The 144,179-nt window shown below is 44.8% G+C and overlaps 1 protein-coding gene across 3 annotated transcripts; it reads left to right on the top strand.

The window, feature by feature from the left end:
* Window positions 1-48,497: 48,497 nt before the first annotated feature.
* Window positions 48,498-79,768, top strand: INTS2 (integrator complex subunit 2). Of its 3 annotated transcripts, none has more exons than XM_063455226.1 (24): window positions 48,498-48,734; window positions 50,335-50,638; window positions 52,213-52,351; window positions 52,715-52,817; window positions 53,366-53,479; window positions 53,742-53,872; window positions 54,429-54,602; window positions 54,850-55,064; window positions 56,255-56,380; window positions 59,212-59,283; window positions 59,391-59,505; window positions 61,709-61,777; window positions 61,953-62,087; window positions 62,955-63,234; window positions 66,145-66,249; window positions 67,278-67,442; window positions 68,234-68,435; window positions 69,201-69,326; window positions 69,438-69,639; window positions 70,142-70,342; window positions 73,730-73,837; window positions 76,949-77,054; window positions 78,478-78,654; window positions 78,840-79,768. In XM_063455226.1, exons 2-24 carry the CDS (start codon window positions 50,346-50,348, stop codon window positions 79,010-79,012), a joined length of 3,531 nt encoding a protein of 1,176 aa, XP_063311296.1. In that variant the 5' UTR covers window positions 48,498-48,734; window positions 50,335-50,345; the 3' UTR covers window positions 79,013-79,768. The 3 variants fall into 3 exon arrangements, with proteins under 3 accessions (XP_063311296.1, XP_063311305.1, XP_063311286.1); XM_063455235.1 differs by having other exon boundaries at window positions 48,498-48,743; window positions 66,148-66,249; XM_063455216.1 differs by having other exon boundaries at window positions 48,498-48,743.
* The last annotated feature ends 64,411 nt before the right edge of the window (window positions 79,769-144,179 follow it).

Raw genomic sequence — 144,179 nt, 5'->3', positions numbered from 1 at the left:
AGAGGCAGAGTAAATTAAGAATAAGAGAACCAAGAAAATGTAAGTTGCCATAATACAGACCTTGACTCGAGTATAAGCAGAGTGGGGCTTTTTCAGCACAAAAACTCTGCTTATACTAGAGTATATACAGTATGTTAAATAGAAGTTGCCCCAGAACCTTGAGGGACACCACTAACCGCTTTTTTTCCTGCTTAAAAATTTACCATTAATAACACCTATCTGTATCTTTAAGCCAATGTTCTACCCAAGAACAAGAATTTCCATCTAGACCAATTTCTTTTAGTTTGAACACTAACCTATTGTGAGAATCCTTATCAAATGCCTTGGCAAAATCCAAGTAGATTACATCCACAGCAAAAACCCTGATCTATACTTCTTCTTCTTTGTAGAGTACAATTAGGTTAGTTTGACATGACCTAAGTTTCATAAAACCATGCTGGTTATTGCTAATACTACTCCTCTCGATGAATTCCTAAATATTATTCCTTAATAATCCTTTAACCCCTTCAGGACCGCTGACGGTTCAGGACCGTCAGCGGTAAAACGTGCGTTTGGACCGCTGACGGTCCTGAACCGTCATAACGGTTTTGGGCTACTTACCTGATCGCCGTCGGTCCCACGGCGGCGATCAGCTCTCCTCCCGGTCCAGGGGGACTGCCTGTCTGCCCGGGCAGTCCCCCCTCGGCAGATCAGGACCCCACGGCCATGTGATCACTCGATCACATGACCGCAATAGGGGTCTTTGTATCTGCCTGCAGGGGGACTGTCTGTGCTGACAGGCAGTCTCCCTGCAAGTGTAAAATCATAAAATAAAGTTAAAAAAAAAACAATCAGTGTAAAAAAAAATTATAATATGTGTATATATATGATATATATACATGTATTATATCTATATATATAATATATGTATATGTATCATATATATAATGTCACACTAAGTGTATTTTTATATTTATATATACGTATATTAATATAAAAATACACTTATATTTAAATTACACACGAATATATACAATATATATAATAACTATATATATGGTATATATATATTATTATAAAATACAAATAATATGTTAATAAAAATAAATAACAAAAAATAAAAATAATTTTTAATAATTAAAAAAAAATTATATATATATATTCAATTTTATTCTAACAGTATTTTGATATTGATATATATATATTTATATCAAAATACACTTAGAATGTAATGATATATATATCTATGTATAAATAAATAAATAAAAATAATACGAAATATACATATGTCCACATACAAAATTACATTATTAATTTCATAAATATACACGTAGACGTCAAATATATAAATATGTATATATATTAAAATTCTACGTGCATATTTATGTAATATTTTTACCTAATTAAGTAATTTTAATGATTGCAATTTGAGGGACCTGCCTGCCAACCCAGGCCAAAAGTCCAGATAATTTAATTTGCTAGCACTGTGCTTAACCCTGTAACTTTCTATGACACCCTAAATCCTGTACATGGGGGTACTGTTTTACTCGGGAGACTTCGCTGAACACAAATATTAGTGTTTCAAAACAGTAAAACATATCACAGCGATGATATTGTCAGTGAAAGTGAAGTTTTTTGCATTTTTCACACACAAACAGCTCTTTCACTGAGGATATTATTGCTGTGATATATTTTACTGTTCTGATACACTAATATTTGTGTTCAGCGAAGTCTCCTGAGTATAACAGTACCCCACATGTAGAGGTTTTATAGTGTTTGTGAAAGTTACAGGGTCAAATATAAGGCTTGATTTTTTTAATTGAAATTTGTCAGATTGGTTAGGTTGCCTTTGACAGCGTATGGTAGCCAAGGAATGAGAATTAGCCCCATGATGGCATACCATTTACAAAAGAAGACAACCCAAGGTATTGCAAATGGGGTATGTTCAGCCTTTTTTAGTAGCCACTTAGTCACAAACACCGGCCAAAGTTAGCGGTTTTTGCATTTTTAACACACAAACAAATATAAATGCTAACTTTGGCCAGTGTTTGTGACTAGGTGGCTACTAAAAAAGACTGGACATACCCCATTGTAAATACCCTGGGTTGTCTACTTTAAAAAATATGTACATGTTAGGTGTGTTTCGGGGATTTATGACAGATAACGGTGTAACAATGTCACTATTGATACATTTAAAATATATATATATTGAAACAGCAATTTCCTACTTGTATTTATAGGCCTATAACTTGCAAAAAAAAGCAATAAAGCATGTAAACACTGGGTGTTTTTAAACTCGGGACAAAATTTTGAATCTATTTAGCAGTTTTTTTCATTAGCTTTTGTAGATAAGTAAAAGATTTTTCAAGTAAAAGTCCAAAAACATGTTTTTTTTTTTTTTTTCACCATATTTCATTATTTTTTTTTAAATACAATATATGACATAATATAAATACTGGTATGTAAAGAAAGCCCTTCTTGTCTTGAAAAAAACAATATATAACTTGTATGGGAACCGTAAATGAGAGAGCGGAAAATTACAGCTAAACACAAACACCACAAAAGTGTTAAAACTGCTCTGGTCCTTAACGTACAAACATCGCAAAAACAGGCCGGTCCTGAAGGGGTTAAGTACTTTCTCAGCCCCAGATGTTTAGCTCACAGGTCTTCCACGCAAAGATTTTGAACCATTTTTGAATATAGGAACAAAATCTACCTTCTTCTAATCCTCTGGTACCATTCCTGAAAGAAAAGAATCTTGAAAGATTAAATACAGAGGTTCACTTATTTCCACACTTGGCTCCTTAACCCCTTAAGGACAGATGACAGATATATTCCGTCATGATTCCCTTTTATTCCAGAAGTTGTCATTAAGGGGTTAAGTACTCGTGGCTGAATATCATCAGGCCCCAGAGCTTTGTTTATATTCACTTTCTTTAGCTGCTGTAGCACCTTGTCTTGAGTCCTCCAATCACAATTTTTCTGTTAAGTTTTTGCATCATCATATTCATATCTCTTACCATAGAATCCTCTTTAATATATACAGAGGAGAATCGTTAATTAGAATGTCTGCCTTTTTCATTAACACACCCATCTCTGTTTTTAATGAACCTACACTTTCATATTTTATTTTTTATATATGTACTTAACAAATTTGGGGTTGGTTTTGCTTTTTTGGGGATATGAATTTCGAGGCTAGCTAATTGCCTTTTTGCATGCTTATTGCCTCTTAGCACCATAACTATTGCTTCTTACCGAACTAGTGATAGTGGAAAGTCTCAATAGCCTTATAAAAAAAAGTTCAAGAGTTACATATTCCCTATGAATAGCGGCAGTAGTAAGTGGGTTTAGCAACTGTCCTCTGGAAAGAACAGGCAGGACCCCTAAAGAACTTCAGCTTGCTGAAGTGCGTTATGCGTGAAGTGTTTGTCCTCTTTTTTATTTTATTTTGCAAAAAGAGCAGATTTCAAAAGAAATTGGCACTTTTACAAATTAACCCTGTTACACCCCTTACTTTTAATCTGAAAACCGGTCCTGTTACTTCCTGGTTTGTTTAGCTCAGTGGACCTAAACTTAAGATATCCAAATATAGATAATGGTAAATGCACTCTATCCCTTATCCTGGGTGCAATGAGCTGGATAAGCCCCAGTACCAAATGGACCAAAATATCAAGTGTAAATGTAGAAAAGAAATCCAGGCACTCCAAGGTATTCCACCAATTAGGCAATTTTTTTGGACCCAAGCACCAAACAACGTTTCGACCCCTTGGGGCCTTTGTCAAGCTACTGTGACACTCAACTTGTATACAATAAATAGGTATATACAACAACTGATAAGTGAAAAAACATGTGAAGTGTTTTAATTAATTACATAATCACTCAATAATCATGAAAACAGTGTTAAAATATAATTTTCTCTCCAATCAGGATCTTATATATTAGGGGTGTCTCACTATGCAATGGAACTCAACCAATCAAATAGAAGAATTCATTAATCATTTAATTAAATACTAATTAAACAGATTTTTTCCAATAAATGAAAACGATATTAATCAATTTGAAATGCCAAATTACTTACATTTCCGGATCGGCTATGTGAGTTAAATCATTATGTTTGATGTGACACGCACGTCCCGTTACGCCGATCACATGATCACACTGAAGAACCATCAACGCGTGTGCGTAACTCCGCGCATGCGTCACGCAGCCAAACCTTCGTCAAAACAAAACCAATGCGGAGACTGGGGTACAAAGTCAATGCGCATGACAGCACACGCGCACAACAGAAATTAATAAAAAGCTGCAAAAAAATATAATAACGAAAAAATAATTTCTAATTTATTGTATTGTATCAACATAAAAAATGTAAAGCTGAATGCCATTGCAGTGTGATCACCTAACTTGTGGATAATTCTAGATCATAATACATCTATGATGTATTACATAGAAAAAAACTGTATAATAGATTACATATCTTGTATTATCACAAATGACTATATATACACATTATATATATATATATATACACACACACATACCCATCTTTTCATGAATCTTATTAAATCAGTTTAATCACTTAAGACTTAGTGTAAAAAAAATCACCAATTTAATAAATAAAATACAATTGGTAAAAGAAAATTAATAATATATAAACTACTCTATAAATAAAGGATAAAATTAAAATGAATAAATAAAAAAGATACAAAATCAATATATATTATAAAAAAGAAGAAAATTCATTCTGTGAAGTAGAATATGTTTCAGAAAAAAATATCACCATCATATGTGATTCTATAATTTATATGATATGTAGAACCTCTATGGTGCACATGTAGTAAGTAAGAAAAGTTACCAGAAATAGATGCACTATAAAAAATGAGTGCAATAATTACCATGTGACGTGTTAAATATAAGAAACAAAGTGATCTGATAAAGACATCTTATTAACCCATAACTAATCCTGGGATTTAATTGATCTTCAATTTAATTTTAACTTTAATAGTTTTCACCATTTCAATAAATGTAAGTGTAAGTATATTATCATCTTGTTAGGGTACTAATTAACCCATAACTATAATAGGATTTGATTAAATTCAATAAAATCTAATTTTAATGGTGTCACCATATCAATAAATATTGATGTAAATATATTGTCAAATTAGGGTACAATCTCCTCGTTAATTAAGGATCTATTCAAATCCAATTTATTATTAGCAAAATATTTCATTTTTACATGTTATAGATATTTTAAGTTTTAAACAGACCCCAAATAAAATTGATGATAGCTGATTACAAAATATCTTAAAGTCTCCCATCAAAATCAAAACAAATAGTTATGTAAATGATATCCAAAGACCATCATCTAGATGAAGATACATAAGAGCTATGAGAGACAATCTTTTAATGTGTACTCAATAGTGTGATAACCAGCACAGCCTCACAGATTACAGTAATCGTTAAAGATGATCTGTAAGACATAATAGTGATAGAGAAAATTAAACAAAATTTAAAAACAAATGAAATATAATTTAAATAAACGGATTGAGGTCATATTCTTGATTGAGTCCCCTAGGTGTCAGGGAATCTAGTTCCTTGGTGGTGAAATTTGAATTGCTTCAGGACGTTTAAAGTTGGAAGGAAGGTTGCGCCAAAAAAGTATGGATGATATATTAATAAAATAACACAGAAGCAGAAAAAACAGTATTACTATTTCACTGGCTAATCGTGGCAGCATCACTTATGGATAGCTCAGCCCGCAGGACCAGAACAGGACAGGCAACAGAATTCAAATGAGACCAAGTGTATAAAGTGTCCCTCCTACCTTCACACACCAGTCATTTCTCTGTCCTCAGACTGACAGGTATTTCCAAATTGTAAAAGGTTTTATTTTTTGGCCACCTTCCCATGTGCACCATGGATCTCCCAGACAAAGTTCAGCCTCCCTTTGTCTGAAAATCTAAGTAAGCCTGTTTAGAATGGGACTAGCTGGGATAGGTTCAAATTTAGTTACTTCGAGGTAATCTCTATTTAATTCCTCTTTTACCGTGGATATTTATGCAGTCCTCAAGGCATTAAGGTGAAAAGTTCAAGGGTATATTGTAAATCCCTATCTATCCCACTGCACAGAGTGTCTGGTTATTTTCAAGGACTATTGCTGTTTGGCATATTAGCATTAGCATTACCTGTTTTATGTTCTCCTTTCAATATGATCCTCTAGTTGTTCGCCAGCTACTTCCGTGGATTTTTATATAGCCGTTCATGTAAATTCACGCGAACGAGTTGGCGTCCTGTTCACACGATTGCGCATGTGTTCGTTTTGTTTATTTCGTGGATTTTCTTTCTTCGGTCTAGTCATTTAGCTAATAGGAAGTTAGTTTCTATTCGTGCCTTTTCGTATTAATTCGGTTCTTTCTTCATTAGAACTGAAGCAATAATTCAGTGGCTGCCTGAGAATAGATTTCAGTATTTCCTGGTTAGCATCTTATTGGTGTAAATTCCGTCTGGAGATTAAAGTTCTTTCCTGTAATAAATCTAAAAGATTTTTTTCTCTCTCTCATCTCTTTAGTATGGCATCTCCTTCTGCCTCCAGACACTCATTATCTAGAAACTCAAGGTGAACCAATATACTGGGCTCAAACACATTTGGGTGGCCTTTTATTATCGTTGTAGCCCAAGCAGAAGCCGGGACAGATCTCGCATGTGGGCTGTAACCAGATTGCACCAGAATACAAGAATCTTATGTATCAAAGGCCTAACTGAGGTTGCTGAACAAAATACTAAAATAACTTTTACTGAAGAGGATCTAAAAGCCTGAATTTCTCTCATCAACCGCTTCACTTGTATCTGACAACTGAGCAAAGGAAGCAGCAGCGGGTACAACATCATCATCACACCGTACGTCCATGTGTGTAATGCTGCCTGACTGAGACATATCCCTGTTATCTACATCCTCTGGCAATAATGGTTGCGCATCACTCATTTATTCCAACTGATGTGTAAATAACTCCTCTGACAGATCAAGTGAAGCGGCTGTGGTGCTAGTGTTGGTGGTGGAGGCAGGCGGGCGAGTGGTAACTTTAGAGGTGCCCTAAGCTGGAGGAGGATGGTGCGTCAAGGTTCCGAGTGGAAGCTGTAGAAGATTGGGTGTCCTGTGTTAGCCAGTCAACTATGTCCTCAGAACTTTTCGAGTTCAGGGTACGTGGCCTCTGAACACTGGGCATTATTCTAGGGCCAAAGTGAATCACAGCACCACGACCACTACGGCCCCTGCAGGGTGGCCTGCCTCTGCCTGTCATTTTTTTTTTTTGATTAGTGGTACTATGCGTGCTAGCTACTGTGACAACAGATATGAGTGGCACTGTGCACTAGTAGAAGTTGGCAGAGTAGACGCTGTAGGCCTGACACACACGTTTGCAGACAACTAACTGCTATTCAATCTATAACAGTCAAAATGTTATTTTATTTTTTTTAAATGTACACTACTGTTACACCAGATACGAGTTGCACTGGTGTGACACTGTGCCCTGGCAGGCCCTGAAACGCACACGTGTGAAGGAAACTGACTGCTATTATATTACAGTCAAAAAAGTTTGTTTTTTTTAAATGCAAGCTATTGTGACACCAGATATGAGTGGTGGCACTGGGCAAGTGGGCACAGTATACGCTGTGAGCCTGACACAAACGGGCTTTTTGGGGTGATGTCCTTACAGCAGAGATCAGATGAGTCCTTCAGGACTGTAGTGGACACTGAATACACTAGCCTAGCTATCGATTTCCCTATTAAATCAGCAGCAGCTACACTGTCCCTCCTCTCACTAAGAATGCAGCTTCCGAATGAATCTAAAATGGATGCTGTCCAGGAGGTGCGAGGGTCTGGTAGGGAGGGTCTGCTGCTGATTGGCTGGAATGTGTCTGCTGACTGTGTGGTACAGGGTCAAAGTTTACTCAATGATGATGAATAGGGGGCTATGTTCGCCAGGAACTATTCGGGACATCTCTAGCCTGCGGCCTTAAACTTGTGGTCGGTTAATATAGTGACTGTGAAAATACTTGTTATTGGATCAAGTCGGTGTGGTGTGACGAAAATGACCTAGAGGTAGGCCTGTAAAAAAGAGGGCAAAAGGAAAAGCAGAAAAAAAAAAAAAACACTTTATTGCTTCCATGATTATATAACAAGATTTATAAATGCTTGTCTTAACTATTTCTATGGTTGCGGATTTCCAACATCCCAATTTTTTAATGATATGTACTGGAGTATTGATACTGGACGCGGCTGATGCGGCCCCTATGCTGAATAAGAGGCAGGGTCCCAACCTAATTTAATACACAGAGTTCTAACGTAGAACATGAATTTGGTAGTAGTTAGGGGATTGCCTAGCAGTATAAACAGTGGAGAGTGGCTGGGATTGTCCCTAACCTGTGCAAGATAAGTGTCTAAGACTTTACCAGGGCACCAGTGATTCCCAGTGGGGTAGAAGGGTACTTCTAGTGGATGGCCTAATGGATTGCTTTTATAATGCCTGAATGCCAAAAGATAGTAATCGTTCACCTTTTAGAAGTCTTTTATGATAAGGCATGAATGACTGTCTGATTGGGCTATGATCGTGAATTCTCTAGGTCTTAAAAATCCATAGAAAGCTATGTACATAGAGGTTTTAATTACCAGGTTTGTATGGGGTTCAAAAGGTAGAGTGTCCAGTATGCCTGATAAAGCCCGGAATTTCTCCCCATCTATAGGTAAACATCACATGTGATTATCTAATTTGTTTATATCTTTTAATATATTCTTTATCGGGTAAGCCGAGAGGAAAGGAGTATGATTTGGCAGGGTTGTCAAAATGTGATGGTGTATGCCTGATAGAGTTTGATAGTGTTGTAAGAGAGTTTGAGATGGAGGTGGCAAAATGCAGCAAATGCACCTGTGAAAAATGACCAAAGTTCTATCGTATGTTTCTTAGTGTTTGTGAATAAGGCTAATTGTGCTAATTCCTTGCTGTGTGCCAATAGCTGGTTTAGTCCAGGATTAAATTGTTGAAATCCGGAGTTTGGGTCGGGTGTTTGTTGGCTGCTGGGTGAAGAATGAAGAATTCTTGCAATTTACAACGAGACAAAGCGTCAGCAGCAGAGTTGGAGTAGCCTGGTATGTATTCGCAGTAGAGAAAGAACTGATATGTGGCAGCCAACCAGGTCAGCCTGCGAACTAACCTCATAATGGTCAAAGAAGATGATCGACCCTTATTAATTATGTCGCAGGCTGCCATGTTGTCGGTATAACATTTGACTGCCATGCCCGACCAGGATTTGCCCCATGTGAATGCAGCCGCCACTATCGGGTAAATTTCGGATAATGCAGATGTCTTGTGAAAGGAAGGTTGATTGAGTGTCTCTTTCGGCCAACAATCTCTCAACCAGTGGTTCTTGTAGATTGCTGTAAACCCAGTATTAGCGGCTGCAACTGTCCAAAAGACTGGGGATTGGTCGGATACTGGCGGAATGAACATTGAAATCCCATTCCAGTGCTCTAGGAACTCATGCCACATGATCAGGTCTGCCTTTGCTGGAGGATCTAAGTGACCAATATACCCGCCAGGCAGGCCTGGTAAGAAGCAAAGCAGCCTTGTGGGATAATGCGCATGGCAAAGTTCAAGGAATCTAAGAGAGATTGTAGGTCTTTCCGAGTGCAGGCTCCTAATTGAAGGAACCTGTTCACGTCTTCACGAATGCGCATGAGCTTATCCTCGGGAGACTTGACTGCATAGTATCGGAATTCAGTGTGATGCCTAGAAAATAAAGTCTGGTGGTGGATACAGTATTTTTGTCTTGTGACAGAGGAACACCTACAGTTGAAAATAGTGCTGTATACGAGGGCCTCGGTGGCGTTCCTGCAGGAGACACATTTTAAGGGGCCGAACCCCCCAACGCTGAGAGACGCAAGATTCCCGACCGGGTTCTTCGCCAACCACCCGGACTCCAAGAGAGCAGGGGTGGCGATTCTCTTCGCTCGCCATACACCGTTCCACTGCGCTATGGAAATGGCGGACCCGAATGGGCGTTACCTGTTTCTCAAGGGCACCATTGCAGACAAGAAGTACACGTTTGCCTCCCTGTACTACGCCCCAAATACGAATTAACACCGCTTTATTGCGAGGACTCTGAAGCTGCTGGATGGATTCCGGGAGGGGCTCCTGGTGGTGGCGGGAGACCTTAATGTGCCACTGGAACCCAGATGGGACACGTCCAAGGGTCACTCTGCACACTCAAATACCTGACGGAGGGTCACTAGGGAAGCACTTCGGGAGGCGGGCCTGGCAGACACCTGGAGGGTCCTGCACCCGGAAGAAAAGGACTTCTCCTATTACTCCACGGCTCACCGAGGCTACAGGAATATCTCCATCTCCTTCAAACATGCGACATCCAAACAGCGGTCTGGACGGATCACTCCCCGATCCTGACCACGATCCGCTCCCCATTATTCAAACCCAGCAGCACGCAATGGCGGCTTAACGAGCAGATCATAGGAGACGCTCTGGTGGTCACGGACACAGCGGCCGTCTTACGCCAATATTTCAAAACCAACACCACACCGGATGTAGCGCCGCTGATGAGATGGGAAGCACACAAATGCGTAGTCCGCGGCCATTTCATCAAACTCTGCACCACGCGAAAGAAGGAACACCAGAGACGACTGGCGGACCTGTACGCGCAGGCCGCGCGCCTGGACCGGAAGCATAAAGCAGCTCCTACGGAAGATGCCTACCGGGCACTACTGGAAGCGCGCAGGGAACTGAAGTCACTCCTCACACAACTACTGACCCATACGTTACGCAGATCATGCAGGTACATCTACAAACATTCCAACAAATGCGGCCGCATGCTAGCCAAAATGCTACAAAAAAAACGGAGACTGGCACAGATCACTGCGATACGGACGAAAGGAGGCACCCACACGAGATTGCCGGATCGCATAGTCGCGGAATTCCAGGAGTTCTATACGAAGCTTTACAACATTTCGGCCGCGGGAGGGATAGCGGCGAACCAGATGAGGCTGACTGAGATGAGGAAATACCTGGAACAACATGTGCACAGAAAGCTTACGCAGGCCCAAACAGAAGACCTGGAATCCCCGATCACTCTGGGAGAACTCCTGGGAGCCCTTAAGGCTGCTAAAAACAACAAAGCACCGGGCCCGGATGGCCTACCAGCTAGCTACCTAAAGCACTTTAAGGAGACCCTCATGCCGGAACTCTTAACAGGCCTGAACTCCATCTTGGAGGGAGGGAGGTTCCCGGGAGACACCATCATGGCAACGGTGGCAGTCATCCCGAAAGAGGGGAAAGACCCTTCGGCGTGCACCAGCTATAGACCCATCTCCCTCCTCAATGCGGACCTCAAGCTCTTTACCAAAGTCCTGGCCCTAAGGGTGGGCCGAGTGGCCCCAGTCCTGGTGCACCCGGACCAGACAGGTTTTGTCCCGGGCCGAGAGGCCAAGGATAACACAGTCAGAGCCCTCAACCTCATTCACGCCGCCGCGGCAGCGGGACGGGGAGCCTCCTCCTCTCGACCGACGCCGAAAAGGCGTTCGATCGAGTGGACTGGCAATTCATGAACGAAACCCTGAGAGCAATGGGTTTTGGTCCACACGCGCTGCTGTGGATCACGGCCCTGTACGCAGCTCCAAAGGCCCGCCTGCGGATCAATGGAGCCTTGTCCCCGCCATTTGAAATACGGAACGGAACGAGGCAGGGATGCCCCCTGTCTCCTCTTTTATTTGCTCTTACGCTGGAAACGTTTTTGGAGGCCATCAGGCAGGACAGGAATGTAGCGGGAGTTGAGATAGGGGGAAGAATACACAAGGTGGCAGCGTATGCTGACGACCTGCTTTTCTTTATCACGGAACCTATGACCACCCTGCCTAACCTCCTTAACGCCTTCGGGACCTACGGGAGACTCTCTAACTTAAGATTAAACGCGGAAAAGTCTGAAGCGCTTCCCCTACATCTGGCCTCTGGCATGCTGCCCCAATTGCGAGAGAACTTCCCCTTCAAGTGGTGTACGCACCGTCTCAAATACCTAGGCATCTGGCTGACGAGGGACCTGAGTATGCTCTACAGGGAAAACTTTCTCCCTCTACAAACAATACTACGCTCTGACCTGCTTAGATGGTGGGCGTCTTGCGTTTCGTGGTTCGGCAGAATTAATGCCATCAAGATGAATCTCTTGCCGAGGCTCCTGTACCTCTTCCAGACGATCCCGATTCGGCTCCCCCGGGTTCTCTATACCACTATGAACACGGACATTCGAAGATTCGTCTGGAAGGCCGGAACGGCCAGACTCAAGCGCAAACAGCTCATCCAACCAAAACATATGGGCGGCGTGGGACTCCCGGACCTACAGTCCTACTATCATGCAGCACATCTCCACCGCATCATCGACTGGCATGTCCCCCAAACAGACAAGCACTGGGTCCACATGGAGCATATGCAGACCCACGGACGACTCCCACTGGTGACGTGGCTCCCCCATCACTTACAGACTGGAGACACCCGGGAGCACCATCTGGTTGCAGCTACCCTACGAGTGTGGACGAGCATACGATACAAACTGAGCCTCTCCACCAACCCGTCCCCCCTGACGCCGGTGGTATATAACCCGGTCAAGTCCGGCCCCTGGAAGCCCTGCTGATACTGCCCCAGGCTACAGGGTTGCTGCGATTCTGATACCATCAGATTCAACATTCCTGCCGCACGCTGCCTGGATGGCAACTCATACACAGGAACCTGACTCCTTTCGAGTCCATCTGCGCGGGGGGGGGGCACACCTGCCACGGGGCATCTCCGTCCTCTATGCCGAGCTCATAAGGGCTGCTCGGCCGCCACCGGGCTCCTATCAATCACAATGGGAGCAAGCCACGGGGACAGTCCTGACTGAGGGCGACTGGGAGAAGATCCACACCCTAACCCACCAGGGAACAGTTGACACCAAAATTCGGGAGCTTAACTATAAGATCCTGACCTGTTGGTACAGGACGCCGGCTAGACTGTGCCGCATGGGCCTCACTCCAACAGCCCAGTGCTGGAGATGCGGGACAGCAGATGGTACAGATCTGCACATCTGGTGGGAGTGCCCACCTATACGCACCTTCTGGCAACAAATACACCGAAAACTGGAGGAGATCCTGGACTCAGACGCCCCACTGCAACCCCTCCCGATGTTGCTCCACCACACCGGGATGCCCCTTGGCAGATACAAAAGGTCTCTAACGAGACATTTCTTGAACGCAGCTAAGAGCCTGATCCCCGCCAGGTGGAAATCACAGCTGGTGCCGACACTGTCGGAGTGGACGGAGAAAGTAGAAGAAATTTTCCACATGGAAAGCCTCACGGCAGACCTCCACGGCACAGGAGAGAAATGTGTGCACCTGTGGGGCCCCTGGGTTGACTACATGGCCCGCAGGGCCTCGGGTGCCGCGCCGGGAGTTGCTCGCACAGGGGCGCATCAAATGCGCCACGGGCCGGGGGGGCGGGACTGGGCACCCTGCCCCTGACAGAGTTCCATCATCCCCCCCCTTCTTTCTCCCCCCGTCCCCCCTCTATCCCCCCCTGGTGTGTTCTGAGGGTAAGCGTTTGTAAGGGTAAGTGTTTGTAAGATGGGGGCATGTATTGGTCAGCGGACCAATACATGCCCCCATCTTACAAACACTTACCCTCAGAACACACCACTGGACAGGCGGATACACAGGAAGCGACTGACCCCCCTTTTTCCCCTTCCCCCCCATCCCGCACTTGGACGTAAAGACGGTAGTTTGGCTCGGGGGGCAGACCAGCTGCCGGCGGACCCCATGAGCTGACGAACGGCTCACACCAACCCCTACCAGGACACCGCAATTAGGTAGACACATCTACACAGCTGTTATCAGCACCCAGACGACAGAGACGGAGGGACAGCATATCTATCCAAAAAGATCCCTACACCATAGACCACGACATAGACAAAAGAGAGGCTACAACAGCATCCGCATGACTACGCCTCCTAGTTGGGATCGGGGCTCACGCCAAATCAGGTGACAAAGAGCCACTTTGGGGGCCGATATGACATATCACAGGGAGTACCCTGCCGAGGGAGAACAAAAAACCACCCAAGGTAAGGCCGGGGCATGATGGCGGGTAACTACTCATGGAGACTCGGGACGGCCCAGAGGTTTCTCTGGGGGGCCCCCACACAAACACCAATCTCGCATCTGCACCGCCCAGTACAGCGATGTGGGACCCCCCTTCCCACTCACTACACAATAGTGGGTAACCTAACCGAACAAACACCTATAGAGACGGCCTGCCTCTGCCCAAGGCCAAAGTGTGAGCACTTGCATACAGCCACTAGTGTTGGGGTGTCGTATTGTACCTGTCTGAAATCTTTGAAATCGTTGCTTATTCACTGTTTTGTACAATATAAAATGGAAAATAAAGAATGTCAAAAAAAAAAAAAAAGAAAATAGTGCTGTAGTGCCCTTTAGGCTTGTAGGAGTGCAATTTCTATTTTCCACCATTAAGAAGTCTAGATAGTGTAACACCATGGGGCACCTAATAATGTTGAGGAGAAGCCAGCAGAGTGTTTCAGCAAACGTGTAGAATATTTTGGGGCTACTTTTTGCCCCGAAAGTGAGTCTCTCTCCACTTAATCCCATGAACATGCCAGAAAGAGGGATGGATAGGTAGCAACTTGAAGGCATTGGAGATATCGGTCTTGCTGAGCCATGCAGCTTTACCAGCCTTCAAGATTGTATAGCATTATCCACGGTGGTATAGTGTAGAGAGAATTCGGTGGATGGTATGAGGGAGTTTAAGCTTGGGTTTGTGGATGAATGAGGAGAAAACAGATCAATGATAAGACGTTTTTTTTATTAGTGTATTTGCTGGTGGCTATCCCGATTGGATTTGTGTGCCAGGAGGTGAAGGGGGAGAGAAAAAGGGGCCTATCTTGAAACCTTTTTGAACTTCCTTCCCAATAAGATTGTCTACTGTATGTGGTTTGTGAATAGCGGATAGGAGGTTGGGACATTCCAAGGAACCTACAGGGAGTGTCACAAGCCCAGTGTGGAACCCTTGTGAAAACCCATGTATTAAGTATTCCATCAAGTGAGGAGATGGATGTGACTTCAAGTAGAATGCCAAATTACTTATATTCACCTCAGTTAGTCATTGTTTTGGGTTCAACTTGGACGGGCACATGGTTTTAGCGTGAGCCCTAAAGCATATGGAGCACACGTGCAGTTATCTGCAGGCACTGAAACTGCAAACTCCTGCATTAAAGTTATTACAGACTTGTGCTTTGCCTAGGCAGACTAGGGGACGTCCAAGCTTGTCTTTTAAGCCGCGCTGGTCAGGTTTGCTAGCTCCACCTGGTTGGTTTGAGTATGAGGGGGGGATCAGGTTCTGAGGGGCACAAATTGGTGGTATGGGAAGTGAATGAGCAGACCGCACAAGACGGGTGTACCAGGCCTGCAAAATGTCTGCAAAGAGTTCTGTGTCCAACAGGCTCCAGTCAGTGCGGATGTTAAACTGGGCCAGGGTTGCCGCTGCTTTTGCCGACACAGACTTGTGGAAGTCGTAAAAAAATAAAACCCCTGTACTTGTGGCCCAAGTCCACCACTTTGTGCAAGTATAAATCTAGTTCTTCCCTGCGTTGTGGATAAACAGAGCACACAACATCTCTGTAAATGCCTAAGGCTAGGACAAACTCGGGTATGGTTCGTTTTTTTGTTGAGACGTGGGTCTCTAGCCTTCATAACGACAGCCAAATTGCCGTAATTGTATGTTCTATTTTCCACAATGTCTTGGGAAGCAATTAGCAATGAGACCAGATTAACATCTTAACCATCTCAAATATCCTTACGGGGGGGCGGAGCCTTGCACTGAACCGGACCGGACGCCATTTCTCCCAGCTCCGTTAATGTAAAACTAAATCTAAGTCTAATCTTGGCAACCATCTACCATCCGACCCTGCAAACAGCAGATATTGCCGGGGGACACCCTGCAGAATCCCCTGATGCCCTTCCAATACTCCCCGAAACACCTTAAGGCGAAACGCAAGACCGCGGCCTACTGCAGGCCCACAGACCCGCGGCCTTGAGTACCTCTGGAGCGGGGATCTTGCTGGAGACGCAGTGGAGTGGTGGTCGCCACATACAGCACCTGCCTACTCACCTATGGGGCGCAGGAACCAGAAGCCTACACCAGGTAATGCCCCAGAACAGAGGGATATTGGAGCTATGCTCCAGCGGCACACTCCAGCCAAGATGGCGGCCGCCGAAAATCATACTCCACCAGAGGCTCCCCACACAGCTGCACCTACCACACCCCAGACCCAGAGCCCATCAGAGGACATGCAGCAACAGCCCACAACTTCAGCAGGTGCTACTGAGCCTGCAACCAAACAGGACCTCCAAATCCTATACACAATGCTGCAGGATATTCAAAGCCTCCTCACTACTGACCTGCCCATTCTAAAAACGTCTATACAACAACTGACAGGCAGAATAGAGACAACTGAAACAGGTATTAAAGAGCTCCGACAAGACACCTCTACCATGCAAGCAACTATACTCCACCTACAAGCAACCCAACAGGCGCTCTCACTACAAGTGGCGGCGCAGGAAGACAGATACCGCCGCAACCACATAAAGAAAAGGGGCATACCGACCACCGTCTCCCAGGAGGAAGGCTGCTGGCCTCGGTGCTGCCACCCGCTACCGTGAAAAAAATCACCATTGCTGGGCTATACCGCATACCGACGCCCACCACATCCACTTCTACAATGCCCGGCGACGTCATACTCCGCAGCGCACTGCCACAAGATAAGGGGCAAATAATGGCAGCGGTGAGAAATAAGACCCCACTTGCATTCGAAGAAGCGCAATTGTCCTTCTACCAGGACTTATCCAAAGCCACACTTCAATGGCGAAAATCCATGAACCCGGTCACCACCCGGGTTCGCCACGAACCCTCCTCGTCTCCCACAAAGGGACCGTACAAAAACTGAGCGCTGGGACTGATATTCCTGCATTCCTCGCAACACTGGACATACCGAATGCGACGACAGCCCCAGGGGGATTAAACCGCGCCCACGGATGGGACCCATCCAGCGTGGTACCATTTGTACCAAGGACTGCAGCCGACCATCCGCCTGACACCTGACTGACAGGGAAGCCACCAGCTCCAACCCAAACCTATTGGAGAGACTCACCGATCCAGCAGCCTTAGGCTGCAAAGTTGTTAAGTTGTCAAATTTTGATTTTGATTCACAGTTATTGCCTTATTTTTTCGTTTATTAATGTAGACTCACTTATACGGGGACACAAACACTGACCTGGGTCTCCTAGGAATAGAGAGACCAGGCTCACTATATCATGACCAGGCACCCTCGAAGCAGTACCACATAAGGCCCTAGTCCGGTTCCATAAAGCCACGTACAACTCGCTACTGCACCGCAAACACCCGCAAACAGCACCGCAAACAGTAGAACTATGGCTAACCAGTGCCGAAGCGAAAAAATCTACCCCGTGACAGGTGAGGCCCTGCTAGTTGCCAAGTGGCAGGTGAGAGGCTCTATATATGATTTGGGCGTGGGGCACGAGCGACTAGCATGGTGGTGAAGTGTTGGCCTCTCGGTAACAGTAAAAGATCCAAAACGTGTGGCCATGACAGATGAGGCCTTGACTATAAACCCAATAGGTGGGTGAATGCGAGGCTCTAACTGTGATTTGGGCCGAGGGGCGAAAATCTGCGTGTTGAGATTGGGGAGCACCCTGGACGGGGGCTTGATGAAGGGGTAATGCAACGTACCAAGACAACCATCCTTAAGCCCTGAGTGAGCTGGATAGTCCAGAGATAGTTTCTATATTCCCCTAAAAGGTAATCTGTGAAGATGTCATGCTATAAAGCATGATAGTATCTGATGCACAGAGGAGGGTGACATGAACGAAAGGTATTTTTGAATCTGAACGTTTGACAGATAGTGAGTTTGGATAACGTATGAAAGAGTTGTCGTGTAGAGCCGTGGCGTAACGAGGCAAGGCGGTATATCAAGCCCCAGTATCCTGATGACCCAATTATGGATGAAGCGTGGCCATGTAGAGGCAATTTGTAGAGCGATGTGAACGAAAAGGTTTTTTTTTTTTTTTTGAGGGGGGGAGGTTTGTACCTGATAGTAACAATGAACCAATAACCTGGCTTATGGTAGAATGACCTTCTGGAAATCTGAAATTGAGGTGTAGCATATCAAACAAGGAAAGGATAACTTTAAATTAACATTTAAGACCTGATATTAATCCCTCTCTCTTACTTATAGTAGTATTGTACAATTGCTAAGTTCAATATAATGGATAAATAAGAACTGTGACTTAGCATACTGACATAAGCAACTTGTAATTATAATTAGTTGAGATCCCCCCCTTAACAGTAGACAGGTGTATATTTATTGGGTGGTACAATTGAAACATATCTACAGTATATGGGTGGTCAAAGGTATGGCAATAACTTTTAAATTCTGCAATTGTATACTACCATTCCCTAAGCGAAAGCATAGCACTGTGCACGAATTGTTAAATGAATGGACCTGGTATAGCAGGTCTGAAAGTCATTCATTTGTTTTTTCGGATGGATATTGAAACATGTATCAAATTGTATATGTGAACGGCGGGAATAGCTATGGCTATTCTCGCCGATTACCTAGTCCTTTGTGTGTTTTCGTGGAGTAGCTGAAAGTGGTTCTACTGAATTTTTTCCCGGACAGAGGACGCTGATCTGGCGGGAAGTACGAACAGCGGCCGTAAACCGGAAGTGCGGGCTGACGAGGTGTCGCGAGCAGACCAGGAGTGAACAGCAACGTTACGGTGAAGGTAAGAAGTAGGAGTAGTGTTTTATAGGAACGCTAACTCCTCCTACAAATACAGGCCTGCGGTCTTAAACATGTCTTTTGGGTCTACTATCAGGTTTACCTTAGTTTTAGCCTAAAATCCCTAGTATTGCCCACATTCAAAATGGCCACAGCTCACTACCTGTTCAGCAAGATATATTAAGTCCTGCTCACATATGAGCATTTTTATTATAAAAACATCCCCTTCCCACTCAGTTACCTTTTCTACCTCTTAATACTAGGTTATTAAAATGAGCAGTTTTCCAGCTATAGTACCTAGGGTCTCCAGTGCCCTTGGCGAGGAACCATATCGGCGACCTCCCTATATCATGAAAAAACTAAAACTTAATTTTTTTAGATCAAAGTTTTCCACCATGTAAAGGAAAGCTAAAGAAATAAATCTAACATATTTTGTTTCCTCATCCTCCATGTCCCATAAAAAGTGAATAAAGAGGTATTGAAAGTTTCTGAAGTTTCTTACGAACAGAGTCCTGCCAGTCATCCAAAGCCTCCCCTCTCTATATGAAAGCACTGCAAGGAGAACTCCATCAGAGAGTGCACATGAAATCGCAAATCTTATACAATGTGTGACGAAAACAACTTCGCCAATGGTTTTTGGAGGGGCCTGTTTGCCAGCCTCCTACCCTGGGACTATAGGCCCTATGATAACCCATGTTCAAAAGTACTGTTTCTGCCCCTTGGACTTTTAACTGCAACAGCTTCAAACATGTGGTGGCGGCCATCTTAAATTGTCCAGCGGTGTTTTGTCGTTGAGTGTATGGAACTGTTTTGGGCATGGGACCACGGTGAGGCAAAAATAAGACTTCCAGGAAATTCCTGAACCCCTGAACCGATCTGGGTGATTTTTGGATATGTTGGTCACCCAGATCAAGGCTATCAGTGATGTGACTTGTGGGGATATGTTGTATTTTGGGGGTTTGTAAAAATGTATGGTTTTTTTCTGTTGTCTTTGTTAGCCCATTGTCTTTGTTAATTGTATCACAGGCAGAGGGGAGGGATTGTGTACACTGTAAGGGAGTGTCAACATGTAAGACTCTGTTTTTATTGGTTTATTAATTCTGTGTCCTGTGCCCCACAAGGTTCACCTGGGCGTCAACTTTGTGGGGAAAAACTGTATAAAAACTCAAGCTGTTCAATAAACCTTCAGACCTTCTTAACCTCAACTCGCAGCCTCGTCTCGTGTTGTAGGGAACTGCTATATCACACTGGGAATTGCTATACTCTGTATACTCCCCTGGATGCTAATCACTATCTTCTTCCTGTTACGCTCTCCTGGAGGTCTTTCCCACACGGTCCTGGATGTCAGAGGTTGATCTAGGTTGGAAGGAAGACGGCGAGACCCCAACCAAGCTGTGGCAGTTCGTGGGGTCTGCAGTGCTTATGGTGTCTGGTGCGGTGCTGATGGTCCTTGGTAAGCACTAGGAGCATCGATTGACAGAGGGTCCGTTACACAATGCTTTCCCAATAATGCCAATGACAGGGTTTGCTCTAATCCGCAGCGTTTCCCAAACCAGTCCTCAAGACCCACCAACAGTCCAGATTTTGTTAGTATCTCCATTGGAATAAAACAGGGAAATACATAAATCCTGGATTGTTGGTGGGCCTTGAGGACTGGTTTGGTAATCACTGCTCTAGTGAATATTGTGACAGATCCTCTGTCCCTGGGGTATAAATCTATCATCTGGTTTGTCTGTTTGTTTACCTAAAATCCATTTCATTCACTTGCTAGTTTGTCTGGTTGTTTACCTAAAATCCCTTCCCTTCACTTTCTAGTTAAGTCTGTTTGTTCACCTAAAACCTGTGCCATTCATACAGTCGAACACGTGGCGGCGGCCATTTTATTTAGTCGAACGGTACTTTGACTATTTTAAATAGACCGGCCGCACAGCCTAATTCTCTGGAACTATTTTGGGCATGAAACCATGCGTGCTGTTGGTCAAAAGAGACTTCCAGGAATTTCCTGAACCCCTGCTCTGATCTGGGTGATTTTTGGATATGTTGTTCAACATCAGAGCTATCAGGGGATGTGACTTTTATTGGGATATGTTATGTTTTGGGGTGTTTTCTATAGTTTGGGTAGAATTTTTTTTTTCTGCCTGGGCATAATTAAGTTAGTACATTATCTACCTTAATTATATCACTGGTAGAGGGGAGAAATTGTGTGCTGTATGTGGGAGTGTTGGACATTATTATATTGTTCTTATTGGTCTGTACAGTTTGTAATGTGGTGCTCCTTCAGGTCCAGGGGGTGTTCCTCTGGCCTGAGGAATTGTATATAAATCCAACCGGTGTCATTAAGCCTTCAGACTTCTTCACCCTCAATACTGAGTCCTGTCTCTTATTGTAGGGAATCGCTATAACACAATCACTAGCTCTTGTAAGAGCTGTTCCTGCTTCTCTCACGGATGACTCTGGGATCGCTACAGCACCTCTCACTCTTGGGAAAAAGGACGTCTCTGGCGGTGAAACCCAGCTATTACTAGGGGTACCGCTACAAATATGTTATCAGCTTTAAATCATAAATATATATTTACAATTTGGTGATGTGCCAGTGGAATGCTTGTCACCATATTGCAAGCCTAACACAGGGAACATCACACCATATTAGTGCTGAAACAAGGGGGCTGGCTGCACTCACCTGAACATGCATAAATAGGGTGATGCTTGGAGCCAATAAGTACAATAAAAAAGAGAAAACCAGCGCACTCCCTTATCCACTAAACAGCAACTTTGGTGCTGACCGATTTTTTTTAGTTTTTTTAAAAAACACAATCTAGGCAAAAAATAATGCCTAGATTAGGTGTTTTAAAAAAAAAAAAACTAAACGCATATTTTTTTTGCCTAGATTAAGTGTTTTTAAAAAACTATTTAAAAAATCTGTCAGCACCAAAGTTGCTGTTTAGTGGATAAGAGAGTATGCTGGATTTTTCTCTTTTTTTCAGCACCCTATTTATGCATGTTCAGGTGAGTGCAGCCAGCCCCCTGGTTATATATATATATATATATATTTGGGAGTCGAGCCAATTCCTTAGTTTTGCACCCCTCCCTGTCACAGGTGCCTCAACTCAGGGCCCTATTTAGCCTTGTACTGCAGAGAACTCCAGGGCTGCACCTCTTCTGTGGAACTCCCTTCCCTTCTCCGTAAGACTTTCACCCAGTCGCCACTCATTCAAAAAAATCATTGAAAACTCACTTCTTCAAGAAAGCATATCAATTAAACTGTTAGCAGGTTTTTACTCCCACCCCCCATGACTCCTCTCCTGTCAAAAATTACCTACTAAGCCCTCAGTGAATACTTTTCTAACAACCTACTTCTTACCCCTACTTTTACCCTTTTTAGCCCACTCCCTCTAGAATGTAAGCTCATTGAGCAGGGCCCTCCACCTCTCTTTTCCTGTACGTCCAGTTGTCTGGTTACAATTACATGTCTGTTAGTCCACCCATTGTACAGCGCTACGGAATCTGACGGCGCTACATAAATAATAAAAAAATAATACTAACTCCAAATGTAATTTTTCCCCTAAGTAAATAGTTTTTTGAAGCAGACATTAGGCTGTTAGAGTAGGACCTGCCAAAGATGGGGTACATTGACGTTGTGGCAGGCTTATGATCATATAATGTAACTAAATCCCCATTATTATTATTATTTAAAAAAAAAAAAATCTGTCCTCACTGAAGTTGCTGTTTAGTGGATAAGGGAGGGTGCTGGATTTTCTGTTTTTTACCATATTAGTGCCGGACTGAGGATAAAGACCAGCACTGGAAATAAAAGCAGGCCCATAGCATTGCGTCATTATACCAGCCCCATCTTATAACACTATATTCCTGTTCACAAAAGGGTAACCATGCATTTTAAAGTACATTTAAAGAGTGTATTATTATTTATAGATACGACTGATATATACCCCTTCCCAGTATTTACACAAGGTGATACCGCACACATTGCCCTGATATATACCGCACGCACAGGGCAATATATAGGCCCCAGTATGTACACATGGCTATTTGAATTGCCCTGTGCATGGTATATATCAGGGCAGTGTGTGAGACATAAACCTTTGTATATAGTGGGGGCATATATTAACTTGCCTGAGCACACAGATTGCACTCCCAGGACTTGCTACAGCAACCAGGAATTACCCTAGCACTGAGATTGCACTCACAGGACTTGCCCTAGCACTGAGATTGCACTCATGGTACTTGCTCCAGCACCCAGGACTTACCCCGGCATTTACATTGCACTTACAGTACTTGCCCCAGGACTTCAAATAGCCTCTTGCATGTACCATGAAAAAGGGAAAATATGCCGGACGAGATTTCCAGTGGCAACAAAGACATCACATTGGCAGCAAGATTGCTTTCTCACACTCTTGGTGACGCATCTACATCCCGCCTCGGCTAAATTCATAAAGGCCGCATCACACAGCTGCCCCAGGGCACTCGGGCCTTGCACAATATTACAAGCTGGAGTCATTTTTTATTTTTTTTTATAAGCAATACCTTGGTTGTGACAGTTGAACTCAGACTGCCCGAGTACAGTGGGAACTGCATGTGATGTATTGGGGTGTCTGGATGCAATGGGGACTGCATATTGGGCTGTCTGAGTGAAATGGTTACAGTTTGTTTGTGATATATTTGGCTGTCTGAGTGTAATGGGGACTGCATGTGATTTATTCGGCTGCCTGTGTGTGATAGGAATAGTTTGTGTGTGATGATATTGGGCTGTGTACATGTGATGGAAACTGTGTGTTAGCACTGAGCTGGCTCTGTGTGATGAGAATGTGTGTGATCATTTTGTGCTGTCAATGTGAGATGGTTTTGTGCTGGCTGTGTATGCTGCTACTGTGTTTCTTAGTAATAACCTGATGAGTATGTAAAATAATGTAACTGGATATCTGTGCTGCCTATGACCTGTATGAAAGTTGGTGAATCCTAAAACAAAACAAACTAAACTTACGTATGTCATTCTCATACAATATGTAATTTGGGGACATACATTTAATCTATCTAAAAGCTTCACTTCAAGTTACTTACTGTCTCAGTAGTAATGCCACTGTCTAGAGTGTCCGCTCGCTCCCTCTGCAAACTGCAGTCTCAGCCAAGTAGGTAAGGTGTCACACCTTAGCAGTAGCCGCACTATCTGCTCCACTCGCTCCCTAGTCCATCTGCAATCTCCATGGTGTTGCAGCACTCTCCGCTTCGCTCTCTTCTATGTCTCTTCCTTTCCATGTCTCTCCCCCATGTCCATCTCTTTGTTCCCCTTCCATCCATATCTCATTTCCTCCTTCATCCATGTCTCTCCCCAAATTCAATCTCTCTGTTCCTCTTCTATGTGCTTCCCCATTAGGGATGTGCATGTGGAAAATATTCAGTTCGGCATTCGAATTCTGGGACTTCGGTACTAAGGCACTTAGGAATTTCGGGACTTTGGATGTTCTCTTGCAGCCGCTTAGTAGATAACTCCCTAATTCCCACTGTAAAAAGAAAAGTGTCCCCCCTCCCGAGCCGTGTGAGTGGGGGCTTTTCGACTATTGTCCTCCCACCCTGCCCCCACCCCTGAGCGGCGGATGGGGGCCCTAATGTAAAATAAGGGGGAAGCACCTATTGTCCTACACCCTGGCCCCCAAGCCTCAGCGGCGTGTGGTGGCCCTAAAGTAAAATAAGGGGGGGGAGGGGACCTATTGTCCTCCCCCCAGCCACCACCCCTGAGCGTTGGGTGGGGGCCCTAAATTATTTCAGGGGGGGGGGCCCTAAAGAAGAATACGAGGGGGGGACCTATTGTGAGCGGCGGGTGGGGGCCCTAAAGTAAAATAAGGGGGAAGCACCTATTGTCCTACACCCCGGCCCCCACGCCTGAGCGGCGTGTGGTGGCCCTAAGGTAAAATAATAGGGGGGGGACCTATTGTCCTCCCCCCCAGCGTGGGAAAGTTCTTTGGAATTTTCCCACGCTGTGTAATTTGACTCATAATGCTGATTGGTTACTTTCAATCAACCAATCTGTCATGCCCGTTACCAGTAATTCCTGTCTCTTCCGGGTTGACGCAGCTTAGCCACACCCCCTCTCTGACGCGGTCTCATCACGCTACATAATGCGACCGCGCCAGACACAAGACGCTGGATTAATGAACGGCGTACCGCGGAACTTAACCGGCTGAAAATCTCTCTCTGCAACTTACCTGTGTACCGAATCGGACTGAAACTCGTCTAACCGCCTTCTCCTCTCCTCGACCACGGCTTGTATCTGACTCCTCTCGTCCTGTCTCCCAAAGAACCTTCCTGGAGGGGAACTCTGGAACCAAACTTCAGCCTCAGGAAGCTAAGTTAATCGTTTCATCTGTTATACAAACTTTTTCTCTCAAATACTCCTGAGCACTCATCCTTAGGTCTGCTCTCAAGTCCTCAAATCAAATCTGCTGTAACCTGCTCGCTAAACTTCCAGGCTCCAGCTGATAACGTATCCTGCTAGCTTAAATCCTCATTCAATTCACTGTTGGTTTAAACTTCATTATAGCTTCATTCAATTAACTTGTTTCTTGCAAAAGCAACTATACTTGATTGCAATAAGGAAGCCGCTTGCCAATATTGAAGTATTTAAAGATACAGTACCTATTTTCTCCTTCAACCGAATAATTAAAGATACAGTACCCGTATTTCCTATATTGTATTGCCAGTTCCTACATTATTCTTTATAAATCTAAATCTTCAACTAAATCCAAGGAAATCTGCAGTTGAGCTCCATCTCAATCTATGTAAACGTGACACAATCAGAGTGTTGTTATGAGTCAAATTACACAGCGTGGGAAAATTCCAAAGAACTTTCCCACGCTGTGTAAGATGACAGAGAGCACTCTGATTGGCTGGATTTCAAGCTAACCAATCAGAGTGCTGTGACAGGTAAATGTAGAGACTTACCTGTCAGTCTCTTCATTTACCTGTCAGAGCACTCTGGGTGGCTTAAACCAGCCAACCAACCAGAGTGAAAAGCCAAAGGAAAAAAGTAACCTGCGCTCTTTCCACATCCCTTTGTATTTTTAAACAAATTGAGGTTTTAGTTACCTCCTATGGCCATGAGAGGGTATGCACACCTGCCACGTCAAGGCAGACCTCTTAGGTGGGTCCTAACTCTAACCATTCACCGTGCTTCCTTGAGCTTCTAACAAAGATATCTCCAATGAGACAGAAAGGGGTATTTTTTATATACATCCCTACATACTTATTAACCCTTAATAGGAAACACATGGGATGGGCAGCAGCATTGTAACTTAGCTGTGTGATACAAAAGTGAATACAAGTACTAAGAAACAAGTCCTGCGCTTAAACTCCCATTACTCCTGGGTGGCAGCAACACCCATCCGTGTCTCTCTCCCGCCTCACGTCCTCACCCATCCGTGTCTCTCTCCCGCCTCACGTCCCCCACCCATCCGTGTCTCTCTCCCGCCTCACGTCCCCCACCCATCCGTGTCTCTCTCCCGCCTCACGTCCCCCACCCATCCGTGTCTCTCTCCCGCCTCACGTCCCCCACCCATCCGTGTCTCTCTCCCGCCTCACGTCCCCCACCCATCCGTGTCTCTCTCCCGCCTCACGTCCCCCACCCATCCGTGTCTCTCTCCCGCCTCACGTCCCCCACCCATCCCTGTCTCTCTCCCGCCTCACGTCCCCCACCCATCCGTGTCTCTCTCCCGCCTCACGTCCCCCACCCATCCGTGTCTCTCTCCCGCCTCACGTCCCCCACCCATCCGTGTCTCTCTCCCGCCTCACGTCCCCCACCCATCCGTGTCTCTCTCCCGCCTCACGTCCCCCACCCATCCGTGTCTCTCTCCCGCCTCACTTCACCCACCCATCCGTGTCTCTCTCCCGCCTCACGTCCCCCACCCATCCGTGTCTCTCTCCCGCCTCACGTCCCCCACCCATCCGTGTCTCTCTCCCGCCTCACGTCCCCCACCCATCCGTGTCTCTCTCCCGCCTCACGTCCCCCACCCATCCGTGTCTCTCTCTCCCCCCATGTCTCCCTCCCCTGTCTTTCTGTCCCCCATGTACCACTCCCCTGTCTTTCTCCCCCCATGCCCCCTCCCATGTCTCTCTCTCCCCATGCCCCCTCCCATGTCACTCTCTCACATGTCCCCTCTTATGTCACTCTCTCTCACCATGTCCCTATCCCATGTCACTCTCTCCCCCATGTCCCCATCCCATGTCACTCCCCATGCCCCCTCCCATGTCTCTCACTCCCCATGCCCCCTCCCATGTCACTCTCTCCCCCATGCCCCCCCTCCCATGTCACTCTCTCCCCCATGCCCCCTCCCATGTCACTCTCTCCCCCATGCCCCCTCCCATGTCACTCTCTCCCCCATGCCCCCTCCCATGTCACTCTCCCCCATGCCCCCTCCCATGTCACTCTCTCCCCCATGCCCCCTCCCATGTCACTCTCTCCCCCATGCCCCCTCCCATGTCACTCTCTCCCCCATGCCCCCTCCCATGTCACTCTCTCCCCCATGCCCCCTCCCATTTCACTGTCTCCCCCATGTCCCCTCCCATTTTTGTGCCCCTCCTCGGCCTGCGCCCCTCGCGGCCACTGGTTTCGCCAACCCCACGGTACGCCCCTGGTAGTAACTCCTAAATCCAAAATGGCCACTCTGCCAATTCTGGTTTCGCCCGGGATTCACATTCACGATTACATTTTCAACTGTTAAACCCTTAATTTCTTTACTTATATTATGCCCATGATGTGCCACTATGAATTACTATTTAACCATTAATAATTAGAGAGAGTTTTTAAACATTTCTAAGGGTCATTCGACCTATGATACCTCAGCAGGGTTATGTGACCTCCAAAACATAACCTGTATATACTATTTTAATCCACACAAAACTAGGTCCTCTACTTCTGTCCCATTATCCTAAAAACTAATTAATATATCCATTACTAATTATATTAAGAATGTTTATCATAATCAAATATTGTACATAACATGTGACCACAAGAGGTCAAAGATCAAATTATCTAATTTTGCTGCCAAAAGAGCAATTTTTAATTGCCATTACCCCTATATGCCAGATTAATCTGTTTACACTTGAAACAACCTCTTTTGGTGAAACGTGTTGTGTAATAGTGTAACATTTGTTTTATTTATTTTAAGAATTAAAGTATATTTGATTTTACTTCACTTTGTTGTGATAGACCATTTTTTACACTTTGTGTGCAATTTTAACAATTTTATTTGTTCCTGGCACACCTAACTTCAGATCTGAACAACTATTTACCATCATATCCCTGGTGGGGATTATACCACCCATTCGCAGATATTTGAGTGATATTACACTTAGAACTTTACACTTAGAACTAGTTTAAGGTCCACAACATATGAGTGCTACCTCATATACAGGCGATACTCGAAAAATTAGAATATCGTGCAAAAGTTCATTTATTTCAGTAATGCAACGTAAAAGGGTAAACTAATATATGAGATAGACGCATTACATGCAAAGCAAGATAGTTCAAGCCGTGATTTGTCATAGGTGCGATGATTATGACTTACAGCTCATGAAAACCCCAAATCCACAATCTCAGTAAATTAGAATATTGTGAAAAGGTGCAATATTCTAGGCTCACAGTGTCCCACTCTAATCAGCTAAGTAAGCCATAACACCTGCAAAGGGTTTCTGAGCCTTTAAATGGTCTCTCAGTTTGGTTCAGTAGGAATCACAACCATGGTGAAGACTGCTGACCTGACAGTTGTGCAGAAAACCATCATTGATACCCTCTATAAGGAGGGAAAGCCTCAAAAAGTAATTGCAAAGGAAGTTGGATGTTCCCAAAGTGCTGTATCAAAGCACATTAATAGAAAGTTATGTGGAAGGGAAAAGTGTGGAAGAAAAAGGTGCACAAGCAGCAGGGATGACCGCAGCCTGGAGAGGATTGTCAGGAAAAGGCCATTCAAAAGTGTTGGGGACTTTCACAAGGAGTGGACTGAGGCTGGAGTCCGTGCATCAAGAGCCACCACACACAGACGGATCCTGGACATGGGCTTCAGATGTCGTATTCCTCTTGTCAAGCCGCTCCTGAACAACAAACTATGCGTCTTACCTGGGCTAAAAAAAACAGACCTGTTCTGTTGCTCAGTGGTCCAAAGTCCTCTTTTCTGATGAGAGCAACTTTTGCATCTCATTTGGAAACCAAGGACCCAGAATCTGGAGGAAGAATGGAGAGGCACACACTGCAAGATGCTTGAAGTCCAGTGTGAAGTTTTCACAGTCTGTGTTGATTTGGGGAGCCATGTCATCTGCTGTTGTTGGTCCACTGTGCTTCATTAAGTCCAGGGTCAACGCAGCCGTCTACCAGGAGATTTTGGAGCACTTCATGCTTCCTTCCGCAGACAAGCTTTATGGGGATGCTGACTTCATTTTCCAGCAGGACACTGCCAAAAGCACCAAAGCCTGGTTCAATGACCGTGGAGTTACTTTGCTTGATTGGCCAGCAAACTCACCTGACCTGAACCCTATACAGAATCTATGGAGCATTGCCAAGAGAAAGATGAGAGACAGAAGACCGAACAATGCAGAAGAGCTGAAGGCCGCTATTGAAGCATCCTGGTCTTCCATAACACCTTAGCAGTGCCACAGGCTGATAGCTTCCATACCACACCGCATTGAGGCAGTAATTGCTGCAAAAGGGTCCCAAACTAAGTACTGAGTCCATATGCATGCTTATACTTTTCAGAGGTCCGATATTGTTCTATGTACACTCCTTGTTTTATTGATTGCATGTAATATTCTAATTTACTGAGATTGTGGATTTGAGGTTTTCATGAGCTGACAAATCACGGCTTGAACTATCTTGCTTTGCATGTAATGCATCTCTCTCATATATTAGTTTCCCCTTTTACGTTGCATTACTAAAATAAATTAACTTTTGCACGATATTCTAATTTTTCGAGTATCACCTGTATGTTTACAAGCACCTTAACAAAGCACCAACAATCCCAAAGAATCCAGAAACATGTGGGTTAGAGATGTTTGGACTGTGAATATTTGGACTTTTTTTATATTATTATTATATTGTTTTATCTTTTTACATCTTTCGGTGCAACCTGTCTTTTTGTATCTTATGATATCTGGGTGACAAAGGTGTAATTTTTTTTTTTTTTGAGAAATGCATACTATTTGTGAAATTCACAAGTAAATTGGACAGCCTGTGATGCAGCCTAAATAAATTAGTATGTCATAAATGTATTTATATAGTCTATGTATAAATACAAATGTGTATTTCTTGTGAGAATCTTTATATACTCCACAACCTTTATCTAAAGCTCTATGGTTTCTGTGTTGGAGTAATTTATATGTATTATTATGCTTTCATTTTCTTAGGCACTTTACCTTAAGTACCGTAATCTGATATTTAGAAAAATAAATCAAAGAAAATGTCGCACATCGTATATTCTTGTCCAAAAGTCAGAAATTTTGATTTTCATGCATAAAAACAGGCAAAACAAGTGATAAAGATGGACAAGGTTTTCTAGAAGGTTAGTTAATATTTAAATGTCAAATGTTCTCTGTTGATTGCTGTTCCTATTTGCATTATATTTCCTGTCTATCTACATATATATTGTGGTAGTGCTAGTTAAATGCCTTTTTATTGCAATGGATCCAAGCATCAGTCATCACAAATGGGTAGTTGCCCTTTCCGCTCTTGCAGGACAGATACCATTGGGTGCAATCCACATTAGCCTATGTGTTCCACCATTTTAACATACACACAGGGGGCAACTAAGGCATGGTTGTGTCATGGTCTGGTTGAGAAGGGGTGCTGACCATAGCATTAACCACTATAGGTTGGAAACCAAAATGCAAAGAAACCAGAATATACACAAACCAAGGCAAAAGCAAATGTATTATTATATACAAGAAACACAAAAGAATCAAATACAAAAACAGATAACAATAAGAAAATGGAGCAGGGGCCCTGAATGAAGAGAGCCCAGAAAAGCAGTTTGCTCTGGGACACAGAGGGTAACCAGAAGGTTATGCAGGACACAGGGATCAAACCAAAAACACAATAATAAACTGGCAAACAAAAAGGAAGGAAACTAGACTAAATAGGGAGAGAATAATTGCATGTTCGTGTCAGTTGGGAACAGAGTGAGATCGCTCAGGAAAAGCTGTGCTGAAGGAAGCTGTTCTTTCTAGCACCAGAGGGAACATCCCCTCTAGTACTGGTGTGACTAAGAATGTAAGATATGCTATACAGGTTGGGGTTGTAAGGAACTCTTTTTTTTAGACAGGGTCATCTGCCACTCTCATCACCTTAGGTAGACAGTTTTCTGTCTCCAAGGTACTTGGAACCAGCATGTTGCTCTGGATGGATTATTGGGAGGGGCTGGGGATGACCCTGCCGTCATGATCCGTATTGGTACCAATGCCAAAGTCAGAGGAAGCTGGAATGAGTCAGGGGAAAAATGAGTTCGGGGAATTAGGACATAAACTGAAAAAAAAGGCCTCCAATGGGTATTTTCAGAGATATTACCTGTGCCATGCACTACAGTGGAAAGGCAGTGGGAGGGTAATGCGTGGCTTTAAGTAAAGGTGTAGGAAGGATGGTCTGGGCTTTTTAGAGCACTGGGCTGATTTTGCACCTGGGTACAATCTTTAGGTGCAGGCCATCATGGCTTTAAACAGAAAAGGGTGCAGGCCAGGATGGCTAGAAGGTTGGAAGAGATTTTAAAGTAGTGGTGGGGAGCCAAACTGGAAAGAAATGTAAAGGCAGAGCAGCCTAGAAGGAGGGGGCAGGGTCAGAGAGGAGGGATATCAAGTCATTAACAATGCTCGTGGGAGGAGCGTTGTGTCTCCCAGGCCCTCGTTCCATACCTCCCTCTGTGTCTCCTCTCACACAACACACACAGAGCACCCTCCACACACACTGACCCCCCCTTCACATACCCTGAACCCCTACACACACACACTGAACCCCTACACACACAGCACACACACTGAACTCAAACACACACACAGCACCCCCACACCTCCTCGATACACACACACAGCAACCCCTATACACACACTGAACGCCACACAGCACCTCCCACACACTGAACTCCAGAACCACAGCACCCACTCCACACACACACAATACACTCCCCCCACTCACACAGCACCCCCACACTGAACCCCTATACACACAGTACATCCCACACACTAAACCATTCCCCCCCACATACACAGCACCCCCACACACACTGATCCCCTACACACTGCACCCACCCACACATGCAGCACCCCTCACACACACTGCACTCCTCCGCACAGGCATATGCACACACACACACACTGAACCCCTACACACAGCACCACACACACTGCTCCTCCCACACACTCACACTGAATCCTCCACACACACTGCACCCCTTACTGCAGTCTGTCTGTGTGAATTCAGCAGTGTGTGTGTGTGTATTCAGCAGTCTGTCGGTGTGTGTATTCAGCAGTCTGTCGGTGTGTGTGTATATTCAGCAGTCTGTCGGTGTGTGTGTATATTCAGCAGTCTGTCGGTGTGTGTGTATATTCAGCAGTCTGTGTGTGTGTATATTCAGCAGTCTGTGTGTGTTTATTCCACAATCTGTGTATATTCAGCAGCTTGTGTGTGTATTCAGCAGTCTCAGTGTATTCAGCAGTATGTGTGTATGTTTTTCGCAGTCTGTGTGTGTGTGTATTTGGCAGAATATATACACACACACACACACACACAGTATTTGGCACTGCATCCACAATAGTCATCACTGCCTTCATAGAGTTACATGGATCTTGTAGTGTTAAAATAACATCGTCTCCATATAAATTTAGCTTATATTGGATATGATCACAGCAAAATCCTTTGACAGCCTCTTCCTCTCTTATGATTGCTGCCAAAGGCTCCAATGACATTATATATAATATTGGGGACAACAGGCAGCCCTGTCTGTTTCCATTTCCTAATGTGAACCATTCAGAGCTAAACCCATTTCCCACCACTCTTGATGATGTATTCAGATACAATGTCATAATTGCTTCCAATATAGCTCCCTCCAAACCATGCCATTAACGAATATCGTAAATATTTTTTTTTTAACTATTTCCAATATATCAATTAATTTTCGTATATTAGTAATTGCGTATCTACCCTGAACAAATCCCACCTGGTCCGGATGGATTATGTCTGCAATAATCCTATTTTAGCAGCACGATTGAATGCAATATAATATAATTTTATATCGACATTTTGAAGCGTGATTGGTCGATAATTAGAAACCTCCAAACTACTCTTATCCTGTCTCAAAACTGGAACTATATTTGATTGTAACATTTCCATTGGGATTATATTTCTCTTAGCAAATTCATTAAAAAGTTTAACAAGTTGGGCGTGGCTTGGTGCCTGAACTGAATGGACGCACGCTTGTGAAGCTCCTGCCATTCCGGTGCCCTAGAGCGCAAATAACCGGTCTACAAAGCAAAATTATACCGAAAACCGCTATTATGTCACATAGACTAAAGAACAAGGCGACTAAGGCTGAAGGGCATCCTTTTTCCTGGCGCACTGGCCATCCAATCGGACCAGCTGATCGTGGACAGGGCGCATCGACTCAGACGGCCACAACACCTACCGCCCACGGCGACAAGAGAAGTCATAGCCCGCATTCACTTCTTCTATGCTAAGGAGCAACTGATGAGAGCTAGCAGAAGCGCTGAGATGCCGAACCCATATGGACACATCAAAATCTTTGCTGACCTATCCGCCTCCACGCTACAGTTCCGGAAAGCCTTAATACCGATCACAACTACACTTCGGGATCAGAAGGTCGCCTACAGATGTGGAGATTCCCTACAAAGCTGCTGGTCCACCATGAGGGAAACCTGCACGCGATCTCTACCTTGGAACTAGGACTCACAAAACTCAAGGACTGGGGCTTCCAGGTACCCGACCAAGTACAATAGAAACCGGCGAAAGTCCCCAGAATTTCAGCGGAGTGGACTAAAACATGAACGCTGTGTGAACCACCTATCTCCGATGGGAGGCTCACACCCAGTATCCTTTGAAGGTGATCCGGGACTTACCATGGTTAAAGGTGTAAGTTTATAACACCTAGGTATTATAATACCCCAATTTTGAGGTTGCACCTTCCGTTGAAGGTACCACAGGTCGTTTATGTTATGTTTGGCTTAGACAAGCGCTGGGGTTGCGTGCATGGAATAACCCCCCACAATCCCCGAGCAGACAAGGCAACTAAGACCCGGGCCCTGTAAGAGCTAAAAAAGAAACAAAACTAGGCTCCTAGAGCTGTTAGTAATAACCTAGGGACTCCCCAGTTCCAAGCTCTCAGCTACCCTCAGCACAGAGGGTGGGTTCCTCATTGTCCTCTTAACTGGGGTACATAGAACCTCTTAATGCCCAAAGGTACCATTCTACCAACATCCCCTTTCTCAGGGAATAGTACCTTCCACTATGGGTAACGATATTGTTACATTTAGCCCAGAATCCTCCATTAGGGCATGATACAACCACACTTAGACACAAGCACTGTGGGCAAGAAACCCGGGTTCCAGAAGTCAAAATAAACCACAGGTGAATCTGAGATATCCGAGGTACTATGGCTCCTGGATGAGGAGCTAGTCAGGGCATGTTGCCCACCTGTTTGTTGTACCCCCCATCCAATTTTCCCCTTTGTATCATCCCCCACCCTACAGACCCCCAAAGCTACAAAAAGTATCATCCAACCCTCTATACTCATGCAGACCAACTGCAGCCAAGCTACCAAACGCATTTCAATGTAACCCACCCAAAATTCTATACCATAAGAGCCCCCTATGGGAGTAGGAACTGTAAGAAACATGCACCTCACATCACACCAATATAAAAATAGTGTCTCATAAGGATTAAACACTCCCGATAAACGCAGGCTGCTACTTAAAGACATACTCAAACAAGGAGTAAATATCGCATGTATTCAAGAAACGCACTTTAAGAATGACCGCACTCCGGCCATATTAAACAAAAAATATCCAGTCCAATATCACTCTCTAGCAAGTACCAAATCCAAGGGAGTATCCAAACCTGATACACAAAGACGTAGCGTTTACACTACTTTGCCACAGTATAGACTCGAGAGGCAGTTATATCTTACTGGTAGGCCAGTTCAACATTGCCCAGCTAACTTTGGTGGCTGCCTACTTACCAAACGAAAACCCAAAACACCTACAGATACACATACTGACACATAGAGATACATCAGGGCTTGACAAATTTGCTTTGAATCTAGAAGCCAGCTAAAAAAAAAGTTAGGAACCAGATTTTAAAATACAATTCTTAAAAGGACACTCTAGTCACCAGGATAATTACAGCTTAAAGGGAAACTCCAGTGCCAGGAAAACAATCCGTTTTCCTGGCACTGCAGGTTCCCTCTCCCTCCCACCCCCCAATCCCCAGTTGCTGAAGGGGTGAAAACCCCTTCAGTAACTTACCTGAGGCAGCAACGATGTCCCTCATTGCTGCTTCCTCCTCCGCTCCTCCTATGCATTGCGTCGGCCGGTGGCTTGGGAGACCTAATGCCGCGCATGCGCATTAGTGCTCCCCATAGGAAAGCATTGAAAATGCATTTCAATGCTTTCCTATGGGGAAATGAGCGACGCTGGAGGTCCTCACACGGGGTTTCCTGTGCTAGAAACCATGAAGTGCTCTCTATTAGACAGCCACTAGAGGAGGAGTTAACCCTGCAAGGTAATTATTGCAGTTTATAAAAAACTGCAATAATTACACTTGCAGGGTTAAGAGTAGTGGGAGTTGGCACCCAGACCACTCCAATGGGCAGAAGTGGTCTGGGTGCCTGGAGTGTCCCTTAAATGTAGTGGTTCTGGTGTCTATACCTGTCCCTTCAGACTTTTCAAAGTAAATACGTCCTTTTCAGAGAAAAGGCAGTGTTTACATTGCTTTCATAGTGACACCTCTAGTGACTGTCACTCAAGGTGCTTCCTACATTCAGCATCTCCCAGCATTCAGCATCTCCCAGCTCTGCATGGAGCCGCTGAACGTTCCCCATAGAGATGCATTATGAGCAAAAGCTGATTGGTGCAGTGTTTTGCAGCCAATCCTATGGTAAAACATTGGATTGCTGAGATAACCAAACTTGATAATCTCAGCCATAGAGACAGTGCCAGTTGAGGGGAAACCAGCACAACGTGGGAAACAAAATAAAGCGAGTAAAAACACAATTCCTTTGCGAACGGAAGTGTTCTGGTCACCTCAACACACACACACACATCATGACAGACAGACACACACACCATGACACACATACATACACAGACACACACACCATGACAGACCCACACACTCACACTATGACAGACATACACTCAAACTTACAGACATACAATCACACAGTATTGTTTGATTTAGTACCTAGGGTCCAGTGGGCGGCATGCTGGGGGATCGTGCAGGCGAGCGACAAATTGGAGGATTATGGAGGAGGGTGGCATGCTGAGTGGTTGTGGAGGCAGGCAGCTCTCTGCGCGTATTGTTGTCGGCAGCAGGGGAGCTTTGATGTCTTTGCTCTGCTCCCCCGTACGCCGCTTAGTGAGACCGGGGCCGGAATATGATGTCACATTCCGGCCCCGGTCTCATTAAGTGGAGAGCAGGGAGCAGAGCTGGGACATCACAGCTCCCTCACTGCCCTCCTTCTATTCTTACAGCTAGTCGCCTGCCTCCATGACCACCCAGAATCCCGCCCACCTCCATAATCCCCCAGCTTGCCGACCGCCCGTCTCGGAGGTAGGGGGCTCGCATATCGCAGGCGTCAAGGCAAAATTCCTAGTCGCCATAGCAACCTGGGATTTGTCAAGCCTAAGATACACACACACTGACACATACAGATACAGACACTGACAGGCATACAGATACACATACTGACACACACACACTTGACACACACACACTGATATACACGTTACAATTCTAGCCACCCTTCAGTTTCTTACCTTGTAGATGCTGGAGGGTGGCTTCCATGGCGGGGGCTGATGGGTGTAAGGTGTCTCATTCCCCCTCCCAGCCCCTCCAGGTGTCTCATTCCCCCTTCCAGTGTCTCATTCCCCCCTCCCAGCCCCCCCAGGTGCCTCATCACCCCTCCAAGTGCCTCATTCTCCTCTCCCGCCCCATCCATGTATCCCATTTCCCCCTTCCCTGCCCCATCCATGTGTCCCATTTCCCCCTTCCATCTGTAACTCCCCCCTCCCTTCCATGTGTCTCTCCCTTCTCACCTCCTGTACCTGCCCATGTGTATCTTCCCCCTCCTTTCCTATACCTGCCAATGTGTCTCTACCCCTCCCTGTCCATGTGCGTCTCCTCCCTCCCCTCCTTTCTGGTGTCTCTCCCACCTCACGTCCTGTACCTGCTCACTATGGTACAGTACCCAGTCTGATAGAAAGTGCTCTCTCAGTGAGCACTTTCTGGCAGACTGCAGTCTGCTCGGCCACGCTAAAATAGTGCCAGGAGGGGAACAGCTCAGCATAGCACTCCACTCCTACCAATCACCATCATTGTTACTTACCTTTCACAAACTCTGCTCCTCAGTCCGCATCCAGGGAGCGCTGGCGCAAAATGGCTGCAAAATAAAATGGCGATGGGTCCGTGGAGTGTTCGTAAAGGCAGAAAAAAGGAAAGTGGGAGTACATAAACCGGGAAATGCCTGTATTTGTATTTCATTTTGTATTACACAGCCATGTTACAATGCTGCCTAAGACCCCATGTTGCCTATGAAGGATTAATAAGTTTGTGGGGGGTTTAGAAAATACCCCTTTCTGTCTCATTGGAGATTTTTTAAACTGAAAGAAGCAAGGTGAATTGTTAGCATAGAACTCACCTAAGAGGTTTGCCTTAAATGGCCATTGGAGTGGTACTAAACCCCCCAGTTATTTTAATGTATTAGGGATTTGGGGTAGTGCCAAAGTAATTTTTAAAAAATATATATATAATGATACCGGAGAAACTGACGGAAGCCAAGCACAGAGAGATGGACACAGGTTTCTTCAGGAAGGAAGAGATTCTTTATTGGATCACCGATCGGGACTCAGAGGGACTAGCGTCACCAAAATACAGCAAATTCTGAGCCCCGGACAATAGTGCAGGCTCCTTATATAGGCATATAACTCCTCCCATATTAAGCTCCACCCGCACATTCTCTTAACCAATCAACACAAATAAGAATTAACTTCCTGTTTGACCGCATGGCTTGTCCAGCACAATGGAGGAGGGGAATACTATATCCTGTATTCTTGCACATGCTCCGTACACTACTGATCGTATCTTGCCTCGTGCAACCAACTGATCGATACGTCAGCATATGCACGTACACATGCCACGTGGTAATCTCGGCCTACTAAATTTATTTTTACCGAGATTCCACCACATTCCCCCCTTTGATGTCTCTTGATATTTTACAATTACTTGAGGCATCACATAACCTTAGTTTTGCTTACACCGCAAGTTACCTTGAACCAGACCAGACTTATCTTATGATGTGAATCTTTTAACACTCATCTTCCTGCATTGGTTCTCCTTGATCTAGAGCCTTATACTTATATATCGCCATTATCTGTGCAGCAGCCTTCCTCTCTGCTATACTTCCTATCAGGCTTTGCACAGACCTAACTACTAAGGGTATAAGACACGGTAGGAGTAGACACAACAGTAAAATCAGTAGGACTCCACCTACCACTGCCTTAAGCCCTCCAAACCACTCATACCAGCTACCAAACCAACTACTTGGATTATACCCTTTCCATACCTGAGTAGGCACATGCGCTAGTTTAACCATATGGCTAGTAAGCTCAGCTATTGCTTGCCCTTCGTCATCTATTTGAAGACAGCAATTGCTCAGGTTAAACTTCCCACATACACCTCCCTCTACTGCCAAAAGGTAATCCAAGGCTAATCTATTTTGGTAGACTGCCGTCCTCATCCTGGTGTTACGCTTCGCTAGAAGATTGAGCGCTTGTGATGTTTCATTAGTGATAATCTCAACCACCGCCTGTAATCTTATAATGCGGTTGAGCATATAAATAGGGGTTCTATAACCAAAAGGTACCATCTTCTGCCCACGTGGCTGGCCCATAATAATCTATGATACGCTGGGGAGGCCATTCATTATCTTCCCAGGCGCCTATCTCTATGGGTCCCCTTTTCTTCCTATGATTCACATCATACACTTTAACACCTAAAGTCTCACCTGTTTCAATCGGTAACAAGAAGAAGGATGGTTTGAGCATACCCAACACACATGCCCCTTCCCAGTCCTGTGGCAACTCCGAATAGGCTTTCTTACCACAGATCCAGTACAAATTTGCTGGGGCTCTCCAGGTAGATGTGATGGATAAATCAAACCACACATCCTTTAAATTGGCGTATCTAGCAAACGGGTTAGATGGTTCTGAGACATTTGAAGCCGACCACCAAGTTGTATTCTTTGTATCATCATCATAAGCTTTTTGCCCTAGACAAGTTAATTCTCCTACAGAAGTGTTATACATTATTCCTTTCCTTGCTATGCAAACATAACCTATGATGGAGGTCTTTAATCTCCACTCAGATTTACCTCTAACACTCAAATGATAATCGGCTTGTGTAGATATTAGTTGGTCAACTGCCTCAGAACCGGACATTACCTCCTTTGCTTCCCAAGGCCATTGGTCTCCCATGTTAGTACCTCCACACACATAGCAGTTGGTAACATTAAGACTACCGGCAATACTTTCAGCTAGGTCAATGAACAGGTTTTTAGCGTTATGGGGGATCTTATTATCTATACTCATCTCTTCATAAAAGGAATGGTATACTTGATGAGTCTGGGAGGATACCGTATCAGTCTCTATTCCTATAAACAATAATGTCCCAGGATCTAAACCCGTCCCGTATATCTGAAACCCAAATAAATTTCCATACTTATCTAGGAACTTGTCGGGGTTATTAATAAGTATATGGACTGGGTTGCATTCTATAGACTTACAATAAGGGCTAGTCGGCAACTTAGTCACTATCATGTCTTTGTCTACTGTCTGTCCCCAAGTCGCCCACCCCACACAAGACCAATATGGGCAAAAGTTATAGTCTTTATTTGGGCATCTAGGACTTACATACTTATTTTTACTACTGGGACAAATATATTTATCATTAGACCCATACGTCCTCTCCCATATAAGATCCCCACATACATTCCACGGCTTTCTACCACTTGATATCGCTTTACACGCATCAAATAGCAGAACACCCGAAGAATATACGGATTCTAACACCGTCTTATTAATTAGGGTCCCCTGAGGATCTCCATTCCTGAGAGTCAACCAAATTGTACGAGGTTGATACTCTGGACTGAAGCACTTAGGTTCTCCTACTCCTAAATGGCACACACTATAGTCTATATTTAGGTATCTACATCTTGATACCTCTCCTTTACATTCGTATTGTGAATGCCAAATTAGGGTTTGGGAAATATGGTTACCTGTTCTCGTAGTCTTAATGCATACCTCACAGCTAGGAGTGTCGGTACCTCTACCTTCCTGAATATAAAAACACATATAAATAAACACAATCAAAAGCACATCTTTCGCCGTCATCCTCAGTCTTCGTCCGTGCGATGGAACCTCAGCTTCCAGGATGTGAGGGCTGCAGGGAATGGAGTTCTGCTCGTCTTCACAGGTGTCCCTTCGAGACTTTCCTGGCTTATACACTATGTGTTGGTAAGCGGACAGGCTTTATTATGGCCTTCTCACTCACACCTGTAACAATAAAATTTGTAATCCACAATAATTCCTCGTTACTCCGACTGAGTAGTGCGTTTCAACCGGATCTTGCAGGGATTCTCTGGATCTGCTGTAACTTGCCAAGAATCGACTGCTGCTGGTTTAACCCTGGAGTGATGTATCCACGGAGTTACTTCGGCTACTTTTATCGCTGTAGGGGTAGACAAAAGAACAACATAAGGACCTCTCCACTTGGGCCCTAACGGTACATTATTCCACTCTTTAATCCACACTTGGTCTCCTGGATGATAACTATGAACAGGGGGATAAATATTCACAGGTAATCTATCTTGTACCCATTTCTGTACCTCCTCCATAGTCTTACCCAACTCTACAACCTGCTGCCGGGTAATTCCTTCTCCCAACTGACTCAAATCCCCCCTTAAGTTACCAAGTACGGGAGGTGGTCGCCCATACATGATTTCAAAAGGAGAGAGGCCCATCCTTCTGGTAGGGGTACTGCGGATTCGCAATAGAGCTATGGGTAAGAGAACGTTCCACTTAAGTTGGGTTTCCTGACACATTTTAGCCAACTGGTTCTTAATAGTTCTATTCATTCTCTCTACCTTACCAGAACTCTGGGGTCTATATGCAGTATGAAGCCTCCACTTTATACCAAGCATATGAGTCAGTTGTTGTAGGCACTGATGAACAAAAGCTGGACCATTGTCCGATCCTATAGAACAGGGTAGTCCATATCGGGGTATTATTTCTCGTAGCAGGAATCTTACAACTTCTCCTGCTTTCTCTGTACGAGTAGGACATGCTTCTACCCAGCCTGAATAGGTGCACACAATTACCAACAGGTAACGATGTCCACCCGATTTAGGCATCACTGTAAAGTCTATTTGTAGATCGGACATGGGGAGTCCCCCCATAAACTGGACTCCTGGTGGCTTTACTGGTCCTTGTCTTGCATTATTCTTAGCACACGTTACACATCTGCGTACAATGGCCTGAGTCAAGTTGGACAATCTTGGTATGTAGAAATGTTTCCTGAGAGATTCTTCAGTACTGTCTCTCCCAGAATGTGTCCCGTTGTGATAATTTTGGACAATTTCTACCGCTAGTGATGCTGGTATAACTATTCTTCCATCTTCTAGCTGATACCACTTGTTCTCCAAATACTTTCCCGGTTCAGTCTTTAACCACTCCTCTTCTTGAGCTGTATAAACTGGAGTCCATTGGGACAGTGGAGTTGGTATAAGAGCAGCTATATGCCCCACATACTCCTGTCTTCCTGATTCAGCAGCACGCTTAGCTGCACTATCTGCCATCCGATTTCCTTTGGTTACATCACCATCTCCTCTCAGATGCGCTCGACAATGTATGATACCGACTTCTTTCGGCTCCCACACTGCTTCCAATAGTTGTAGGATTTCGGCTGCGTATTTGATTTCTTTGCCTTCTGAATTCAGTAGTCCTCTTTCTTTATACAAAGCTCCGTGGGCATGAGTGGTTAAAAACGCATACTTAGAGTCCGTATAGATATTCACTCTTAAACCTTCAGCCAATTGTAACGCTCGTGTTAGTGCTATTAATTCTGCCTTTTGTGCTGATGTTCCTTTCGCCAGTGGCCGAGCTTCTATCACCTTGTCTATTGTTGTTACTGCATATCCTGCATAGCGGATCCCTTCTTTCACATAACTACTGCCGTCGGTATAATATTGAACATCGGGGTTCTGGATGGGAAAATCACGAAGATCTGGTCTACTTGAAAATACTTCATCCATTACTTCCAAACAATCATGTTGACTTTCAGTAGGTTGTGGCAAAAGGGTAGCTGGATTTAAGGTGTTTACAGTCTCTAAATGCACTCTTGGGTTTTCACACAACATTGCTTGATACTTGGTCATACGGCTGTTACTAAACCAATGATTTCCTTTGTAATCCAACAACGTCTGTACTGCATGTGGGACTCGTACATAAAGTTCTTGACCCAGAGTGAGTTTATCGGCTTCAGCTACTAGCAGGGCGGCTGCAGCTACGGCTCTTAGACAAGGTGGAAGTCCGCTGGCCACTGCATCCAATTGCTTAGACATATAGGCAACAGGTCTTTGCCATGATCCCAAGTACTGTGTCAATACTCCCACAGCCATTCTTCTTTGCTCATGTACATATAAGTAGAATGGTCGTGTGTGATCAGGTAGACCTAATGCTGGGGCACTCATCAAAGCCTTCTTCACATCTTCAAATGCCGTTTGCTGTTCTTGGGTCCATAAGAAGGGGTCGTGCTCTGTACCTTTGATAGCTGCGTACAGAGGTTTTGCCAATATCGCATAGCTGGGAATCCATATCCTACAGAAGCCTGCTGCCCCCAAGAATTCTCGCACTTGTCTTCTATTCTTGGGTATTGGTATTTGGCAGACAGCTTCTTTTCTCTCTGGCCCCATAATCCTTTGACCTTCAGAGATATGGAATCCCAGATACTTGACAGTTGGCAAACACAACTGAGCCTTCTTCCTGGACACCTTGTATCCTGCCTTCCAGAGAATATGTAGTAGATCGTGCGTTGCTTGCTGACATTTTTCTTTTGTAACTGCTGCTATCAACAAGTCATCTACATATTGTAACAATACACATTCTCCTGGGATAGACTCGAAATCCAGTAGATCTTGACTTAGAGCTGAACCAAATAGGGTAGGTGAATTTTTAAACCCTTGGGGCAGTCTTGTCCAAGTCATTTGGCGTTTTGAGCCCGTTACAGCGTTCTCCCATTGGAAAGCGAAAATACATTGACTTTCTGCGGCAATTCGGAGGCAAAAGAAGGCATCTTTGAGATCTAAGACTGTGAAGTAAGTAGCCCCGCCCGGAATTAAAGCAAGCAGGTTATATGGATTGGGTACAACTGGATGTATACTAACAACCGCATCATTGACTGCTCTCAAGTCCTGCACAGGTCGATACTCATCTGTACCGGGCTTTTGAACAGGCAGCAATGGGGTGTTCCAGGGGGAAGTACAGAATTTTAGGATACCATACCGTATGAACTTATCCAGATAGGATTGGATGTTCTTCTTAGCCTTCTGTGGGATGTGGTATTGTCTTAGGCTTACTGGATAAACCCCAAGTTTCAGTTCAATTTTTATAGGTGGAATATTGCGGGCCAGTCCTGGTGGGTTGTTCTCTGCCCAAACTCCTGGTATGTTAAACAATGTCTCATCACTCCTAGGGTTTTGGCTAGTCAACACTGTATAAAGTCGCCACTCTTCTTCCTTTGGTACGGATAAAGTCATAATACCTGAAGGTCCATTAAACTTTAAGGATGTTGTTCCATTTGGTAGGAACGTAATCTGCGCTTGTAATTTTGATAGCATATCACGTCCCAGCAATTGGACTGGACATTCAGGCATATAAAGGAATTGGTGTTTTACTACGTGGCCTCCCAATGTACAGAGTCGACTTTTAAGAACCGGTTTTTCAGCACTTCTTCCAGTTGCTCCTATCACAGTAATAGTCCTTCCAGATGGAGGAGCAACTAGATTAGTCACCACTGAATGTTCAGCACCAGTGTCGATCATGAACGCACTCCTTTTTCCCCCTATTGATACATCGACCATAGGCTCCGCTCGACCAAGGGGGATGGAGCCCGGTCGGTATCAATAGTCCTCCATGACCGTGTCAGCCAATCCTACAAAGTCCCTACCTTCTCTATCGCGGGACCTTTGCGCTGCTGGAATATACCTGTCTTCCCTAACACTTCCTCTGTTTCCATTACTCCCTCTATAACCATTACTCCCTCCGGGGCCTCCTCTACCTCTCGCTCTGCCTCTAAAGTTTCCGTAGCCTGCCCTGGGTTGGTCTCTCTCGTACTGCTCTCTTTGCGGACATTCGTTCCTCCAATGCCCTTCTTCCTTGCAATACGCGCATTGATCCCTACTCAAAGGCTCTCTACTCCATCTATTATTGCCTCTATCTGGGCCCCGTTTATCTACGCCTGCGATCGCTACCGCTAGCATATCAGCCTTTTTACGCATCTTGCGCTCTTCCTCTTTCTTACTTTCTGTATCCCTGTTCATATAGACCTTATTTGCTACCTCCATTAGTTGGGTGATGGACATACCTGCAAACCCTTCTAACTTTTGTAGCTTGCGCTTAATATCTCCGTATGCTTGGCTGACAAAGGCGGAGTTAACCATTCGGGAATTGTCTGCGTCTTCCGGATTAAAGGGGGTATACAAGCGGTATGCCTCCAATAATCGGTCATAAAAGACACTGGGCGCTTCATCGCTTTTCTGGATCACCTCAACTGTCTTCGACATGTTAATAGCTTTCTTTCCTCCGGCTTTCATGCCAGCAATTATAGCGTCTCTATAGGCTCTGAGTTGAACCATATCAGCACCATTTACATTCCAATCGGGATCGGTGTTGGGATAATGTGTTGCGGCCCATGCTGCTGGATTAGCTTGGTTCAAAGTACGGGCTTTATCCTCTAGTGCCTTAATGGCTGCTTGATTTATTCTTGTCCTTTCCTCATTGTTAAATAAAGTCATTAGTAACTGCTGGCAATCAGCCCATGTCGGATTATGCGTCTGTACTATTGAGGTGAACAGATCAGTCATAGCTTGTGGTTTCTCAGTATACGAGGAATTATGGGTCTTCCAGTTTAAAAGATCGGTTGTCGTGAATGGGACATATACAAAGACTGGGTCAGCGTGTGCCATTTGACCTGCGGCATCGATATAAGCTGACCCGGGATTCAGACGAAGAGGCATCTGATAGTGCTTTAATTGTTGGGCACCAGTCAACTGTCGGGTTTGGATGGGGCTACGTGGAGGGGCGTCAGTCATAGGTTCCAGTCGGGGAGAAATAGGGTATGGGGATATGGGAGCTTGGTTTTGGGAAAAGGTTGTAAATAAAACACTTCGAGCCGAGCTAGATGAAGCTTGACCGGAAGTCTGAAGTGGCGCCAAATCAGGATATTCGTGTTTAATGGGGGTTGGTTCTGATTCCGGAAGGGGAGATTTAGTACGAGGGGGGGTGGATCCTGTACTGGAGGAGGAAGCGGAAGTGGATGGGGGTAATGAGGGGAGGGTTGCAGGACTTCCTGCGTTTGCGTCACTTCCTCTTAACGGAAAGTAAGGGGGCGGCAAAGGGATCTCGGACTCAGGGGGCGTGTCCAAAATGGGCCTAACACCAGTCCTAGTGGACGAACAAGTCCTAGCTACCATGAGGCGACACTGCTCCTCGTGGCATGTCCGGAGCCATTTTGGCGAGTCATTTATGGCCTGTCTCCAACAGTCAATATAAGGAAACTGGCCGTAAAGTTCAGGCCTACCTGATACAGCCACGTGTAAGCGCTGTACCAGAGTTAGATCCAAACTGCCACGTGGCGGCCATGCCGCAACCAAAGTAGGCCACTCCCTAGTACACAAAGTGACCAAACGTACAGGAGACATTTTAACCCCAAAATCACAAGTTTTGAATCCCTTTTTAAAATTCTTCACCATACAACCTAAGGGATCCGGAATCGTTGACTGCGACGCACCCATACTTAACAATGGAACGTCGTCGACAACGAATACTATACACGCGTACTATTCAACAGTCACACCCGTTTCCTCTGGCAACAGCACCACGTGGTACGGTTACCAAGTGAAACGTACACAATAACAATAAACACTCAGGGAATTCCCGTACACACACAGCTGTTACACCAGTCACTATATAATCAATATTATGCCCTTTGGCGTAACTATACAGTCACCCACGCTATAATTCTCTATATATGAATTACCCGTCTATAACACACCCCAGTAACATCGTCTTTTACAAATAGCGGTTACAGTACGGTTAGCATAGGTCAAAGCACAAGTTAAGGTCACAATACAATTATTAGTGGTTATGGTGTTAAACATGCAATGGACGACAATGATTAGTACTTATATACAGTGTCAGTAAATATACAGGGTTATGGTACCGTGCACTATAATACAGCAACACACTATTAACACTCTCGCTAGACGGCTGAGCTCGCGCTATCTAACAAGATATACACTTTACTAAACAATCGTTAACACATTTACAATTCCCAACTAAACTATTGGCCAGTACCTTGAATGGACTACCTAAAACTATATACACCCGTTTTGGTTAGCCACACTGCCCAATCACCACATATATAGCGAGCTAGAGAACCGAATTTACACAGGCGCCTCTTAGTCGCACTATCAAAAGTCTAGTGGGTTCCAAATTTACACGCCTTCCCACTTAGCCCAGATAGGTTGAGAGCTAGCGAACCGAATTTACACAGGCGCCGCTTAGTCTCCCGGTCCCTCCGACCTAGCGAACGTAATATACACCCTAGAACGCTAGTCTAGACAAGACACCGGTGTCCGGCTAGGGCTATTTACACCAGGACCCCGCCTGACTAACCAAATCAAACGGTCTGACTAAAGAGCGTTCGATCGAGCGGTGCGCCTTCGCTCCTTCCCTCCGACAGAGGGGGCAGATACACAGATTCAAACCCCTTTGGGCCTACCGCACAATCGGTATACCCCTAGTGGGTCCTGCCGTCTAAAACAGCAGTTGTCTTACCTCCTCGTTCCTGAACCTGAGTTCACACTCATCGACGGGGACACCCCAGCACTTCTCACGTAGAGGCCGATGATCTCCTGGACAACAGACCAGTGGCGCCGAGACGAAGGGAGGTCCACGCAGAAGTTCAGGGGTGCAGCCGTAGAGAACGTGGGCAAAGATAGACCGTCTCACGCCTCTGCCTCTCAGCTACCGTTGAACGATGAGTTTCCCGGCCAATGCACCAAATGATACCGGAGAAACTGACGGAAGCCAAGCACAGAGAGATGGACACAGGTTTCTTCAGGAAGGAAGAGATTCTTTATTGGATCACCGATCGGGACTCAGAGGGACTAGCGTCACCAAAATACAGCAAATTCTGAGCCCCGGACAATAGTGCAGGCTCCTTATATAGGCATATAACTCCTCCCATATTAAGCTCCACCCGCACATTCTCTTAACCAATCAACACAAATAAGAATTAACTTCCTGTTTGACCGCATGGCTTGTCCAGCACAATGGAGGAGGGGAATACTATATCCTGTATTCTTGCACATGCTCCGTACACTACTGATCGTATCTTGCCTCGTGCAACCAACTGATCGATACGTCAGCATATGCACGTACACATGCCACGTGGTAATCTCGGCCTACTAAATTTATTTTTACCGAGATTCCACCACAATAATTTTTTATAATTTTGTTTAAAGTATATGGGAGTAAACCTCAAATTGCATTTATTTTACATCTTGCTATTTTTTCATTATACTCGCCTTCTTCCTAATATCTGTGGATTTTCTGAATCTAACCGGAGGCTGTGGTAGATCACTTACTCATTTTGGTATACCTATATGTTCTTTCAGATGTGTTCATTACCTAGTTATTGCTACCATTTTTCCTCCTTTCAGCCCCACTTGTTTGGAAGTAACGCAATCTATGACAGCACAATATAACCTAGGCGACATGCCTCCTTGGATATGAGGTCCCTTCAGCTGTTTTTCAATCCTATTATTATGCCTTGTGTAATAACAGAAAGATTGTGGTAGAATTAACACGTGTCCAAAATTCCAAAACACAGGCTTACTAACTGCAGTCAAATGATAATGCGTTCCAAACTAGATCTCCTATTGCTATTACCACTACAGCACTCCATTATTTTCCTCCGCACACAACGCTCACGGCGTTTTAGCAGAGCTACACGTGGAGGCAATGAAAGAGTTAATCACATTGCACATTGTATTCTACGGAAGCCTGTGAGGGTCAAAATACCTCGACCCACTGAATTTGTTGCTCGGAATATCTTGTTTGTCGTGTATTGGCTGCATACATACTTCTTATTCCTGTATTTCATGACTATAGAAATCGAATCTGAACAGGCCGCATCCGGGGATTCGCCTTCACATTGCCGCCGCGGGACAGGCGTGCTGGAGACGGTGTTGTCCTTACGCTAGTCCGGGGATCTGCTCAGCTCTAGGCCGCAGGACAGTGCGTGCTTCACCGGGGTGCTGTCGGTGAGATGGGGATGTTACACGGGGGGTGTATGAGCTGCATGTATAACTGGGAGTTTATTGAGGAGTGAAATCGGCGCTTGGTCTTTTCAATGTGATGTTTAATAGGGACCTGCCAGAAATATTTATACGGTCCCTTGAATGAATGAAGGTCTCCTACACCACCTAAAGTACAACCAAAGGGGGGATTCACGGTACAAAGAACGTGAAGTTACACTTTCCAGAAGAATATATCTGCTTCTTACAGTAACATTAACACCATTCAATGTATTTCTAGATAATTAAGACTTTATTAAAAAAAAAAAAAACATTTAGTGACTTTCCTTTAGAAAAAAGGAATTTACGTGTTTGATTCGCTTTATAGGACTATAGGGTTATTCACTAAACTAGGAAATGTGTAGAATTGACTAGGGAATTTTGGTTTGCTCCTTTTTATCTTTCCATTTGTGTCTTCCTTTGTGATTCACAATTCCCAGTTTCGTGAATAAACCCCTGAGTATAGCTCACTGGTGTAAAGCCAGATATTCATTAACATGTTTCCTTGAGAATAGTGTCACAAGTGTGGCACAATTATCTTCTGCTCTTATGTATTCAAGCTCTGAGTGTTCCTTTAAAATAAAGAATACATTGCCTTATGGTTATCAAGTGGATTTTTTTTTAGACTATCGATGCATAAGCACACATTTTAATGTTTCAATACCTGATTATTGATATTTTTTAAAAATTGTTTTACTGTTATTAAAGAAGTTGCCAAAGATAGGTTTACAGTTATCCTAGATCCTAGAACAAAACTCTAAGCCCCAAAACCTCTTAAAATTAATGCTAAGTCCCAGTCCTATTTCTTGAACAACATTGCTGCTTTGAGAATAGGGAATTTTTACATCTGGCCAAAAACACGCCTCTGGTGGCCCCCAGACCGCCACTAGAAATGCTTCCTTCTTCAAGATCTTCGATTTTTGATTGTGGTTACATATGGTGTCATTCATACACAGCATGATGATGCTGAATGTGGCGATGATTCTCAAAGAAAACCATTGGATTCATTGCTTCTCTGTGAGAATTATTTGATGGACAGATTGTGGGGATTGTTGTGCATGCTCTGTAGAGAAGCTTTAGATTAGACCACAGTTCATCAGGATTGATGATTTCACTCTGGACATGTTAGGGTGCAGAGAGGAGGTATTGTCTGTCATGATTAGCATGTAAGTTTTGTTAATTACCCTTTGCAACTGGCGATCAACCTTTAATCCGCCATGTGTATAATAGAATACTCCACAGTTGGGAAATAAAATTAATGTATGCTGTTGGAAAAAATATGTTTCATATACAGCTCCTCTCTTTTCTGACAGTCAGTCACTGCTTCCCACAGTTTGACAGTCACCTCCTCCTTTACATGTAATTATGTATATGTCATTATTTTTGATGGCTCTCACTTTCAACTTAGCTTTATGGCACTAACATAGTAAAATAAGCTCCAGTCATTTAAAAATTAACCTTGCTATCCACATATTTATGTATGATGTCTACTTTAATTACACATTTTAATTTGTTTTGTATTTGGTTTATTTACTTATCTATTTATTTATTGTTTTAGGTGAGAATACAATGAGTGAGAGCTCTGGTCTTCAATATGTCAGCCCTTATGCCTTTGAGGCAATGCAGAAGGTGGACGTGGTACGATTGGCAGCCTTGAGTGATCCTGAATTGAGGCTCCTCCTGCCTTGCTTAGTCCGCATGGCCTTATGTGCTCCAGCAGATCAAAGTCAGAGCTGGGCTCAAGACAAGAAGCTGCTTCTCCGGCTGCTATCAGGAGTGGAAGCTGTGAATGCCATTGTAGCCTTGCTGTCTGTGGATTTCCATGCACTTGAGCAGGATGCCAACAAAGAGCAACAGCTCAGGTGTGACCTATTTTATCCATAAGGGATATATATTGTATGGAACAGCCAGTTTACCTATCAAACCCTTTAAGGCACACTTTACATTTTAATATATATATTTTTTTCTTCAAAAGTGGACCATGCACATGACTGAGAATAGCATTTTATTAAGATTTCCTTTAATGTGTTTGTTATTGGTAAAAGGTAAACATTGTTTCCTTGTTTTTATTTCATTCTAAAATACACACTCTCCGCATTGTTGATTGCTTAAAGGGATACTATAGTGTTTGGAATACAAACCTGTATTCCTAACGCTATAGTTCTCTCTGTCTCCCCACTCCCTTGCGGCCCACGGCCAATAAAGGGTTAAAGCCCCTTTAATCACTTTTCTGATTCTGTTTTGCTGCTGGATCCATGCAAGCCTTCAGACTTATTGATTAAAGACATTTACACCAGTCAGGCTGCATTGTGATGCTCATTTTTGATTCTGTCATTTAATATTGATGAAACACTTTAGGGTTTAGAAACATAAACATGTATTCCGGACCCTATAGTGTTAAAACCACCATCTAGCCGCCCCGCCCCCATTTTCTCCCTAAATATAGTAAAATCTTACTTGTATTCGAGTCTGCAGCTGCTGCCACTGCTTTTGCTTGCTTACAGCTGACATCCTCAGAAGTGATTCTGTGAGCCAATTACAACACTTTCCCATAGGATTGGCGGAGACTTTCAAGGGGGCAGATCAGGGGCAGAGCCAGCATAAGTCAAACACAGCCCTAGCGAATCAGCATCTCCTCATAGAGATGAATTGAATCAATGCATCTCTATTAGGAAAGTTCAGTGTCTACTTGCAGAGGGCGGAGACACTGAATGGCAGTTCTGCACAGTGTGCAGCACTGCCTCAGGAAGCATCTTTAGTAGCCATCTGAGAAGTGGCCAGTGGAGGTATTACTAGGCCGTAATGTCAACTGCATTTTCTCTGAAAAGACAGTGTTTATGCCAAAAAAACTGAAGGTAATGATTTTACTCAACAGAACAAATACAATAAGCTGCATTTGTTCTAGTGATTATTCATGCAATAATTCAGTGTCTCCATTGCAAAGAGGGGATAAAATGATGGGCAGTGCCCCAGGAAACACCTCTAGTAGCTATCTGAGGAGTGGGCAGTAGTGGTAACCCTAGGCTATAATGTAAACATTGGCTTTTCTCTAAAAAGACAGTGATTATTGCAAAATGCCTGAATTGACTGACTATACTCAGCAGAACAACTATATTAAGCTGTTCTGCTGACTATAGTGTCCCTTTGAGGTCAGAGTAGTTGAATGAAAAGCATAACTACTTAGATAAATTGTCCAGTTCAGCCATTTTGGCATTGTACTTGAAATTCACCTTGAATTTTCATTTTAGTGAATAACCCCAAAAATTTGTTCTTCCTTTTTATTTTTTTTTATTTTTTAGCAACATTGCTCTCTGTTTTCTAGATACTGCTGCCTGTGTTAAAGCAATTTAAAAATGTGAGGAGGCCTCAGTGTTTCTTTTTATTGTATCCATATAACCTGATTGTAATAAATTACAATTTGTTAATCTTTGTCTAGGCACAAACTTGGAGGTGGCAGTGGAGAAAGCATATTGGTATCACAACTTCAGCATGGTCTGACACTGGAATTTGAACACAGTGACTCTCCTCGACGCTTGCGTCTTGTTCTTAGTGAACTCTTGGCCATAATGAATAAGGTATTCATGCCATGCCATGTTTGTGCACAAAATCAACGTAGCCAACAACATATAAGCTTAGAAATGTATGTATGGTATTGGTTAAAATAACATACCGCAGTGTTACGGAAATAAGAGGCCTTTATCAAGGACTCCTGATATGTTATTGCATAACTATCGTGCGTTATAGTTCTATTACATTTTGGACTATGTGTTATATGATTCACTATGTGATTTGTACTCCATTGCATCTAGAGCGCAACAAAGACTGTCCTGTCTGGGTATCAGATTATAGTCCAGTGTTCTGTTAGTTGTCACTTGTCAGTAGGTTAATCTGAAAACCTTATTGAGTTTAATACAGAGTTCCATGTTTTAATTTATAAGGTTGCAGACTCCAATGGAGATTTTTTTGTCAAGTCATGTGAACTATTTGAAAGCCCAGTGCACATGGAGGAAGCAGCAGATGTTCTTTGCATCTTACAAGCAGGTACTAAAACAAATTGTCACAAAATATACATTGTAAAGGCTGTATATCTTTCAGAGGTTTATGGATTATATTAAATATATGAATAGTTTACTTGAATAAATAAAAATACTTGTTGTATCTGTCCACTAAGAGTTAGGAGTCATTTGTCTAGATAAGTGGCTCTTCAGTTATATGACGTGGATTCGAATTTCGTACATTACATCAATGTAGCTATCCATTCTTCAGTTGTACACATTCTCCAATGCAGTGCGTGCCCTGACTGTGTTCATATTGAGCTGGATTGTGATGTTATTTGCCATATCTTTAATGAACATTTAAAGTTTTATGGGTTATTTTCAATGTTCAGTAATTGTCAGAGAATAGTAATGGGTAATATTTACTACAAGTTACTACAAGGTGTGTTTGTAATCAGATCTGCTTTCTGTGTACTGGTAATGCCAACCCAGATTGTTGTTTATTATTGATATTTTAACTAATGCAAAAAATCCATTTATGTAAACCATTGGTTTATGACTTATAGTGTACCCATTCCACTGTGCTATTTGCAGAATTACACACCCTTTTGCCAATCACCATCATGGCAGAAGCTCTTCTTCATGTTCGAAATGGGGCCTGGTTCCTTTGCCTACTTGTTGCAAATGTCCCTGACAGTTTCAATGAAGGTATGTATGTATGTATTTATTTATTTGTCTTTATTAACAAGATCATCTTGTAACCAGGCAGAACTCTGTTTGCATTTGTACCCTTTGTTCTGCGGTGCTCAGTGCACATCAGTAAATATCAAATTATTTATCGGTCCCATTTAATTAAATAGAGCTTTGCTTTATATAGGCTCCCAAATACAACTAACAGGGACATGTGTAAATGCACTGTTGCAAATGTCCCTGACAGTACTCTATACATTTTAAAACTCCTTATTATAAGTCTGCAGAAGCTTGATAAAGAATGGAGAGCGTCAGGATGAGGAGAGTGTTGGAGGAAGACGTAGAACTGAAGCCTTGCGCCAGCTGTGCAAGATGAACCCATCTCAGGCCCTCAAAGTGCGAGGCATGGTGGTAAGAAGCTATTAACATACTGTCCAATAATCGAAAAAATTTACTTTTACTAGTTTTTGATTTCTGCCAGCACTAGTACATTGACACTAGGGGGCAAATAAATCTTGGTCATCAAAGTGATGCATTAAACACAGAACAAAATGAAATGTTTTCTGAATATACATCTTGTGCTGCCTAGCTACATCATTGAATAATATTAGATTTATTAGGATGATCTGTGAAAATCTACCCATATATTGCACTGAAATCCAACATAAATTCAATAACAATATATACTTAAAGCAAGGTAAGTGACGTATACATAAGACAGTAATAACAAAGTAGTCAGACAATGGCAAAATGGATAAAAGCAGGAATATTGATTATCTTGTGCCTGCCTTGCTGTGTCTTCTAGGACTTCATAGGTCTTTATTACAAATACATACATCATGTATGAAAGGCTTGAAGAACTGTACATCCGTTTTTTTTGTGAGTCCCTTTTGCAGGATTGAATTAGTATCATTTTGGAAAAACCTCCCAGGTTTACCATATATGTTTCTCCCAAAACATTGTTCAGGTAGAAGAATGTCATCTCCCAGGACTCGGAGTGGCATTAACACTGGACCATACCAAAACCGAGGCTGGTGAAGATGGAGTGAGCAACATGGTGTGTTTTGTGAGTGGACTGCTTCTTGGGACAAATGCAAAAGTGCGCACTTGGTTTGGAACTTTTATCCGGAATGGCCAACTGGTAAAAAGCTAAATTATTTTTTATATCTCATTATATCTCATTGAAAGTACAGCATTGAGGTCTGCAATGTTTTTATATATAATGTTCTAGCTGAATAGAGGATTTTTTTAAAGTTGAAAATGTTAGTCAATTGCAGTTTAATTTTCTCTCACCGAGCATGCAGATGAATGTTACTATAATCGTTAAGTGCACAATAGATATTCTAGTATTTACTCTGCCTTTATTACATGCCTGTCGTTGTTTTTAGAGAAGAAAGGAAAACAGCAGTTCGGTGCTATGGCAAATGAGAAGGCAGCTTCTGTTGGAACTAATGGGGATCCTACCATCGGCTAAGAGTACAGAAGCAGACTCTAATGCACAGTCTGGGCCATCTTTTTATTCAGGACTGAAGGAGGAACATGTAGTAAAAGCCAGCGCTCTTTTGCGTCTATACTGTGCCTTAATGGGAATTGCTGGCCTTAAGTAAGTAAAAGTGTTTTTCGTGTTAACCTCCTCTTGCAAGAAAAAAAACAAAGTAAAACTTTAAAGGACCACTATAGGCACCCAGACCACTTCAGCTTAATGAAGTGGTCTGGGTGCCAGGTCCACCTAGGATTGACCCTTTCTGCTGTAAACATAGCAGTTTCAGAGAAACTGCTATGTTTACACTAGGGTTAATCCAGCCTCTAGTGGCTGTCTCATTGATAGCCGCTAGAGACGCTTCCGCGCTTCTCACTGTGATTTTCACAGTGAGAAGACGCCAGCGTCCATAGGAAAGCATCGAAAATGGTTTCCTATGAGACTGGCTGAATGTGCGCGCATGCGCATTCAGCCAATGACTGGGAACGGAGGAGGAGAGTTCTCGGCGCTGGAAAAAAGGTAAGATTTATCCCCTTACACCCCCTAGGGCCCGGCGGGAGGGGGACCCTAAAAGCTGGGGGCACCCTCAGGGCACTATATACGAGTGATTTCCTGGCACTATAGTGGTCCTTTAAATGTCAAAATGAATAACTGGCTTAAAGGGAGCTAACCCATTTTTCTAATGGATTATATAGATAATAAAATACATTTTATGCAAAAACAGTACATTCGAAATAATAAAGAAACTTATACTTATAGAGGCCAAGTGTCAATTAAAATGACTGAATTAGCTATGCTGCTTTAAAACTACATTAAAGAGAGCCTGTTATGAGGTCACAGCAATAAATTATATCTTTCATTTCTGATTCTACCCACTTGTTCCTGCACACATTTGCCTTCCTCAAATGTGGCTAACCCTGTTTGGGAGCACTCCTCCAAGCAAATCATTCTTCTTCCCTAAATCTGGCTTTTTTTCCAGCACATTTCAATGAGAAATCCTATATTCCTGTAGAAAAGTTAATCTGCTCTTCCCTGACTATCAGTTCCTGGCATACAGGGCTATGCCATCCCAAATGAACAATTCTGCATGCATTGTGTATAGATACATTTTTATGAAGTCCAATTTAAAAAAAAAAAAAAACTGTGTGTGTTAGGACAGGAACACTTTTAAGTATCTTATTATCATTATTTGTGAGCCAGCTTATTTCCCTTTGTCTTAACGTATTAACCTCTGCCTTATCTTTTTTCTTTTCAGTGGCCACTAATGATTTATTAATACAAATACATTCACTATATTTATTTAATAATTACAGGCCAACAGATGAAGAAGCAGAGCAAGTGCTTCAGCTGATGACAAGCCGTCCACCAGCTACTCCTGCAGGCGTGCGCTTTGTGTCTCTGTCTTTCTGTATGCTATTGGCTTTCTCCACTCTAGTGAGGTTAGTTTTTTAAGCCAACAGTACTATTTATCATATACAAACTTCCAGGCACACCCAATGGTTTCTTTAAAAGGCAGTCTTTATTTTGAAACAAGTTTCATATAGGAAAATAAAGACTGCCTCTTGAAGAAACCATTGGGTGTGCTTGGACATTTGTATATGTTTCCAGTAAATTTTGGGGGGAATGTGCCCTCCGTATCTGGAGCACCCTGGTTGAAGTAATTCTTTGCAGTGAGTGCAGTGCTCACTTTTGTGTTCACAGTACTATTTATCATTAAAATAGGAACACTACATTTTAACTTAAGGACCTTAAAATAAAGCAATTTTTATTGGCTGAGTTACATTACAAGTCTGGATACTCTCCTTAAAGAAACACTCTAGCGTTAGAAATACAAACATGAATTCCTAATGTTAGTTTTATCCACTAATTAGATAACTTCCCCTTAGGAAACTAAACTAATATGCTTTACTTACCTTACATTCCGCTGTGTGCCAGTGTTACCATGGCTGCGACTCCTCTCGCGGCTGAGCTAATAACTATAGATGATCTCAGCCAAACCTATGCTTCCTAATAGGGAAGCATTGGGGCCGAGTGCACAGAAATTACTGCTATACGCCAATTAATCTCTTTGACATAATAGAACCCTTTGACATAATAGACCAACATCGTCCCCCCCCCCCACCCAAAAAAAAAAATTTGCGCCGTAACACAAACTTTTTAATGAGTAGCTTTATTAGCATTTTTTAAAATATTTTGCTCATGAACAGTTTAGTCTTCTGATACTCCTGAAGCTTTTGCTTAAAAAAGGCAATGTATTGGGGGCGGGCCTGACAACCAAGATGTTTGGACATGTTCTGTGAAGACTCCGGCTCAATACAGCTATTTACATGCCTGTATCGCTCAATTCTGCTCGGGAGGCAACTTCCCACAACTATAATCCAGCATGGCTTTGAACAGGAACACGCAGGTACCTGATTTGACCCATAAAATCAAGTCTTTGTGGCGTCCAGCTATGAGGCCTAGCTTGGTATGCAGCCTGGTGCCTGGGGGAGGCATGCTTCCAACACCACTCGTAAAGCAGCCCTGCAACCCCAATCTCCCCCCCCCCCGGACCGGTGGGGGATATCCCAGTCCCTGCTGGGTAAACTCACCTATTCACTGCAGCAGAATTCCCCACAGTGCTACCGACCGCATGGCGGTCTCAAGATGGCTGCTGCATCACAGCACTCCCACCCCCAAGAGAGCATACCTATTATGACTTGGAGGGAGCGCTTCAACATTAAATTCGACAAAATATGCGAGGAGTTCTGGGAACGCATCTCCAACATATCTCCCACCACTGCACTGCGTGAAATGCCCAAAACACATGATGCCGAGCAGGTCCAGCTGAGGGCCCGCATGCAGGCATGCTTAGTCAGATGCCCTCGACCCAGACAATCGGATGATCCACCTGACCCGGGAACCTGACAGGAGAAGATGTAGTGCCCGCAGAAACGCAGCAATGAAGACCCACCGAGCCTGGGCTTTGAAGGCATCACAAGCTTACATGAGGAGGGGAACCCCAGACCACATGGCAGCTGAGCAATATGCCCTTCGGGAGAAGCGGAGAGAGGACCCCATACACAGAGGACCACACACAGCAACCCGGCACGTACCCTGGCTGGGACGGCGGGACAACGAGTCAGCAACGAACCCAAGCAGCTCCCGGTATCTCCACATCATGCCGAACTGTGTCCTACCCCCTGAAGGCATTGGTTAGGGTGGGAACTGTGAAGGGACTCGCTGGGAATCACTGTCCTTTATCTTGTCTCCTTCTCTCATCCATTAATCATGGACAGCAAAGTCCCCTCATCTTTATAACTCCTAACAGGGAGTTTTTTTAAATATATGTTTTCCTTGATTTTCACTTTATCTTTGTCTACTCGAAGCACAGTTACCATGGGGTGGCCTACTGAGCGGTTACAACTGTTAGTCACTCGACTGTTTTATTTAGCAAGGTCTAGCATGTTTACCCTCCGCAAGTAATTTCATACTCCCTTCTTTAGATCGGCTTGTCTAACTAGCCTTACTGGCAGTCAGCCTGTAATAATTTTCATGCTAGCCAGGATTCAGCAGTTTTGTTTCTCATCTTAGACAGCTATCACAAATGGCTAGCTTGTGTTTCTTGATTATTATTTTATCTTGTAAAATGTACATCAGAGATCTAAGCATCAGTTTGTAATAGCTTATTTTGTTTTACACCAAATGTCACTGTCTAATTGAATATGCTTCTCTGCACACCTAAAATACAGAATATAAAAGGTAGATGATAATATAGTATAGTGTTGTGCTAACTGTTCTCAGCTGTTCTACTCCATGAACAATATAGACCTACAAAGTTAGCCTGAGAATGTTTGACTAATATCTAGTCTGTTAATTGTACATGCACCTCCTGTAACTCCTAAGGGGCAGGTCTCCTAACTACCCAACCCACCGATACATGCTCTTGTTTAGCAATCTACAGAGGATGAATGCCTTTCATGTGCGTCCAGCGTGTTTAATACCGACACAGTCTTGTATTGTATTATGATTTTAGTGTAAGTTACCTAACCTGGCAAGTCTCCTAACCAAACTCACCAATATATGACTGTACCATGATTTTTGGCTGAATAGACCTAAAAAGTAATTGTACTACCCTGTTTATAACAAACAAAAATTAAGCTGTAGTGGCTCTGGTATATTAAGGTTAAGTATCACATGTTGTTTAAATGTTAAATAGCCATTAGTACCCCCCACCCTGCCTACCAAAAATAGATAATTAATTTTTTTTTCAACATATGTTATTTTGCAGCACACCAGAACAAGAACAGCTGATGTTGTTGTGGTTAAACTGGATGATAAAAGAGGAGGCTTATTTTGAAAGGTGAGTTTGTTTTAATGTATTATAAATTGTACAGATCAAGTGTATGTATATTAAGAGGTGTTTTTCCTTCTCTTCTGAATGATTTTTTGTTTTTGTATTTTTTACAGTACTGCTGGTGTGTCTGCATCATTTGGAGAGATGCTGCTATTGGTTGCTATGTATTTTCATAGCAATCAGCTCAGTGCCATCATTGATTTGGTCTGTTCCACTCTTGGAATGAAGGTGACTGAAAGTCCATGAATGCTTTAGAATAGGGGAGGCATGTTGTTAAGGTGTTTTTTTTTTTTCTCTTGTGATAGTGACATATGTCCATTTATATTCTAAAGAATAAAGGGGACAGTAAGTTTCTGATGCTTGAGATGTATTTGTGAAGTAGAGACGGCATCTCAAACCACCACATCCAGACTCTCTTATTTCTAGTCAGAGATAGGATGGATAAACATAAAGATGGGAGTAACACCCTGAAATGTCCTCAAATGTCCAGTAAATAGCGTGGGGGACACGAGACAGCTTGAATAAATGTGTCTTCCTATATTTATTTACTCATCAGGCCTGTTGTACTATACATCGTACACTATATTGGTGTCTATTGTGTTTATTTTACATACAAAAGATACACCGCATATACTTGGGTGGGGATTATACCGCCCAAGTGCACAGAAGTAGAGCAAACTGATAGCGCTTTATTTATACTCCCACTTAAATTTTACATACTACACTATATACTCCTCCTTTGTTACTTTTTCCTAATGCCTATATTTCAAGACATTTCACGGTGTTACTCCCACCTTTATGTATACATAAAGATGTGAGTACACTTACTGCACACTTAAAGTGTAACTGTTCACCTTGGTAGTGTCAAGATTTTACCTGAGGTGGGAGTCTAGCGCAGATATATATTCTCACCCTTGCAGATAGACATAGTCCAAGGTGAGTAGGTAAGAAGCCACCTGGGCTGTGAATCTGTGCACGGGGGTTGTGCAGGAAAGGTGATTCCAATTCAGTACTGACAAGGACACAAACAGCAGAATAGTCGAGGGATAGCCGAAGTCAAAGGATGCCTGAGGCCAGGATAAACAAAGTCAGAAGCCGGGGTTAATATGGAGTACAAGTTCAGGAGACTTGGAAACAGTAACTGAACATATATACCAGGATCAAAGACATGATAAAGTTCCCAGGGAGAGGCAGTGCTTATATACTCAGCTGATTACTGATCTGTCTCAGGTGAAGCACATGCAATGACCGCAGAAGAAGTTCAGCCCCCAGTGCTGCAGACATAGTAAGGTAGAACAGGGCTAGAAATACTCCAAGGAATAGGAACTGCTGTGACTTAAAGGCAGTCTGGCCGTCTGGATGTCACGGTGAGAAGCAAGACAGGTAGAATAAAATCTATTCCTGAAAGTATAAAGCATTAAAGGGACACTATAGTCACCTGAACAACTTTAGCTTAATGCATCAGTTTTGGTGTATAGAACATGCCCCTGAAGCCTCACTGCTCAATAATCTGCCATTTAGGAGTTAAATCCATTTGTTTATGAACCCTAGTCACACCTCCCTGCATGTGACTTGCACAGCCTTCCATAAACACTTCCTGTAAAGAGAGCCCTATTTAGGCTTTATTTATTGCAAGTTCTGTTTAATTAAGATTTTCTTATCCCCTGCTATGTTAATAGCTTGCTAGACCCTGCAAGAGCCTCCTGTATGTGATTAAAGTTCAATTTAGAGATTGAGATACAATTAAAGGTAAATTACATCTGTTTTAAAGTGAAACCCGTTTTTTTTTCATGCAGGCTCTGTCAATCATAGCCAGGGGAGGTGTAGCTAGAGCTGCATAAACAGAAACAAAGTGATTTAACTCCTAAATGGCAGTGAATTGAGCAGTGAAATTGCAGGGGAATGATCTATACACTAAAACTGCTTTATTTAGCTAAAGTAATTTAGGTGACTATAGTGTTCCTTTAATACCATAAATTATCTGAAATAAATTAAAATGGACACTTTCAAACCTTGCACAGCTGGATCTGGAAACATTACTTTTGTAGGTGCTTCTTCAATGTATTATCTTGTAAGACAACAGCTTCACTAAGCTGAGGTTTATGTTCAGAATATAGCAGTGGATGTGGTTATGGTGCCAGGATTTCACTGGCATTTTCTTCTAATGGTTTGTCACTTATCTCAATCCAGCACCTCACAGATATCACCAAAGCTGAATTTCCTTCTTCTGCATTGGCAATATAACTTCTATTCGTCTGATGAACGAATTGATTGGCTGAGAGTGCTCGGCCAATGAATTTTGTCTTTAGTGGCATAAAATTGATATATATAATGCAGAAGGGGAGTACTAATTTAGCGATTTCAGTGAAAAAAGTAAATATCCCATTTATGTATTGTCTATTATTGCTACTGAATATTTTCTTTCCCCCAGATTGTGATTAAATCGAACTCTCTTAGTAGAATGAAGACAATTTTCACTCAGGAGATATTTACAGAACAGGTGAGGACTCACATTTTATATTACGTGGGAACAAGTCGTGTTTTTTTTGTTTGTTTTTTCTCTTTCACCCAGCCCCCACTCCTTTTGATTGTATATTGGTGGTTGACTGTACATTTGAGACTATTATATGTAAATATTGAAGGGCTATTTCCTCTCTCTCCCCCCCACCCTCCAGGTTGTTACAGCACATGCAGTTCGAGTACCTGTAACAAGCAACCTGAGTGCTAACATCACTGGATTTCTACCCATTCACTGTATATACCAGCTTTTGAGAAGCCGAGCATTCACAAAGCATAAAGTGTCTATCAAGGTAAAAAGGCTTGTATGACAATTGTAATACACACTTTTAAAACCTGCAAAACACCTTCATAAGACTTTGCCAATATTGTCCTTGGTGTTAATATTTTTGGATAAGCTTTTCAGCTGATTTAATATTTCTGGAAACCCTTTTAAAATTATGTAATATTTTGACATTTGGAAAGACCGTTTTTTTTAGATATAGAGATATAATGAAGAATAACAAAATAAAAGGAAAAGTACACTCTCTGCATACATATGCACACCTTAACACATCTAACATAATACCACTGGGTAAAATAAGATTTAGGCTGCCAGCCTGGACTCTACTGATTTATTGACTGTGTAAGTAGAAGGGAGGTGTGGTTAGGACTGTATAAACAAAGTGATGACAGATAACTGAGCAATTTAACAGCAGGGTTTATTACGCTAAATTAATCTAAAGTTTATTTTGTGCCTATAGTGTCTCTTTAGTCCCTTAACGTTGTTACTGTGTACTATGCCGTCCTGAAAAAGGATGACTTTAACATCGAATATAGTATGCTGTAACGGTCTGCAGACCCTTTCCCCCCCCAGCCTGGCATACTTAACTTTTCTGGCGATCGCCCTTGCAGCCAATCCGGCCCTTCCAGGCCATGTGATTGTGATGACATCTGAACCAGTTAAATTTGTCTGAGCTCTTATGTTTAATTACTGCACATATTACACAAATATAGCTGAGTCTTTTAAATCCTTTTCAATACCTGCTTGCCTCTTTTAGCCTATGACTCGAAGAAAAATGTTTGTTTTGTATTAATTTTACTAATTTTTTTATGTTTAGAGCAATCTCTTACTATACAATAGTGTTTTATGTTTTTACTTTATTTGTGGTTTATTACAGGACTGGATATACACACAGCTTTGTGAAACATCCACACCACTGCATCAGCAGTTATTACCTCTTATTGATGTTTACATAAACTCTATCATTACCCCTGCCACAAAGTCCAGTCCAGAAGCCACCAACAAGCCTATCACAGAACAGGAAGTATTAAAGGTGTTCCAACCGGTAGGGGAAAGTTCCCGGTTTAATCCGCGACACAAAATCACAGCTCAGCTCTTGGTGCTGTATTACGTCCTATCGTATGAGGATGCCCTTTTAGCAAATTCAAAGACGCTAGGTTGGTAATCTTAGAAAATAATCTCACTATTGCTCTCTTTCATTCTTTTCCATTTGGTATGCAAATTAAACCATCGTATGTGAATGTGTGTGATTTTTATATTAATTTATTTATATATTTTCTTCATGTATTTGTTGTTGTCATTCTTTATTTTATTGAGGCAATGGTGTGTAGGGTACAAAAAAAATAAAGGGACGGTGCAAGGGTAGATAGGCACACATTACATTTGCAGTATTACGTCATGCACTCTTGAAATTCATAGCTTCCTAACTTTTTTGGGGGGAAAACAAGCAATACAGTCGCGTCCTATTACATACTATATTAGTGTTACATATTATTTAAGATGAGTTGGTCACATGGGTATTTGACCTGGTGAATTGAACTCAAACCAACAGAACAATAAAGCAATGAATACAATGTTTAAATGATAAACTTATAATGCAGCCCACAGTATCTCGAAGTAGTATCCGCTTTCTTCCTAGTCAAGTTCCTATTTGCATTGTCGGTTGTGAACGTGGGATGAAGGGGACCATGGTGGTTGGTTCCCAGCTGTGAGTGCTGTTTTTGACCTCCTGTCTGGTGCAGGTAGTCCAAGTGCCCGAAACATGGCTGATGCTTCCTCCACCAGAGATCTCGTTGTTGCCCAGCGATAAGTGACACCAGCTTCTCTGTTGAGTAGTGATAGAGTGGAGTGATCGCCTCCATTGCAGGGTGGACCTTGAGAGACCTTGGTAGAATGTTAGTTCAGTGTTCTCAAACAGGTAGGGTGTCTTGTTGCGCAGAGCTGTGAGGAGAGCTTTTTTGTTCCTCGTATTTTAATTTTTATATTGCCGTGTTGCCTAGCCTAGATATTTGATATCAATATCCGAATGCTGCCATATTGTTCTACCCTGTTTTTGACACCTTTTGTTTTCCCTTCTTTTCAATTCATTTGACTGTGGGTAAAGCTTAGCAACTGAAATGGAGCTTTGCTTAAGCTTTTATGTGATTTGGTATTTTTAAGATTTGAAATGTGTTCTTTGTGTGTTTGCTTAACTCTTCTTCTGTAAAATTATAAACATGCATTTTGCATAATACTCAGATGTTTATATTTACAAATGAAAATGTGTTTCATGTAATTTTTGAATAGGTTTACAGATATTCTGAAAGCAGCTGTGTCAGGATACCATTTTTATTAAATATTTAGTCATTTTTGTACATACCTTTCTGATGAGAGCATTTATGTTTTAAAAATTAGTATTTTGTTCCCTCGTCTTTTTTTTGTTTTGTTTTTTATATTTTAATATTTTTATTGTGCATATTTGATTGTATCACATAAGCTTGTGGTGCCCCGACAGCAGTCCTCAAGTGCATTTTGTACAGCATTAGGAGCATAGATATAACTTGCACATTTTTCTTTTAAGTGAGTGAGTACAGACATGAAGCTTAAATGTTATGATGTCTAAGTGGTCAGGCTATAGTTGCATGAGTGTGTAATCGCTTATCTAAAATTGCCACGGGTTCCAGGGCCTAATGTGTTCTAAGATTTGGTGCTGTTTCCCGAGTCTGGTAGACCCTCAGGTGGCGTGCATGCTCGTGTGCAGTCGGAGCCTTGTGGGTGGCTGTGCCAGGAGTATGTGGAGTGTGTATCTGCCTTATGGTGCGTCGTGCTGGATGTGCCTGCAAGTGGGGTTGCCATGTTGTCAGGTGTGTGTGTAGTCGCTTGCGGGGCTGTGTGTGCTAGCAGGTGCATGAACAGTATATCAGGTTGGTGTGGGAGTCCCCGAACCGCTTGCCTCGGCTTGACAGTAGGTCTGGAGGGCAGAGTGTGTTCGGAAGGCAGAGCTCGGGCTAGCTCTCCCCAAAGCCCTAGGCCGTCTTGAAAGCCTGCATCGTCTGGCCACAGACCGGGTATCTCCTGTGGGAGGCCGGGTCTTGTCCTTGCGGAAGGCTGCAGTGTGTCCCGGTGGGAAGCCGCCGTTCTTGGCGTTGGGTCCACTGTGCCGGTGGCCGATGCTTCGGGGTTATGTCCCTGGTGGGCCCATCGTGTGGGTCCTAGCTCTGCAATGTAGGGGGTGTCCAGGGGAGACCCACTCTCCGCCCGCCACCCACCCACCCGCTCTCGTCTGTGGTAGAACTGAGGGCTGCTCGGGGGGTTTCGCTGTTTTGTCCTGGGGGGAACTCAGGGACTTGTTCAGGGTCTATGGCGTCGGCACCCGGTTGTTCTTGGTCGTCTCGCCCTGTAGTTGCACACGTGGCTGCGCGTTGTCGGCCATCTTGTCTTGTGCTGCTTTGTTTGCCTTTCACTGCTGGGTTGGTAGTTGGGCTTTGTGGCAGTTCAGGCTGTCACCTGTGGGGACCGGGATATCCCCCCGGTCCAGAGGGGGGGGGTAACAGGACCAGATCCGCCCGATCAAGAGTGTCTGTCGGGCCACGTTAGGCAGGATAGTGGGGCAGCGGCCGTCTGCCCCACTCACCGCCGGAGAAGGACCAGCTGGAGTCAGCAGGGATCTCTCCTCCGAGGGACTAAAACTCCGGGAGCAAGCCTCTCCTCTGATCCAGCAGCCCGTGTTCATTGAGGGTCGCAGCTACAGGTAGGTAAGTTTGTCAGAAGGCATGGAATATTGGCTTCATAGATTATGAATTTCAGGAGCTGATCGTTCCTGCGACCGTCCATCTTGGCGGTCCAGCCCCGCCCCCCCTTGTTCCCTCGTTTTGGCAAAGCCCATGTGAGGATAATTTCACTATGAATGCTAGCCCTCTGCTTGCCAGACATGATATGGCAAACAGAAAATGTTTCCTAGCGGTCTATTCACTAAACTGTCAATTTGGTTGAATTAGCAAAACAATTGCAACCTTAGGCCCAAATAATGGAAACCGCAGGAGCTGTCTCTTAAATAAATAAAAGTTTACTTTTTCTATCACATACAGCAGCCATGCAAAGAAAACCAAAATCTTATTCTTCAGCACTCATGGACCAGATTCCAATAAAATATCTTATTCGACAAGCACATGGTCTACAGCAGGAACTGGGAGGTATGTGTTTTGATTCATTCTATAAAATATGTTTTATGCATCTATGTATATTAAAGTTTTATGTAATGAATTGTTTGGCTTTAATTAAACCACAATGCAAGCACATATGTCCAAGAGACAGTGGTATTTTAAAAGGACACTTCAACCCCATAACAACATTCATTTGGTGAAGTCCCATGTGCCCTCTTGCCTTACATTTAAAGTTAAATTATTTTGAAATGGTTTAATTACCACATGTCCCCTCACAATGCCATCTATTTCCTGTATTTAGCCGCTTTGGTAAAAGAGAAGGATTGGCTGGGTGTGTCAGCCTCTCATTGCGAGTAACAATATGTAATGTTTAGCCAGCATTGGATAGATAAACGTTAGAATTGAAAGAATGTAGGCCACTTCAATTGCTGGTGATATTTAACTGGAAATATGCTTTGTCAGTTCTGAAATTTATACATTTTGTTTTGAAGGTTTACATCAACTTGCAAGGCACATGTTCATTGTTTATTTTTTAATGAATTTACGTTATGTCTCTACAATTGGTGCTCTTCTGTAGCCTCATATTACACACAGTATACTGGATAAAGAGAAAGATTGTGAAATTTTAGCCTTAGGTGTAATATAGTCCAACCTGAACAACTGATTGATCAGGCAGCAACACGTACACCTAGTTTTTCACTAACGTGTGAATTGTCTAAAATTTGAAGAGAATTTTCAAGTTTTAAAGCCAAAATAGCAGAACTTAAAGTTGAAAATCCACTTTGAAATTTCACACTTATTGCAATGTATGGCATGGAAAGACAGGAAGCTGTAAGAGCTGGGTGCACATTGTGGGAGTTAAGCTTTTATGTCATATATGAATACAGTAAATCCATCCATTTTTTTTATTTTTTTTTATATCTGTTAAGGGTAAAGCAACGCAAGTGACCTTACTGTTTGTTTTTTGTGACTGCATTATATAACATATTTGCAAAAGTTTAATTTTAATTCTATCTGTTGTGTTAAATAAGCAGAAACTCTGCCATTGTCCTTTCCAGGTTTACATTCTGCTTTGCTGCGTCTGCTTGCTACGAATTACCCTCATCTTTGCATTGTGGATGATTGGATCTGCGAAGAAGAGATTACTGGAACTGATGCTCTGTTAAGACGAATGTTGCTGACCAGTTCTGCAAAAAGTCATTCTCCTAAACAGCTCCAGGAAGGTATGACATTAATACCATCAGTGTTATTTTTGAGGCGCTAGTGTAGAAATCTTTCTAATAATTAAAATACAAAACAGTGAACCCTGGTAATACCAAATCTTTAGAGTTTTCATTCTCAGGGCAACAATTAAAAGATTTAATAATTTTTAATATGATTCATTACCTATATTAAGATTCTGCGTTACCCTTATTATGTAAAAGTGTTAATGGAGGAATGCAGCATATGTTGTATTTAAATAGGCTGATAGTGGTTACTATTTCCCCTTGTGGTGATTTGGTTGAACCGCTAGTTGTAGTAGGAGATAAAGTGATACTTGTAGGACAAGTAAATGTCTCTTAAACTCCAATATGTTTATATGGATCCCAGTAATGAGTATTATGAAATTGGCCATCATTACCACTGCAAATAACATACAGTATATCTGATATGTTAGGAATGCCACAAATAAAGTGAAATGGTGAAATGGGTGCTTCCAGGTCAGAGAGGTGTACCATTTGATGTTTAGTTAGTGAATATTGCATTGTAAAGCTCAGGGTACGTGAAACTAGATTATCATTGATAAAATAAATGTTTGGTATGGTATCCTGAGACTGTGAGGAGAGAATCCGATTATACAGAAGCGGAGCAGACAATGGAATATTGCTGCCTCTTTGGGCTCTAAATATATCATGTAGTCTGAATTATTTCCTGGAAGAGAACACTTTGTGTTTAGTAAACTGATTCATTTGTGACTTATATTTTTAAAGAAGAATAACAGTGTATTCTTACTTTTCTGTTTTTGCTGTTCAAGCTTTCTCACTGCTACAGTGCAACCACACCCAAGTAATGCAAATCCTGGAACACCTAACCTTGCTTAGTGCCAGTGCCCTCATCCCTTATGCTGAGGTGCTCACTGCTAACATGAGCCAGCTTCTGAATGTTGGTGTCCCACGAAGGATCCTTCAAACTATCAACAAGCTCTGGATGACATTGAATACTGTAATGCCTAGAAGGTAATGGAATTGGTTCAAGACCAATTCTCCATGATGAAATATAAGGAATATTCAATTTAGTTCTTACTCCAAAAAAAGTTGTCGTCTTCTTATTTTATTTATTCAGATTTATAGTGTGTGTGTATATTATGTTTGAATACATAATATACACATTGGTGCTCTCAGTAAGTGTTACATTACTAGAATAATATACAATGAAAAAGCAGAGTCCGACATAATGTTGGTTTTCATGGGTGAACATTTTTTGTTTGCGTGTTTCCACATTATTTTAGCAGTTCTCCACCTTACAGATGTATAATTATCTAGTAGTAGTCAACAATATATGACAGAATTTCACCATTAATACTGTGTTGTCTGCCAGTTACTGCTGCTTTGTTCAGCTAGGTAAGTCTGTTGTCTGCCATTTTTTTTAACTGAGTGCAATACTGCTGCTTTGTGCAGCTAGGTTAGTCTGTTGTCTGCTAAAAGCAACATGTTATCTCTAATGGGTGCTGCATGTGATGTGGGTGTGAACATGTATTTTGAATGATCATTTTGTCATTATGCGTGCTGAATATGGTGTAAGTGCTGTGCTTACTCTAACATAGATTTGTTGGTTGTAGGTGTCATATTTTATTATTTCCCTTACATGCACATTAATTTAGAAATATATATATATATATATATATATATATATATATATATAAATATAAATCTAACTATGCTTTATGAATATGATAATATATATATGTTTAAGCAAGTAAACCATAATTAACTTTCCACTAGGTTGTGGGTGATGACGGTGAATGCATTACAACCTCCATTAAAGTTAGTTCGACAACACAAGTACACACAGAATGATTTGATGATTGACCCTCTCATTGTACTACGATGTGATGCTAGAATACAAAGGTTGGTATTCCTGTACTTTCTTTTTGCTTTAAAATTGTCCAGTTGTCTTGTATAAACCACTGTGTAATTTTGTATGAATATTGGTGTTTTTTGTTTTCTGTTTATCTCTAGGTGCCCCCCACTTATTGATATCACTCTGCATATGCTGAATGGGTATCTTTTGGCATCAAAGGCTTACTTGAACTCGTACCTCAAAGAGACAGCAGATCAGGATATTAAACCATCACCGAATAATGCAGTAGGCCTGGCAGGACAGTCAGAGACTATGGAAGTTACTAGAGAAGAACTGAAAAATGCATTGCTTGCTGCTCAGGTATATATTCTGAAAATACATTTTCATAACTGTTTTCCAAATGCTGGGATGTCATTTTACAGAGTATTTTTTTTCTCTTCTAGTTGCCTAAATATGGGTGTATAGGTAACATATTTTCAATAACTTACCCTTTTGGTTTAAGAGGCTAATCTGTGGGATTTCCGCTCAGGAATGGAGCTGCTGAATAAGCTAGCAATAATTTTGCTGTTCTCATGCCAGTCCCATCCTCAGTTAGTTTTGTGAGTAGCTTTACACACTGTATTCTAATAAGGCTATGAACTGCACATGTGCACAGATGGTTTTGCAGCACCATCTGTCATATTAAGTACACACAAATATTGTGATTGTTTTTTTTTTTTTTTATTGTTTTTTTTTTTTCTGGATTTTTGTTTGTACTTCTCATTTGTAGTAGTCTACTCTAAATTAAATGGTGTAGATGTTTTTGGAACAGGAGACCTATACTGATTTGGGAATATGCTTCCATGCCTTTCTTTTATAATAGGATAGTGCTGCTGTACAGATATTGCTGGAGATATGTCTTCCTACAGAAGAGGAGAAAAAACAAGACCCTACACTTTCCCAGCCATTGGAAGAAGAAGAAAATTTGTTGTGTAACCTTAGAGAGGTGCAGTGTCTTATATGTTGTTTGCTACATCAAATGTTCATTGCAGACCCCAACATCGCTAAGCTGGTGCATTTTCAGGTTAGTAGAGTTGTTAATATGCACACTTTATGAAAGATTATACCTAAATACATGCAATATGTATTTCACCACAAACTTAATTCTATGCTCATTCTAGCATAAGACTTTAGGGACACTATAATCACCAGAGCAACTACAGCTTAATGTAGTTGTTCTGGTGAGTATACTAGCTCCCTTTAGGCATTTTCATGTAAACACTGCATTTTCAGAGGAAATGCATTGTTTACATTGCCCCTAGGGACACCTCCAAGTGGCCACTCCACAGGTAGCCACTGGAGGGGCTTCCTGGCCCAGGGCTGGGCTGTAAGCCCTGCCGTTCAGCGTCCCTACGCTCTGCATGGGGACGCTGAATTTTCCTCATAGAGATGCATTGATTCAGTGCTTCTCTATGAGGAGGTGCTGATTGGCCAAAACAGCATGGGAAAACATTGGATTGGCTACAAATCGTCTATTTTGATGATGTCACTAAGTGGGCTGGGCCAGCACCGACAGACCCGTGGAGAGCTGAAAATAAGGTGTGTTTTAACACATTCTGAGGGGGCTAAGGGGAGGGGCAAGCCACCTAAATGGTGGGTTTTAACTATTGGGTCAGGAATACATGTTTGTGTTCCTGGCCCTATAGTGATCCTTTAATATGATTATGTAAAATCTGTACCTATTCATTTAAAGAGGAACTATCACTTATGTGGAAATTACACTATTGAATAAAAATACAAAAATCACCCATAACTTACCTTTTTTATTTTAAAATTATGTTAAAGATTTAGCAAGAGATTTATTTAAAAAGTGATGCAAAAATTGTAAAAAGGGAAGAGTCATAAGTGAAATGTACCTGCTTGATTCACTGGTTTCCATTGAGATTGCCCCTATTTTAGTATCCAAGATCATCATCAGATTTTTTTTAGAACAGAGCACTTTGATGACTCTCCTCTACTGTTTTATTTCTCAACTCAACGCTATATTTTCTTTGTGGTGACTAGCAGGTGCAAGGCATAGAGCTTACAAAAATCATTGACAGAGACCTAAGATGAAGGTGCAATGTTGCACGATAAACAGACATGGATTTCTACATCTATTTATTATGTCTATACATCACAAATACGTTTGTTAAATATAAGGATAATTGTATACAGTATTAAATGGGAGATGTTTCCCATTCCCTTTTTAAAGGTAAAATAGGAATACCTTAATATCAATAAAGGTTATATTATCTACTCATGGCCATTGTTATTTAATGTTTTTTATTTGTATTTGTAATGTTTTGTATTACAGTTTATTTATATAGAATTCCTGACAATATATACCTTAAATAAACACTATAGTGTTAGGAATGTTAACCTGTATTCCTAGCACTAGAGTGTCCCTGTCCCTAGTTGTATAGAGATCTTAATAATGCCCTTCCCCCAATTTAACACATTGCCCCCTCCTCCCACCACTCTAATACACTGCCCACTACCTCACCCAATATAATACATTGCCCCCTCCCTCCCCCAAATGAATACAGTGCCTCCTCCCTCAAATTAATACACTGTCCTCCCCCCTTCCCCCTCCCCCTCCACAATTTAAAGGAATACTGTACTGCCAGGAATACAAAGCTGTATTCCTGGGGCACGACCAATCCCTCTGCTTTGGCTCCCCCCACCCATTAAATAAAGGGTAAAAAAAAGTTATTTACTTACCTTATCCTAGTGCCGATATCCCTCGGCGCTGGGTCGAAGCTCTGTCCCGCGACGAGCGCTGCAAATGCTGCGTGCGCATTACACCTCCTCTTGGGAAAGCATTGCATCAAAATCTGAGCATGAGGATGTCCAGCGTCAGATAACGGACCAAAAGTCCATTACGATTCCGGAAGCGCCCCCCAGTAGCTGTCTGGTAGACAACCACTGAGGGCAGACTTAGTGCTGCAATGTAAACATTGCAGTTATCTGCAGTTATTTACTTACCTTATCCTAGTGCCGATATCCCTCGGCGCTGGGTCGAAGCTCTGTCCCGCGACGAGCGCTGCAAATGCTGCGTGCGCATTACACCTCCTCTTAGGAAAGCATTGCATCAAAATCTGAGCATGAGGATGTCCAGCGTCAGATAACGGACCAAAAGTCCATTACGATTCCGGAAGCGCCCCCCAGTAGCTGTCTGGTAGACAACCACTGAGGGCAGACTTAGTGCTGCAATGTAAACATTGCAGTTATCTGGAACCGCAATGTTTTTACATTGCAGCCCTAGATGCAAAAGGTACACAGCACCCAGACCACTTCAATTCGCTGAAGTGGTCTGGCCTACAGTAATACACTTGCCCCCTCCCACCTCCAAATTAATACACTGCATCCTCCCTCCTACAAATTAACACACTATTCCCTCCCTCAAATTATTACACTGGCCCCCTTCCTCCCTTAAATTAATACACTGCCATCTCTCTAATTTAACACACTACACAGGAAAATCCCCCATCCCCCTTTCTCCTACCTCTAAATGAGCCGCGCGTCCTCCAGTTCCAGCCCTGCTCTTCTCTGCTCAAGCAGGCCAGACGCTCCTCTGGCACTGAGATCAGAGAGGGAAGGTAGAGTGGATGGCCTGCTCTACAGACAGACAGACCCTCTGTCCTCTTGTGGGAGGGAAGACAAGGATCAGACAGGAAAGATCTTTCCTGTCTTGTGGCTGGCACAGCACAAAGCGGACCCATGGGCTGCAAATTTGACATGCCTGATGTAGAGGTTTTCAAATGCTGTGACCCATGGTGAATTAGTGTTGCTTTTTTATTATTATTATTATTATTATTATTTTACATATACCTCATTTAACAAAGAATCCATTTCCTTGATGGAAAAAATAATTTTATATTCAAGAATTGTGTTGAGGTGGCAACTGTCCTTTAATAAAATAAAGGTTTTACTCACCTGTTTTACTCACCTCCATCACAGAGACTATCTTGGAGCTGCTCACCTCTCTACTTCCAGCAACATTCTTGAGGAACATCAGTTTCTCTGGTGATGGCCCAATCCAATATTGGGAATGCGATGCACATGCATGGCTAGTGCCATACATGCATCCAATGCTTCTCATAGAAAGCATTAAATCAAATGCTTTTTTATTAGGTGTTGCATCACATGACCAAGTTTTACTCACTCAATGAAGTGAAAGTGTCTAGTGTCAGTATGGCAGACACTAAAAGCATGCCTAACCCTTCAAGGTAAACACTGCCCTTTCTTTAAAATGGCAAGGTTTTATCTTGAAGGATTAAATTACAGGACCACTCCATCATTCATTGAGATAAAGTAGTCTGGGTGACTTTAGTGGTCCTTTAATGAATAACTCTGAGAAATAATGGTGTTTAGCAATATATGTCTAAATATTTTATTTTATATATTTTTTTTTTTTTTATGGTCACAGGGATATCCATGTCAACTACTGCCACTCACAGTTGCTGGAATACCATCAATGCACATATGTTTGGATTTTATTCCAGAACTCATAGCTCAGCCTGAACTGGAGAAGCAGGTAATTTCCTTCATGTTCGTTAGAAAACATTAGAGGGACACTATAGTCGCCAAAACAACTTTAGCTTAACAAAGCTGTTTTGGTGTATAGATCATGCCCCTGCAGGCTCAATGCTTAATTCTCTGACATTTAGGAGTTAAATCACTTTTGTTTCTGTCCATGAAGCCCTAGCCACAACTCCTCTGGTTGTGAATGACACCGTCTGCATGAAAACAAAATGGTTTCATTTTCAATTAGATGTACCGTATATACTCGAGTATAAGCCGACCCGAATATAAGCCGAGGCCCCTAATTTTACCCCAAAAAACTGAGAAAACTTATTGACTCGAGTATAAGACTAGGGTGGGAAATGCAGCAGCTGCTGGTAAATTTCTAAATAAAATTAGATCCTAAAAAAATTATATTAATTGAATATTTATTTACAGTGTGTGTATATAATGAATGCAGTGTGTATGAGAATGCAGTGTGTATGAGAATGCAGTGTGTATGAGAATGCAGTGTGTGTGTGTATGAGAATGCAGTGTGTGTGTGTATGAGAATGCAGTGTGTGTGTGTATGAGAATGCAGTGTGTGTGTGTATGAGAATGCTGTGTGTGTGTATGAGAATGCAGTGTGTGTGTGTGTATGAGAATGCAGTGTGTGTGTGTGTATGAGAATGCAGTGTGTGTGTGTGTGTATGAGAATGCAGTGTATGAGAATGCAGTGTGTGTGTATTAGTGCAGTGTGTGTGTGTAATGCAGTGTGTGTGTATTAGTGCAGTGTGTGTGTGTAATGCAGAGTGTGATGCAGAGCCTTGGTGGGGGTGGGCATTTTTATTTTTTAATTATTATTTTAATTTTTTTTTGTTTCATTACATTTTTTTTATTATTATTTTATTTTATTATTATTTTTATTTTATTATTTTTATTTTATTTTTTATTTTTATTTTTTTATTATTATTAATATATATAAATTTTTTTGTCCCCCCTCCCTGCTTGCTAGCTGGCCAGGGAGGGGGGCTCTCCTTCCCTGGTGGTCCAGTGGATGGGCACTGTGTAGGAGGGGGCTGTGGGGGCTGCAGAGAGATGTTACTTACCTTTCCTGCAGCTCCTGTCAGCTCTCTCCTCCTCCGCCGGTCCGTTCAGCACCTCGGTCAGCTCCCAGTGTAAATCTCGCGAGAGCCGCGGCTCTCGCGAGATTTACACTGTGAGCTGACAGAAGAGCTGAACGGACCGGCAGAGGAGGAGAGAGCTGACAGGAGCTGCAGGAAAGGTAAGTAACATCTCTCTGCAGCCCCCACAGCCCCCATTGTCTGTATTATGGCAATGCAAATTGCCATAATACAGACACTGACTCGAGTATAAGCCGAGTTGGGGTTTTTCAGCACAAAAAATGTGCTGAAAAACTCGGCTTATACTCGAGTATATACGGTAACTTACTTTAAACGTTTTCATCTCCTGCTCTGCAAATTGAACTTTAATTACCGTATATACTCGAGTATAAGCCGACCCGAATATAAGCCGAGGCCCCTAATTTTACCCCCAAAAATTGGGAAAACGTATTGACTCGAGTATAAGACTAGGGTGGGAAATGAAGCAGCTACTGGTAAATTTCTAAATAAAATTAGATCCTAAAAAAATTATATTAACTGAATATTTATTTACAGCGTGTGTATATAATGAATGCAGTGTGTATGAGTGCAGTGTGTATATAATGAATGGAGTGCAGTGTGTATATAATGAATGGAGTGCAGTGTGTGTATATGAGTGCAGTGTGTGTATATGAGTGCAGTGTGTGTATATGAGTGCAGTGTGTGTATAATGAATGCAGTGCAGTGTGTGTATGAGTGCAGTGTGTGTATGAATGCAGTGTGTGTATGTATGAGTGCAGTGTATATGTATGAGTGCAGTGTGTGTGTGTATGAATGCAGTGTGTGTGTGTATGAATGCAGTGCAGTGTGTGTATGAGTGCAGTGTGTATATGAGTGTGTATAATGAATGCAGTGCAGTGTGTGTATATGAGTGCAGTGTGTATATGAGTGCAGTGTGTATATAATGAATGATGAGTGCAGTGTGTGTGTATGAGTGCAGTGTGTATGCAGTGTGTGTATAATGAATGCAGTGCAGTGTGTGTGTATGAGTGCAGTGTGTATGAATGCAGTGTGTATATAATGAATGCAGTGCAGTGTGTGTGTGCAGAGCATTGGTGGGGGTTGGGCATTTTATTAATTATTATTTAATTATTATCTTAATATTTTATTTTTGTTATTTTTTTTTAGGTAATTATTTTTTTTTTTTATTATTAATTGTATTATTTTTTTTGTTATTATTTTAATATTTTTTTTTCTTATTATTTGTTTTATTAATATTTTTATTTTTTCGTCCCCCCTCCCTGCCTGTTAGCTGGCCAGGGAGGGGGGCTCTCACTCCCCGGTGGTCCAGTGGATGGGCTGTAGGAGGGGGGCTGGCAGGAAGCTGTAACTTACCTTCACCGCAGCTCCTGTCAGCTCCCTTCTCTCTCCTCCGTCCGTGCAGCTCCCAGGTCAGCTTCCTCTGCAACTCTCGCGGCCGCGCGGAGCGTTGCCACGGTAAACCGTGGCAACGCTCTGACCCCGCGGCTCTCGCGAGAGTTGCAGAGGAAGCCGACCTGGGAGCTGCACGGACGGAGGAGAGAGAAGGGAGCTGACAGGAGCTGCGGTGAAGGTAAGTTACAGCTCTGCCAGCCCCCCTCTCCCCCCAGTCTGTATTATGGCAATGAAAATTGCCATAATACAGACACTCACTCGAGTATAAGACGAGTGGGAGTTTTTCAGCACAAAATGTGCTGAAAAACTCGTCTTATACTCGAGTATATACGGTACATACAGGAGGCTCCTGCAGCGTCTAGCAAGCTATTAACAGAGCAGAAGATAAGAAATACTAAATTAAACATAATTTGCGGTAAAGGCAGAGAATTGAACAGTGAGACTGCATGATCTATTATTATTATTATTATTAAGCTCAAGTTGTTTTGGTGACTATAGTGTCCCTTTAAGTTAGTAATGCAATATTTTCCATACGTCTGTTTGCAAGAACCTCTTTTACTGTTGTTTCTGTGTGATTTATCTTCTTTGTGCAATTGTTGTCTTTACAGATATTCGCTATTCAACTTCTCTCGTATTTGTGCATCCAGTATGCATTGCCAAAATCTCTTAGCATGGCTCGCCTTGCAATTAATGTAATGGGAACACTGCTCACAGGTACAATTTCCATTACCAAACACTGTATATTCCAGATAAATTATGTACTTATAGCAAGACGATCCAAGAGACAAAGCCTACTACACTTACATGTAAACAGGACCAAGCTCACTTTAGAAGTGTACACCAAGAGGCTGTCATCCTTAACTGGAACAAACCGAAATCAAAAACTTTCATTTACATTGACAGAGGCCTTGAAAGTGGTTTATTGCCTGTAGGACCCGATGTGAACGTTTGTGACTCCTGTACAGGGCCGGTTTGGGCCGCCCCTCTTTCAAGCTAGAATAATTATTTAGAGCATATCTCCGGCCCTGTTACCAGGCGCTAGAGAGCACTTACATGGCTGCTGTCGAGTGCCTGGTAGAACACCGGCATCCACCTCAGCCTGCAAAGCTAGGTCCCCCCCAACCCTCTCCCAAACATCTACAGCGGTGGCAGTGCAAGGGCACATTATTTGCTCACTCCTGCCCCTTGCCCTATACGTGGGGACAAGTGGGCAGAAGGATAGCAGGAAGCGAGTCTCAGACTGGAGGACTAAAGCGCCACCAGGCACAGTAAATGTGCCTAAAACACAAGAACTGATGCAAAATGAAGTTAAGAGGGTTAATGGGTCCTCGCTGTCTGTGTTTCAAAGAATGTGTGTCAGACTGCTTCAGTCAGTATGTTTGTGTATGTCAGTCTGCTTGGATCAGTGTGTGTCTGCTTGGATCAGTGTGTTTATGTCTGCATGGGTTAGTGTGTGTCTTTATGGGTGGGTGTGTGTTTCTGTATATGTGTTAGCCTGTATGGGTCAGTGTGCGTGTCTTTCGGTTTCTGGATGTGTGTGTGTGTCTGTCTGTCTCATGGGTCCGTGTGTGTGTGTGTGTGTACATGCATTGGTCAGTGTGCAATGTGTGTGTACATGCATTGGTCAGTGTGCAATGTGTGTGTACGTCAGTGCATTTGTGCCAGTTTGCATGATTCAGCGTTTGTCTACTTGAGTCAGCGTGTGTCTCTCTGCTTGAGTGGGTGGAGTAACTGGGCAACAAGCAAATTTTCCACTGGTCCTGCTCCTGTCATAAAACAGAATTAATATATGGTGTGACCAGTTTGACTTTAAATAACAAAAGTTTTCCATGATCAAAGGGCAGGGAAAGGATTATTACTATTATTATTATTATTATTATTATTATTATTATTTTGTATAGAATAGACCTAAATGGGATCTGGATACTTTAAATCTTTTTTTCTTCACACAGGGACACAAAGTAGCCCACCAATTAGTTTCTCTCCACTTCACAACTCACAACAAGGTGGAGGGAGGCGGATTGGATCTGGTCCGCCTTGGCAATAGCTGCATTAACCTCACGATCGCCACAACCTGGCGTTAGTTTTAGTACATGATGGAAATTATTTGATTTTTTTTTTCTTCTTATCTTTTCAGTTCTTACACAAGCCAAACGTTATGTATTTTTTATGCCAACGCTGCCTTGTTTGATATCCTTCTGCCAAGCTTTTCCTCCGTTATACCAGGATATCATGTCACTACTCATTCAGATTGGTCAAGTGTGTGCATCAAATGTAGCTACTCAGACGAGGGATGTAGACCCAATCATTACACGTAAGTAGCGGTATTTTAAAGTCTTCTTACACTCTCTGTGTCTCTCTCCAAATATTTTGTACTTAGAAGTAACCACATTTGGTCAAAGTTATAAAATCAGATGGTAGGTAAAATTAAATCTAAGATATTGTATGTAATTTCCTTTTTAAATTTTACAAATATTTTTTTTTTGCAACTTAAAATAGGTCTCCAGCAGCTGAAAGAGAAGCCCAAGGAATGGACTGATACTTACAAGCTTTCATTGTTGCCAGTTGTTGCTGTAAAGGACACAGACAGTTTGGATCCAGATGTGCAGCTGTGCCAACGTATTGAAAGCACCATAATTGAAATAATTAACATGAGTGTTACAGGAGTTTAAAGAATAGCTATTTATTTCATCCTTTATCCTGGATAAGCATTAGATTAACTGAACAAGAACAGTACAGAGGATTGTGCCTTAGTGAACTTTACAATCTTTTCATTTTAATAAACAGCCGTGCTATAGCTATGCCTTAATCTAGCTGCAGGTGGCGATAAAAGCTTTTTTTTGTTTTTGCGAATTTTGACTACTGAATCTCAATGCAATCTACAGGATTTCATACCAAACAGGAAAAAGAGGACTGAGCGAATCTTGGCGATTGAAATGTGCTGTGTTTAATTGACCTCACCTATTGCACACGTTTTGCTATATTTAGAAGTAACAAGTACTGCATATTTATTTGAATCAAAATATTATTGTGCATAATATTACTTTGAAAAAGCTAGTATACTGGCACTGCCGATTCCCAAACATTAAGAAAAGGATCAAGTATCAGAGTTCCATATAAGAATATGACACCCTTTAGGAATACTAAATGTCAGCATTCCTATGGTGTTCCAAGTAACCAGGTGTATATTACAAGCAATGGCTGTGATGCCTTTTCAAACCATAGAAGTGTAAAATAAACAAAAAAGTTAAGTGAATCTTAATTTTCTATCAACAGTGCTGTATTTACAACAGTGAAGGATTGTTAAATTTCATGTGTTCTTGTAAACTATGTAAATATGGATTGGATTGTAAACATGATTTTTTTGTAGTTTGGTTTGTATGTTTCTTACTGCTGGGCTTTTGCCAACTTCCACAAAATTATTTAATGTGTACAATTGTTCTAAAATATAAATTTTTATACAGTTTTTTTTGGTTTAAGTGCATTGTGTATTTTCTTTACATATTAATATTCTTAAAAAAAATATATACACATTATGTATATAACTGCAGACCCGCTGCTTATGGCAAAAACTCCAAAGGAAACATCAGTCACTTCCTAGTTTTGTGAGCATTGTAAATCCTGCACAGTCTGTTGTGCAGGGAATGCATGAATGTGAGTACATTTTTATTTATTTTGTCTTGGGATATTGATTTTAATACACTCTTCAGGTTGTTTTTTTTTTTTTTATTATTATTATTTTTGTCCCATTTACCTGTTTTTTGTTTTTTTTCTCATTTATTTTGAAATTCACCATTTAAAAAATATATACTTAAAGGGACACTATAGGCATCAAAACAACTTTAATACAACTTGATATGTGCACAATATGGAAGTGAATAAAAGAAAGTGCTCAAACACCTAAAAAGTGGTATCCCCTACAGCACTTAAAATACATAGTTATACATACATATAAAAAGGTGGAGCTTTTAAATGTTCAGTCAATGTTCTGTAAAACAAAATAGTACAACAAATAGTGCAACACAGTAAATATAAAGGTTCAAGGGTAAATAATAAGGTATTATAACTCACAAGCCTAGAGTCATACCCTCATATGACTCAGGATGTCCAAATCCTTTTTCTTTCCTTTAGGGCTTGGTGCTTTCTTTAAGAAGTGCTTTGTGCTTTCCTCTTTAAAGTGCTCAGTGCTCCCTTCCTCCCTTTGGCCGGTTTAAAGTATAAGAAATGCCAGGTCCAGAGGGATGGGTTCCAAAAGGGTGCTTTATTAGTAAAAATCGACACATAACATCAAAATTAAAAGAATTTTACCAGATAGATGTCTGGATAGACTTATAGTCCTTAACAGTAGTCCAATACGCGTTTCGCCCTTTTAAAAGGCTTCCTCAGTTGGCTGTCATCTGTTTTCCATCTTCTTGCTTCAGATTTAAATCACCCGCTCGTCGGATTCAATCTGAGTCTCTTCCGCTTCCGGGTTGCGTTCCGGAACGTGACGTGCGTTCCAGCTTGCGCGTAGACTTCCGCGTTCGTCATTTTGGTGGAACGCACATGCGTTCCAGCATGTATGGGGATTTCCGCATTCGTCACTTCGGTGGAACGCACCGTGCGTTCCACCGTCGTAGTGTTTCATTTGGTGGACATGCTAAACCTCCCTTACATTACTTCTTACTTTAATTTAATTTATCTATTTCTCTCTGTCCTTTCGATTTACTCATCATTTGTGACACTTATAGGGCCATTTAAGTCCGGGTGAGTTTATTAGGTACTAGGACTTTGAACTATCATATAGAAATTAGGTATATAGGACATTTATGGGTTCTTTTATGTACATGACTTTATCTGGATGAATCTGGATATATTACAGCTACTCTTTAGCATATGATGAGTTGATACTTTTGCCATCTATGTTGCTATATATTTTTTAACAGCCAATCTGTTACTTTGAGTAATTTATTTGCAAAGTATCGATTTATAACACAACCTAGTGTGTGTTCAATTGAGCTGGATTCCTCAGTATTCTTCCATATCGATTGGTTAAACAGTCTGGTGTATTTTAGACACGCGGTGTTTAGATTTTTAATATTTTACTACCAACTAACTATTTTTTTTAATTTTTTTTTTCAATTCTTTATTTTGGTGTTGACAGTTACACAATAGTACATATGCTTTGTTTGGCTTACGCAGAAGCCCATTGTTTCCGTCAATTTTTCTTTTTTGTAATTAGTAAAAACATGAATTTAACAAACAATATAAACTTTGTTAACATTTGTCACATAGTTGTATATTACAGGGTTGTTTGACTCGTCATTATTATCCTTTCCATTGTTTTCGCTTAATTGAGTGTAAAGTCCCCTGAATCATGTGTCAAACTGTTCCCATGGTTCCCAAACTTTTCGGTAGGTGGATGAGGTGTTTCGCACTTGGGCTGTCAACTTGTCCATCAGACAGTTGTCTCTAATTTTCGTCCGTACAAGTGTGATAGGTGGGGTGTCTATTTTATTCCAGTGTTGCGCTAAAGCCCTGCGTGCTGCCAGGTTTAGTGAGTTTAGTAATTTTTGGTTGTGTTTGTCTAACCCTTCGGTCGGTCTGGACAGGAGGCAAGCCCATGGGTTTGCGGTCAGTTTTTTCTGTAATATGCGTGAGTTTTGGTCTGTCACCTCTTTCCAGTATTGTCTAACCTTGGGGCACTCCCACCACATGTGGATATAAGTGCCTTTTTCCCCACATAGTCTCCAGCATGTGTCTGATGGGCTCAAGCCCATATGGCATTGTTTTGTCGGGGTGGTGTACCACCGGAATAAGATTTTGTACATTTGTTCCTGTAAGGTGGTGCATATGGAAATCTTGGAGCTTGCTTCCCATATGTCTCGCCACTCCTCCCCCTCTAGCTTCTCTCCCAGATCCATTTCCCACCTGTCTGTGTAGGTTAATGTACCCCATTCTCCTGACTCTTCCCCTATATGGTTATACAGTGTTGTTATCATTTTCGTGGGCATGTGTTCCCTAAGGCACATGCGCTCGAAAAAGGTTTTGCGTTTGTGTATTGCTGTTCTGACCTCTGTGGTTTGTGCGAAGTCTAGGATTTGAATGTATCTGAAGAAATCATGGTTTGTCAGGGGTGCTAGAGTCTTTAGTTGGTCAAAGGTGATTACCTGATTGTCTTGGTACAGATGAGTATATCTGTGTGTCCCTGTGGCCTTAATTCCTTTAAAAGCTTTTGTGCACAGTCCTGGTGGGAACGCTCTATTGCGCAGTATCGGTGTCATGGGGGAGGGGTTGTTCATGAGTTGGTATTTTATGGCTGTTTTGTCCCATATGTCTATAGAGTTTAGAATTGCTGGGCAGGTGGTTTTGAGAAGCACCCTGTAGTTTTTGGGGGTCCATATGAGTAGTTGTGGTGGGTCCTTGCCCATGAGGGTGGTTTCTATATCTACCCATTGATGTCGGCCCTCAGGGCTGTGCCAATGTGCTATTTGCGATATCTGTGCTGCTAGATAATAGTGGTATAAGTGTGGCAGTCCCAGGCCTCCCCTCCACTTTGGGTTGTATAACACCGCTCTGGCTAGACCCCGGGTCTTTTTCCCTGCCATATAAACTCGTCTATTGCCTTTTGGATGTCGGCTATATCCCTTTTTGTGACTTTAACGGGCAATGCTTGGAATAGGAAAAGGAGTCTGGGCAGGACATTCGTCTTTATTGAGTGCAATCTTCCTATCCAAGTAATTGGTTTGTCTGACCAATTCTCCAAGTCTTTTTTCAGTTTGTGCATTAGTGTTGTGTAGTTTTGCCTGTATAGCATGGAATGGGTTTTTGTTAATTGTATCCCTAGGTACGTGAATTGTTCTTTAGCCATTTTAATTTTGTACGTGTTGGTTAGATGAGTGTTGTCCTCTTCTGTGTTGTGGAATGAGAGTGCCACCGATTTGGTGAGGTTCACCTTGTATCCCGACACCTCGCCATACTCCTGTAGGAGCGTATGCAGGTGTGTCATTGATTGCTTCGGATCGGAGAGCGTGAGCAGAACATCATCTGCATACGCCGCCACTTTGTATTGTTTTGTGCCTACCTGTATCCCTTTGATGTTAGGGTCTTTTCTGATGGCTTGCAGCATGGGTTCTAACACCATCGCGAAGAGGAGCGGGGACAAGGGGCAGCCCTGTCTCGTTCCATTACTTACACTGAAGGGTGTTTTTTGGGCACCGGTAATGAGTGTTTGGGCTTGTATGTCCGTGTAGTTGGCGGTCTGAGTGGCGTCTTTGTTGGGTTTTGGCAGCAGCACTGTTTGCTGTGGCCATGTCTCGGTCGGGGGTTCCTCCTGTCATAAAATGATTATAAAGTTTGGTCAGCTGTGGGATCAGTTCTGTTCTAAATGTTTTGTAGTATTGAATATCGTAGCCATCGGGGCCTGGGGCTTTATTGCCTTTGAGTATTGAGATCGCTGCTGCGATTTCCTCTGGCGCGATCGGTTCATTTAAGAGGTCGGCTTCTCCCTCTGATACTGTGGGCAGATCCGAGTGGTTGAGGAAGGTCTCTATGTTTGTCAAGTGTTGGTGGAGTTCGCTGTCACTGCGGGGGGAGTGGTTATACAGGTTACTGAAGTAGCTAGTGAACTCCTTGTTGATATCTTTAGGTGTGCTAGCTGTAGTGTTTGTATGTGTCTTTATGGTCGTGATTGGTCGAAATCCGGGCCTAGGTTTCAGGGTCCTAGCCAATAATGTGTCCATTTTGCCCGCTTTTTCATAGAAAAAGCGTTTGGACCATGTAAGGACCTTGGTGATCTCGCCTATGGACATTTCCTTCAGGACATGTCTAAGATCCTGAAGTGTTTGAAGGTTATCTGCGGAAGGGTCCTGTTTGTGTCTAGTTTCCGCTTTCCGTAAGTTAGTCTGTAATTCTAAGAGCTGCTTCGTTTTAGTTTTCTTTTTATGGGTCTCTATTTTAATGAAGTGTCCTCGCAGTACTGCCTTATGTGCTGCCCATAGTGGTGTTGGGCCAATATCTTCCCCCTCGTTAGTGGTGAAGTAGTCTGTTATAGCTTTTTTGGTGTCATTGAGTATGGTTTCGTCTTGCAGGAGGGACGTGTTTAATTTCCATGTCCAGCTACTGTGGTGCTGTATTTTGGTCAGGGTCGCTGTTACCGCTCCGTGGTCTGACCATGTGATGTTATGTATTTCTGTTTGGCTCAATTTGGACATTCCAGCCCCGTTTAGGTATATGTTGTCTATCCTTGAGTATGTGTTGTGTGGTGCTGAGTAGTATGTGTAGTCTTTTGTGTGTGGATGTTGTATGCGCCAGGCGTCTAGTAGCCCTGTGTGTGTAAGAAAAGCGTTGAGCAGTTTGTCTTGTCTCCCTCCCCCCTGCGAGCGAACCGTTCCTGGTTTGCCACTCCTGTCTATTGCCGGGCAGGGGACCGCATTAAAGTCCCCCCCCCCATCACCAAGATGCCACCTGTGAGGTGCGTTAGGAGTGCTTTCAAAGAATCCCAGTATCCTGTTTCAGGGGTGTTGGGGGCGTATATATTTACTATATGCATCTTCGTGGAGTGTATGGTGCCAGTAAGAGCTAAATATCTGCCCTCTGGGTCTATGTGTGCTTTAGTCAGGTTAAATGGGCATCGTTTGTGTATCAGGATGGCCACTCCTGCTTTTTTCCTCAGAGCCCTCGCTTCGTGGACTGTGTTGTATATATGATTTTTCAATTGTACGCGTGCCGACCTGGGTAAGTGGGTTTCTTGTATTAGAGCGATATCCGCTTGTTTAGCCTTAATGTCTCTGTGTAGGATTCTGCGTTTGTTGGGTGTATTTAAGCCCTTGGCGTTTATTGTCAGTATGTTCAGAGTCATGGAATCGGTCGTCTGATATGCGGACCGTGTGGGTGTAGCCACCAGTGATCTAGTGATGGGTGGGGTAGGTGCTGTGAGAGGTCAGTATCTTTCATTTGTTTCATGACTTCTTGTGACTTTGTGACATCATTCAAAACAGTTAAAACATTAACATCAATATCAATTACATAACAATAAACAGATTTGCATATATACAGTTGTACATTTTCCCTGGTCTTACAAGTTGCCAGAGTATATGGCGAGCGTACACCTAACTCACGGGTTTCTCTGATACCCGGTTAGGTGCGGATGCTCCTTGCATCCTTCGAGCCCTGGTGTCGTGTGCCCCATGTCTGGTTGTTTGTCCCCCCCTCTGGTAGTTTCACCTTGTGACCCTTCCCCCCCCCTTTCACCCCTGTTCATCGTATGGGTGGGTACCCCTTCCCTCCTCCCCTCCCCCCCTATCCTTCTGTTGTGTGGTTTATGCGTTGTGCCTTCTATTGTTCGTTCCCGCTACCAACTGGTTAGGAGTAGTAGTGGTTGTAGGATGATCCCCTCTCTCTACTTGTTCTTCCCTAGGGAGTGTTGTGTAACCTTCGCTCGTAGTGAGTGATTTTTTGTCTCATATACCAAATGGCCTATATTGCCTTTCGCTTTGTAGGTCTGAGTAGGGAATGGCTCTCTGGTGTCTATATGTCCCTTACTCATTACTCATCGTATTTACATTTACATTTTTTTTTTAATTTTTTTTTTTTGTTACATACGTTTTTTTTTTTTTGGGGTGTCAGGGTATCGGGTATCGGGTCTTGGGTATCGGGTCCCCCCCCCCCCCCGAATCTTTAAGTCCTTCCCTTTACGTAGCTGCGGTCTGTACCAAATCGGTCTCTATGTCCCCAGCTGTAAAGTTATTGTGTCCGCCTTGCCTTCTTGTGACCTAGGCGTCGGTCCATTCTCTTTGAAGAGTTGTGAGTTCTGGCATCTGGTCCGTTTGCAGGTTGAGGGTTGGTGGGGGTTCAATGCGGAGGTTGCGAAGAAAGCGATGTGGGTCGTTCCCGGGTAAGAGGGTGTGAGTGGCTCCCTCCTTGAAGGCCACTAGCTTGAAGGGGTGGCCCCACGTGTATTTTATTGTGTGTTGTTGTAGTATCGCCGTCAGTGGTTTCCATGCTTTTCTTCTCTGTAAAGTCGTCGGTGACAAGTCCTGGTATGCCGTGATGGTTGCGCCCTGGTATTGCAGAGTGTTTTGGCGTGTGTATTGCATGACCGCCTCTTTTGAGGAGTAATAGTGGAACTTGATGATAATGTCCCTTGGCGGCATCCCCTCTGCTCTTCGGGCGCGCAGTGCCCTGTGCGCCCTGTCTATCGCCCATTTGTCTTTGGGGATATCGGGTATTAGTTGGTGAAAGAATTGCTCCATTTTCCTTACCAGGGGGCCTTTGTTTTGCTCCTCCGGTACGCCTCTCAGTCTGACGTTGTTCCGGCGGGAACGATTTGCCAGATCTTCTATTTCCAACTCTAGGTCGGGGATTCTTTTTTCTGCGGCTTGTGAGTGGGCCACTACTTGATTATGGGCCTGTGCTGCAGCGTCAGCTCTGGCTTCCAGTGTTGCCGTCCTGGTGCCCAGAGCGTGTATCTCCGCCGTCAGTGCTTGTGTACTCTTGGAGATCTCCCCTGCCAGGTAGTGCCTGACCCCCGACAGCTTGTTCAGGACGCTGGCTATGTCCGACTGAGTGTGGCTGGGTGATTCCGGGTCCGTTGTGATTGCCGGTGAATGATGCGGGCTGCACCGGCGGCCATCTTGTGCGGCCTGTGAGCCTCGTGGAGAGGTAAGCATGTCGGCTACCGAAACAGCGGCTTCCTTCTGCTCACCTTTTTTCTTTCGCTGTGCTTTGACTCCGGACTGTGCCCCTGACATTTTGGGGGTAATGTAGCTGAGTTTGGGGGCTCGATGCTGCTGATAGTGGGTAGATTGCGCTCGGATGCTGCGGAGCTCACAGACTACACGTCCATCTTAGTCTGCAGTCCGGCCACGCCCAAAACTTTATTTTTTTTGCACCTTGTCGGAGATAGTCTTTTTGCAAGGTCTATATAGTGCTCTATTGGGGGTACTGGTTTTGATGGGATTTGCTTTCGGTTCAGGAATGCTTCTCCCTCATTTCCTTATTTTTTGTATCTTAAGTAATGTGTAAACATTAGCAGTTGGATTTAACTTTTTGTTAGAGCTTAAAGGCTATCATTAAACCATAGTATGCAAATGATTGAGTACTTGTTTGGCTGTGCTGTGTATAAATATGTATGTTTATATGTTGGTGAATTAGTCATTTTGATAAGTTTTGTGTGGTGGCATTTGGCACTTAAAGGAACACTATAGCGTTTGGAATACAAATATGTGTTCCTAACGCTATAGAGCCCTCGTCAACTTTTAGGTGACTAGGGCCCCATTCCGAGGCGAATAAATGGTTAATTAACCATTTATTTGCATGCCTTAATCCAGCGCCGGGCTCCCTCGGCCCTGGTGACCTTTCCTCCTCCATTGACGTCCGCTCCCAAGTGGAGCCGAATGCGCATGCGCGGCCAGAGGTGCGTGCACATTCAAACCCACCCATACGAAAGCATTACTTAAGGGTTCTTTTTTGACACTGCACTCCATGAGGACGTCCAGCGTCAAATAAGTGCGATTTACTAGAGGCTGGATTAACCCTGCAGTGTAAACAAAGCAGTTTCTCTGAAACTGCTATGTTTTCAACTGCAGGGTTAAAACTAGGGAAACTTGGCACCCAGACCACTTCATTGAGCTGAAGTGGTATGGGTGCCTATAGTGGTCCTTTAATGGTCATATTTAGCTGTGCCATATTTTTTGTTTATTATTACCGATCAGAAAAAAAGGCTTTTTTTATAAAAAAAATTTGTCCACAAAAGGTTCTCCCCTGAGCACCCCCTTTCAGAGTCCCGCACAAATTTGATCAGTACTTCCCTTGAGGCCACAGGAGGTGTCTTAGCTGTGCTATGTTTGAGGGCTATTGGAGCCTAATTCAGTCATCTGTTGATTGCATTCCCAGGAAGGAAAGAGACGATTATTTTAAATATAATTTTATTTTAAACTCCTATGTCCCCTGAATACATTTCAGTAGAAAACATCATAAAATAAAAACACTATGTCTCGGAACAAACACTCCTCCACAAAATAACCTACAATAACCTACAAAGTGGCTACAAAATGACGCCCCTACAATTGCAATCACAAAACATAAAATAAAGGATACTTTCTTGATGGATAAATTGACGGCTCAGGTAAGGGGGACTACGAGGAAGTTTGAAAAGGTTTGGGACCCGTGGATTAATAGCATAGCCAACGACTGAGACGCGACCTGACTCGACCACACTCAACATAACATTGCAGGGATTAGTCTTTCACCGCCTCACATGGCCCCCATTTCTCTGTGAGATTGCTCAAAGGGGCGCTTGGCTAGTTGGTCTATGAGGCAATGCCCCCCTCCCTCCCTTGTATAGCTAACCATTCAGTAGTACTCACTGGACCGCTTGCCCCTCCGCGCACCTCCCCCACCCCTCTTTTTCCATTCTTCTCACACTTGTCTCTCTCTACTTTTCTCTCCTTCCTTGAACTTTCGAGGAAGCTTCCTTTTTCCTGAATTTCCCTTTTTTTTTTTTTTTTTAACTATCTATCAATGCCATTGTAATGGAACGATCGTAAATACTGGGATCATAGGGGGTCTGCGGCACAGCTGGAGAAGCGAATGCGATTATACATGAGACCCTTACTTGCTCTAAGTACAAGTCAGAACATGATAGTTCTTTGTTTTATTTACTCGCATAAAAACACTATGTGGGATGTATTGTGATACTTAAAACGTTTCAGTACACTTGGAAATTGCAGGCGACATTGTATTGTCTGATTACGGATTCTGTAATGTGTTATATTCGGAACGTGCGCGTATACCGCTGCGTTGATGCCTATTTTTATGCTGTATTTATATTGTTATGTGTGCTATTTATCGGATGTCCTGCTTTGAAAAAATAAAGAATTAAAAAAAAAAAAAACACTGTCTGTTGATTATTACTGCTGCAATGCTATGCAGATAGCATCAGTAAAAATCAACTGGCAATTGTGCTGCTACCATAAATGCCATGCTGATGTTATACGCTGTTGCCATTGGGCTTGTTGTAGCTGTCTTGGCTATCCAAGCGTGTTGTTAATGCTTGCACAACAAAAATAAAGAAATACAATTTTTTTTTAAAAATCAACAGGCATAGCATTGCTGTGTCAGTTTATTATACTGCTGCTATACCGGTTGATTTTTTACTGATGCTTTCATAGCATCAGTAAAAATCAACCAAAATGTCAACATAGCAATTCTATGTCTGTTTATTTCTACTGTTGCTGTACCGGTTGATTTTTACTGATCCTATGTCTGTTTATTTTTTTACTGCTGGATATTGCGCTTCAGATTACCCTCCCAGGACTGTTTTAATAGTTTCATTCATTGGCTTGAGATACAGAGTTGCATAAATATAATCTATTTAAGGGTTACTCCAAAGATTTTTCTGAATTCCTGTTTATTTTATAATGTCCAATCCTATGCTTCTCATAGAAAAACATTTTATTGGGCCATTTCACTGACTCAGAGCACAGGGACGCTCTCTAAGCTGTGTTGATGAGGGATGGAGCGAGGTAGGAATTGAACAGGGGAGAAGGGGAGGGTTTTTTTAAAAACAAAAAATGAAGAACATGCAATGCAGTGAGGTGGGAGGGAGGGGAAAGCTAGGCTTTCCCATTCAGGCAGCACTGTGAGCGCTACCTGCAAGGGAGAATCTCATTACATCTGTCACCAGTGCGCTGTGTGCTAAGATGACAGATGTATTTTATGCCAAAAATTTACATTAGGCAGCCCAGAACAGAGTTCCAGGCTTCCTAAGTCACGTGTGCCGGCTGCCGAGGGGGGAAAACTAGCAGTAATTCTGGAACACGCACTAGTTTAAAGATGCTATGTCAGGAAATGGACCAGATATAATAAACAAATTCAATTAATGAATTTTAGAGAAATTAAAAAGTAAATTTTAGTCTTAGATCTTTTGTTATCATTCCGTATTATCATTCTTCTTCATATTTTGTCTTTGCTAGAACCTTAGCTTTACACTCAAAAGTCAATTTGAGTGAGGAAATTCAGAATAGCCACAAGTTTTTTTACAAATAAATCTAGTAAAGCAAATCCATCCTCATCAAGCTCAGCATGTCAACAAACAGAGATCACTGAATTACCAGTCATGCATTATTTTGTTGAGCCAGAAAAGGAATATGCAGAGGCAGTGTCTTTAGAAGCAGTTGGCCTCATGAGTGATGAGTTGTGATGGTGAGGAAGACCATGCTGGTGGTCCTGCAATCAAAACTGTAGATGTTCCTAGTAAATCTAAAACATACACGAAAGGAAAATGAATTTCTCTTCCAGCTGATGACGAGAAAACACTACGAACGGCAGTGGCAGCGGTGTATTTACCGCAAGGCTGGCAAGGAATTTGCCTTGGGCGGCACTTTCAGCTGGCCACCTCAGCTGTCCCCCCCCCCATGAGGCTGGCATCTACCTTATGCAGGAGGCGGGCGGTGAGGGAGCACTCTCCCCTGAGTTCTTTCCTGCTCAGCTCTGTTGCGCGCACCGCAGTGATGCCGGAGCCGGAATATGACATTACTCAGGCCCCGCCATCACTAAGAGGCGCGAAGGGAGCTGATCAGGGAAGATCACTGCTCCCTCGCCACCCGCCTCCTCTCTGCACCTGCCTGCCATACTGACTGACAGCCCAGCCAGCAGCAGCCCCACTGAACCCCAGGGAAAAATCCACTCCAACACTCCTAAAGGAGTGGGTGGATTGAACTTGAATTTTTTATTTTATTTTAAATTGTGTGTGTGTGTGCGCGCCTGTTAGTGATTGTGTTAGTGTGTCAGTGAGAGTTAGTGTGCATCTGTTAGTGAGTGTTAGTGTGTCCTCTGTTAGTAAGAGTGTGTCTGTCAATGAGAGTGTATATGTGTGTCTCAGTGTGTGTGTGTCTGTCAGTGTATGTATGTGTGTTTCAGCGTGTGTATGCGTGTCTGTCAGTGAATGTGTATGTCTTTCAGTGAGTGTTGTATATGTGTTTGTCAGTGTATATCTGTCAGTGAGTGTGTCAGTGTGTGCGTGTCTGACACTGAGTGAGTGGGTATGCATTTCTGTCAGTGAATGTGGGTGTGTAACTGTGAATGGATGAGTGTGTATGTTTCAGTAAAAAAGTGTGTGTTGGTTAAACAGTGTGTGTGACAATGACTGTGTATCTGTAAGTGAGTGTATGTCAGTGCATGTATCTGTCAGGGCGTGTCTGTCCGGAAGAGATATTTGGAGGGGGGGAGGGAGGGTGCCTGGGTTTTGTCATGCCTAAGGCAGCACAAAACAAGAATACCAAATCAACCAGACTACAAAACAAGACCATTGTAACGCAAAAGGCAAAGAAGCGTGTTCTAAATTTTCAAGAGTGCTGGTTCGAAAACTTTCCACGGCTGTCCGGTCCACCCCCCTGGCCCCCACCCCTGAGCAGCGGGTGGGAGCCCTAAAAAAAATGTCCCCCCCCAGGTGACTAGGGGTCCCCAAACCCCTAGTCACCCCCTCCCCCCATTAAAAATGGTCCCCCTACCTACCCCCCTCACCTTAAAAACTAATGAGGGGGGGACCTTTAACTAAGTAAAAGCTTTAACTCCCCCCCCCTTATTTTACTGTAGGGCCCACACCCACCGCTCAGGGGTGGGGGCCGGGGGGGAGGACATTAGGTCCCGTCCCCCTTATTAGTATTTAGGGCCCCCACCCACCGCTCAGGGGTGGGGGCCAGGGGGAGGACATTAGGTCCCCCCCCTTTTTTACTGTAGGGCCCCCACCCACCGCTCAGGGGTGGGGGTCAGGGGGGAGGACATTAGGTCCCCCCCTTATTCTGATTTAGGGCCCCCACCCACCGCTCAGGGGTGGGGGCCGGGGGGAGGACAATAGGTCCCCCCCCCCGCTCAGGGGTGGGGGCCAGGGGCTCGGGAGGGGGGAACTTTTTTTTTCTTTTCTTTTACAGTGAGCAGCCACAGGCTGCTCACTGTTTAATATACATGCCCCTACTCGCGGTATAGTGAGTAGGGGCATCATTTACTAATACTAAGTAATCTTTACTTAGTATTAGTAAATTTGGCTGAAAGACCAATATAGGTCTTTCAGCCTTTTAGTAGATAGCTCCCTAATACCGTGGGAATTAGGGAGTTATCTACTTATTCATTCCTGTCATTGCATTGACAGGCTAAGTAACTTACATTTTATATGAATGTATGTTACTTTATTGCTGTAAGTGTTGCAAATGCTGACAGCTGAATCCTGTCTATGTTTGTATACTTTTTATTTAAAATTATTTACAATGTAACATTCTTCTTCTTTCACTGGGTAAGTATATTAGTACTTAGGCAATACTGTGCTTCGGAACTTCGGCACTCATTTTCAGAAATCGTGCAACGTGAAGCTGAAGGGCCTCTTAAAGTCTTGCATATTAAACCATTGAGCCCAACACGCTGGACTGTTAAGAGTGACGTCTGTGAAAAAAATTCTGGATAATTACCAGCTGATTTGAAACACTTTAAGAAATTGCGAATTCCAGAAGTAGTGGAGATATACATTCACGTGGACATGGCCTACTACAACAATTTAGGCAAGGGAAACTCTTTTAGGTCTTCAATAGTGATGTCCCAAACAGTTCGCCGGGAACCGTTCGCCGGCGAACATAGCATGTTCGCGGTTGCGAACACGCGCGATGTTTGGTCGGCCCCCTATTTGTCATGGAGGTGGTAGGGTCTGGGAGGGAGGGTATGCTGCTGATTGGCTGGAATGTGTCTGCTGACTGTGAGGTACAGGGTCAAAGTTTACTCAATGATGACGAATAGGGGGCGGACCAAACATCGCGCGTGTTCATGACCGCGAACACGCTATGTTCGCTGGCGAACGGTTCCCAGCGAACTGTTCGGGACATCACTAGTCTTCACCTCTCTCTTAACATCATGGAGATCTTAGAATGCCTGAATGTAACCTTGCAAGGCAGAGAAAAAACCATATCAGGACTTTTAGCAACTGTTCAACGGACCCATGATTCTATACAAAAGTTACGCTGTGACACGTCCTTTGAAAGAGTTCTTGCTACTAGTATACATTTAGTGAAAAAATACCAGCTAAAAGAGGTTACTGTATCAAGGAAACATAAAAATTCCTAAACGTCTTCAACATGGGCCAACTGAACAATTTCATGCTAAGACTGTGAGGGAATACTATTGTCCTCAGTGTTTCCAATTAATGGATATTATATTGACACAGTTAATGCAGCGTGTGACGAAATCCACTTCGCCTCTGGTTTTTGAAGGGGCCTGTTTGCCAGCCTTCTACCCTGGGATCATGGGCCCTGTGATAACTCATGTTCAAAAGTACTGTTTCTGCCCCTTGGACTTTTAACTGGAACAGATTCAAACATGTGGCGGCGGCCATCTTAAATTGTCCAGCGGTGATTTGTCGTCGAGTGTATGGAACTGTTTTGGGCATGGGATCATGTGCACGGTGGGGCAAAAATAAGACTTCCAGAACATTCCTGAACCCCTGAACCGATCTGGGTGATTTTTGGATATATTGTTCACCCAGATCGGGGCTATCTGGGGATGTGTTGGGATATGTTGGATTTTGGCGTACTTTTTGGGGTTTGTAAAAATGTATGATTTTTCTGTTTAGAGTTAATTGAGTTAGCCCATTGTCTTTGTTAATTGTATCACAGGCAGAGGGGATGGATTGTGTGCTGTAAGTGGGAGTGTTGGACATTGTTGTATTGTTCTGATTGGTTTGTGTCCTTTGTGTACCTGTGTTCCATCAGGTCCAGGGGGTGTGCCTCTGGCTTGAGGAATTGTATAAGCAAACCTGTACCAAAAAAGCCTCAGACTTGTTTTACCCTTCATGAAGTCTTGGCTCATGTTTGGGGGATTGGAGAACTACACTCTGGGGATTGCTATAATCACTATACTCCCCAGAGTATAATCACTAGCTCTTGTAAGAGCTGTTCCTGCCCCTGCTCTTTGGATTTAAGAGAGGTCTCCCTACTGGAAGCTGGATCCTGGTCTTGGGTCCAGAGTGGGTGGAAGATGGCGAGACCCCAACCAAGCTGAATCGGTTTGTGGGGTCTGCAGTGATTATGGTGTTGTCAGGGTGGCGGTCCGGTGCCCGGGAACCAGTATGCCTGATGTTCAGAGTAGGAGTCACAGTGTGGAGGTGGATTAGCAGGGTCTGGTGTCGGGTAACCGCACGCTCCCTGATGTTGAGCACCAGCATTTGTGCAGCCACAAACCAGAACCCTGATTCAGCTTCAGCGGATACCAGGAACTAGGAGCAGGAATTAAGCGGACCTCCCAGAGCTGAATAGGGAAGCTCTGCAGCAGGAGTGTATCCAGTACCGAAACAAGGCAAGACTAGAGAGAGGCACCAAACATGGAAACAAGACAGAACTAATAGAACCCAAAACCGGAGAAGGATAGGAAGCTAAACCCAGAACATGTACACAAGACATGAGGGAAACATGAACATAACATGGGCATGAATGGACAGGACTGTACATGGACTGGGTATACAAACTAAAACAAGACAAGATAAGATAGGCAAAACAAGAGGAGACATAACTAAGTACTATAAATGGAAATCATGGGGATTTAGTAACATTATATGATCATACATTGCATAAGCCTGCCAACAACGCCAATATACCCCATATCTGGCAGGTCCTACACTGCCTATTGTATGCTAAAACAACCAAAGACATATATAGCACTTACCTGCAAGAAAGGGCAGAAGCCTTGAGCAGCTGCCTGCAGGAACACTAAAACAAAAAGGAATGATGGAAAACAAACGGGTGTGGCAAATAAAACAAACATTTAAATGAATCCAAGAGACTGGGAAATCCAGGGACGGAATATAAGAATGAACCCAGAAATTCCAGCATAAAGAAAACCAGACATAGAATAGAAAACCAAAAAAACAAGAAAAACTAAACAAGAATTGTAAAAAGAGTACTGGATACCAGAAGCCAAAGCCAGACATCTCCACAGAACAGAGCAGGATGTGACAGGTGTCTAGTGGAGTGCTTGGAGCTCTCGGTAAGCACTAGGAGCATCCGTCGACGGAGGTACCCAACCGGGGTAGAGGAAGCTCCGTTACACAGCGCTTTGACCAAGAAGGCTTACTTATATATGAAAAACCAGAACATTATCTGTTGACAGGACAAGCTAGTGAAGTTCTTCCCCAGTATCCAAAGATTGAATATCATCTTCTCTCTGCCCAGATAACCACCTTATCAAGTGTTTACAAGTACACTTCAGTCTTGGAGGTTGTAGATATTTTGCGAAAGATGCCTGCCAGAGAGAGATGCTTTTTCTCTCAAGTAGAAAAAATTGTCAGAATCCTATTAACAATTCCTGCTTCTTCCTGTGAAGCTGAGAGACATTGTAATGCACTGCCTAGATTAAAAACCTGGTTGAGGGTGTGGCCTAGCAGCGGAATGAAATGGCCGCATAGAGAACGAGCTCCTCCAGCCCCACTCTGCCACGCACAATCACACAGCCACGGACACAGGAATGGGGAAGAACTCCAAGGCGGGGAACACCCCCAGACCATCGGGGACCCGCCAGGTGAGCCAGAACGCTTCCATGCAGCAATACCTGGCCGCAACGCCGGACCCGACATCCCAGGCGTCGTCTGAGGCCTACCCGCCAGCAGAGGCCTCCACGCCACACTCCCTCTCCCCAGGCCGGGATGATGCAAGGGAGACCCCACCAGCAGACTGGCTGGCCCTGTTGAGGGCATTACCCACATGAGCTGACCTCACCCAGGCTACCTCAGCCCTGCAGACCTCCATCAGGGCGGACATACAGATGATGAGGGCTGACATACAGGGTATGGCAGAACGCATGGCCCAAATAGAAGCGGACCATGACTCCCTTACCGCAGCGCAAGCAGCCCACACTGTAAGCCACTCCAAACAAACTGCCCAAATGCAAGCAATGGCCAGACACATAGAGGGTTTGGACAACAGGGGCCGCAGACAAAATCTACGAATAAGGGGCCTACAAGAAGATGATGACACACCCACCCAGGGCCGGACTGGCCCCCGGGATACCGGGAAATTTCCCGGTGGGCCGCGGCACCTGGGGGCTGCACTGAGCAAGTATGTGCCACCGGGTGCCCGGTCCGGTGGCACACACTCTGAGGGGGCCGGCGGCCGCATTCCGCACTGTAGCCGCCGGACCGGGTGGCACTCATGTCAGTGGCTACATACCAGGGTCGTAGCCACTGTGGCCAGCCTCTTCTCCTGGGGGGCCCAGCAGCCGGCCACCTCAGGGCCCCCCGAGGCTGGCCCTGCTGACACCCCACGGCCGGTCCTGCGGGCGCGCGAGGGAGCACTCTCCCCTGAGTGCTTCCTCTTCAGCTCCCTCGCGCACCGCACTGATACTGGAGCCGGAAGATGACGTCATCTTCCGGCGCCGGCATCCCTACGTGGCGCGCGAGGGAGCTGAAGAGGAAGCACTCAGGGGAGAGTGCTCCCTCGCGGGCCGGCCAACCAGATAGACAGCCTGCCCAGTGACCGGCCGCCCAGGAGCCCAGCAGCACCACTGGACCCCAGGGAAAAGGTAAGAAGGCTGGGGGGATTACATTTAAAAAAAAAAACATGTGTTAGTGTGTGAATGTTAGTGTGTGTGTTTTAGTTTTTTAGCGTGGAACTGCAGTATAATATTCCAAAGAGATAAAAATAATTTACACAGATTTTCTCTGTCTGGTATTGGAGTCTTGCCCTTAGTAAAACTAGGTTCGTATTTACTTTAAAGGTACAGTTAGCTTACATCTCCATGAAAGGTAGCGGTTGAAAGCAAAGTGCTAAATTAAATATAACCCATAAAGTCCAACTTACCTCACCTTTTCTCCAGTGCTGATCTTTATCCTGTAGAGAAACACAATCTCTCTGCCACAGCTCTAGCCTACATACTATCCCTCTGCATCTCTTAGAACACCACATGCAAAATCAATGGCTTGTATAGTACAGATGCTTGACAACATAAATATTTACTGGGTGGAGCTGTATGTAAATATATATATATATTATTACACTCTGGCATTATCTGAACGACAGATTAGAGACCGATCATTAGGCAGCAGGACGACTTTTTCAAGCTCAAAATGTTTTGAGAAGGGGGGCGGAGCCTAACCACGGACCCGATCAGACGCCATTTCTAGCAGCTCCTAAGATTCCAAAACTAATCCGGCCGATATCGGCAAAACCACCAACAATCCAGCCACAGCACTGGGGAGCTTTACCGCGAGCAGAGCAGACAGCCCGCAACTCCAAACACTGCCAGCCTCACCAGCACCAATGCCAGGTAAAGGTAGGCGCTCACAAAAGCCCCAAAACCAGGCAGAAGGTCAGGATATAGGGGCCATGTTACAGAGGCCCGCCCAACTCAGACCCACTCCCGCGGAAAACACGCAAGCTAGGGACATGGGCACAGCAGCAGGCCATGACAGACCTGGTAGCTCACAATCCCCACAAACCCCTCAAGCTGAGCTACATGAGCAGCCAGATGACTCAGCACCCACCACAAAAAGGGATTTAAAACTTCTCCTGGCAGAAATACACAAGTTACTGGCGGCGGACTCCGCTCTACTTAAAAGGGAGGTGCAGGCAGTCACTGAGAGAGTGCGAACCTCAGAGGAGGACATAATAACAGTGCAAACCCACTTAACCACCGTGAATACCTCCATACAAGAGCTTCAAGCCCAAAACCAGACCCTGTCACTCAGGCTTGCAACCCTGGAAGACCGCCAGAGGCGTACACATATCAAGATCAGGGGCATACCCTCAGCGGTCACGGCAGCAGAACTGCCACACTACGTTAGAAGACTGGTGACAACAGTCATGTCTCACACTGTGGGCAAACGAATAAACATAGACAGTGTATACCGTCTCCCAAGCCCTCCTCAACGCACAACGCCTCTGGCACGAGACGTCATTCTCAGATGCGTCACGCTACCTGATAAGATCCAAATTATGGCGGCAATCAAAGATAAGGCACCGCTCACATTCGAGAACTCAAGCCTCACGTTCTACCAGGACCTTACAAGGGCCACCCTCCAGATCCGTAAAAGTTATGGGCCTGTCACAACCCAGCTTAGAAACGCAGGTCTGGCTTACCGCTGGGGAGCGAACGGCTCCTTAACAGTGACTCAGAACGGGACTACACATATGCTGCAGAGATTGGGAGCTGGGTCAGCTGCACTGGGTCAGCTGCACCCGACCGCACCGTCCACCTCCGAACACCAGGCGACCTCATGGGACACAGCGTCCGTCACACCATTCACCCCGAGAGAGAGGAACCCACAGCCAGAGACACCGTGACTGCGGGATGCTAACTCCCGAGGACTATATTTGAAACTCAATGTTATCTTATTTTGTTTTATTTCAGTGTTTATTCATGGTAGAGGGTATTTTACCCCCTCGCTTAAATATGGCAACACTACACAGTGCCCTCACGGGCCGGAGCCCAGCACAAGCAAGGGCAGATTAGGCTGACAAGCATATCCACTAACACCAAATGGCGTATCTTTCCCCCCCCCCTCCCCCCCCCCACCGCCCCCTTGGGTCAGGGGCCACAGCGTGGTTACATATCCCTTTACCTCAACACCACATTATTAAGAGCGCACATGCTCACATTATTCACGATAAGCAACCACCTCTTAAACCTGATATTACATATTTTACACATGACAAGTGCCTGCAACCCGCAACCCCAACCATCAACATGCACCACCACAGGGCACAGGTCGTAAACAACGCACATAGGGACCGCAAGCAGAGCAAATCATAAGCAGAAGCTCACTATAGAGCGACATCTCCCTAGCAGTCCCCAAACAAAGTTTAAGCATGTACCAAAAAGAAAAAATGATGCTGTTTAAAAAAAGATTGATTATCACACCAGTTCTAAGAGTAATGCTATATTCAATGTTATACTTGTATCTGTATCGACGTGTTTTTCAATTTTTATGTGTCCAACCTTGTATTAAAACAAAGCGTCCTGAAAATAAAAGAATTTAAAAAAAAAAAAATGTTTTGAGAAGAAATTAGGAAACCGCAACCAAAGAATATTTGCACCATAACCACTACAATGTGTTGCACTTTACAGTATAGTAGCCCAGTTGCAGAATGGTATTTGGCCAACATGCGACCAAAGCATAAAGTACTTCAGAACGTGGTAAAACTTAGCCTGAGTTGGCGAGAGGAGGCATTATACTGAGGCGTTAATGATGTGCATTGCGTTATGTTACCAGGTATCATATGGCTAATGTGTGTGTCAAATAATTGTATGCATATCCCCTTAAGGACCAAACTTCTGGAATAAAAGGGAATCATGACATGTCAGACACGTCATGTGTCCTTAAGGGGATATACCTGAAGAGTGCGTCATTACTATGTTAATCAGCATAGTGCCTAAAGTAAACGTTCTGTATAGAATAAACTGAGGAAAATGGATAAGATAACTTAATTAACTAAGATCTGATGTTAACTGTGTAATAAAAATGTCCATCTGCTTGCAAATCATTCAAGACTATATGCGGACAGTCTAGCGTATGACTATGTGGCAGGTTAACACTGTATTATGCAGACAAGCAGATCCTGCTATGATAAAAAGAAATGCGGTTTAAAGTCATTGCTGCAGGGTCCAATGCGTTTCAATCCGTAGTGACTTGCAAATAAAAAAAATAAAAATAATGTAAAAGTACTGAAAAATAGAAGAAATAAAGGTGGATATGTAAAGTCAAGATGACCATAACCAAGATTTCTGTGATAATCCTATCGGGGCTGTTCCCAGCTTAGCAGCGGTATGACCCTAGTGCGTCGGGTCTCCATCAGCCCTCCCAGGGAGTGTATGTTTTGTAAGTGAGTGTGTATTTGTCTGTCGCTGAGTGTGTCTCTGTCAGTAAATGTGTGTGTATGCGTCAGTTCGTGAGAGTGTGTGTCTTCAGCACTTACCTTTCTCCAGCGTCGGACTCCTTTGGTTCTGGGGATCCCTCCGCCTCTCAACTCCGAATGCGCATGCACGGCAAGAGCCGTGCACGCATTCAAACCACCCATAGGAAAGCATTACTCAATGCTTTTCTATGGACGTTCAGTGTCTTAGAATCGTGGAAGCTCCTCTAGCGGCTGTCAGTGAGACAGCCACTAGAGGCTGGATTAACCCTCAGTGAAACATAGCAGTTTCTCTGAAACTGCTATGCTTTCAGCTGCAGAGTTAAAACTAGAGGGACCTGACACCCAGACCACTTCATTGAGCTGATGTGATCTGGGTGTCTGTAGTGGTCCTTTAAGTGTGTGTGCATCTGGATGCACTGGCGTACATACCGCGGTCGCAGGGGTCTCAGCCCTGCAACCCCTGTGACTAGGTGCCCGCCGCCATGGATCAATTTTCGCACCGGGGCCCCATGGGTCATGTGTACGCCACTGACTCCTGTCACTAATGCTGGGGGCTGAGGGAGGAGCAACGTCAATTTTTACAGTTGTGCCCTACATACATTCACCATTTCAGTTCCATTACCAAGCTTTCCTTAATATGTCAAGGTAGTTGGACTGAAACATTGATTACATGCAAAGGCACGTCTGCTTAAAATAAATCAGCACTTTTGTTTATTTTGAAGCCTATGAGTGCTTTTTTTTACGTTGGAGTAATAATTTTTAATTTTAAGTTCTCTTTTCTAACTTTATCTGCACACTATGCTGTCGCGACGCATTATGGGGCTGGTAAATATTTTTTTCCAGGGCTGCTTTTAATTCCCAGTCCGGCCCTGCACCCGCCCATCTTAGAGACACACTCAAGGCCATATTCAACGATCTCCTGAGACGCCCCAGGGAGACCCCCATTGACTTCATCAGAGCCCACAGGGCATTGAGACCAAGGGGCCCACCAGAAGCAACGCCTAGGGACGTGATCTGCTGCCTTGCACTTTATACCCTGAAAGAAGAAATTCTGCATGCACCGCGCAACAGAGGTGAAATCAACTATGAAGGCCAACAACTCCAACTGTACCCAGACCTCTGCCCGGCCACCTTGGGATATCGCAGGGCACTAAAACCACTCACCAGGTTGCTTGTGTCCCAGAAAATACGATACCACTGGACCTTTCCTACGGGCTTGATAGCCACCACCCAAAACGGCCCTAGATCGATCCGCACCCCACAGGACCTGCAGGAGCTGTCAGAGGAACTCCCCCTGCCTTCTCTCCACATGGCCTGGCCGGACCCATTGGATTTTTATAACAGCCCACCTGCACGCCAAGGGGAACCTTTACAAGCACAGCGCAGAAACCGAACAAGATTGGAGACCGTGAGACCAGCTGGGGCAACTCGCTAATGGACACTCGAAGCAGCCCAACAAGACGGGAGCCACGCAATGAACTCGTAACTATACATTGGGACACTCTGCATACAGGCCCTTAATGCATACGGGCCCTTAATGCATACGGGCCACACACTTCACAACTACAATACATAGAACTCTACGTACCAGGGGAGGGAGGGGGGACAACCAGGAGAGGGTATACGGGACAATTTGATTGCACGCCCTGCGGACTCACAGAAGATACACTGGGGACTTAATGTTTGCTGAGTACTTGCTTGGGAGGGGGGAACAGGGGAGGGGAGGGGGGAGGGGGGAGGGGACGCTGAGAAGAGTCGAGATCACATCTTAGGCCCCAGGGAGAGAAACCAGAGAGCACATGAGAAGGCCAGTCTGGAGTGATGGCCTGGGTAACCCAGGTTAGGGAGAGAGGAAAGGCCCCCAATCACGGTCCCTCACCACACAGGGCGGCAACAACCGGGATACCCGAGTATCAGGATAGGGGAGGGGACACATGGGGAGAAGTGTGGGGCCAGCTAGGCACATGATGCGAACGCACCAGCCGGCGAGTCCACTCACGGGTACGCACCACTCCACAGTGGAGGAAAAGAGTAGTGGGGGAGGGTCAGGCAGGGCAGAGCCGACTCAAGGAGCTCGCATTTGAACATACACCCAGGAGGGAGGGAGAAGGCCGGGGGTTGGGCTCAGAGTCAGCCAGAACCACCTGTACTGACTAGATAGCTTCAGAGTGGGGGGGGGGCGGGGGGGGACACACAGGAGACCCAGATAGGAGGAAGATCCACTGCAGTTGGCCCTTTGAGGGGGAAAAAGAGGGGGAGAACAAGGGCCGCGCTCCCAGTAGACAGGGGCACATAGAAGATGGCGGGGGGACTCGACGGTGCCGACAGGTGCAGCACAGTTGACTCCTACTTAGCCCATACCCTAGTCTTTTTTCCTTTTTTTTTCTTTTTTTCTCTTCCTATTTTTTTTTTCATTTTACTGTTGCTTGGATAACCCACAAGGTTTATTGTTGTATTTTATTGTAACGTTTGTTAATTATTGCTGACGATCGCCTCTCCCAGCGGGACCCACGGGGACAGGAGACGAACCCGCACGGGGGGACAAGCCCACGAGTTGCACGCTAAAGTCTGTTGCTCCCACCCGCAACCCCCAACCCTACCCACCACGTCCTGATAACTTGGAACCGTAACAAACATGCCGCCCCACACCACACACAAACAAGCAGAGATAAAATTCCTCTCCATTAACATGCCATTAACATGCCCGAAAAGCGCTTGCATGCCCTACGCCACTTTCATAGCCAGAAGTCACAGGTAGTCTTTATCCAAGAAACACATTTTAAAGCGGGCCTAGTGCCCAGACTGACGGACCGACATTACGCACAGTGTTTTCTAAGTAATAACCCTGAAGGGAAGTCCAAAGGCACAGCAATACTGATCCATAAATCGCTACACTTTGCCCCCACCGACACACTGCGAGACGACCACGGACGATTTGTTTGTGTCAAAGGAACAATCGCAAACCGCACATACACGTTCTCGAACCTGTATACCCCCAACAAACGCCAACACCAATTCCTGCGCACAACACTCAAAAAGATTGAGGGGTTTGCGGAGGGAAGCCTGGTAGTGGGGGGAGACTTAAATGTGGCCCTGACACCGACTATAGACACATCCATGGGGTTCTCCGCGACTCCCCAACACATTTTAAACTCACATAACGAAAACGCTGAAAGAGTTGCGACTGGTAGATTGCTGGAGAGCACTTCGTCCTGACGACCGCGACTATACTTTCTATTACATTCCCCACAAAACGTACTCCAGAATAGACTACTTCCTTATCCAACATTACTACCTGACCGATATCCGACGAATTGACATTGGAACGGCGACATGGTCCGACCACGCCCCAATCATGATGACACTAGTCTCCCCACTCTATAGGCCCACTTGCAGTAACTGGAGACTCAACGAATTTAAACTAAATGACTCAGTTGTGACGGCGGAAGCTACGGAAAGACTGACGCAACACTTTACAGAAAACGATACGCCTGATGTCACGCCCCTCTGCCTCTGGGAGGCTCATAAAAGCGTAATAAGGGGCCACTTCATAGCGAAAAAGTGCCGCACTTAAAAGGGCTAAAACCGCTAGACTTAAAACCCTAATAGCGGACATACAGGAGTTGGAACATAGACATAAACAAACCCACCTGTCAGCTGACTGGACGCAACTGACGGAACTACGGAGGGAACTTTCCTCCATTCTGAACGCCACAATAGAGCCTACCTACACTCCAAAGCATTCTTCCACACCAACGCTAACAAATGTGGTGCCCTCCTTGCCCGCATGATTGCCAAAAAAAGAGCGGCGGCCTACATCCCGGGGATTAGGGACGGAGTGGGGAAGCTACACAGCATGCCGACTGAGATGGCCAAAGCTATTCGGACATACTACGCAGATCTTGTCAGGGTACCTGTGGTCTCTACCTCCGAAAGAGGTAGAGACTTAGCTGTTCCTCCATCCAGACGGTCTGATGGCTCCCTTCCCCGCGGTCTATCCGGTCAGGCTAGGCCGGCCGCGAGGGAGTGACTGCCTTTTACAGCATCTAGGCAGGAAGTAGTCATCAGGACACTCCCCCGGAACGACTTGTCAGTCAATTGCTGCAGGACCAATCAGGACGCCTCGGAGGCGTGGTTACTGCTCTGAACAGGGTATTTAACAGAGCTTCTTTCATTAGCTCATTGCCCTGTCGTGGTTCTAGCTTGTTCTAGTCACTCAGTGCTTGTGTATTCTATTATCCCTTTTGGTTTTGACCCGGCTTGTTTTCCTTACTCTGCTTATCTCTGTTACCCTTGATTCGGCTTGTCTCTCGCTTACCTGTCTTCTGTTACCCTCGACCTCGGCTTGTCTTTGACCATTCTATACTGTACTACTTATGTTAGTCCGGCCATTCTAAGGTCCGGTATACGTATCTGGCTACTGTTTGTACTCTGCGTGTTGGATCCCTGTCCCGATCCTGACATTACGACAGGGCCATGAGCTAATGAAAGAAGCTCTGTTAAATAGCCTGTTCAGAGCAGTAACCACGCCTCCGAGGCGTCCTGATTGGTCCTGCAGCAATTGACTGACAGGTCGTTCCGGGGGAGTGTCCTGATGACTACTTCCTGCCTAGATGCTGTAAAAGGCAGTCACTCCCTCGCGGCCGGCCTAGCCTGACCGGATAGACCGCGGGGAAGGGAGCCATCAGACCGTCTGGATGGAGGAACAGCTAAGTCTCTACCTCTTTCGGAGGTAGAGACCACAGGTACCCTGACAGTAAATTGCTGCAGGACCAATCAGGACGCCTCGGAGGCGTGGTTACTGCTCTGAACAGGGTATTTAACAGAGCTTCTTTCATTAGCTCATGGCCCTGTCGTAATGTCAGGATCGGGACAGGGACAGCAGAGTACAAACAGTCAGCTGGCTGCTCCTGATCTTAGGTTTGAAGCCATGGATCACAGAATGGATCAGATGGCGCTTGCGCTACAGGCTCTATTAGCTTGTGCCAATAACCCACCAGAGGAGATACGTAATACCCCTGTTTCTCCTGTCGGTTCAGGTCTAGAGGTAGCCACAGTGGGTGCTTCTTCTCGCATTACCCCCCCAGTACGCTATGGTGGGGCTCCTGAGAAGTGTCGTGGTTTTTTAAACCAAATTAGTATCCACTTTGAATTGCAACCTCGCTCTTATCCTACAGATAGGGCAAAAGTAGGATTTATTATCACCCTACTCATTGAGAAAGCTCTGAGATGGGCCAATCCACTATGGGAGAACGATAACCCATTAGTTTATAACTATAACGCATTTGTAGCTGCTTTTAGAAGAACATTTGACCCTCCAGGTAGAAAGGTTAATGCAGCCAGATTACTGTTGCGCCTGAGACAGGAGAACCGAACACTGGTGGATTATGCACTAGAGTTCAGGTCTCTGGCGGCAGAAATCAAGTGGAATGAGCAGGCGTATATGGATGTATTTTTGAATGGCCTATCTGATGTAATCCTTGATGAGGTTGCTACCAGAGAACTCCCTGAGAATGTAGAGGATTTAATTTCGTTCATCTCTCGTATAGATGAATGTCTAAGAGAGAGACAGAACACTCGAGAGAGGAACCAGAGACCTTCTTTTAGGTTAGCTCCCGCTTTTCCAAGTCCTGACTCCACGATATCTTTGCTTACTGAACCTATGCAGATAGGGTATACCCGCCTCTCTGAGGAGGAAAGACAGCACAGGAGAAGAGAGGGTTTGTGTATGTATTGTGGAGCCAAGGGTCATTTACTCTCGAACTGTTCTAACCGCCCGGGAAACGCTCGCACCTAAGTCTCTCTAGAGGACAGGCCTTGGGTGTTTCTATTTTGTCCTCTACTCCTAATTATAAAGATCACAGGCTTCTGCTACCAGTTTCCTTAACTTGGGGGAAGGAAGTAGTAAGGGCTATGGCATTGATAGATTCCGGTGCTGCTGAGAATTTTATCGACCAAGCCTTTGCTAGTAAGAACAATTTCCCATCCCAGCTAAGGGAGACACCTTTGGCCGTTGAGGCCATAGATGGTAGACCACTACTAGACCCTGTTATCTTTCGTGAGACCATACCCATTGATTTAAATGTTGGTATCCTACACGTGGAGAATTTATCTCTTATGCTCATTTCGTCTCCTTCCGTTCCCATAGTTCTGGGGTACCCATGGTTGAAAAAACATAACCCTATTATCGATTGGGAGTTAGGAGAGATACTCTCGTGGGGCCAGGGCTGCCAGGATCGGTGTTTGTGCAAGGTTTCTCCATTAGCTAATATTAACATACAGGAGAATCCTACTCAGTCCACAGAAAGACAAATACCAGACCTTTACCTAGACTTAAGGGCAGTGTTTGACAAGAAGAATGCCGATTCTTTGCCTCCACACAGGTCATTTGACTGTAAGATTAAGCTTCTACCCGGCACTATGCCTCCGAGGGGCCATGTATATCCTTTGTCTGTTCAGGAAAACTCGGTTCTAGAGGAGTATATTCGGGAGAATTTAGAAAAGGGATTCATCAGGAGGTCTTCTTCTCCGGCCGGGGCTGGGTTCTTTTTCATTAAGAAGAAAGATGGCACGCTGAGACCTTGTATCGATTACCGAGGCTTGAATAAAATAACTGTCAGAAATGCCTATCCTATCCCACTGATTACCGAGTTATTTGATCGTCTTAAGGGCTCCAAAATCTTCACCAAGTTAGATCTCAGAGGGGCTTACAATTTGGTGAGAATCCAGCAAGGTCACGAGTGGATGACGGCATTCAATACCCGGTATGGCCATTACGAATACACTGTTATGCCATTTGGACTATGCAATGCTCCTGCAGTATTTCAAGAGTTGATTAATGAGGTACTTAGGGAGTTTCCGCACGATTGTGTTATTGTTTACCTGGACGACATACTAATACACTCTAAGGAGATTGAGACTCACCATAGACAGGTCAGAAAGGTATTACACAAGCTGCTGCAACATGGTCTATATTGCAAATTGGAGAAGTGCAGTTTTGATCAGTCTCAGGTAGACTTTCTTGGATACGTGATTTCTGGGGAAGGTTTTAAAATGGATCCTGTCTATTCCTATGTCTATGGATCCTGTCTCATTCCTCCAATCTATTTTAGACTGGCCCTTGCCCAAAGGACTCAAGGCTATCCAAAGGTTTATTGGTTTTTCCAACTACTATAGGCGCTTCATTAAAGGATACTCCTCTATCATTGCGCCTATTACCAATATGACCAAACAAGGGGCTAATACTAAGTTCTGGTCTGAGGAAGCTCTTGGTGCTTTCAAGACTCTCAAGGAACTTTTTGCCTCGGCTCCCATTCTAGTCCATCCTGATACGACTCTGCCTTTCTTGCTCGAGGTCGATGCCTCTGAGACAGCAGTTGGGGCTGTTCTGTCTCAAAGGTTAGGGGTGGATAAACCGTTACACCCTTGTGGTTTCTTCTCTAAGAAATTTTCTGGGCCTGAGAGCAGATATGACATAGGGGAAAGGGAACTGTTAGCAGTCATTAAAGCCTTAAAGGAGTGGAGACATTTGTTGGAGGGGACCCTACACCCTATTACGATTTTGACGGACCACAAAAACTTGTCCTATATTGGGAAGGCTAAGCGCTTATCCTCTAGACAAGCTCGTTGGTCCTTATTCCTGACTCACTTCAATTATGTACTGACTTACAGACCTGGTTCTAAAAACTCTAAAGCCGATGCATTATCTCGCCAATATGAACCTTCTACTGTACCTGAACCAGTTCTTTCTTCTATAGTTCCGAAATGCAATATCATTGCTAATACGAATCTCAGGATTCATTCTCCATTACTGGCCGAGATCATTAAGTTGCAACATCTAGCACCTAAACAGACTCCTGCGGGCCGTCATTTCGTTCCTCCTGCTCTTCAACTGGAACTTTTACAGTGTTTACATAATAGCAAGATGGCGGGACATCCTGGTATTCGCAAAACTTACGCGTTGATCTCTAAGGACTTCTGGTGGCCTGCTTTACGGAGGGATATTGAGGAGTTCATCGCTGCATGTGAAGTTTGTACTAAAACCAAACAACCCCATACGCTTCCATGTGGATTCCTGCACCCCTTGGAGGTTCCAGAAAAACCATGGTCCTGTTTGGCCATGGACTTTATTGTCGATCTACCTATCTCTAAAAGACAGACTGTTATCCTCACCGTGGTTGACAGGTTTACTAAGATGGCACACTTCATTCCCCTGCCTAAACTCCCGTCTTCTCCCGAATTGGCAGAGATATTCGCTAAGGAGATTTTTCGCCTACATGGGATACCCTCTCAAATTGTATCGGACAGAGGCTCCCAATTTGTTTCCCGCTTTTGGAGGTCCTTCTGCTCTCAACTTGGTATTAAATTAAACTTTTCTTCTGCCTATCATCCTCAGTCTAACGGAGCTGCTGAACGTACCAACCAGAAAATTGAACAATATTTACGATGCTTTGTTTCTGAACACCAGGATGATTGGGTCGGTTTGATTCCTTGGGCGGAGTTTGCACACAACAATCTCGTTTGCGATTCTACTCATTCAAGCCCCTTCTTCATGAATTATGGTTTTCATCCGTCTATTCTTCCTTCGGATTCTCCTTCCCAGGGGGTGCCGTCGGTTGATGTTCATGTTGCCAATTTGAGGAAGTTGTGGGATCAAACTCGACAAATCCTTGTGCACAACTCTATGTTGGTCAAGAAACACGCTGATAAACGTAGAAGGGCGGCTCCGGTCTTTGTTCCAGGTGATAGGGTATGGCTGAGCACGAGGAACATCCGTTTAAAAGTGCCCTCCATGAAGTTCGCTCCTCGTTATATTGGACCCTACAGGGTGCTGACCCGTATCAATCCAGTTGCGTATCGTTTAGCTCTTCCTAATACCTTACGCATCCCGAACTCGTTTCACGTTTCATTGCTGAAACCACTCATATGTAACAGATTTTCCTCCACAATAGCCCCTCCTCGCTCCGTTCTGGTGGAGGGTCAGGAGGAGTATGAGGTTAACTCTATTATTGATTCTCGAATCTCCCGGGGGAGAGTACAATATCTGGTTGATTGGAAGGGATATGGTCCTGAGGAGAGGAGTTGGGTACCTCAGGAGGATGTTCATGCTCCCTGTCTCCGCAGGGCGTATCACTCTCGCTTCCCATCTCGTCCCGGTTCATTCCGCCCGGTGGGCGTATCTGAGAGGGGGGGTACTGTCAGGGTACCTGTGGTCTCTACCTCCGAAAGAGGTAGAGACTTAGCTGTTCCTCCATCCAGACGGTCTGATGGCTCCCTTCCCCGCGGTCTATCCGGTCAGGCTAGGCCGGCCGCGAGGGAGTGACTGCCTTTTACAGCATCTAGGCAGGAAGTAGTCATCAGGACACTCCCCCGGAACGACCTGTCAGTCAATTGCTGCAGGACCAATCAGGACGCCTCGGAGGCGTGGTTACTGCTCTGAACAGGGTATTTAACAGAGCTTCTTTCATTAGCTCATTGCTTTGTCGTGGTTCTAGCTTGTTCTAGTCACTCAGTGCTTGTGTATTCTATTATCCCTTTTGGTTTTGACCCGGCTTGTTTTCCTTACTCTGCTTATCTCTGTTACCCTTGATTCGGCTTGTCTCTCGCTTACCTGTCTTCTGTTACCCTCGACCTCGGCTTGTCTTTGACCATTCTATACTGTACTACTTACGTTAGTCCGGCCATTCTAAGGTCCGGTATACGTATCTGGCTACTGTTTGTACTCTGCGTGTTGGATCCCTGTCCCGATCCTGACAGATCTATACTCGCTCGACCCACACAGAGGAGTGGAGGCTAGGGCAGATAGAAAGACAAAGATAGCGGAATACCTAGAACCGCGTATAAGTAAACACCTCTCACAAGAGGCAAGCGCAGAGCAAGACGAACCAATCGCGACACACGAGGTGGCGTGGGCCCTCAAAAAGGCCAAGGCGGGCAAGAGCCCCGGACCAGATGGCCTACCCACACGCTACTATAAAACCTTTGCGAAGCTTCTCATCCCACGCCTCACGATAGCACTCAACGCGATCTGAGAAGGACAGCCGTTCCCGGCGCAGACTCTGGCGGCCAACATCGCCTTGATACCCAAAGAAGGGAAAGATCCTGAACAATGTGCGAATTACCGCCCCATATCACTGCTAAACTGCGACTTGAAGCTGTTCACCAAGATACTTGCACAGCGGCTACAGGCCCATCTCCCGAACTTGGTACATGGGGACCAGGTGGGATTCACCCCGCATCGGGAAGCACGGGACAACACGATCAGAGCGCTGTCCCTGATACACGCTGCGACAACCAGACGGGAGGGCCTTCTCCTGCTCTCCACAGACGCGGAGAAGGCCTTTGACAGGATCGCACGGGACTTTATGTTCCAGATCCTTCAAACACTGGGGATGGGACCATTTATGATGGCCTGGATCAGAGCACTGTATTCGCAACTAACAGCACGGATCTGCATAAACGGGGCCTTCACTGACCCCTTCTGGATAAGGAACGGGACCAGGCAGGGCTGCCCCCTTTCCCCCCTGCTCTTTGTCCTGGCCCTGGAGCCATTCCTGAACTCGATCCGAAACAATCCGGACATCCCAGGGCTGATGGCAGGACGGGGGAAACACTCAGTAGCAGCATACGGTAGCAGAGTGGTCCAAGCAAGGGGTGAAGAAACTTTGGAAAGACGTGGAGTCAACGCTAGTGGGGAGACCGATAGCAGTCCTCCCCTGGCTAGACCCCCAACAAGGCAGGCAGTTAGCAGCCCCACACCCCCTAATTAAAGCAACCATGCAGGTATGGCAAACGTTGGCGACGCCGCTCTCGCTCACCACCACACCATCCCCAATGCTGCCCCTAGCCCATAACCAGGCCTTCCCACCAGGAAGGGAACCGAGGACACTGGTTCAACTACTGGGACACGAAATACCGAGGCTCTGCCACACCATGGACAACGGCCGCATCAAAACACTAGAGGCCATGACGGGAAATTCCAATCACTCATTCATGATGCGATTCAGATACCGACAACTGGAAGGGTTCATACACGAAGCCACTCGAAACAAACACACCCTCAGACCCCTAACAGCATTCGAAGAGATATGCATGGACCCAGATCCGATGGCTAGGATCTCAATCAATGCTCTATGAAATGATCATGCAGATGAGGAGACTGCCACCCCCAAGCTTCATGGGGACATGGGAAACAGTTCTAGGCACCACATTTACACCTGACCAATGCGACAAAATATGCACCCTCTCACTTCACTGCGCACTGTCTAGCGGAACGCAAGAAACAGCATACAAAATCCTAGCCCTCTGGTACCGCACACCACTCCACACACACCTCTACGACCCCACGAAAGACGACACATGTTGGAGATGCACCACACACGGGAACGGCCCATCTAAGCACATGTTATGGGACCTGCGAGTCCGACCAGAAACGATTGCTGAACGATGTTGGGTGACTTGCACGTCACCTCTGTTGTTATTCGAATCTACTCCACGTTCGAGTAGTACTTGGAAAGTTTCATTAGCGGACCTGCGTGTCCATACTAACAACTGCATACAAAATTGTAAACCATGAATAAAAACGAAATTTACCTAAAAACCTTGTTGAGGTCCACAATGACCCAGAAACGTTTAAACCATGTTGCTATATAACATCCATAGAGACATAATGGAATTATGTATTTACAATGTGTTGTGATCTCTGCAAAAAAGTTTTTGGATTTCAAGAACTTGCGATCTTTAGATTTGGCTTAAGTGAAACTTTATGGAGGGTACTTATTTGTTCCATAAAAAACACTAAACCATTAAAAATAAATATATTTATTAATAAAATAAACTCACCCTTTTCCATCACCAAGACAGTCTCATTGATGGAGAACAATCCACCCTCGCTGAGATCATCATGATTAATGATGTCCAGTCCTATCCAATGCTTCTCATAAATAAGCATTGCCTTACGCATTGAGTTAGGGTTCAAAGCATATGAAGCAGGAGACCCTCCTAGATGTCTGATTGATAGCTGGAAGAGTATACCTATGGACGTCTATGAAATAAGACAAAGGGGACCCTCAGTTAACCCCTAAGCCATTGTGTAACGGATCACCTGGCACCCCGACTTGGTACCTCCGTTAATGGATGCTCCTAGTGCTTCCTGAGGACTCCAAGCTCTCTAGCCGACACCACAATCACCGAATCAGAGAAGCATATGAATCCTCTCAAGCCTCTGAATGCTGTAGACAGTTGAATAGGAACCATACGAATAGGTTTTCACTCCTAGCAGTCAAACCGGAACAGCATGCAATAAATCCTTCCCCCAATAATGAGACGACACTTCACTTTGAGGGTAAAACAGGAACTCTGGACTGGCTCATCCAGCCTGGCTTTTATTACAATAATCCACATACAGGCCACACCCAGGGGGAGGCATAAAATAACCAATCACATACATGGTTCAGCCCACACATCCCCTCCCCTCAGATAACATTAAACCCAATTATCCGGTACACTTTTCCAGCCAAGTTCTGGATGTACCCCAAAAACAGGGGGTACACCTTTAAATCCAGCATCGCTGGATAGCCCTTATTCAGGGGGGAAACATATCCAAAATTCAAGTCATTCGGATGAACAGTTCGGGAGATATGAGGTTCCAAAGATTTGACCGACCGCATGGGTAAAGTATCCGAAAACAGTTCCATGCATTTTGGCCCTGCGGTCGGTCACAAACAAGGGAATGAAAACAGGCGAATTGCCTGTGTTATAGAGCCTGGAGAGGGTTTGAATGAATTCCCTTGTTTGTGGGGTTCTTTCAACCGAACGGCGGGTCATTCGGTAGTTTCTATACGAATTTCTGGAAGTATGGAGGTCTCAGCGGTGTTTGCCTAGTCAAGTGTCCGATTTTAGTTCCAGACACTCGACGGCAAAACACCGCTGTTCGGTAGTTTAAGATGGCCGCCGCCACGTGTTTGTTTCCCGAATGGCGGCCACCCAGAGGACAAAGAATACATTACACTGATTGCCAATTACCCGTTTGCAACATTGTTGCAAACTGTAATTGGAGGCACACTTAGTCCTGGGTGGTCTGGTTGTTCGGTAGTTTCACTCAATATAATGAATGGAGTGATTCTACCGAACAATCAGGTGAATGCTGCATACATATCCCAGGTTAAACTCAACACATAAATACATATGTAATATTAAAGGCAGTATACTGGAATATGCTCCACAGTCTTAAAGGGACAGTAGTCCCAAAAGTCCCAATATATCCATTGCTGATTTTAAAGGGCCAGTAGCAGCAATATAAAGTACAATATGCCCCAAATAACCCAGGGGCCATAGTCAGCAGGTAGGAGGCTAGCAAACAGGCTTCTCCAGGGCCCAGTGGCGAGGTTGGTTTCGCCACACATTGTATCAAACAAGTGCGTTAAAGGGAAACTCCAGTGCCAGGAAAACGATCCGTTTTCCTGGCACTGGAGGGTCCCTCTCCCTCCCACCCCCCAATCCCCGGTTACTGAAGGGGTGAAAACCCCTTCAGTGACTTACCTGAGGCAGCAGCGATGTCCCTCGTCGCTGTCTCCGCCTCCGCGACGCTCCTCCTCTTCATTGCGTCGGCCGGTGGGCGAGACTTATCTCGCCCACCGGCCGAGGGGACCTAATGCGCATGCGCGGCAATGCCCCATGCTTTCCTATGGGGTTTTGAGCGACGCTGGAGGTCCTCACACAGCGTGAGGACGTCCAGCGACGCTCTAGCACAGGTTTCCTGTGCTAGAACCCAGGAAGTGACCTCTAGTGGCTGTCTAACAGACAGCCACTAGAGGTGGAGTTAACCCTGCAATGTAATTATTGCAGTTTATAAAAAACTGCAATAATTACACTTGCAGGGTTAAGAGTAGTGGGAGTTGGCACCCAGACCACTCCAATGAGCAGAAGTGGTCTGGGTGCCTGGAGTGTCCCTTTAAGGCACTGGAGTGTCTCCGTTAAGCCAGTTGCAAGTATTCTTCTTTGGCTTTTTTTTTTTGGTCAATCTTTATTTTGAATTTTTCAAATACAAACAAGACATAAAGAAAGGTTCAAGGGAGTTGTTATACACATACATCAATGATATAGTCAAAGGTACGCTTGTTTATCCCGTTAGGGTCTCTACAAGAAAGTGGCACAATTGTGTGGGATGGCCCCACTCGCTACTTTATCATCATTACATTTAGTGGTGTAGGACCTTCATTCCCATAGCAAACATATACAACAGGTATAACAGTACAACCGTATGAACAAACAGTAATGTCTAGCGGTAAAATCAACTCGGGACCGTGGACTACCGTAGTGGCGGCTCTCTATGTTACCGTCGTTTGTGTTCCCATCTGTCATCTCTAAACTACTCAGTTCGGTCTGTCGTTAATTTTTTTTTCTAATGCCAGAGAGGGGACGTTGCAAGAACATACATAATGTAACATCATTGTAGTACGAGCTGAATGAGCAAGTGTTATACTTATAGTAGACTATAGTTAACTGGGCGGGGGGGAAGTGGAGCTAACCGGTCAGATGGCATGGTGGTGGGGTGTCAAAGCCGCTTGTGCGACCGCTATTCCTAGCGGGGCATGCAATAGAACAAGTCTCCCTTTGGTACGTCTGTCGAACGGTCAGTGTGAGCTTGTGTTCATACCTTGGACAGTCTATCTGACCTCATCGTCAGCGTCTTTGGAGATCTAGGTTTACTGGGCCTCTAACCTGCACCCAGGGCAGCATTAGCGTGTTTGTTCTGCTTGGGTTCCCCGTCACCTTTCCCCCCTCTATTGCCAGTGTTATGAGCTGTGGGGTCTGGGATTGCAAACCGTCTGTGGGTTGCGTCTAGCTTAGCGACGTGGTTAGTTGGTGGAGGTCAGCAGTCAGTCCATCTCTTGCGAGGTCTGGGGCCCATTATGCCTCCCTGTGAGCGCCAGTGGCCATCATGTCCCCACTACGGTTATCCTCAGGTCCCTGTTGCAATCTATTGTTTGGTCTTCCTGAGTCATGGTGTTAGTCCATGGTTCGGAGCTTATCCGGAGAGCCTGGGAGCGGCCCTTCCCGAACTTTTGCATGGTGACATATGAGAGGCGAGGGCCTCGACTCCGTCTGCCCTAAGCCTGCAAGTAGCACCTGGGAGCAGTGTGTTCAGGGAGTGTGGAGAAGGGAGGGGATGGGGTGGGGTGGGTGATGGTGGTGTGGCAGAGAGGGGGGAGGGGAAAGTAGTGAAGGCACAGTCGCCATCGAGGCCGCAGCCCCCCCGAACTCCTCCCCACCGTCCAGCCGGGCACGCCCCCGGGGTCCGAGGAGGCTCCTCAAGGTTTGACCATCCGGAGCTTTCCCGTTTTCGGGCTTGCTTCAGGGGGTCTGTGCTGGTATTTAGTTTTGTCTATTCGATATATACGTTAGCCACGGCATCCAAATGTGCATGTATCTTTCTGTGGTGCCATAGAGGGCGGCGGTTAGCCGTTCCATCCCATGTATTTCCTCGACCCTGTCCATCCAGTGTTGCAGGGTGGGTATCTGTGTGGTGCGCCATCGTGTCGGTATGAGCGTTTTGGCCGCGTTCAAGAGGTGTTTGGTTAGTGTTTTTTTATATTTTGAGATGGATAGCGGTGTATGATGAAGAAGCATCTGAAGTGGCTGTAGGGGGATGTCTGTGTCCGTGATGTGTGTGATCTGAGTGTGTACCTGTCGCCAGAATGGGATTATCTTCCGGCAAGTCCACCATATATGAAGAGCTGTGCCTACCTCGTTTTCACAGCGCCAGCACGTCGCCGAGGCGTCTGGGATCATCTGTTGTAGCCTCTCTGGCGTTCTATACCAATTCTTCTTTGGCTTTTTATTCGTATATGGAAGAGGTTGAGATTGCGTGATGCAAAGCATTACTGTAATTTTTAGAGATGAACAACACTTGATGCCCTGACACTTGAAACACTATAACCATTAAAGCCTACATTAGTGCTTATGGTGCTAGGAAAATGTTCCTGTAGATATAATTTTAATTCCTCCACAGTTTCTTTATTGCAGCACCTAAGTTTCCTTCACTGACATCATATGGGAAAGCCTGCATGCTCACGCCATTCACCTCAGCTTCTATTACTTGCAGGAGCTGGTCTGTCCGTGTACACAGCACAGTTCCCTGTTCTGCTCAGTGTACTATGTACTAAGCTGGATAGGGAACAGCATTGTGTGAATGTGTGCACACTTACCCCACATCTCCTGTAGCTTTAGTGTGTGAGCTGGCAGGCAAAAATGGACAGGAACAGCTACCTTGCATCTTAACTGCTACATTAAGCTGCAGTGGTTGTGGTGCTTGGAGGGTCTCACTCTGTCTGCAGTAAATTGTTTCTATTTATATAGTTATAGTATTTAACTGTATTTATGCAAGGTATTTTGTTTTGTTAAAATCAGGCAATAGTGCATTACTTAACCCCTTAAGACCGCAGCCAAATATACAAGTTGTGAACGAAACAAAATGTAAACAAAACCTGGCATTTGCGCTATATGTCTGTCCAACCGTAATTCACCTCTTTCATATTAAATGCACCCCCCCTTATTATATATCATTTTATTCAGGGGAAACAGGGCTTTCATTTAATATCAAATATTTAGCTATGAAACATAATTTAATATGAAAAGAATGGGAGAAAATAAGATTTATTTTTATTTTTTTAGCTCTACATGACATTTTAACTGTCAATGTAATAATACTGTTTGCTTTTACTGCAATAAAATACACATATTTGTATTCAGCAAAGTCTCACGTGTAAAACAGTACCCCCTATGTACAGGTTTTATGGTGTTTTGGGAAGTTACAGGGTCAAATATAGCGTGTTACATTTGAAATTGAAATTCGCCAGATTGGTTATGTTGCCTTTGAGACTGTATAGTAGCCCAGGAAATACATTTACATCCATAATGGCATACCATTTGCAATAGTAGACGACCCACGGTATTGCAAATGGGGTATGTCCAGTCTTTTTTAGTAGCCATTTGGTCACAAACACTGGCCAAAGCTAGCGTTAGTATTTGTTTGTGTGTGAAAAATGCAAAAAACGCCAATTTTGGCCAGTGTTTGTGACTAAGTGGCTACTAAAAAAGACTGGACATACCCCATTTGCAATACCTTGGGTTGTCTACTATTGCAAATAGTATGCCATCATAGGGGTAATTTTCATTCTTGGGCTACCATAGCGTCATAAAGGCAACGTAAGCAATCTGGCGAATTTTAATGTGAAAAAAATGAAACACAAGCCTTATATTTGACGCAGTAATTTTTGAAAACACCATAAAACCTGTACATGAGGGGTACTGTTGTACTCGGGAGACTTCGCTGAACACAAATATTTGTGTTTCAAAACAGTAAAAAGTATTGCAGCAATAATATCGTCCGTGTAAGTGCTGTTTGTGCGTGAAAAATGCAAAAAACTTCACTTTTACTAGCGATATCATCGTTGTAATACATGTTACTGTTTTGAAACACTAATATTTGTGTTCAGCGAAGTCTCCCGAGTAAAACAGTACCCCCCATGTACAGGTTTCATGGTGTCTTGGAAAGTTATAGGGTTAAATATAGTGCTAGCAAATTAAATTCCCTATACTTTCGGCATGGGTTGTCAGGCAGGTCCCGCTAATTGTAATTAATTAGGATACCTAATTATGTAAAATTATTACATAAATATATGTGTAGAATTACACGTGTATATATACGTATATATATATATATATAATTTTTTTTAAATATTTTTATTTATATATAGGTATATATATAGTGATATATACGTATATATTTATGTATATAGATATATATATTATTTCGTTCTACGTGTATTTTGATATAAATATATATATTAATATCACAATACAGTTAGAACGAAATAAAACACATCTATATATTTTTTAATATTTTATTTGTAATTATTTTTTATTTTATTTTTTTACGTATTTACATATTTATTTATTTATTTTTATTTATTTTTACATTTTTTATTTTTGCAGTGCATAAAGACAATACATATAGGCCCGAAGTGCCCCAGAAGCATTCTTCAAGCATTTCCCTCGCGTAACATGCGGGGCATGTGATTATCAGGCACAATTCTATAGTATATTAATTATAATGTGATAAGCTGTTTTAACATTATAGCTTTAACATTATAGCTTCAACTGTACGTGTACAACTATGCTATATACATGCTTGGTCAGAGTGTGGATTAGGTTAGTATCACACGTTTTATAGGGATTTACAGTGTTAGGCTGATAGACAGGCTGATGCTGTTGATGTCTATATCTGTATCATGAAGTGAGGCGCTTACGCATCTCTTTGCTGGTGATCTGGCTTATACTTCCACGTTTGTAAAAAACAGTAGACTATGCAGGCGTGTAACCTTAACAAAGGAGTTTTATGCTGGTTAAGTGTCTGTGTGAGTTCCTGAGCTATCTGTAGTGCGAGTTATGCTAGGCTTACAGGTGTTATACAACATTGATAACAGGTGTATTCATAGTGGGTATGAAATTCAACATAGCATTTCAACATAGAAATAAACTAGAGTGTGGGCTCGCTCGGCTAAATTTGAAAATTACGCTTAGTACAGGGAGGCGATGCTGAATAATAGCACAGGACAAAGTCTCCACAGTGGCCACAGTTCGGGTCGCCGTGTATCAGTGGAGATCATCCACTGATACCGACGACTCCTGTGGTCGGTATTGGAACGGCACAGACCGGAAAGTCTCTCGTGGTCCCTTCCTCTGCTGGCTGAGAATGAGCTCTTTGCCACCGGACCACGGCCCTGTTTCTTTGCGGTCTGCTCTGAAAACTGCACCGATGCCGCTGGTGTGCTTCAGGGGGTAGGTCACTCTATAACCCCGCGTGATGGTTTGCGACAGGCTCCAACCGCTCGGTTTCTCGCCCTCCGGTTTATTCCAGGTTTGGGTGAGGGCTGCGATGCGGTGGTCATCCCCGAACAGGCTGTGGCTTGCAATCTGCGATGTTCAGCGGTTGCCGGTGCTGCTAAGCGGTGGGTGAATTGGGTCTGTTTGGCGGACCCGCTCAGCGAAGTGTGAGGGTAAGTGTGGGTGCTTGCAGGGCTTGTCTTCGTTTCCCACCATCTGGGTCGCCAGTCCAGTCTCCGTCTGAAGGTTGCTCTGGGGGCGCGGTTTGAGTAGCTACACAGGCGGCGCCGGGTGGCAGGGCGAATCAATGCTGCCATCCCCTTCACTATTAGCTGGAAAGACTGACCCTTGAGGCGGTGTTTTGCCAAGAAGTTGGTGCAAAGCCGATGAAAAGATTCAGGGGTTAATGTAGGTGGTTTTATGAGGGTGCGTTTTGTCGCGGGTCTCGCTCGAGCCGCCATCTTGCTTGGGCTCTGACAGGCTTGGTTAGCCCCTGGTCTAGTCGCTTGATGAAGCCGAGTGGTGGGGGTAATCGTCCCCAGCGAGGACCGGGATATCCCCCGCCGGTCCAGAGGGAGGGGCAGCGGGGCAGCGTCCACTTCTTGCTTACAGGTGGGGTCCGTGCAGGGGGATCGGCCGCCTCCCCCATGCCTCAGGCTCCATTTCTGTGCAGGCCGCATGGCCGGTTCAGGCTTTTGCTTTGCTTGTCGGTGCTTGAAAGGTATCAAACCGTTCTGTGTGTTGTGCTGCATCTCTTTATGGGCTCCGTGCAGGCCCAGACTGGCCATCGGGCACACCGGGCAAATGCCCGGTGGGCCGAGGTGGCCATGGGCCGAGGCCGGCAGGGAGATCACAGGATCTCCCCTGCCGGTCTTTGCAGGGCCGGCACTATACGAGCGCCGGCCCTGCAGTAGTCCATGGCGGGCCGGTGGGGAGATCAGAGATCTCCCTCACCGGCCCACATGCAGGATATTGCGGCCGCCGGCGGGGAGAGAGGGAGGGAGCCAGCCTTCCAGCAGAGGAACCCGGCGGAGCTCTAACTTGCTGCTCCGCCTGGTTCCTCTCGTGAGATTCGGAGCGTTGCCATAGCAAAGCTCCGGGTCTCGCGAAAGTGAACTCTAGCCTCACAGGCTAGAGTTCACTCACCACTAAGACCACCAGGGATGGTTGGCGGCAGCAGCAGGATCCCCCCTCCCAGGCATAAGGTAAGCAGGGAGGGGGGATATAATCACCCACATCACATCACATCAGCCTCACAGACACCCCTAACACTCACAGCACACACACACACACACACTGCACCCCTGACATCCACTGCACCTCTAACACTCACAGCGCGCACACACACACACTGCACCCCTGACACTCACTCACTGCACCTCTAACACTCACAGCACACACACACACTGCACCCCATAACACTCACAGCACACACACACACTGCACCCCATAACACTCACAGCGCACACACACACACTGCACCCATAACACTCACAGCACACACACACACACTGCACCCCATAACACTCACAGCACACACACACACTGCACCCCATAACACTCACAGCACACACACACACTGCACCCCATAACACTCACAGCACACACACACACTGCACCCCATAACACTCACAGCACACACACTGCACCCCATAACACTCACAGCACACACTGCACCCCATAACACTCACAGCACACACACACACACTGCACCCCATAACACTCACAGCACACACACACACTGCACCCCATAACACTCACAGCACACACACACACACACACACACACACTGCACCCCATAACACTCACAGCACACACACACACTGCACCCCATAACACTCACAGCACACACACACACTGCACCCCATAACACTCACAGCACACACACACACTGCACCCCATAACACTCACAGCACACACACACCCACTGCACCCCATAACACTCACAGCACACACACACACTGCACCCCATAACACTCACAGCACACACACACACTGCACCCCATAACACTCACAGCACACACACACACTGCACCCCATAACACTCACAGCACACACACACTGCGCCCCATAACACTCACAGCGCACACACACACTGCACCCCATAACACTCACAGCGCACACACACTGCACCCCATAACACTCACAGCGCACACACACACTGCACCCCATAACACTCACAGTGCACACACACACTGCACCCCATAACACTCACAGCGCACACACGCGCGCACACACACACACCCCTAACACTCACAGCACACACACACACTGCACCCCTAACACTCACATCACACACACACACACACACACACACTGCACCCCTAACACTCACAGCACACACACACACTGCACCCCATAACACTCACAGCACACACACACACTGCACCCCATAACACTCACAGCACACACACACTGCACCCCATAACACTCACAGCACACACACACACTGCACCCCATAACACTCACAGCGCACACACACACTGCACCCCATAACACTCACAGCGCACACACACACTCACACACTCTGCACCCCTAACACTCACAGCACACACACACACTGCACCCCTAACACTCACAGCACACACACACACACAAACTGCACCCCTAACACTGACAGTACCCTCACTCACACACACTGCACCACTGACACTCACAGCACCCTCACTCACACACACTGCACCCCTGACACTCACAGCACACACACACTGCACCCCTAACAATTACAGCACCCTCACACACTGCATCCCTGACACTCACAGCACACACACACTGCACCCCATAACACTCACAGCGCACACACACGCTCACGCACTCTGCACCCCTAACACTCACAGCACACACACAAACTGCACCCCTAACACTGACAGTACCCTCACTCACACACACTGCACCACTGACACTCACAGCACCCTCACTCACACACACTGCACCCCTGACACTCACAGCACACACACACTGCACCCCTAACAATTACAGCACCCTCACACACTGCATCCCTGACACTCACAGCACACACACACTGCACCCCTAATATGGAGGCACACGAATATTGAGCTTCTTCACAAGGTAGAGGTAGGACAAAAATATAATATAAATAAAGGCAAGTTACAGGGGGACGGGAGTATAATCATTAAAATGCAAGGGGCATAAGGGAAATCATTGAAACCATGCTTTAGAAGGGCTGGCGAATTGCTATGCTTTACTGAGATATTTATTAATTCTGTAATGGGAAAGGTGTTGACTGGCAGTATGTGGATTTCATACCTATTATTGTAGTGAAATTAATTGTAGATTATGCTAGCTTTAGTGTACCTATAATCTTAATTTTATTAATGACAGGAGGCGAGTATTTGCTTAAGACTTTCTTTACTTAAGCTTCACAGCAGCACTTTTTTACTTAGTAACAGGGTAACCAATCAGAAAAAAGATAACATGGCATAAAAGTCCCTCCCTGTGACGTCACTTCCTCTTTCTGGCTGCGAACAAGTAGGAACAGGAAACTGATAAAGAAGTCCAGATGAGAAATCCAGAATGCCAGATGAGAAAGTTGATGCTTGAGAGGGAACGGGAACGTAAACAAAGATATCTTCTTGGAGAGCTGAGATGATGCTTGATGATACAGCAACTAGGCTTGTCCTCTTGAGGGAGCTTTACGCTGAAACGAGAGAGCAGAGTCGAAACCAAGGATTAATCCGTGAATTGGATTTCTAAAATTATGACATCCAGTAATTAGAAATCATATATCATAGCCCACCTCCAACAAAGTGTTAAACTATTTACCATAGAGTGTAACCCTTAGCCCCCCCTGGGAGAAGATACATTGTGTATTACTCTTATCTTAGATGAACTTACCTATTGAGGCGACTCTAAAGGGGGGGAAAACGATAGTGAATGGGTGGGTAATACTCGCCTCCTGTCATTAATAAAATTAAGATTATAGGTACACTAAAGCTAAATCTACAATTTTATAACATGACAGGAGGCTTCGTATTTGCTGTTTTAACGCTCCCCGAGAAGGGGTAAGGAAGCGTGCACAGCCGGACGAAAATAGAAGTTGCGGAACGTCTGCTCCCGTGACCAGTCTGCAGACTGAAGAATGTCTCGAAGAGAGGCTCCCGCGTTGAATGCTCCCGATGCCGCTGCTCCCCTGATGGAGAGGGCTCCGAAGGATGCTTCAATCCCGGCCAGGGAGAGTAACCATCTAACCCATCGGGCAAGGGTTGTGGTTGACACCGGATGATGAGGTCGAACGTACGAGACCAATAGTTGGCTGGAGGAGTTTGAACGGAGAGAGGAGGTGAGTAGTAAATAACGGGAGAGAAGTGAAACCACACACAATTTCGGGTGGTTAGGGAAGTACGGGTAAAAAACTGAAGAAGAGTTTGATTTTGTCCGTCTGGATACTAAAAAGGTGACACCTTCTGGAGAAAAATTGACAGCGTCATGGTCAAATGCTCGAACATCCGATACCCGTCGGAAGGACACTAGGCAAAGTAACAGGGTGAATTTTGCAGAGAGTTGATGGAGGGATAGATCCTCGTTGTTTGGCCAAGTTTCCAGGAAGTGAATCATGACATTGACGTCCCAGAGATGGGAGTATTTCGGTGTTGGAGGGCGAGCCAGTTTAATGCCCCGCAAAAGCCTACAAACCAGCGGGTCCTGGCCCACTGGAGTTCCTTCTAGGGGAACGTGGGCTGCCGAGATGGCTGACCGGGCAACGTTGATGGATCGGTAGGATCGGCCCAGGTCGAATAGATGAGAGAGGAAATTCAATATGAACTGTCTAGGGGCAGTAAGGGGATCGGTATGTCGTTCCAGGCACCAATTGCACCAAGTGTTCCAGGAGGAAAGGTAGCATCTTCTGGTGCCAGGGGCCCATGAATCCCAGAGGAGTTCCTTAGTTCTCTGCGATAGTTCTCCGAAATGCCAGGTTCCCCTGAAAGAGTCCAAGCTACTAGGTGGAGGTGGTCTTGCAGTATCATTGGATGAGGATTCCCTTGAGGGTCCTCTAGGAGATTGGGCCATGGAGGTAGAAGGAGAGGATGTCGACAGGAGAGGTCCAGGAGATCTGGAAACCAGGCTTGGCCCCGCCAAAGTGGGGTGAGTAGAACCAGCGTGACCTGTTGTCTGCGAACCTGAAGAAGGATTCTGGAGATCATCGCAAATGGAGGGAAGGCATAGGCTCCCGTTGTCGGCCACCTCTGAAGGAAGGCATCCACTGCCGAGCATTCTGGGTCTGGGAGCCAGCTGAAGAAACAAGGGACTTGAAAATTCGTCCGGGAGGTGAATAGATCTAGAACAAACGGACCCCTGAGTTTGGAGATGCGAAGGAAGATTGTCCTGTGTAGGCGCCAGTCGCTGGCGTCTCTCCAATGTCGGGAGAACCAATCCGCGGTAACGTTCGTCTCCCCTGGAAGATATTCTGCTTGAAGTGTGATGTTGCGTTGGAAGCAAAATTCGTAGATGTCCTTTGTCACTTCGGAGAGGATGTGAGATCTGGCTCTGCCTAATTTGTTGATGTATTGGACGGCTGAGATATTGTCCATCCGAAGGAGAATACAGCAGTTTGAGAGATGATTGGTCAAACTGCGAATTGCGAAAGAGCCGGCTATTAACTCCAGGCAATTGATGTGGAGAGAATGTTCTGTGTTGGTCCATGGTCCTCCGGTGGATGATGTATGGCAGGTTGCGCCCCAGCCTAGAAGGCTCGCGTCTGATTCCACCACGAAGTCCGGAGTGGGACCGAAAATTGCCTTGCCGTTCCAGGCAGACATGTGGCGGAGCCACCAGTAAAGTTCCTCCCTCACTTCGGTGGTGATCGGGACCCTCTGATCGTATGATGGGTGGGTCCGGAGGAATTGAGCTTTCAAGCGTTGCATGGCCCGATAGTGTAGTGGACCTGGGTAGATTGCCTGAATGGAAGCTGAAAGTAGGCCTACGATCCGAGCTAAACCTCGGAGGGGTAGATCTGCTTGACAAAGCGTTTTGCGTAGTTCTTTCCTGATCGCAGTTAACTTGGATTGAGGCAGGCGAAGAACACAGGTTGAAGAGTCGATCTCGAAGCCGAGAAATTGAATGACTCTGGATGGGGACAGTGATGATTTCTCTTGGTTGATGACAAACCCCAAAGATTCGATCAATAAAGATGTATAGTTCGTCTGTGAACGCAGCCTGGATACGTCTTCGCAGAGTAGCAAGAGGTCGTCGAGGTAGATTAAGCAACGAATGCCCCTTTCTCGAAGATGTGCGGTGACTGGTTTGAGTAGTTTGGTGAAGCACCACGGGGCGGAACTCAGGCCGAATGGAAGGCAGGTGAATTGAAAAATCCGGTGGTGCCAAGGAAAGCGGAGAAAACGCTGACTGGATGTACTGATACAGAGAGGTAAGCATCCTTGAGATCGAGTCGGGTGAACCAATCGCCTGGTCGGAGAATGTCTCTGAGGAGATGTATTCCTTCCATTTTGAAGTGTCTGTAAACCACGAAAGTATTCAGTTGGCGAAGGTTGATTACTGGGCGGTATTCCCCAGATTTCTTTTTGACCAAGAAGACGGAGCTGAGGAAGCCTTCGTCGAGGGGAGCAGGTTGAATCGTTCCTTTTGTTAGTAGAGAACGTAGTTCTGAATCGAGAAGACGATTCTGAGATTTTGACATTGTTGGATAGAGAGGATAACCTGTTTGAGAAGGGAGAGAATGAAACTCTATGGAATAACCTTGAACTGTGTTTAGAACCCAGGTATCTGAAGACAGCGTCTTCCACATGTCTACACAAAGTGACAACCTGCCCGCATGATAAACAGTAGAAAGGTGAAAGATAGGGAATCTCACCTGTTGGGTATCTGTTGCGTCCGCGGGCTCTGTATCCTCTTCCCCTATCCGCCCTTTGGGTGTAGGAGCCCCTTGATTGATAGTTGGGGAAGAATGATGAAGTGGGGGTTCTCTGGCGTTGATTTGTGGACCAGAAGCGGCTGACTGTACGACCCCTTGTACGGCCAGCCCTGCCAAAAACCCGTGAGGGTTGATGATGGAATACCCTTTTCATGGATGACTGCGCCTTGTTTAGTGTGGCGTATAAGTTTACATGTTTATGTAATTCTTTAATGTAGGGTTCTCCAAACAACAAGCCTTTGGCCTTGGGACCCAATTCTTTTGTTCCCAAGTCAGCTAACTTGGCATCCATACGCAGCAGCACTGCTTTTCTACGCTCAGTACAGAGAGATGTATTTGCATTGCCCAGCAGGCAAATTGAGCGTAGTGCCCATTCTCTTATCACGGATGGGTCTAAAGGATCTTCATTAGAAATGGCTTCATCAGCCAGTAGAAGAATTTTGGCCAGGGGTCCCAGGATATCTAGCATTTTGTCTTGCGTGAGGCGCAAGCTGCGCTCAATGCCCTTTTTAGGGTCACGGCCGGATCTGGCCATATATGTGTAGAGCAGCGTGTCAAACTCTGGGGTGACAGCGACCTTGTCCGGTAGAGAAGGTCTAGGACATTCGGCTCTTAGGCGCTTGCGGACTTCCAGGTCTAGGGGTCTCCTGATCCAAAAATGTATATACTTGGAGAGATGGTCTGGGAGTGACCATTCAGATGATCGAGGGTATCTGATCTGTCTTGGGTCGAAAAGAGGTTGACCAAACAAATCCAGAAAGGATTCAGCGTCCCCAGAAGGGTTGGAACTGGGTACCATATCTTCGGTTGTGAGATCTCCCATAGCAGTTTGAAGGAGAGGTGCTCCTTTAAACGATGTCTCGGGCCAGTCTTCCTCATCTTCAGAGGAGTGGTCAGCTTGCCATTCATCTAGGATGGCTAAGGGGTGTAGGTTGAAAGAATCTTCCTCCTCTTCCGATAGAGTGGGCTGGACTGAGTGCTTCTCTTTAGTGTCTGACTGTTTGGGGCGTTTCGCCGGTTCTTTCCCCTTGCGTTTGAGAGGTTCTGGCCCATTCCCTTTCCAATATCTCTTATTGGGTTTGGAAGGGTTTATTTTTGTGGAATCGGACTCCTCCGCTTCTTCGTCAGAAAGCGGGGGTTCAGATATTTTTGGATCCTTTGGCTCAATGGGCAGCACCCGAGCCAGGGCCTTTTCTAGTGAAACGGCTACAGCCGCATTTATAATTGCTTGCAGGTTTTGATCTTGATTTGAAGCCTCCATAGCAACAGTGTTGAGACCTATGGGGCAGAATCGGCCAGCATTAGAATGTATCTTAAGGCCGTCACCATATATCACAATATGTTATAAATCCACAGTGCAAGCTGAAACTGGGGGTCACCCAGCATAAATAACCTCTGGGAATAATTATACAAACCCGTATAGAGGTATGGAGGCACAGACAAAGCGGGCCAATCATGGGCTGTATAAGTAAACAGCAATCATAAATCTTGTTTAGGGATTTTTCCCTATACCCATCCACAGTATAAGTATGGGTTGTATTTAGTCAAAGGTATAGACAGGGAATTTACCCTATATGTATTCCAAGGTATTCAGTAATATAATCAAGGATTGTTTATTCAATGAGAATATAGGTTAATGTAGTATAAACAAATTTCCACCAGGGGGTGATAGTCTGAAATAGATTGTGGTTGTTCTAATGGTATTTTAAAATCCCTCTTATGGTGAGTAGAGGGAAGTAGAGAACACTTAAACCTGTAAATTTAAGTTATATATATATAAATATATATATAGTACTGAGCAGGTATACTTGAATGTTTGACTTTAATCATATAGGTAAGTTAAATATGAAAACGCAGCGAAATGCGGCAAAAAATGGGCGCCGCACGGCCGGAGAGATTGCAGATCGCGGAACCAAGAAAATGGCCGCCGCGATCTCGCGCATGCGCACGAGCGAACGAGGAGGCAGATTGGATCTCGCGGATGAGTGCGAGATCCAAGATTGCCGCCGTGCGCACTGAGAGCTGATGGAGGCGTTCTCCACAGCCCAAAAAGCCCGGGAAAAACGGGGCACAGAATGCCGCTCGCAAACCGGACTAAAAGAGGTAGCAAACAGATATTAGAAAACGGAGAAAAACAGTTATAAAGAATCGGAATACCAAAGATAGAATTTAGATGTAGTTGTGGCAAACCTAGCCACTTCTGGACTATAGTTATTTTAGGTTGTCCATAGGCTGAACGCATAATGTGTGTCTTTTACTGTATATGTGCTGTATTATGGCCGCTCGCATGCTGGCAGCCGTACGCTACCAGCATACCAAGCATTCGTTCGACGAAACACGGCTATTCCGGCCGTTCGCCATACGAATGCGGGCTCCCCAGGTAGACCACACATTCACAAGTCGTGTGGCACCAATTAACCGATTGCAACATTGTTGCAATCGGTAATTAAGGGCTCTCCTAGGTGGCCGCCGTTTGGCTACCGACCATGCGGCGGTCGGCCATCTTGGATCCTTTGTCTCTGCAGCGGTGTTCGGTCGTCGAGAGCCTGGAACTGAAAACGGCTACTCAATGATCCGAACACCGCTGGACTTAAAGAGCGTTCGGGAGTTCCGCGTTCGGTACATTATGTTCCCCATACTTGTTCGGTACTTTTAAACCGACCTCAATGTTTGAATGTATTCTGTGCGGCGTTCGGTCAATTCAGCTGGGATCAGATTCCCACGAAGTGTGCGCTTCGACCCCAGCTATCTACCGAACGTTCGGTCATCTCAAAGTACCGAATATTGTGGAAAATATGTATTTTAAAGTGAATTGTCAGTTTTGCTGCACGAGGGGATAATCCACTTAATCGTCCATTTTAGTGGGAGTATCCTTCTCGTGCAGCAATGCCTGTTGGGAAAGTAACAATGCATGTTGGGAGATAATCCCCTGGATTATCTGTAAGGAAACCCCTTGCATGGGGAACTGCTTAAATATGCCAGCTTGCGAATAAACTGAGTTAGTTGACTCCCAAACTGTGTTTCGTCCGGTTATTGGGAGGATGGGGAATATTGCCGTGCTTTCTATTCTGACTGTGGATTTCCTGAGGATACCAACGGATATCGTGTACTAATATACTGCATTCCGTTACAATTGGTGGCAAGCGACGGGATCCGAACCTTACAGCCGAAAACAGAATTCGTGTAACTGGAACTACCGAACAAGGAAAGCAAGGGCAATTCGTATGGAGATTGATTATACCATACTGAAACAACAGACTTTAAAAGAACTACTGGAAGCCAGAGGGAAAGTAGCCAGCAGCAAAACCAAAGCGGTACTAATTGCCGAGCTGATGGAGGGAGACCAAGCCCGCAGCGCTACACCCCCAGTAGTTATGGAAGAAACGCTCTATGAAAGAGAGATGAGGACCAGGCTAGCATTTTTGCCGCAGCCTATATCGGAGGCCATGTTGAATATGGTAATGGCAAATGTGCAGGAATATGTTATGGCACACAGCCCACAGCACACCTTGACTCGAACCGAGTCCAACCCAGGGTCTCTTTACAACCCGGTAAAGCCCAAGATCCCGTATCAGGCCTTCAGAGCCTTTTGCGAGGAAAAGGACGAGATCGATGGGTACTTGCAGGACTTTGAAAGACTGTGTGATCTACATGAGCTAGAACGGTCAGTTTGGGTGCAACTGCTAGCAAGCAAACTAGCAGGTCGGGCAGCCGAAGCTTACCGTGCTGTGCCCAGTGAGGACAGCAAAGATTACGAAAAAGTAAAGCGCGCAATCTTGGAGAGGTATGCCATTACCCCAGAGGCATACCGGCGCAAGTTCAGACACTTACGCAAACCAGAGCGGGATTCGCACGCAGAGTGGGCACATAAACTGGATCAAGCCTCCCAAGGGTGGATACAGGCCAGCAACGCCAACACCATGGAGGAATTGCGTCAGATGATGTTGCTGGAGCAATTTTTTAATGGATTATCCCCGGAGACTCAAGAATGGGTGCGGGACAGGAAACCCCTCACCCTAACTGAAGCAGCTAGATTGGCCGATCAACACTTTGATGCACGGAGGCACCAGGGACCTGTAGCCAAAAGCTACTCCCGACCAACAGGACTACCTAGCGCTACACCACCTCTAGCGCCCACAGCCGCCCCGTTCCGTCCCTCGCAAGGACATGTACCGCCACCTTCCAGGTACAACGGGCGGGCCAACATCCAGTGCCATTCCTGTAAACAATGGGGGCATATGGCCCGAGAATGCACCCAGAATCGTGGCAGGCCCACCTGGAATCAGGGGCGTCCAAGCCCCGTACCCAGGGCGGCTGCTCACCATTACCAGAGGGAACCAGCCACTCAGGATTTGTGGAGTGTTCATGCAGAGGAACCCCTGGGTATCTTACACGAGGTAATGTCGGTCCGAGCCACCGATAACCGGCAGCATCACCGGCAGCTGGTAACGCTTGAGGGGAACGAGGTTCAGGGACTGCGGGATTCGGGAGCTACCTTAACCCTGATAGCACCCCATTTGGTATCGGAGGGCACGCATACTGGCGGATCTGTGGCCGTCCGAGTAGCCGGGGGAGCTGTATACCGACTACCCACGGCGAAAGTACATTTGAACTGGGGTGCGGGAGAGGGGACAGGAGAAGTGGGACTAATGCAGAACTTACCCGCAGATGTTGTGCTAGGGAATGATTTGGGCCAGATGACCTCTGCCTTTGTTCCACAGGCTCCCTACCAGGAAGCCCATCCAGTAACCACACGGCAGCAGGCTCGCACCACGGCTACACCGATACACTCTGAGGCTCAGGTAAGAGACCATGACCCCCACCCGACTCCCATGTCCTGGGATACCCCGACTACCTTTGTCACTGAAGTACAGACCGATCCTACTTTACAAGTCTATAGGGACCGGGCACAAGCTGACCAGACAGGGCTAGAGGGGGAGCATTACACGTGGGAGAAAGGGTTATTGTACCGTGTCACGGCCAAGGACATGGGGGGGTCTGTCACCTTGACTAACAAACAGTTAGTGGTACCACAGAAGTATAGGCAGGAGCTGCTTAGAATTGCTCATGATATCCCCTTGTCAGGACACCTAGGGATGACCCGCACCCGATACCGCCTGACACATGCGTTTTTCTGGCCCGGAATCTCTCAGGATGTGCGACTGTATTGCAACTCCTGCGACGTTTGCTAGCGAGTAGGGAAACGAGGGGATCGCCACAAGGCCAAGTTATGCCCCCTACCCATTATTGCCGAACCCTTCAGCAGGGTAGCGGTAGACATAGTAGGGCCCCTGCCAAAACCCAGTCCCTCTGGCAAAAAGTATATTTTAACTGTGGTGGACTACGCCACCAGGTACCCCGAAGCCGTGGCCCTCACTAACATTCATGCTGAAACCGTAGCTGAAGCATTAATGAAAGTGTTTTCCAGGGTAGGGTTCCCCCAAGAAATCATATCCGACCGGGGCACCCAATTTACTGCCGGGGTCACCCAGCATATGTGGAAGGTATGTGGCATTAAGCCAATAGTCAATTCCGCCTACCACCCCCAGTCCAATGGACTATGTGAGAGATTCAATGGGACGCTGAAGCAGATGCTTCGGACGTTCGGGGAAACACACAAAGACTGGGAGAGGTTCCTGCCTCACCTGCTCTTTGCGTATAGAGAGGTTCCCCAAGAATCGACCGGATTCTCCCCATTCGAACTATTGTTCGGGAGAAGGGTACGGGGACCCTTAAACTTGATTAGGGAACACTGGGAGGGGGAAAGTACGACTAGCGAAACCCCTATCGTATCATATGTACTGGAGTTCAGAGACCGTCTGGAGGCGCTAACTCAGGCTGTGCACACCAACCTCCAGGCGGCGCAGCAACGTCAGCAACGCTGGTACGATAGAGGAGCCAGGGACCGCAGCTTTCAAGTGGGACAGAAGGTTTTGATTTTAAAACCTGTCCGCACGGACAAGCTGCAGGCCATCTGGCAAGGCCCATACCAGGTAGTAGAGCAGCGATGCGACACTACCTATGTGATCGGCCCCTGCTCAGGGGTAGGGAAGAGACGCATGCTCCATGTAAACATGCTCAAACCCTACCATGAGAGGATAGAGGATGTGACGGCAATCTGTGCCTCTGCCTTAGAAGATCAGGAGAACTTGCCCCTACCTGATCTACTAGAACCGGAAGAACCGATAGAGCCCTCCCGGGGAGTTCAGCTGGGGGAGCGGCTAAGCCCTCTCGAGCGTGCCCAGGTACAGGCGCTGATCGTAGCTAAAGGGGCTACCTTCTCCAATTTACCTGGGTACACTCCGCTAGCCACCCACCGAGTCGAAACCCCGGGACAGCTACCTATGCGACAGGCTCCATATAGGGTGCCGGAATCAGTCCGGACCCATATGAAGGCCGAGTTGGATGAAATGTTGCAGCTAGGGGTTATCGAACCCTCAGATAGCCCCTGGGCATCGCCGGTAGTCCTGGTGCCTAAAAAGGACGGCACTACCCGATTCTGCGTTGACTACCGGAGGCTGAATGACAAGACAGTGTCTGATGCCTACCCGATGCCTCGGATAGACGAGCTGCTAGATAAGATGGCACGGGGTCAGTATCTCACTACCATTGACTTGTGTAAGGGATACTGGCAAATTCCTCTAGCCGATGATGCCATCCCCAAGTCGGCGTTTGTCACTCCGTTTGGCCTGTACCAGTTTAAGGTCATGCCCTTCGGAATGAAAAACGCTCCGGCTACTTTTCAGCGGATGGTAGATCGGCTACTGGACGGCTTCCAGGAGTATGCCTGTGCCTATTTGGATGATATAGCCATTTTCAGCCAGACCTGGGAAGATCACCTACACCATATAGGATCGATCTTAGACCGTATTGGGGAAGCCGGGTTAACTTTAAAACCTAGTAAGTGCCACGTAGGTATGGCCGAGGTGCAGTATCTGGGACACCGAGTAGGGTGTGGGCAGCAGAGACCCGAGCCAGCCAAGATTGAGGCCGTAGCTAAGTGGCCTACCCCACGGACCAAAACCCAGGTGCTAGCTTTTCTAGGGACTGCAGGGTATTATAGGAAATTTGTACCCGACTACAGTACCCTGGCCAAACCCCTGACGGACCTGACCAAAAAGAACCTTCCCCGACTGGTTGTCTGGGCCCCAGAGTGTGAGCAGGCATTCCAACAACTCAAGACCGCCCTAACTAATGCTCCTGTGTTAACTGCTCCTGATCCAACTAAAAGATTTCTTGTCCACACAGACGCTTCAATGTTTGGATTGGGGGCAGTGCTGAGTCAAGTGGGAGCCGATGGCGGAGAACATCCCGTAGCCTACTTAAGCCGCAAGTTGTTGCCCCGTGAAGTAAGCTACGCCGCCATTGAGAAAGAATGCCTGGCCGTGGTGTGGGCCCTTAAAAAGTTACAGCCGTATTTGTATGGACAACCTTTTTCACTACTCACAGATCACAACCCGTTGGTGTGGCTAAACCGTGTGTCTGGAGACAATGCCAGGCTGCTGCGCTGGAGTTTGGCGCTGCAGCCCTTTGATTTTACCATCCATTACCGGCCAGGAAAACAAAACGGTAACGCTGACGGGTTATCCAGACAGACTGAACTCGAGAAGTGATCTGTGAGTACTCTCCCGGACATCCCCAAGCCGATCCGTTGGGATCAGACTGTGTATGCCGGCTTGGTTCTGGGGGAGCATTGTGGCAAACCTAGCCACTTCTGGACTATAGTTATTTTAGGTTGTCCATAGGCTGAACGCATAATGTGTGTCTTTTACTGTATATGTGCTGTATTATGGCCGCTCGCATGCTGGCAGCCGTACGCTACCAGCATACCAAGCATTCGTTCGACGAAACACGGCTATTCCGGCCGTTCGCCATACGAATGCGGGCTCCCCAGGTAGACCACACATTCACAAGTCGTGTGGCACCAATTAACCGATTGCAACATTGTTGCAATCGGTAATTAAGGGCTCTCCTAGGTGGCCGCCGTTCGGCTACCGACCATGCGGCGGTCGGCCATCTTGGATCCTTTGTCTCTGCAGCGGTGTTCGGTCGTCGAGAGCCTGGAACTGAAAACGGCTACTCAATGATCCGAACACCGCTGGACTTACAGAGCGTTCGGGAGTTCCGCATTCGGTACATTATGTTCCCCATACTTGTTCGGTACTTTTAAACCGACCTCAATGTTTGAATGTATTCTGTGCGGCGTTCGGTCAATTCAGCTGGGATCAGAGCGGTATTCCCACGAAGTGTGCGCTTCGACCCCAGCTATCTACCGAACGTTCGGTCATCTCAAAGTACCGAATATTGTGGAAAATATGTATTTTAAAGTGAATTGTCAGTTTTGCTGCACGAGGGGATAATCCACTTAATCGTCCATTTTAGTGGGAGTATCCTTCTCGTGCAGCAATGCCTGTTGGGAAAGTAACAATGCATGTTGGGAGATAATCCCCTGGATTATCTGTAAGGAAACCCCTTGCATGGGGAACTGCTTAAATATGCCAGCTTGCGAATAAACTGAGTTAGTTGACTCCCAAACTGTGTTTCGTCCGGTTATTGGGAGGATGGGGAATATTGCCGTGCTTTCTATTCTGACTGTGGATTTCCTGAGGATACCAACGGATATCGTGTACTAATATACTGCATTCCGTTACAGTAGTGAAAAACATAAAAATCTCAATAGTGAGGAAAGTATAGGCAAAGGATAAATAAGATGGATAAATAAAAGCCCAAGGATAAGAAATATTATAACAAATATAACAGTAAATATAATAGTGAATGATGTAAAACAGATGACAGAAAAATTAATAAGTGAACCACAGAAAAACCCACAGAAAGTAGGAGACAGTGGCACACTGACCTGTACTGGTGTGAAGCAGCAAAGAAAGAGGAAGTGACGTCACAGGGAGGGACTTTTATGCCATGTTATCTTTTTTCTGATTGGTTACCCTGTTACTAAGTAAAAAAGTGCTGCTGTGAAGCTTAAGTAAAGAAAGTCTTAAGCAAATACGAAGCCTCCTGTCATGTTATAAAATTAATGACAGCTGATGTATCTAAGGACTAACTGATTATTTCAATGGTTTCACATATGGGGTATGTACATCTGCGTGTCCTGTTCGTGTTGGTTTGTTGTGGACAGAATATTAACTTTAGTAAAATGCCTATTTACTCTGCATAACTGTATTCAGTATTATTCAATGTTTGCTGTGTTAACCTAGCTGCTAGAAGCTCCCCCTAACAGCCCCTGCCTTCCTGTATCCATTGAAAGCTCAGAAATGGCCACAAGGGAGTTTCCCCTGTCATCGACTAACCACCTCATGTAGCTATATGGCGCTGGCATCTGGAGGAGAACTCCATGGCAACAGTGACATCATGCCTTGTAGGAAGTACAGTAGATAAGACACTCAGCATTCACCAATTAAAGATGTATTCTCTCTGTTATCTTGTTTTCTGCATATGACGTATTTCTGCTTTATAAGGGGCTCCCCGCCCCCTGAATAAATGATTCCAGAGTTTTTCATCAACCTGGAAACTTTTGTCTGGTGTGAATTACTTTAGGAAGTGTGCACGCAACATATAACCAATTTGGACAGGGGCAGATATACAAATGTATCAAACACTTTATTTGAACAGGTTACACATAGAAGTATTACAGAATATCTGGGGATCTGCGGACATATTGGCTGAAGAATGTTGTAGGGCTGATACCGGAGAAACTGACGGAAGCGAAGCACAGAGAGATGGACACAGGTTTCTTCAGGAAGGAAGAGATTCTTTATTGGATCACCGATCGGGACTCAGAGGGACTAACATCACCAAAATACAGCAAGTTCTGAGCCCCGGACAATAGTGCAGGCTCCTTATATAGGCACGTAACTCCTCCCATATTAAGCTCCACCCGCACATTCTCTTGACCAATCAATACAAATAAGAATTAACTTCCTGCTTGACCGCATGGCCTGTCCAGCACAATGGAGGAGGGGAATACTACATCCTGTATTCTTGCACATGCTCCGTACACTACTGATCGTATCTTGCCTCGTGCAACCAACTGATCGATACGTCAGCATATGCACGTACACATGCCACGTGGTAATCTTGGCCTACTAAATTTATTTTTACCGAGATTCCACCACATTCCCCCCTTTGATGCCTCTTGATATTTCACAATTACTTGAGGCATCACTTAACCTTAGTTTGCATACACCACAAGTTACCTTGAACCAGACCAGACTTATCTTATGATGTGAATCTTCAACACTCATCTTCCTGCATTGGTTCTCCCTGATCTAGAGCCTCATATTTATAAATTGCCATTATCTGTGCAGCAGCCTTCCTCTCTGCTATATTTTCTATCAGGCTTTGCACAGACCTAACTACTAAGGGTATAAGACACGGCAGGAATAGACACAACATTAAAATCAGTAGGACTCCACCTACCACTGCCTTAAGCCCTCCAAACCACTCATACCAGCTACCAAACCAACTGCTTGGATTATACCCTTTCCATACCTGAGTAGGCACATGCGCTAGTTTAACCATATGGCTAGTAAGCTCAGCTATTGCTTGCCCTTCGTCATCTATTTGAAGACAGCAATTGCTCAGGTTAAACTTCCCACATACACCTCCCTCTACTGCCAAAAGGTAGTCCAAGGCTAATCTATTTTGGTATACTGCTGTCCTCATCCTGGTATTATGCTTCGCTAGAAGATTGAGCGCTTGTGATGTCTTGTTAGTAATAATCTCAACCACCGCCTGTAATCGTATAATACGGTTGAGCATATAAATAGGGGTTCTATAACCAAAGGTACCATCCTCTGCCCACGTGGCTGGCCCATAATAATCTATAATACGCTGGGGAGGCCATTCATTATCTTCCCAGGCGCCTATCTCTATGGGTCCCCTTTTCTTCCTATGATTCACATCATACACTTTAACACCTAAAGTCTCACCTGTTTCAATAGGTAACAAGAAGAAGGATGGTTTGAGCATACCCAACACACATGCCCCTTCCCAGTCCTGTGGCAACTCCGAATAGGCTTTCTTACCACAGATCCAGTACAAATTTGCTGGGGCTCTCCAGGTAGATGTGATGGATAGATCAAACCACACATCCTTTAAATTGGCGTATCTAGCAAACGGGTTAGATGGTTCTGAGACATTTGAAGCCGACTACCAAGTTGTATTCTTTGTATCATCATCATAAGCTTTTTGCCCTAGACAAGTTAATTTTCCTACAGAAGTATTATACATCATTCCTTTCCTTGCTATGCAAACATAACCTATGATGGAGGTCTTTAATCTCCACTCAGATTTACCTCTAACACTCATATGATAATCGGCTTGTGTAGATATTAATTGGTCAACTGCCTCAGAACCGGACATTACCTCCTTTGCTTCCCAAGGCCATTGGTCTCCCATGTTAGTACCTCCACACACATAGCAGTTGGTAACATTAAGACTACCGGCAATACTTTCGGCTAAATCAATGAACAGGTTTTTAGCATTATGGGGGATCTTATTATCTATGCTCATCTCTTCATAAAAGGAATGGTATACTTGATGAGTTTGGGAGGATACCGTATCAGTCTCTATCCCTATAAACAATACTGTCCCAGGATCTAAACCCGTCCCATATATTTGAAACCCAAATAAATTACCATACTTGTCTAAGAACTTGTCGGGGTTATTTATAAGTATATGGACTGGATTGCATTCCATAGACTTACAATATGGGCTGGTAGGCAACTTAGTCACTATCATGTCCTTGTCTACTGTCTGTCCCCAAGTTGCCCACCCCACACAAGACCAATATGGGCAAAAGTTATAATCTCTATTTGGGCATCTAGGACTCACATATTTATTTTTACTACTGGGACAAATATATTTATCATTAGACCCATACGTCCTCTCCCATCTAAGATCCCCACATACATTCCACGGCTTTCTACCACTTGATATCGCCTTACATGCATCAAATAGCAGAACACCCGAAGAATGTACGGATTCTAATACTGTCTTGTTAATTAGGGTCCCCTGAGGATCTCCATTCCTGAGAGTCAACCAAATTGTACGAGGTTGATACTCCGGACTGAAGCACTTAGGTTCTCCTACTCCTAAATGGCACACACTATATTCTATATTTAGGTATCTACATCTTGATACATCTCCTTTACACTCATATTGTGAATGCCAAATTAGGGTTTGGGAAATATGGTTACCTGTTCTTGTAGTCTTAATGCATACCTCACAGCTAGGAGTGTCGGTACCTCTACCTTCCTGAATATAAAAATACACATAAATAAACATTATCAAGAACACATCTTTCGTCGTCATCCTCAGTCTTCGTCCGTGCGAAGGCACCTCAGCTTCCAGGATGTAAGGGCTGCAGGGAATGGAGTTCTGCTCGTCTTCACAGGAGTCCCTTCGAGACTTTCCCTGGCTTATACACTATACGTCGGTGGGCGGACAGGCTTTATTATGGCCTTCTCACTCACGCACCAAATCTCTGAAACAATAAAATTTTGTAATCCACAAAGTTCCTCGTTACTCCGACTGAGTCGTGCGTTTTAACCGGATCTTGCAGGGATTCTCTGGATCTGCTGTAACTAGCCAAGAATCGACTGCTGCTGGTTTAACCCTGGAGTGATGTATCCACGGAGTCACTTCGGCTACTTTTATCGCTGTAGGGGTAGACAAAAGAACAACATAAGGACCTCTCCACTTGGGCCCTAACGGTACATTATTCCACTCTTTAATCCACACTTGGTCTCCTGGGTGGTAACTATGAACTGGGGGATAAATATTCACAGGTAATCTATCTTGTACCCATTTCTGTACCTCCTCCATAGTCTTACCCAACTCTACAACCTGCTGCCGGGTAATTCCTTCTCCCAACTGACTCAAGTCCCCCCTTAAGTTACCAAGTACGGGAGGTGGTCGCCCATACATGATTTCAAAAGGAGAGAGGCCCATCCTTCTGGTAGGGGTACTGCGGATTCGCAATAGAGCTATGGGTAAGAGAACGTTCCACTTAAGTTGGGTTTCCTGACACATTTTAGCCAACTGATTCTTAATAGTTCTATTCATTCTCTCTACCTTACCAGAACTCTGGGGTCTATATGCTGTATGAAGCCTCCACTTTATACCAAGCATATGAGTCAGTTGTTGTAGGCACTGATGAACAAAAGCTGGACCATTGTCCGATCCTATAGAGCAGGGTAGTCCATATCGGGGTATTATTTCTCGTAGCAGGAATCTCACAACTTCTCCTGCTTTCTCTGTACGAGTAGGACATGCTTCTACCCAGCCTGAATAGGTACACACAATTACCAACAGGTAACGATGTCCACCCGATTTAGGCATCACTGTAAAGTCAATTTGTAAATCGGACATGGGGAGTCCCCCCATAAACTGGACTCCTGGTGGCTTTACTGGTCCTTGCCTTGCATTATTTTTAGCACACGTTACACATCTTCGTACAATGGCCTGAGTCAAGTTGGACAATCTTGGTATGTAGAAATGTTTTCTGAGAGATTCTTCTGTGCTGTCTCTCCCAGAATGTGTCCCGTTGTGATAGTTTTGGACAATTTCTACCGCTAGTGATGCTGGAATGACTATTCTTCCATCTTCTAACTGATACCATTTGTTCTCCAAATACTTTCCAGGTTCAGTCTTTAACCACTCCTCTTCTTGAGCTGTATAAACTGGAGTCCATTGAGACAGTGGAGTTGGTATAAGAGCAGCTATATGCCCCACATATTCCTGTCTCCCTGATTCAGCGGCACGCTTAGCTGCACTATCTGCCATCCGATTTCCTTTGGTTACATCACCATCTCCTCTCAGATGCGCTCGACAATGTATGATACCGACTTCTTTCGGCTCCCACACTGCTTCCAATAGTTGTAGGATTTCAGCTGCATACTTGATTTCTTTGCCTTCTGAATTCAATAGTCCTCTTTCTTTATACAAAGCTCCGTGGGCATGAGTGGTTAAAAACGCATATTTGGAGTCCGTGTAGATGTTCACTCTTAAACCTTCAGCCAATTGTAACGCTCGTGTCAGTGCTATCAATTCTGCCTTTTGTGCTGATGTTCCTTTCGCCAGTGGCCGAGCTTCTATCACCTTGTCTATTGTTGTTACTGCATATCCTGCATAGCGGATCCCTTCTTTCACATAACTACTGCCGTCGGTATAATATTGAACATCGGGGTTCTGGATGGGAAAATCACGAAGATCTGGTCTACTTGAAAATACTTCATCCATTACTTCCAAACAATCATGTTGACTTTCAGTAGGTTGTGGCAAAAGGGTAGCTGGATTTAAGGTGTTTACAGTCTCTAAATGCACTCTTGGGTTTTCACACAACATTGCTTGATACTTGGTCATACGGCTGTTACTAAACCAATGATTTCCTTTGTAATCCAACAACGTCTGTACTGCATGTGGGACTCGTACATAAAGTTCTTGACCCAGAGTGAGTTTATCGGCTTCAGCTACTAGCAGGGCGGCTGTAGCTACGGCTCTTAGACAAGGTGGAAGTCCGCTGGCCACTGCATCCAGTTGCTTAGACATGTAGGCAACAGGTCTTTGCCATGATCCCAAGTACTGTGTCAATACTCCCACAGCCATTCTTCTTTGCTCATGTACATACAGGTAGAATGGTCGTGTGTGATCAGGTAGACCTAATGCTGGGGCACTCATCAAAGCCTTCTTCACATCTTCAAATGCCGTTTGCTGTTCTTGAGTCCATAAGAAGGGGTCGTGCTCTGTACCTTTGATAGCTGCATACAGAGGTTTTGCCAGTATCGCGTAGCTGGGAATCCATATCCTACAGAAGCCTGCTGCCCCCAAGAATTCTCGCACTTGTCTTCTATTCTTGGGTATCGGTATTTGGCACACAGCTTCTTTTCTCTCTGGCCCCATAATTCTTTGACCTTCAGAGATATGGAATCCCAGATATTTGACAGTTGGCAAACACAACTGAGCCTTCTTTCTAGACACCTTGTATCCTGCCTTCCAGAGAATGTGTAGTAGATCGTGCGTTGCTTGCTGACATATTTCCTTTGTAACTGCTGCTATCAACAAGTCATCTACATATTGTAACAATACACACTCTCCTGGGATGGACTCGAAATCCAGTAGATCTTGACTTAGAGCTGAACCAAATAGGGTAGGTGAATTTTTAAACCCTTGGGGCAGTCTTGTCCAGGTCATTTGGCATTTCGAGCCCGTTACAGCGTTCTCCCATTGGAAAGCGAAAATACATTGACTTTCTGCGGCAATTCGGAGGCAAAAGAAGGCATCTTTGAGGTCTAAGACTGTAAAGTAAGTAGCCCCGCCCGGAATTAAAGCAAGCAGGTTATATGGATTGGGTACAACTGGATGTATACTAACAACCGCATCATTGACTGCTCTCAAGTCCTGCACAGGTCGATACTCATCTGTACCGGGCTTTTGAACAGGCAGCAATGGGGTGTTCCAGGGGGAAGTACAGAATTTTAGGATACCATACCGTATGAACTTATCCAGATAAGATTGGATATTCTTTTTAGCCTTCTGCGGGATGTGATATTGTCTTAGGCTCACTGGATAAACCCCAAGTTTTAGTTCAATTTTAATAGGTGGAATATTGCGGGCCAGTCCTGGTGGGTTGTTCTCTGCCCAAACTCCTGGTATGTTGAATAAGGACTCATCACTCCTAGGGTTTTGGCTAGTCAACGCTGTATAAAGTCGCCACTCTTCTTCCTTTGGTACAGATAATGTCATAATACCTGAAGGTCCATTAAACTTTAAGGATGTTGTTCCATTTGGTAGGAACGTAATCTGCGCTTGTAATTTAGATAGCATATCACGTCCCAGCAATTGGACTGGACATTCAGGCATATAAAGGAATTGATGTTTTACTACGTGGCCTCCCAATGTACAGAGTCGACTTTTAAGAACCGGTTTTTCAGCACTTCTTCCAGTTGCTCCTATTACAGTAATAGTCCTTCCAGATGGAGGAGCAACTAGATTAGTCACCACTGAATGTTCAGCACCAGTGTCGATCATGAACGCACTCCTTTTTCCCCCTATTGATACATCGACCATAGGCTCCGCTCGACCAAGGGGGATGGAGCCCGGTCGGTATCAATAGTCCTCCATGACCGTGTCAGCCAATCCTACAAAGTCCCTGCCTTCTCTATCGCGGGACCTTTGCGCTGCTGGGAAATACCTATCTTCCCTAACACTTCCTCTGTTCCCATTGCTCCCTCTATTACCATTACTCCCTCCGGGGCCTCCTCTACCTCTCGCTCTGCCTCTAAAGTTTCCATAACCTGTCCTAGGTCTGTCTCTCTCATACTGTTCTCTTCGCGGACACTCATTTCTCCAATGCCCTTCTTCTCTACAGTATGCGCACTGATTTCTACTTAGAGGTTCCTCATTCCACTTACTATCGCCTCTATCTGGGCCCCGTCTATCTACGCCTGCGATCGCTACCGCTAGCATATCTGCCTTTCTACGCATCTTGCGCTCTTCCTCTTTCTTACTTTCTGTTTCCCTGTTCATGTATACTTTATTCGCTACCTCCATTAATTGGGTGACAGACATACCTGCAAACCCTTCTAACTTCTGTAGCTTGCGCTTAATATCTCCGTAAGCTTGGCTGACAAAGGCGGAGTTCACCATTCGGGAATTATCTGCGTCTTCCGGATTAAAGGGGGTATACAAGCGGTATGCCTCCAATAATCGGTCATAAAAGACCCTGGGCGCTTCATCACTTTTCTGAATCACCTCAACTGTCTTCGACATATTAATGGCTTTCTTTCCTCCGGCTTTCATGCCAGCAATTATAGCGTCTCTATAGGCTTTAAGTTGGACCATATCTGCGCCATTAACATTCCAGTCGGGATCGGTGTTAGGATAATGTGTTGCGGCCCATGCTGATGGATTGGCTTGATTCAAAGCACGGGCTTTATCCTCTAGCGCTTTAATGGCCGCTTGATTAATTCTTGTCCTTTCCTCATTGTTAAACAAAGTCATTAATAACTGCTGGCAATCAGCCCATGTCGGGTTATGTGTCTGAACTATTTAGGTGAACAGATCAGTCATAGCTTGTGGTTTCTCAGTATACGAGGAATTGTGGGTCTTCCAATTCAAGAGATCGGTTGTCGTGAACGGGACATATACGAAGACTGGGTCAGCATGTGCCATTTGACCTGCGGCATCAATATAGGCTGACCCTGGATTCAGACGAAGAGGTATCTGATAATGTTTTAATTGTTGGGTACCGGTCAGTTGTCGGGTTAGTATGGGGCTACGTGGAGGGGCGTCAGTTAGAGGTTCCGGTCGGGGGGTAATAAAACATGAGGATGTGGGAGCTTGGTTTTTGGAAAAATTAGTAAATAAAACACTTCGAGCCGAGCTAGAAGAAGCTTGACCGGAAGTCTGAAGTGGCGCCAAATCAGGATATTCAGATCTAATGGGGGTTGGCTCTGGTTCCGGAAGGGGAGATTTAGTACGAGAGGGGGTGGATTCTGTACTGGAGGAGGAAGCGGAAGTAGATGAGGGCAATGAGGGATGGGGTGCAGGACTTCCTGCATTTGCGTCACTTCCTCTTAAAGGAAAGTAAGGGGGCGGCAAAGGGATCTCGGACTCAGGGGGCGTGTCCAAAATGGGCCTAACACCAGTCCTAGTGGACAAACAAGTCCTAGCCACCATGAGGCGACATTGCTCCTCGTGGCATGTCTGAATCCATTTTGGCGAGTCATTTACGGCCTGTCTCCAACAATCAATATAAGGAAACTGCCCGTAAAGTTCAGGCCTACCCGATACAGCCACGTGTAAGCGCTGTACCAGAGTTGGATCCAAACTGCCACGTGGCGGCCATGCCGCAACCAAAGTAGGCCACTCCCTAGTACACAAAGTGACCAAACGTACAGGAGACATTTTAACCCCAAAATCACATGTTTTGAATCTCTTTTTAAAATTCTTCACCATACAACCTAAGGGATCCGGAATCGTTGACTGCGACGCGCCCATACTTATCAATGGAACGTCGTTGACAACGAATCCTTTGCACGCGTACTATTCAACAATCACACCCGTTTCCTCTGGCAACAGCACCACGTGGTACAGTTACCAAGTGAAACGTACACAATAACACACTAAACACTCAGGGAATTCCCGTACACACACAGCTGTTACACCAGTCACTAG

Source organism: Pelobates fuscus, chromosome 1 (assembly GCF_036172605.1).
Source record: "Pelobates fuscus isolate aPelFus1 chromosome 1, aPelFus1.pri, whole genome shotgun sequence".
NCBI lineage: Eukaryota > Metazoa > Chordata > Amphibia > Anura > Pelobatidae > Pelobates > Pelobates fuscus.
Note: the sequence above shows the minus strand (reverse complement) of the source record. Positions and strands in the feature narration are given on the sequence as shown.

Coding starts and splice junctions, on each gene's coding strand:
- INTS2 (XM_063455226.1), top strand. CDS start 50,346: ATGAGTGAGAGCTCTGGTCTTCAATATGTCAGCCCTTATGCCTTTGAG. Junction 67,443..68,233: donor TCCTAAACAGCTCCAGGAAG/GTATGACATTAA, acceptor TTGCTGTTCAAG/CTTTCTCACTGCTACAGTGC. Junction 77,055..78,477: donor AATGGGAACACTGCTCACAG/GTACAATTTCCA, acceptor TTATCTTTTCAG/TTCTTACACAAGCCAAACGT.